At 44.2% G+C, this 144179-nt stretch overlaps 2 protein-coding genes across 3 annotated transcripts; one reads left to right on the top strand and one right to left on the bottom strand.

The window, feature by feature from the left end:
• Window positions 1-19543: 19543 nt before the first annotated feature.
• On the top strand, window positions 19544-56835 carry ALX4 (ALX homeobox 4). Its single transcript, XM_054276195.1, has 4 exons — window positions 19544-19934; window positions 46952-47262; window positions 54291-54419; window positions 56512-56835. The coding sequence occupies exons 1-4, from the start codon at window positions 19544-19546 to the stop codon at window positions 56833-56835; spliced, it is 1155 nt and encodes a 384-aa protein (XP_054132170.1).
• A 10580-nt stretch (window positions 56836-67415) lies between these two features.
• EXT2 (exostosin glycosyltransferase 2) lies at window positions 67416-141816 on the bottom strand. 2 transcript variants are annotated; one of them, XM_054275812.1, is made up of 15 exons: window positions 141757-141786; window positions 141080-141189; window positions 139351-139910; window positions 139090-139179; window positions 134218-134334; window positions 130030-130225; window positions 126579-126718; window positions 125584-125677; window positions 107131-107262; window positions 98157-98346; window positions 85647-85813; window positions 78573-78716; window positions 77949-78077; window positions 76682-76764; window positions 67416-69882 (listed from the first exon to the last, which is right to left on the bottom strand). In XM_054275812.1, exons 3-15 carry the CDS (start codon window positions 139884-139886, stop codon window positions 69744-69746), a joined length of 2157 nt encoding a protein of 718 aa, XP_054131787.1. In that variant the 5' UTR covers window positions 139887-139910; window positions 141080-141189; window positions 141757-141786; the 3' UTR covers window positions 67416-69743. The 2 variants fall into 2 exon arrangements, with proteins under 2 accessions (XP_054131787.1, XP_054131788.1); XM_054275813.1 differs by lacking the exon at window positions 141080-141189 and having other exon boundaries at window positions 141757-141816.
• Between the last annotated feature and the right edge of the window lie 2363 nt (window positions 141817-144179).

Genomic DNA, 144179 nt, shown 5'->3' with positions numbered 1-144179 from the left:
AGACAGAGATTTCATAAAAAGAATGAGGGAATCATTTTGTTTGGAAAAAAAAACTGCAAGCAGCAGAGATGTGCTGCCTACTGCCCTCAAGAAATTACTAGAAGAGACTTGAGAAAAACATCAGCTATTTTTGCCTTGTGATTCTCTTTAATTTATTTTTATTGTCTATTATTATGTAGAGATGCATCTGTCCATAAATAGATTGCATTACTTGCTTTCCTAATATAGCTCAGCTAATTAAATCAACCTCAAAAAAGAAATATTTTCTCATCACATTTTCAGTTTAATTGCCTCAAACTTGGAATAAAAAATTGTTTTAATTTCAGTACACTGAGAAGACTCATACTTAAAAAGAATAAAGTAGCATACTCTAAACTTATAGTGATTTTCCTTTAGCCCATTAAACTTTCTAATAATCTTGACTTGCCTATTTGGAAATGTTAAAGACAATGCCACTATAAACACAGCTCTTTCTGTATTGCCAGGTACATGCACATATATATATATTCCAAAGGCAGGTTATAAAGTGCACCCAGTTGGCAGCTGTCGGGAAGGTTATTTGTGGAGCGAGCGCTTTAGCCTAGGGACGTAGTGGGCTCTTAATAATAAGCAAGGGGGAAAAGAATTTAATGTTTTCTTTAAATTAAGACTCAAACAGAATTGCTTTAATGAATATCGGAGAAACTCACAGGCTTCAGTTTGCTCCTACTCTAACAAAATTTCCTTTGTGGTTTTCACTGTAAGATCAAAAGGAGCCAATTAACTTTTCTATAAGGTAAACAAACGGGGAACTGGAAATAGACCCGCGAATGATCCGACTGGAGGGGTCCTGCCTTTTGTTGTTTTCCCTTTATTTTTGGTGCCTTTTCCCGCTTCGCCAGGGCAGGGGCAGGGGAGCTGCCCCCCGTGCTGGGCTCTGAGGGGACCTGAGCAGGGGCTGGGGAGGCAGCCCAGCCCCGTGGGGCTCACAAGAGCAGCCAGGAACGGAGCACCATGCAGAGGAGCCCAGGGCTGCACCAAAGGTTGTCCTTGGTGCACCAGAGCTTTTGAGATGCGAGATGTTTCTCAGCACAAAAGAAGATAACATAAATTGAGACCACCATTTAGTGGGGGAACGGGAGCATTTCCTCACCATCACAAACTGCAGTCCCTCCCCTACTGCTGGCTTCACTAGGATTCTCCGCAGCTTGGAAAATTCCCTCAACACAGGAACCCATCGGGCTGAAGGACCCAGGCATGGCTTGGCCGTGCTGCACAGCCCAGGGAGAGACAAGAAGGCACACGCTGGGGGTGCTCTGGAGAAATCTGGGGTAGGAGGGAAGCAACAAGTTCACACACAGACACAGAGAGACAAGACTGGCAGTCAGGGTAGGAGAAACAGAACGCACAAGAAAAACCTTCAGCTAAACCCTCTTCAGTTTTCTTCTCACAATGTGAAAAAAAAACCAAAACAACATAAAAATATGCAGGTCCTCACTCCCACCTTGCACATAACCAGGAGAGCTGCTCTTTTTAACTTTTTCTTTGCTGGATATTTGCTTGGCTCCCCAGCACAGCTGCACTTGCCCGGTTAGCCGAGGAACAGCTGCATTGCTCTCTCAGTGGGGAAGCAGAGTCCTCAGGATTGCACCTCTCCATTGGGAGTGCCACACTGATCCACAGCTCCAATGCTCCCCAGCAGCCACTGCTCCCCACCATCACCCAGACAGGAGAGCCCAGATGGCTCCCTGCATCTCAGCAAAGTCACTCCAGTTTTAGGGAGCACCAGCTGTGCTTATAAATGCAGATAAGGGAATAAAATCACCTACCCTTGGGAAAAAAATAAAAAAGGCTTTCTGGAGCTCCAGTTCCATTTACTTGAAGTGGCCATTTTATCTCTGAAAGAGTCACTGAAATTGTGTGTACTACAGGTAGGACAGAAGAAGGCTCATTTTTTACTCATTTTCTGATTTTCGGCAGAAAAGTAGATACTTCAGTAAGGAGTTGGGCCATGCTGATGCTCACGCTTTGCCTCCAAGGTAGCTCTGTCTAAATCAGCTGGAGTACCTGTGACCCACACAGCTCATGGTGTGGGGCCCAGAGGTGCTGCTTTGGAAACAGCAGGGCTGTGTCTCCAAGCCCCAGCCCCTGCAGTATTGCTGTGTGGGAACAGCAGCTGTCACATCAGCCACCAAAATATCGGGGTGCAAAAACCCCCACAGGCTTCAGAGGGCACAATGTCTTGCCTTTAACCATGAGGTCAGAGAGCTTGGGTTTGCAAGGCCAGGCAGGTCTTGGTCATCCACGCAATATGAAGTCAATCAGCATTAATTGCTTTGCAGGGCCACATCTAGAGGTAGGAGCAAACTCAGCACAGTGACACCAAACTCTTCGTAGCTCTTGGGTCAGGTGCTGCAGTCACCAGCACCATGGAAATCCTGCAGATTGACAGGCTCAAAGACACCAGGATGCAGATGTGAGTCACATACTTTATCACTGTATAAATATCTCAAAATACTTCCAAACCTCTGAATAACACAGAAATGCAGCCAGCTGGAGGGATGGAGGGCAGCAGATAGCAGACTGCAGCATTACAGATTAATGGCAGGAAGGAAGGAAGGATTTGGCAGGCCCCCCTCACACCAAAAGGCATCCATGGTGTTTGATGTCCATGCAAAAATATCTCCTCCCTCCCAACAGCAGGGAAGAACTGCAAAACCATCTCTCCTGCATGCCCACCCTCAGCAGCTCCAGCCCCGGGTCTCCCCCCAGGTGCCTGGGGGCACAAAGGCACATTTGCACTCCCACCAGCCATGGGGTTTTGCTGCTCCCATTTCAGTGCCACAGCCTCGCTGGAGAAATACACAGAGGAAAGTGCTGTTCCAAGGGTTCTCCTCATGCTGCCACAGGCTGGATCCTACACATGCCATTGAGGAGCACAGAGAGTTTCTGCCCCTGGAACGTGTGCAGGGTGACCTGAGCAGAGTGCTCATGGGGCAAAGCATCCCACTGTCCTTATGTAACAAATAACTTGAGGAGGTGGGGAAGCAGAGTGATGACTGCAACGGTGGGAATAGAATGTTATTTTAACTCTCAAATGGGTTTAATTACTGGGAATTTTCTTCCTTATTCCAAGGGGCAGCTAGCAGTTTCTTGGGCTTTTCAGAACAGGCTTTCCTCGTCATGTCACCAATACATGAAACTAAGAATTTCTCTAGCCCCACTCCCAACCCCCACATCTTCCTGTCAGATCCCTTTGGTGGGAAGGAGAGTTAGCAATATTCACAGATCCCAGTCATTAGGCCTTTCCTGCATAATTTCTAAAATGCACTAAGAGAAAAGTGGGGGGCAGGGGTGGGGCGGGGGGCAAAGAAAAACTCCTTTATTGTGCAGAGGCTCATAAATTCACTGCAGGACAATTTATAGCAGCAGAGCGTAGCACCTAACTCAAGTCAATGCAAGAGGTTAATATGAAAGGTTAAGGAACTCGGTTCTGGCTGATTTATGGTTGCACTGTCGGCTTTTATCCTGACCACAGCTCTGCAACCATAGTTTGGGACTCTACAAAGCACAAGAGGGGGTGGTGGTGCTAAAAAAATAATGTGTATTTAGATATTATCCCTGCCCATAAAATAAAGACCCCAAAATTCTTAAACGACCAAGAAGCTTTTGTATCACCACATGCCACTGCAAAAGCAAAGCACCTCCACTCTTCTATTGCCAGGCTCCCAGAGCAGAGGGGATTGCTGTGATCATCTTGTTTGCTTCCTGTATTACACAGGCAATAGGTTTCTCCTCCAAACTGGATTAAAGCTTCTCTTTCTGAAAGCTGCCCAAGATTAAAATTCCCACGTGCCAGCACAGAGCCCAGGATAGGCAGATGTGACTTTGTGACAATAAGATCATACCTTGCTCCAAGGATGAACTTGCTTGACTCCAGAATCCAACCACTGCATCATAAAAAGCATTTTCCTTGCAGTATGGAAAAGCCCTATGCAGGTGGATATTTCTCTTTGCAAGTGCACATAGTCAGTGACCTCCCAATATTTTGTCTCCAACAGGACAGCCTCCTTCTATGAAATTTATTAGAGTGCCTCACTGACAATCTTTTCAACTTCCTCCAGCAGTTGTCCAGCCAGAGAAAGGCAGAACTGGTGCAACATTTGAGTAGCAACCTTACCAAGTATCATACAAGCTCTGCTACCAGAAATACGCATTTCTGCTGGTGTCACACTGGCAGTATTTTTATTAAAATACATGAATAAATTTTTTTTCAGTTTATAAAGTTCCATCCTAATTCCACATACTGTAAGTTCTTAATCTGACAGTATTGAGACAGGCATCGTCAAGAAATATGAGTAGCTGAATTTCACGTAAATTGACTTTAGCAAGCAAGCTGTATTGCTGTTTCAAAAGGACAAGCAGCTCCTCTCACAAGACCCATTCCTGTGAAGCGATGTATCGGCAAAACACTTCTGTCCTTGCTGTTTACCAAAACTATTGCACTTTTAATCCGTGACCAACATCAGACTGCTCTGCCTATAGATGCCTGAATCATCCTTCAGTCCCAGACTCAGCACTGTTTATTCACAAAGTCTCGTGGATTGGCCCTAGATGTACCTCTGTGTAACTGAGAGCCCAGCCTGGGCACTCAGAGCAGTTCTGTCTGACCATCCATGCTGGAGAAGGGACATAGCAAGGATACTTTTGCAGTAATATTTTGCAGCAATGATCCCCAAACCCACAAGAAATTCCTGTGCCTGTAGGTCTATTACTATGTTAGAGAAAAATTACATTTGTCCTTTGATTTGTTTTATAGAAGAATGTCTGTCTGTCAAAGCTTTGGGGAGCTGGGCTGTGTTAAGGCTCCAGCCTGGAACTGGACATGAAGTTTCCCTGCGCAGGAGGAGGAAGGGCTGAGAGCCAGAGCCAGCCCTCAGGCACTCGGTTTTCCTTTCTCTGCTTGCAGAGCACGGTGTAACTCAGTTGTCCCCACCAGGACACGGTGTCCTCTCAGAGCCCTTGGCCTTCCTGGTCCTTGCCCATGTGGTGCAGAGACCCCGCTCCCCCCTCTGCCCTTCCCAAGCTGCCTCTCCAGGCGCTGCCTCCCAGCATGGCACACCGAGGATGTTCACGTCCCAGCTGGGCAGCAGCACAGGGGGGACAGTGTCCCTGTCTGTTTGCAAATGCTCCCTGCACCAAGGATACGCTCCTGGCCAAAAATAGCCTTTGGGTTTACATGTGTTGGCTAAACAAACCATGAAGCTTTTAACCCCACTTGAAACCCAAATCTCCCCAGGATTTCTAATTGGAGAGAGAGAATTGTACCCTTATGTGTTCAGGAAACACATTCTTTTTTTTCTTAGCTGTGTAACTAAGCTTTTTGTTTTCACTTAATTTTCTTTTTGTTAGATTATGGTTGAATAAGCTCAAGTTTTAATATCTGCATGTTTGTGCTACTAGACACTGTTCCTGCTGCTTCTGGAGAATAGAGAATATTGGTTTATGGCCCATATGAGGCAGAGAGAGACAGAGACAGTGAGAAACAGAGAGAGAGGAAAGAAGTTAACTTTAGATTCTTCTTTAGCCGATTTTTGAACAACAATTCATGAGCATATTCCTGCTCTTGGCTCTTAAATTATTTGCATAATACTCTAAGTGCATAAGACGTACAAGTATCTTTAAGAGCCATTATGCAAAGGTGAAGTACAGAGTAACTTTGTCAAGTTATTGTAATCCAGGAAGGTGGGCATTTGCATAGAACCATAAGTTTTGTACACAACTGGTAAGATGTTTAAACGTTCAGTGTATGGTATTTCAAGTAAAAAATAAATCCTCTCTCCTCTTTCTTTCCCTATCATCAATTGACATCAATGGTTAAAGGCCTTGGCAGAAAATCTAAATCACAGATAAAGAAGTAATACAAACAGAAATCCTAATCCTGCTGCCAAGAAGTTGAACAGCAAAAATTTTATTGACTTTAGCACAGGCTAGATTGGGCCCAGGCACAGAGAAATTAGGAAAAGTTGCTATCTAGATTGTATGAGCCAACATAATGCAGTCTCTAGAGGTTAGGGAGATTTCCCTTTGGAAACACATCCACCCAAATGCTTGAAATGCTGGCGTTTCGTCTGACTAACAGAAGGAGATCGTTCCCAAAACTCAACTTCCCTCACAGACTTGCATATATTCTTCTTGGACAGCTCCAAATACGTATCTATATTTCTCTCTTTAGGTGATAGAAAAGCAAACTTTATAGTCCCCATACCTGGACTAGTAGAACATATGTGTAGGTGCACTTTTTGTGTAAAGATGGGCTGAAAAATTGGTATTTTTAACACTTCCCCAGAATGTTGCATGTTCTTGCACTCTTCAAGCTCAGACATCTTTTTACAGGTTTAACACTGAGAGCAGCCACAGCTGCAGGGAGTCCACGCTGCTGCATGTATGTGGTCCTTTGTATTCTAACCAGAGGAATCTCTCAGGAGATGGAAGTATCAGTACAAGAGCCTTGAAGTGGCCTCTGCTTCTGTAAAGTGACTATGCAAGAGGTGCATCCTCAGCAGACATGAGCAGCAATACCACTGCAGCAAACTTTACTGCAGGGCTTTTCCTCCAGGGGATTCATTTAATCTCCAGGTAAATTCAGTTCCCCATGGCCCCACTTGCCACTCAGAGAAGGACATAACCTTGCAGACCCAGTCATACTCACAGGATTTTTCTTTTCCTGCTATAGTTATTTAGGGATTTCTGAGGGCAGTCCAGAAGGATCAGCTCAGCAAACCTCATATAGCTTCTGATAGCAAACCAAGACAGTGCTTAGCAGCTTGTCATGTGTAGGTATGAATCAGAGGTCGGGGTCAAGTGTCCAAGAAGACACCACCAAACCATCTGCCACTGCACCCACTGCCTCCTGCACCAGGTTTCCTGGGAAGCTGCCAAAGCCATGGCACTGACTCCACCTGTGAGGCTTGCACCCAGGGTAACACAGGAATTATGCCCCTGGAGAGCAGGAACTGGACACAAGGCAATGGATGGAGTTCCATTTCATCCTCAGCCATGGAAGTAACTGGATTCATGTTTCTGTGGTATCTGTGAGGTCTCTGTTCATCTGTGCAGTTCAGTGATCTCATCCTTGCTGCTTGTCCCAAGGTAAAATAAATTTATGGATTTAAGGTGACTGAAGGTTTTTAAAACAAATCTCTTCTTGTCCCTCAAGGAACCTAAAAAAATCATATTTCAGCTTTCTGTTTTGTTTAAATGGCATCACACAACTCCATTGCCCTCCCGGAAATATCACCAAGAAACTGCCTCAAATATGACCTGGGAGAGTGCTGATGCAGTTGAAGTAAATCATGCCAGTCATCCAGAGTGAACTTTTATTCCCATTCTCCTTATAAAAATAATATTAACCAAGGTAAAAAAAAAAAAAAAAAAAAAAAAAAAAAAAGAATGCTGACTTTCTTGGAACTGGCTATCAGTTGAGTGGGTCAATTTAAGGTTTTTAGTGAATATATTTCCCTCATGCTGCTTGAGGCCTTGAAGAGGAACTACTATATGTCTTCCAATATTTTTCAGTGCTGTGTGTTCTATGAAAAAAGAAATCAGATAGACACAGCACTGAACTCTCTCCTTTTGTCCAGTTTGGCTGGAAGTTTTGCTGATTCTGATTGTTGAAATACAATCAACCCAAATTCAAGCTGCCCTCCTTCTGAACAGCACTATTTTTTTAAACATAAATAGATTTTTTTTTAATGGAGACAAATACTGAAGAGTGAAATGCCTTGTGTGAATTGCCACAATGCCATCAGAGCCACGTCAATTTCTGTGAGGTGAAAAACCATCCTGGGTATTCAGTACACTAAGGCTGCTATAGACAGTTCTGCTGGGAAGGAAGATGGGAAAATATAAGAGGTAAAAAGATGTGCCTTAACCCCTCTAGAAACAGCAGGTTCATATTTCAGACCCATGGGGTCTCAGACTGATGCGTTTCTTAAAAGGAGTCAAAAAGTCACAAATTCTGTTCACTGAGCAGATGTTCTCCAGGTAATAGCAAAGGCCTGTTTGATTAATACTCTTTTTCCAACATACTTAAAATTTGCCCCTCAGAGCTGTTGGCTCTTTAATAAAATTCCTGTTCAAAAGGAGAGTGAAAAGGAAGCAAAGGACCAGCTCCTAGGTGTAAAACTAGTGTTATCCTCATTGAAACCACTCTGAAGCCAAAAGAGCAAACAACTTGAAATAAGGAAAAATCTGACATTTTCTAGGCATGTTCTGGCAGCAAATATATTTTTGACCCTCACTGGCAAGGAGCTGAGAGTTGTTCCCATTGCTGTCAGCACAGTGCTTGCTGGTGGGCAGCTCACCATTGCCATGAGCCTTTTGTTTCCAGTAAAGCAGACGAGTTCACAATCATGTGCATGCCTCATGCACTCATGACCTGTGTGACTAGGGATAATTCAAATAGAAATAATCACATTAGCTCAAAGATGGAGATCAAAAATCTTATTGGCCTTTACAGGCAGCGACACCTTCATTCTGACCAGTGTGCTCAGGACCAAGTCTTGATGGTCATTTCATACCACTGAAGAAAACAGAGGCACACTGCAAGATGCCATGGGCAAGAGTGATTTATTTTGTCTCTATATGATTTGGGTTTTTTGCCTTTGATGACAGGATTCAGTGCAGAGTTTCAACCAGATAGCATGGAAATTTCAGTCACAGAGAGCATGAAGTCTCTTTTAGGAGAATCTGGATACTGTGAACACTTACAAATTGGTCATTTATGTCAAAATATAAGAATTAGTGTGAGAGAACAGATTCTTCCACATATGGAAGTCATGGCCACAATATCTAATTTATTATATACCATTTGCCCAATGAATCTAATATCATAAGCCAAACAAAAGACAGTTATTTTGTCCATAGAAACCTCAAGTGTTGTATGCGAACTCAAAAGACACACGGTCAGACTGCAAAAAGGGGTTGAAGTCACTGTGTGCCACTGTAGCAGAGCTGTTTGGTGGATTTGGTCCCCTTGACCCAGAGCAGAGAATCTTTCTGATTTCACTGTTGAAAAATGGTGAGAAGTGAATGCCATATAAAAGTATTCAGAGATCAGAGGTACCCTGTGGAAAAGGGAGAGCTGGTTGAGCTGGTGGTGCCTTTGTGAACCAATGGAATTTGTTCCAAGGGAGTGTGTACAGGCACTGGTTGTTCAGTGAAACATCCCAGTATGGTCAGTCTCTGAATCTGCTTGGGGTCTAGAGTGGTATGAGGAGAGAAGGAAATCTGAAAAATTCAGGTCTAGCCACAGCTGGATTAATACACACCTCAAGCCAGAGACACAGCTATACCAACATGTCTGAGTTCCTGGACAGAGAATGCAAGGTGAAGGGTGCCTTGGAGAAGGGACAGCCCAAAAGCTTTTATGACATTTAAATCTCATAATTCCTGGAACCCATTGATTCTCCTGCTCTGATGCACAAGCATGTGCTTCACATGCTCTGGATGTGCAGTTCTACATGATTAGCCCACGCATACACACGTCTCACCATGGGCCTGGGACACCTCTCTCAGTAGTGAGCAGCCTGGTTACACAGAGCTGCTGCTCTCAGCACATTTTGGTTAATCACACCTGAATGAGGGTTACTACTTCTGGGTAAGCAATCAAAAGTTTAAACTGCATCTGTGTAAATATTCACCATCACATGAGGGTTTAAGCTGCTCTCGGCAGAGTCAGGATTCATCAAGCAAATGCCCATGGCTTGTCTGGGTGTATCACCATCTGTCTGCACGGTTTTGTCCTTTTTCAGTGGCAAATGTGGGCTTAGTGCTGGTGCACGTGTAGGACTGGTGGCTTCACAGAAAAGCAGGTGCTCTGAAAGCTTTAAATAGCTCTGCCACATACTTCAAACATGACTGGCAGCACTCCTAGTATTCTGCCCTGCATTATTTGGCCAAGAAGCATCAGCCTTTAGCTTCCAGACTTGGCCATTTCAACCTTAAGCCTCCATATGTCTCAGTCCTTCAGAGCATCCCACCACTGAACCTTGTCTAGCACAGGTATGGCTCCCCGGGGTGCTGTTCAAACATGCCAAGGGAGTGGAACATAATGAGAACCCATGGCAGGGCATCTTTAATTTAAGCCAGGATTTGAACCCAGGCCTTGGCAGATGTCTAGGAGAATTTTGCCCAAGTGTGCTTGTTTTCCTCCTTTCTTTTTCCAAGTGTTTGTTTCCCAGTTTGCACTAAATTTTATTGAAAACATCAGGCTAATAGCAATGGGGAGAGATTTTGCCTCTTTTTCCCTTTTCTTTCTGGAATGCAGCCATCAAAATAAACATTAAATGCAAAATGCTGGGGCTTGAGTTATTACTTGTGAGGGTGCTGGGAGGGAAATTTATAGCAACATTACTGTGTTTTGCTAGAAATCTCTTAATGCACCAAAGTGGAGAGGTGTGTGTGTTTTTTATTAAAATGTTGCACTCTATAAATCTGAGCAGCAGGGAGGACACAGGTGGGCCCGGGGCTCAGCTGACTGGACTGTCATTCTAAACTTGGGGAAGGTCTGTCTGACTGTCCTCCCACGCCAGCCCAGCATCAGCACAGCCACAGGCTGTCTCCATCACAGGCTGCAATGGCTGTGGAGGCTCTGCCTTTGCCTCATTACAGCAGCCTTCCAGCACCTAAAGTGGAAAGAGGGAGAGGACTTTTTGCAAGAGCATGTAGTGATAGGACAGGGGGGAATGGCTTTAAACTGAAAGAGAGTAGGTTTAGATTAGATTTTAGGGAGAAATTCTTCACTGTGAGGATGGTGAGGCACTGGAACAGGTTGCCCAGAGAAGGTGTTTATGCCACATCCCTGAAGTGTTCCAGACCAGGGTGGATAGGGCTTTGAGCTACCTGCTCTCATGGAAGATGTCCCTGCCCGTGGCAGGGGGATTGGAATGGGTGATCTTTAAAGTCTTTTCCAACACAAACTATTCTATGATTCTTTGCTGGTATTGTTATTGCTGTTGGGTTTACTCCCTCTTTTAGTCCTTCTGATTTTTAAGCCACCAAAATGACCAGTCAGGCTGTCATTGCTCCTGCTTTGATAGCAAATTTCCTAATGATGTCATTCAAACACTGTTCCTTTTCGGACTTTCTCAGTGACCTTCTCTTATGCCCTGGCAGCAGTGCGTCCTGATGAGAAGTTTTCATGAGTGCATGACCCCTAAAAGCTGAGGATGGCAGCTGGGCAGAGGTCTGTTGCTGTGACTGGGCAAGGTTGTCACCACGTAATTTGGAGACTTGGGTGCACTTCACCAAAGCTGCTAACTTAGTACTTAATACAGGCTCCAGGAAAGCTGACAAAGCTCAGGACCTAGAGAAATACCAGCCACTGTGTCCCTGTGTCTCAGTGGATAAGGTACTTTTGCCTGAAATTCAGAGGCTGGCCATGCTGTCACCTGGGCTGCTGCTGCTCAGCTGCTCACTGAAGGAAGGGACAGAGACCCGCAGGACTCCGGGGCTCTTTCCCAGCATCCAGCGACAGCAGATATTGTGGCTGAGTGTAAGTTCAAGGAATCACTGTTTGAGGCTCATCTTCTCTACCTTAAATCAAGGGTGCTTCCCTCAGGGTAAGACTTTAAAGCAAGGATGGGACATCGCTGTGGAATGTCCATGCAGGCAGGCGTGTCCTCAGCCTGCTCCACGGCTTGCAAAATATCTCTGTAAGACCAATCCTGGACCATCCTGGGGAGGGAACTTGCGAGCCCTGTGGACCGACTCCCCCTTAATTAGACATGGTTCTGACACAATAAGCCTTGATAGGATATTTTACAAATTAAAAAAAAATAGCAGTGTTCCTGAAAGGCTTAAAAAAAAAATAAACAAGCAAACGAGTAACAGGAAAGAAGGGGTCATATATACGGTCCAGGAGACTGGAAGAGCAGCCTGAAGCCGCTGCTGGGAATCACATCTGTCAGAGATCCCGGGGCTGTGAGACCCGGCCGAGGCGGAGAGCGGCGCGCCCGGGCAGCCCTGGGGCCGAGCGCTGCTGTGTGCCCGCGGCTGCCCGGGCTGCGGGTGTCCCAGAGGAGACACCGTGCAGAGAAACCGCAGATTTTATTTGCAAATCCCCTTTGTCCTGCTCCCCTCCCTCTTCGGGACGGTTCTGGAAGGGACTTTTCCAGGGCTTGCCTAAACCCCCAAAAAAGCACGGGTTCCCCTTCCTGTACGCCTCCTCGAATGAACCTGCTGATGAAGGGGGGTTTCTTGCGGCGCCAGAGCCTCGGAAAGCAGCGCTCTGAGCAGCGGGACGGGAGAAAGCCGCTGCCGTGGCCCCGGAGCAAGCGTGGGAGCCCAGCGCGGGCGCTCCTCACCCGGGCCAGGGGCTCAGGAGCTCCACGGCGCGTTTAGCCATCGCCCTGAGTACTGAAACCGTGCTGGGCAGCAAATTTTGGCGCAAATCACAAGGAAAATAAGTTTGTGCGTGATGCGCTGTCCGCCTAAAATTGTGCTGTGATATCTGTGATTGGTCCGCAATTGTTATCAGGAAAAGAAAAATCGTCACCATTATAATTCCTAGCACTGGGTCAGGAGTTGCTTTATCTGGGAAGATCTGTTTTCCTTTGGTTTACAGCTGGTTTAAGGGGGCTGCTTGGACATTGCAACGAGAAAGGTGCGTTTGTTACAAACAACCCCGGAAATATCTACCGGAGAGAAAGGCTGGGAGAGGAGCAAACGAAATCCAAGGTCCAGGCGGGACCGGGGACGGGGCTCAGCCCGCCGCTCCATCGCGGCAGCCCCAGGGCTCGGGGCGCCGAGCAGAGCCCCGTAGAGTGCGGGAACGGGATCGGATCTGCCGCCCCTCTCCCAGACCTGGAGCGCCTTGCCCTTGCCTCATAATTGTAATAACAAGAATCCACACTTCTCTGGGAGGGCTTTTCATCCTCCCTTGGCAGCAGGCACCAGCTGCTGCTCGCCGAGGGATGCTGGAGGTGGCTCTGCGGGCTGGGCCGGCGGCCTGGGCGGCGAGGCCGGATCTCACACCAGGCGTGACGGACCGGGGCGAGCTCCCTCTCGCTCAACCTGCCCTCCTGCCCCGGCCTGTCCCCGTCCCTTCTCCCTCGCCCCGCCGCCGCGGGCTGTCCCAGCTCGGCCCTGCTCATAAAGGTCAGGGAGAGCCGCTCTCGCCGCGCTGACAGGTGCACCAGCTGCCGCTGGATGCCTTCGGCCCGGAGCTCCCTCCTCCCTGGCCTCTTTGTTTCAAGCGCAGGGCAAGGAGGACATTCTGAGGCCGGCGCTCCCCAAGGGGCAATGCCAATCCCGCGGCGCATTGCGGCCCGGGCCCCAAAGGTCACCAGTGTCGGGGCAGTCCTTGTCCTGTTCCTGGGACCAGGGCCCGGACTCTTGAGGCGGTGAGTCCGCCCGGTTCCATAGCACATTCCCGGGACAGAGGGGCGCGGTGCCGCATCCCCGGGGCTCCGCTGCCCCGCCGAGCCTCCCGCAGCTCCCGGGCTGCTGCCGTGCCGCCTCCCACCGCCGTGCCCTCGGCAGGAGCCGCTGTCTCGGCATCACCGCCCGGAGGGGCAGCGCTTCCCCCGACGGCACAGCCGCCCTGCCTTCACTGCGCCCCAACTTGTGAATTACGCAAAAAGTAGCGCTGATTTCAGAGCCAGGGCTGGTAATGTTACCCGCAAAAGGAAAGTATCGCGCAAATTAATAGCAAATGCGTATTTCCCCACGTGAAGGAATTTACTGACGGCCACCAGAGATGACATATTCAATATAGACCCCGTCCCCCTACCATCCCAGGTCTGTCCGGGTTGCTTGGAAGAGGGACGAACTGAGCTGCACGGCTTTAGCTCAGCCCGGCTTTGCCGTCTAAGCCAGTCTGTGGTTCTCAGAGTCGGCTCAGCCCGGGCCGGGACACGGCGCCAGCCGGCGGGACCGGGGTGCGGAAAGGGGTGCGGGGGGCCGGGGCCGCCCCTGCTCCATCCTCCCATTGGTCCTCACGCACTGGCGTCACCCCCGGCCCCGCGAGCGCCATGCCAAAAGAGGCGATTTTCCATGTTTTTCTGGGAACACCGGGAAAAGGACGGGATCGAGGGTTTCTGCTGCTCCGGGGACAGCTCCGCGCAGCCCCGCACAGGGCAGGGCACAGCCCGCAGCGGGTGGGCTCAGCCGCCCTTCTCCGGCCGCGGCCGCCCCGGGGTCTGCGTGCAGGACAGGGCACATGAATGCCCTACGCTGCCCGCAGCTGCGAGATCCACACTGTATGGAAAATAAAACAAAATTTAAAAATTAAAATAAAAGCTAAGGGAACACCATTCTCGTCTGGAAAGCCGTTGCGGCCCGGAGCAGCACCCTATGGCACCTTGGGGACCCCGGCATCGTGCGAGCAGAGCAGGCCACGGTGGCTCTGGCCCCCTCCTGCCGCCGCCCCCTGTGCCCCGCACGGAGAGGGCTGAGACCCCCGCCTCGCCCCCTCCTCCCGAGCGGGCACCGGGCCCCACCGTGCACTGCTCAGCCCGCGGACCGGCAGCGGCGGCAGCCCCGGTCCGGCGGGGCCCTCAGCCAGCAGGTGCCCGCTTTGGTGACAGCACACAGATACTCAGGCACAGGTGGCCTTGGGGATCCTCATGGAGCCCTCCGGCCCCGGAGCAGCAGGAGGGGCCGCGCTGCGGAGAGCACGGCCGAAAAGCGGGGCTGGGGGTGAGAGCCTGCGGGAAGCGGGGGTCTCTTGCTAAGGTGGATGTAAGAGGCAGCGGGGCGGGATCTAAGGAGGCGGATGGAAAAGCTTTGCCCGTACAAGCCAGGAGAGGCAGGGGTTAGCCTGGCCAGCGTCGGAGCCTGGTCTTTCCTTCTTCCCGGAAAGAAGGGGAGCGAGTCAGCTTCAGTTCTCTCTCGGCAAGCGCTTTCTTTGCACGAGAAACGCGTTTTGGCAACATTCGATATTTATCCCCGAGGAAAGGCTCAACAGGCAGGAAAGCAAAGCCCCCTCACCGTGCAGCTCGGGCCCCGGCCAGTGCCCGGCAGGAAGCAGGAGCCGGAGCGCAGGGCGGCAGGTACCGGCCGGACGGTCACCAGGCAAGCTCCACTCCTGAAATAAAGATGCAGCCTTCATCCCTCTGGGAAAAAAAAAAAAAAAATATATATATATATATATATATATATACATATTTATATGTTGGGGGAGATTAGCACGAGTACTTTTTTCCCCTCACTACCCCCTCGCAGTGTGTTATAAATAGGTTGCCTTCAGATCCCGGTCCAGTACAAAAGGAGCCCGCAGGTCTGAAGTGACCACACAAACCAATCTGTTGGGGGAAAAAATTTGAAACAGTTTTCAAGAGCAGGGCTCTGCCGAAGTGCCAGGAGGGAACGGTGTGAAAGATCTCCCCTCTCTCCATCCCCCTCTCCAGTGAAATGACCCCGCTCCCTAAACCGAGGTATTTCCTCGGGATGCTGGATCCGGCACCCCGGGCTGCAGCCGTGGCTCTCTCAGCCATCCCGCCGCCGCTCTGGCTGCAGCCATCGGGAATACCGGGAGGACGGCGGAGGCTTGAGGGGACACCCTTCAAGCCGTGGGTTTCCCCCGGAGGTGGCTGGGAAAGTGGGGAAGAGCATTCCTGCCTCCTCCCCCGGCCTCCTGCGAGAGCCGGGCTCGTCCCAGCCGCCGTCCCGCCTGCCCGCTCCTCGCAGCCCTGCGCCGCCGTGCCCGGTGCGCGGGGACCGGCGGAAACCTCTGCCTTTCCCCGGACTTAACACAAGCCGGAGTGTGTAAATCACACGGGAATAAAGATTTATTTTTCTTCCAGAAATCGAAATGCAGGACATGCCCGGCATCGCCTGCGCCTCGCTCCGGGTCCTCACCCGGGAGTGTCGCCCGCCCGTGCCCCGGCGTAAAGGAGACAGCTCCTCGGAAACAAGCTAGTCAGGGCTGCCCTGGGCTGTCCCTTCTCCCCGGGGTGTCGCCGGCAGGCCACACCTGGGCCGCCCGGAATTGCAGATTCCTGGCCATTCCCGCACCTATCACTCGGTCGGTGTGAGCTGCCGTCCGCAAAGGCGGGACCGGCTGGCTCTCACAGGGGCTCCCGCAGCTCTGGGGGGAAGGGACCCTCGGGAGTGACCTCTTCCAAAACCGACAGGGACCACACCTGAAAACTGCCTCGGTGTAAAGCCCATCTACACATGGGATTGGCAAACGGCTCCTACGGAGCGCAGACCTGTCGGCCGCTCATTTTCCCTTCCCTTTTGGATGCATTCGATGCAGGGACAGGGCAGATTTGGGGTCACTCGGAGGAAAAATGATGAGACCGTGTTTCAAACGGTGCGCATCCCATTGCGCCTTGCTCTGCGGATCGCGGGTCCTGCGGAGGAGAATGCCGAGCCCGAGCGGGCAGAGCGCCGCGGCCGGAGGGACACGGCATGAGGGACACGGCAGGAGGGACACGGCAGGAGGGACACGGCATGAGGGACACGGCAGGAGGGACACGGCAGGAGGGACACGGACGGAGGGACACGGCCCGAAGGACACGGCCGTCCCGGCTGCACAGCCACACGCCGCTCCACCGCCCCGCTGAACGGGAGGGCGGACACGGGCTCCCTGCGTGCTTTTGTACTCGCAAGGCTCCGCTCCCGGCTAACGGGGGCCGAGGGGAATTCCCTGTCACACTAGCTGGGAGAGCTGCACGCCAAACCTAGCCCAGCTAAACGAAAACAGTCAGGAAAAGTGATTTCCCGGTTATTCCCCCCCACGCCCGCTAGATCGCCAGGTATTTGCGCGCGTCCTTTCCCCCGGTAACGATTCCCGAATTAACCTTCCGCTTCTGGGGATGCAAATTGCCTCTTGGGCAGAGGGTTCCATTGCTGTCCTTTCCGAGGGCTGCGGATCAGCTCTGGTTTGAAGTTAATGGATTTTTCGTTACAATTTAATGCAAGGAGGGGCTAGCCGAGACTTGTGACCGAAGGAACCCTGGGCAGCTCTCCTTCGGGTCGGCCACGCTGCGCTGCCTCTGTGAGCCACTGCATTGCAGCGTTTCTGAATAAAAATGTTACACACACACACACACGCACACACGCACACACACACACATATATATATATACACACATATGTGTGTTCATAATCTCCAAATATCTCCCTTTAGTTTCTCGCTCTTGCCGTTGTTTAACTTTGCCAAGGAGAAATCCCGAGGCCGAGTACAATGCTGTAGCATCGACAACTGCCCTCACATCATTTCTTTCAGGCTCATTCCTCGTTCCCCCAAACAAATTGCAGAGGAAGGAACTGGGGAAGGCGTATTTAAAGCGCCCCTCCGCCGTGAGCGACGCTGCGAGCCGGCTGCGGAGGAGCGGGGGATGTGCGAGCTGAGGTGCTCCCGGTGCTCCCGGTGCCCAGGGCAGCTGCCCCTCGGCGGAGCCGCTCCCAGGCTGCCGGTACCGGCAGTACGCGGCTCCCTTGGCCGCCCCGGAGCGGATTTTAGAAAGGCTTTCATGCATTGAGTTGGTTTGGTTTTTATTATGTCGTGGACGAGGGAAAGAATGGGGCCTGCAGTGGGGTGGGTGAGTTTGGGAGGGGAGAAAGAAAGGACGGGAAAACAATTAAGTAGAGGTAATAAAGAGAATAAGGAAGGCAAATCCGCTGAAAGCTTTCTTGGACTAGAAAACTCAACGAGCCCGGCCCTGCTCTGAGGGAAACTCGCAAAATGGTTTAAAATCTCGTAAATGAATCCGTCTCTGGCTGTTTTTAATGACGACGTCGCTAGAAATCCCTTCTGCTTCTGGGGGGCGAGGGGTGGGCGCCTATTCTTGTCAGATCCGAGCTAATGAAAACGGCGGTGCCGCTCTTGCCCGTGGAGCAAAGGCCTGGAGGGTGGCGGTGGCCGCGGGCCCCTCCCGAGCCGCCGTCTCGAGGGTCACATTCCCGTTCTGCCGCATCCCGCTCCCCCCCGATACACACACGCACAGATGCGAGGCTCGAGTCCCCCGCTCTGCACGGCGAGGGGGAAGCTCCGCGGGGAAGGCAGGACTCATGGTTCGGGCCGGCGGGACCCGCTGGGAGCCCAGAGCAGCGGCCCGGGCCCCGCCCGCTGCCGGCTCCGCTGCGGGCCGCGCTCCCGAAGGGGTTAAGGTTCTTCTTGTCTTCCCCTTCTGTTACTCGTTTTTTCCTTTATTTCGTTAAATTCTTTTCTTTTCTCTTTTCTTCTTTTCTTTTCTTTTCTTTTCTTTTCTTTTCTTTTCTTTTCTTTTCTTTTCTTTTCTTCCCAAGAACTGTAGATTTAGTTTGCGTAATATCTTTATTACTGAAAACTTCAAGGTAAGTGCGCAATAGAAACCAGATGTGGGGATGGGAGGAAGGCAGAGTAAGAGTGAGCAAGGGGTAGCAGGAGTTAACTGGAGGAGGAGAGGAATCAGGTTGATTGGGGGCAGGGGCGGGGGGGAAGGACGACGAAAGGTGAGTATTGATTTATTTTTAAGCTCTTTCTGGGTTGTAATTGACCCCTCAAACCAAAAAGGGCTCCTGCCAGCCTTTGTCCCTTTGCAAGTCACCTCTGGCAATCCCAAAAGCTTGGTCCAATTCTGTGTGCTTGGTGACCCTGTTAAAATCCGTCCCTGCTGCCCTCCCGTATGGATGCAGTAGTTTTACACCTGAGGAGAGCACGTTTTTAGAGGTGAATTCATAATTGCCATCATAAACGTGTGGCGGGACCCGGCGGAGAGCTGGCCCGGCTCTGTGCGGGGCGATGGCGGCACCGCCGTGCCACGGCAGGGAAAGGGCTCAGGGCAGCACTGGCAGAGCTGTCGGCCCTGAAGGGGTTAACGGGCAGGGGGAGGCTTAAAGGCAGATAGCTGCGCGGAAAATCCGCATTGCCTTTAATAGAGAGGAGGGGGTCGCAGAGGCGAGGGTCCCCACAGCTGGGGCAGTGAGCAGAGGAGGGACGGAGCGAACAGAGCGTGTCACGACCATTAAATCGTCCCCGGCTCTTCCGCCGACGCGGACGCCGCACTCATCCCTTCGTGGAGTTTATGTCATCTGCTCGATTTTCTGGTTTCTAATCATAAAAATTTTGGGGCCGGTTTGTTTTTCTGGTTTGGTTTATTTTATTTTTTTTAACGCAAAAGATATGACCTCCATCTTCCCTCTGCTTCCACACACCCCCATACACACACACACACTCACACACACCCCTTCCTAGGCCCCCTCCCCTCCACTGTCATCATCTACATATTAATTGGGGGAGAGGTCTCCCTCTCTCTCTCTCTCTTTTTTTTTTTTTTTTTCCTATGTGGTGGGGGGGAAAGCGCAGAGAAGAGCCTCTTTAGAATGTAGTTTAGAGGGAGACACGGAGGGCAAGCGTATATGAGAGAGGGAGGGAGCGAAAGAAAAAGACCCCTTTTACTGTGAGAGAACTTAAGGGGGTTTGGAGATCTGGTCAGCTTTCACAAACATCTGAATCCTCTTAGAGCTCCCCGGCCCAGCTGTGAGTGTGTGTCTATGCGAGAGGGAGAAAGAGTGGCTCCTGGTGCCCCTCCAAGCGCATTAAGGACACTCGGGCCTTTTAATTTTAGGAATGAATGCTGATACTTGTGTTTCTTATTGTGATCCGGCTGCCATGGATTCCTACTACAACGCAGCCTCCCAGGACACAGAAGGCTCCTCGCCTTTTAGGGCATTTCAAGCAAGTGACAAGTTCAGCCCTACTTTCCTGGCCAGCAAAGGACAAGGCTTTGGTGACAGCGGCACTAAGTGCCGGAGCCGCTACAGCCAGCAGGAATGTCAGTCCCTGGATGGCAGCGTGCAGGCTCCCGGCTCCCCGGCCTCCTTTAACAAATACCCTCCGCAGCAGCAGCAGCCGCCGCACCTCTATATGCAGCGAGGCCCCTGCAAAACCCCCCCGGACAGCAACATCAAGCTGCAGGAGAGCAGCGGCCACAACGGAGCCCTGCAGGTCCCCTGTTACGGTGAGTCCTTGGCGTGCGGCGGGGAAGCCCGGCAGGCGAGAGCGGAGAGAGACTCCCGGGCCTGGGAAGCACCTCCCGGGAATGCGGGGCGCGGCTGCCCGGCAGGACGAACCCTCGCGGGGTCAGGGAGACCTTACCCGGCGGCTCCGGGGCTCAGCCCCCTCTCCCCGCAGCGGGGGCCGCCGTGCCCCGCGAGTATCCTCGCTCCCAGCCGGCTCTGGAGCCCGCGATGCCCGCGGGAAGCGCCCTTCCCCCGGGGCCCGCTTAGCCGCGATCTTAATCGCAGTTTGGGCTTGCGGGCGATGCGCTCCCGTTAGCTCTTGTACAACGCGGGGAACTCCGCGGAAACCGGGACCGAGAGAGAAAGAGCGGAGCGCCGGGTGTGCAATGCGCCCTCCGCGGGGACCGTTTTCCGCAGAAAGAATTTCTGGAAAATTTCGCCGAAATCATAATTTTTGCGGTAACAGCCTCTCCTGTCTCTCACTTTCTCCCCTAATTGCCACTCCCCTAATTGATTTCTGCCCGGCTGCAGATAACCCCTCGCATCCCCTCCGCGGGTCATCAGCGGCAATTAAGACACTCCCTCGCGCTGGCGCTCGGCAGTGCAGCCGGGAACGGGGGCGCTTCTCACGCCGTTTCCCACCGTGCCTTTCAAAGGTTTTTTCGGGAGGTTTCCGCTGTATCGGGGCAGTTAGGGAAAAGCAAAACAAACAAACAGCTCCCCCTTAAAACAAACAGAAAAAATTCAACAATGAAACAAATAAACCCGCTAAGTTTTCCTCAAAAGAGAAGGTGGAAATGAAAGCTCTTTCTCTCCCGGTGATCTCTCTGTGGGCAGAGAGGCTGTCACGGCCTAGATTCAGAGCGCGTCTCCGCTGACGGGGTCCTATTCTCGGTGCGTTAGTCCCAAAGGCAAGGACATCTATAGGACTGTGTCTCCAGGGAGACCCTAAGACGGACAGTGACTACGAACTGGGGGCACGGAGGAGGTGGAAGAGGTCCGGGTCAGGCCAGCAATCCCACTTCTAGGCTGCCGCCGTCATTCGAGCACCCTTTGCTCTATTTACCCTTTCCCTCCATCTCTAGACTTAAAAGAGGGTAGAGGAGCCCCACTTACTTCTGCCTGTCTCCCAAACCGCGGCTTGCCAGGTCGCCTTCAGGCGCCACGTCTCGCCCCGGACTTGCAGCTGAGGCGTCCCCGGATCCAGCTCCACAGCCCCAGCTCCCCCACGCACAGGTGACTCCCCTTCACAGACAAGGACATTAGGTCCTCTCCACACAGCCGTGCTGGGGGCCGCAGGCACAGCCCAGCTCAGCTCCTTCCCGCTCCCGGTGGCGCAGCCATCCTCCCGCCGGTGGTGCCTCCTCACCGGGCCGCGCACCGCCTTCAGGGCTCTCTTTGAGGGCTGCTCGCACTCATTTGCTGACCAGAGCTGACCCTCTCTTATGCTCCCTCTCTTCCCCTGCCCTTTCCCCGTGGGCGGACAATCCCCGCCAGCGCCAGGCCCGCTCCGCATCCGCGGAGGCCTTCTGGGGCCAGCCCGGGCTCCGCGGGAAAGGACACTCGGTGGGACCGGGGAGACCTGCGGGGCTGGGGCCTGTGCAGGAGATAACCGCTCCTTGTGGGAATGGGATGGCAGGTCGGTCCCCCGTGCCTTCCCCGCCGCCCCGACATCCTCTCTCTGCTAACCGGCTCTCTTGTCTTGTAGGTTGCAAGGCCCAGGGCGCCCTGTGATGACACATTAGAACCCCCCGGTAGAACGACACGAGTTTATTGCCTTGCTAACCCCGCCGGGGTTCCCCTGATTTATTTTCAAGCGAGGCTCGGGGTTCTCCTTCAGCGGGAGCCCCGCGACGGCGGCGGGTGGCCCGGCCCGGCCCGGCCCGCGCTATTGTGAGCCCCTTGAGATGCGGCTGGGGACGGCGGGCTGTAATGAGAGACACATGGTTCGGCAAGGATAATTAATAGCAATAGCGATAATAATAGTGCTTAATGGCTGAAGGGAGAGACTCGCTAATAACAGACAGATCGGGGTTTCGCAGAGCGACTGCAGCATCCATAGGCGCCTCTTCCCAAACCGCGAGACCACCGCGCCGGGCGCAGGAGCTGTGCCCGAGGAACCCCCTCGGGGGCTGCAGGGACGGGGAAACCTCGGAGTCGGGGCAGATCCCCCGGCGCGGTGAGCCCGGGGAAGCGAAAGCCGCGCTCTCTCTCCGCAGCGGGCACCGGCGCGGTCAGCAGCGCACCCGCGGCGCTCCCGGAGGTGAGGAGAGCTGCGCGGAGAGGTTCGCTCGGGAAGCCGGGGACAGGCGACTGTCCCAGTGCTTCCCGCCGACACCCGCCGCAGCTTCGGCGCTGGCTCTGCCGTGCGCGTTGTGCCGAGGGGAAGGAGCCGCTGGCTCCCCGCGTCCCCTGCTCTGCGGGCCTGAGCAGGATGCTGGGCTGGTGGGCGCCGTGACTGTAAACCCCTCGATTTCAAAAACAACAAAACCCCAAAATAAGAGGAAAGAAACTCCAACCAAGCAAACAGAAACCGAGGCCAGCCAGCAGCAGGCTCTCCTGCCCGGCGATACCCGGGCTGCCGGCTGCCCCCGTGCCCATCCTTGCCGTGGGCCCTTCGCCCGGGCCGGTCCCTCCTGGGGTGCTGCTCCCCTCACGGCGGCCCCGCAGCCCTCGCCCTTCCCCCGGTGGCTGTGGAGGCCCGGGAGAGGCCGGAGCCGAGCGGGCGGAGACCGGCGGGCATGGCGCACACTCCGCTTGCTGCAGGGACAGGGTGTCCCCTCCTTTTTTTAGTTGTTTAATTTCATTTTATTTCTTTAATAAACAAGTCTTTTTGAGTTATAAAAAGCCCGAGCCTGCCATCTATTGCTCTCGGCTTCTATTTCTAGATCTAAGAACTTCCACTGCATTGTACGGATAAATATAGGCCAGGGAGAGCTGCGGCCGTAAATACACGGAGGACACGGACGGCAATGGTCGGAGCGCTTCCAGCCCTGCTTCTGGCAGGGACAGCGGCACCGGCGGCCCTGGCTCTCGGCCGGGCTCCCCGCGGCCCCTCGCAGTGGCGGCTGCCAGCCTGTCCCTATGGGGCTCCCGGCACGGCTCCTTCTCTGCCGATCCCGCTGCCCCTGCCCTGCGACGGGCCGGCAGCCTCGCCCCGCTCACCCCGCGTTCCCTGCCTCCAGCAGGGGTACGAGCTGTTCCACAAACCGGCACGGACAGTGAAAGCCGAATTCCTTAAAAAAAAAAGTCACAGAATGAGAGAATCTTCAAGGTTGGAAGAGACCTTCAATATCATCTAGTCTTGAGAACAGGTTATATATCTTGGCATAGGAGGGCAAAAAGCTTTCGGATGATTTATGTGCTGTAGTAATCTGACTTGCTATTTCTACTGCATGGAGCTGAGTAAGTTATATTTCTTGAAACATATGTATTCACATACCCCTATACACACAGAAATGTATACGTATATTGCTGTCTAGAAATTCCGACTGGAACAAAATCCTTTCGGGAGTGAAGGCCAGCGTGATGGGGATGTTTGCTCAAAGGAAACAGGAGAAAGGAAACGGCTTTCTCTAACGGAGGAAATTCTTTAAGTACCCCGTTATGCAAATAACGACCTTTTTTTTTATTATTTAGCTAGCAAATAAAAAGTGCGGCCGTAAGCGCGTTATTATTAGAAGCACAGAAAGCCACTGCTGTAGGAATCGGAGGCCCGCTGCGTGCTTTTGAAATTGACACTTTTAATGGTTTTCTCCTCCTCCTCGTTCCCCGATGTAACGTAAGCTGCAGGCACGGCAGGAACGAGCTCGCTGGCGGTCCCTGTCCGCCTCCCGCAGGGACCGGCCGCTCGCTGCCGGGGCTCGGGGCTCCCGCAGGGCTCCCCCACCTCGGGGATGCCGCGTCCCCGCTCCGGCATCGGGCCGCTCCGCCAAGGGTCTCCGCAGGAGCGGCTCTGCCAGGAGTGAGGGGGATGGCGGTCCCTGCCCCGAGCCCGCCGAGAGGCCGGGGTGCAGGGGCTTGCGGAGGGGTGTCCCGAACCGCCGCGGCCCTTCGGTCCTGCCTCCCCTTCCCTCTCCCCGCGGCTTTGATCTCGGCTCCCGGCTCCTGCCCGGGCTCCTTCGCCGCGGCCGGGGGGCGGGTGGGGTGCGCGGCCTCCCGGCAGCTCTCTCCGCCGGGCTGGGGATTTGCCGCTGCCCCGCAGCTCTCTCCGCCCGGGTGGGGATTTGCCGCTGCCCCCGCAGCTCTCCCCGCCGGGGTGGGGAGATGCCGCTGCCGGGATCCCCGCGGGGAGCAACACGGGATATAAAGAGGAGAGGTGCGCTGGAGGCAGGCACGAGTGGGGAAGCGGGACAAGGGGAGACGTGATCCAAGCTGACACCAGGGAGCAGGAGCCGGCCGGCGGAGCGGGAGGGCGGGAGGCGAGGCGAGCTCCAGGGAGCAGGGCGGCAGAGCCGGCCCTTCCCTGCCGCTGATGTGGGACCGGCTCCCGGCGAGGCTCGGCCGCCCGCTCCCGGCGTGCTGCTGACGCCGCCCTGGCAATAGCCCTCTCTTTTCCACAATAGGGCCACCAGATCTGCCATTCAAGGGTTCCGGCACCCTCCCAGGGAGGGGAGGGAGCTCTCGCCGGGAGTTTGGCTAAGCCTCTGTTTGAACAGACACTCGGAGGTGCGGGATCTCCTCCGCGGAAACCTGCGGGATTTCCTCAGGCAGACAGACGCGAAGGTAGGGCTCACGTTCCTTGCCCCTAGGGCCGCGCAGGAAGGTTTATTCGCGGCTCTTTCCAAAAGGTGTTTTGCGCTTCTCTTGAATTGGACGGTAGAATTGGTTAGATCTGGCTGGAGCTGTTTACAACACTCATGTGTCAAAGGACCGGGAGACTCCCTCCCCCTGTGTCCCCGCCGCTCCCTCCTCGCAGGAAGATTTCTTTTCGCACTAGAGCTGTTTATTTTCGACTTGTCCGCTGCTGATTGGAATTAACTCCGCTTTAGCCCTACACTTGAGCAGCGCAGGCCTGTAAACCCAGCAGGACTTTACCAGCAACAAGAAGGTGCGGAAAGAGAGAGAAAGAGTCTGAAAACTTTTACTAGTCTTAACTATTTTGATAGAAACACAGAGCGAAGTAGACGAGAAAAATACTGATGTAGAGAGAGATTTGGAGATGCTTATTTGAGTGCGTTTTTTTCCTAAGGGTTTGGTGTAGGAGTCCTATTAACAATATATGCTGATGCCAGATAGCGCAAATGAGCTCTGTGTGTGTTATCTGGAGCTGCAGGCTGTTTATTTTGTGCAGCCTTTTGAGTGTACATTCAGTGTGGTTGCATGACTAACTGGCTGGAGTGATTCACTGGCTGCTTTATGGGTGACTGCTCAAAACAAGTTGTGAATCAAAAGAGATTTCTTTGGCTGTGGTTTCTAGCCTCCCAAGTTAAATGCACCCACGGTTTAAGGGGAGCTAATGTGCAGACTTCAATCCCTCAGACCGGCAGGATTTCTTCATTTTCCAAGCCCTGCGTTCAAAGCCGTGATGAGTTTCCCTTGTAAGAGGGAGGTGATGTCTGAGAGTCTCGGAGCCAAGGTCTGCTGCTAAAGGACATCTCCAGACCTGTCAATTCGGTCACCCTAGTTCCTGGCCCTTTAGCCAGTTTTGCTCCCTGGAGCCCTTAAGATGCTTTATTACTTGTTCAGGGCATTTTTGCAGCTTAGCAATTCTCAAGTTAAAAGTGTGAATATGTCTTGGGGCAGTAAGAAGTTTTTATTCTCATTTTGCAGTTGGAAAAACTGACACTTGGAGTACCCGAGTGGCTTGTGCAAGGTGAAGCTGTGGCCACTCAGTGGCATCAGTGTGACCTTTGCAAGGGCTGTGGCTCAGGCAGAAAGAAGCACTCAGCCGGCTTGAGAAGGAGCCACTGCTAGAGTCAGAAACTCATGGAGTAGAGGTCCCATATGTGATTTTGTAGGGGCTTTAACTTGGGTTTCTTGACAGCCATGTCCTTATTCTGTGCAAAAAGCTGTAAGCGATCGGTGTGTTCTCATATCCTCGGATTTTTCAGTATGTAAAATAGGCTCAACCTGCCAATCCACGTTAATGGTCTAATCTTTAAAAAGTAACTCTTCAGTGCAGGCAACCTATATTGGCCAACACAAGATATGAGTTATGCTTTTCAGAAAATGCTGAGCAATCCCTGCCCCAAAAGTCATATGTTTCTGAGGTACTCCTCCTACACATCTGAAAAAAATCGCATCTCAATTGTTAATCGTGTTGGAAAGCACAGGTCTAACATCTTTATGTAGATACATTTTCAAATGGAAAAAAGAGATAGTTGTGGATTAGGAGAAGCCTGAGTGGTAATGCAGCTGATATAGGACCACTGTGACTTGAGAAACATTTACTAGGAGATGGATGGAAATATTTCATATTAATAAAATGTCAGAGCAATTAATCATAGTTACATGTGTCTCAGCAGCCTCAACTTGTAAAGGGAAGTTCATAAGTAAAGGAGGAAAGCTACTTACATATAATAAATAAATGATCTCCACTTTATTTTCTGTGTAAGTTCAGATGATTCAATGCTATTATACATACTGGTGAATCTGCTTAGCCATATTTTTCATTCATGCTTGTAAATCATCTTCATATTTTGACTGTCACATAAGTAGATACAATGTGAAAGAGCAGTTGTGATCATCATGATAAAGGTCATTTTTTGGTCAAAGAGAGGGACCAATGAGAAATAGGGTAAATTGATGGAGAGAGGAAGGAGAAGAGATGAATGAGGAGAGGCAGGGCAAGAAGAAGAAGAAGAGAAGATATCTTGAATGGGTAATAAGCAGTGACAGACTCAGCATTATTATGGAAGGTGGTCTGCAACAGATTTTATGAGGTATCTAAGTTCATATCTAAGTATGAACCCACTAGTATAAAATTCTTTATAACTCCCTTGAGAATATCTGTGATTCAACATTTTGTAGCTGCTGTCTTCAGGTCCCAGCAGGACTTAGTCATGACAAGTTGGTATATCATGAGCTATGGTCTCTCATCTGCACTGACTGAACACTGTTGCATTATCCAAGTCAGTACTGAATGTCTATTTAAGTCTGTTTGTATCTAATTTTTTTTTAAATGAAGGTGCAGTTCACGTGTTATCCTTTTTACACTTAATCTGCTTATTGGAAACAGATGGTTGAATCAGTATTGTTTCTAAGTATATTATTTATTAGCAAGAACTAATAGGTTCATTAGCTGTAAGGCAGTGGGAGAGCTGGTGGTGCAGCCTGAAAGGTAAGCTGGTTTACTCACCAACAGACTGTGCGCTGCATGCTGAGCCTGGCTGCAAACTCTGTGGGACTTAACATAACAGCCACCTCTATTCAGTGGAAGTCTGAAAAATAACCCTGCAAAACCAGAGGGCAGGGAGTCATCAGCATCAAGGCCCATCAGAGAAGTGCTATCAATGAGGAATGAGAGTACAAATGCTTTGGGCAGACTGGTGTTGAGGGGAAATAAAATAAATTTGTAACACAAAATAACTCCTCAATATAACTCCTATCTGACTGCTGTTCCCCATCTGGGCTCTAGGTGCAAGCACTGCTGCTTAAAAGAAATATCTCGTGTCACATCAGTTCCTCCCTGCAGTGGAAGCAATCCCCCTGGGACTTTGGATAGTGACTGACTGGTTCACTTGGGAGCTGTACATCAGTTTTAGGGTAGGATGCTGCTTCCAAAAAGGGAAATGGGGAACTGTATTCATTCTTTTGATGCAAGAGAGATCAGATAACAAAAGTGCTTGCAGATATCTAATCTATTCAGGAGCAGTGGAAAGTGAAAGAAATTCACACCAAAATTAAATCAAAGCAAACCAAAGTTGCACAGTATGCAAAGGGAAAGAGTGCAATATTAAGAATTTTCCCAGAAAGGGTCAAAACCAATCAGAGAATTACTCTGTTCTGGAACAGTGCTCAGAGAGATCTGAAGCCCCATCTGCAAGACCATGACTCTGCAAGGTGTTGAGAAATGTGTGTGACACAGGCCAGAAGTTGTTTTACAAAACAGGGGAAACAGAAAAATATTGCTCAGCCCAAAACTTAGTATGAGACCTGTGCCACAGCAAGGTTTCTGAAAGAAAGGAAAAGCACTTCAAAAATATATATCACAGGCTCATAGGGGTACCAGTCTGCTGGGCATGGAACTGTTTTCAGGCTGTTGGGTCTGCCAGGTGGGGATGGGTCACCTGAGAGGCTGGTCCTTTCAGTGTGTGTGTGTGCACAAGCCCACAGCATCAGGTTTTTGCTGCCCCAGAGATGCCACTCAAGAATTACTGAGTATTGTCAGTGGGAACATATGGAATATGTCCATTCCCACTGTGAGGCCAGCTGGGAAGGGGAATGGGCAGAGCCTTGCTCTGCAGAGCTTGTTCCCAGAGGGGAGCCCCAGGGCAAACAGTGGGGCAGGGTATGCCCTAGAGCCTGGGCCACAGTGCTGCACTTCATGAGGCAGGGAGACCTTCTGGAGCACCTCGAGGTTCTTTCCCAGCCTCCCCTGGGATGGTGCATGCCCAGACCTCTTCCTGGAGCAAAGTCAGTAGCACAGCTGTGGCAAGGACCCATAGCTGAGAGCTGAGAAGCCCTGCACTATAGACATAACCTGGCTTATCAAGATTTGGTCTGAACCTTCATAAGCAGATTGGAGCCAGATATCACTCTGAGCTAGACAGGACATAGCCAAATGCTAGAAGGCAAGAGGAAGAAGAACCTACCTAGATTGGCAGAGGAGCTGCAGACATTTTGTGTTTCTCACATCTCCAGTGAGGACTTCCAAGATAAATAGCCGATGGACCAGGCAGTTAGACAGAATGTACAGAAGGCCAGAAACACTCCACGAAGCTGTGGGATTTATGGCAGAGCTTACATATTGCATTTCAGCTCTTGAACAGAAGTTGGAAAGCTGCTACTGGAAGAGAGGCAAGCTGGTTGCTTTATATAGGTATGAGCTCTTGTGCTAGAGAAAGGAGTATTTCCATCCAGATCATACCACTTCAAGCTATTAGGAAAAGGGACTTATGAAGGATAGAAAGAAAAGGGGTATTGGCTGCAACATCAAACATGAGCACAGCAGCTCAGTTAACTGTGGGTCTGTTAGCAAGGGGAAATATCCACAGAGAGAGTTGTTATAAATACATGGCTGGTCAGGACAGAGCCTCATAAAAATCATTAAAATCATGAAAGGCCCAAAGTCAGCTCAGGAAAAGTAGGAACCTGTAGCTGTACATGCAAAGTTGCGTGATGCTGGTTTTAAGTTATAGTTGAAGCTATAATAAAGCTTATTTGTGCCTGGGCTTGGATATTAAGCTGGTATCCAGAGAACCCTGCTGTTCCCTTGTGCCCTTAAATTAGTTTGGGTTTGTGGCTGGTTGTCCTGAAAATCCCCTTTTCCTTGGCCTAGGTGGTAAAAATTGGAGTTCTTGGTTGAACAACCTTTTTCTCCATTTGTCAGCAGTCCACCTCAGAGGGTGGGCAATGGGAATAGCCAAGTAGCAGGACAGGGGTTTATCACCTGTGTAATTTACAGGCACCACAGGTGCTCATTCAGGTGTTGAATTTAAAGATGCTGTATAGAAATGTTGTATAGGAGATGGGAAAATAAAACAATGTACAACAAGCACTCTTGAGAGCTCATGATCACCAAAACACTCAGAAAAAGAGGTTCTGATGTTTTGCTGTGATGTCTTGAAGTTGTAAAGTCTTTAGTCATGACATGAGAGAACTGTTTATGAGGAAAATGCAGACAGATAATGGCAAATTACTACAAGGAGGTGTGATGCTTTTCTTGCATGTGTTGTATTTCTAAAGTGGGTCCCCAAAGATGGGGAGAAACCCTACTGCAGTTGGTGATGGATACCAGAGAGGGAGATGATGGGACAGTCCAGCATGGGTCTGAGGGAAGGCAAGGGCTGAGGAAAATGTCCTTGCTGGAAAAAAACGCATGCAGCAGACCAGGCTGCTGGGATCCAGGAAATTGCTGAGCATAGCCAAGGTGGGAGATGAACCAACACTGAGCATACACATCACTGGGGCTGGGACCTGGTCAGTGCTGAATGCACCAGGGCTTTCAGCCTGCGGTGTTTTCCTTCAAAAACATGGCTCATGTGAAAGAAAGAGGTTTGGGCAGTCTGTTGGTGGTGCCTGTCTCTGTGGGCAGGCCCTGAGCTGTCTCTTTGAGTTTCTACACAGTTTTTTGGACCTCATCAGCTGTCCTGGTTAGAGAAGAAAGCCAGCAGGAGCTTTGCTGTGTGATATATTAACCAGAGGGTGCTTGTGTCTTACCATTACTAGATAATATCTGGGATGTGCCTTACTAGGCTCATTTTGGTTTCCACAGTGAATATCTGGAGGTGAAAATGACTTTCATGTTAGCACAAGTCCATCAAACACTGTAGCATGGGTCTGCCATCCCCTGTGTAGAGCAGCCGTCCCTCAGGAGGCCGAGACAGCAGGCCCTGCACCGGCAGCCACGTGTGGTACAGCTGGCATGTCCTGGTGAGGGGTGAGCCCTTCGACAGGAACCAATGATGATTTATAAACAGGCTGTCATGAGCTCCAGGCTGCCAAGCTAAACTGAGCCCAGAGCAAGGTGAACTGCTGAAGAGAGGCATAACATGCACCCTGGGCAAACTCAATGCAGTGCTTCCCCCATGCCAGGGAAGGGAGCACAGATCTGTCAGCCTATGTGGCCTTGCAGGGCACTGATCCTGCTCCTGGAGGCTCAGCTGAAGGTTTGCCAGGATTATAAAAGCTCCACATGCCCCTTGTGAGAAGAGAAAGCTACCCTGGCAGTGAAAGGAGAGCAACCAGGCATTTTCAGGCTGAAGCAGCTTCCATTGAACACAGCTGGGGGTGCCTGTGGGGTCGGAACAGCGCTGACACAAGAGCACACTCACCAAAGACTAGTTCTGCCAGTGCCTTGTTCAAAGGCTTTTTTTTTTGTGCAGATACCTCCCTCAGCAGGGCAGCAACAAAAAACTGAGACTACATCCTTTTTTACCTCCTTCTTCCACAGGGTGCAGGAATGAAAACTCTCCTGTTTCATCCACAGATTAAGTTTGCAAGAGCAGAGTTCATGGAACTAAGAGGGAGTGTTCCTCAAAAAGGCTCCTGGTGTCAAACCAGGTGTGATTTAAAAAAACAAACCCTCGTTTGGCAGCCTTCTCTGCTTTTTGACTCTTTTCAGATGAGCAAAGCAAAAGCCCTCTGGTTGTGGTGGGAAAGCTTGGAATTTAAAGATGAAATGGTTTATAGGAGATGGGAAAATAAAACAATATACGACAAGCGCTCGTGGGAGCTCATTATCACCAAAACACTCAAAAAAGAGGTTCTGATGTTTTGCTGTGATGTCTTAAAGTTGTAAAGTCTTAAGTCAAGCCATGAGAGAGTCAGTTTTGAAGAAAATGCATATAGATGATGTCCAATTACTACAAGGAGGTGTGATGCTATTCTTGCATGTGTTGTATTTCTGAAGTGGTCCCCAAAGATGGGGAGAAGCCATGCAGAGCAGTGTCTCCTGGGGATCTTACTGCAATTCATTGTCATTGATGTTGTTGGGCCTTTTCCTGAGACAGAATCTGCCAGACAATATTTGTTGGTAGCTATGGATTTCTTTAGAAAATGACCTGAAGTTTACCCAAAAAGGAACCAAGAGGCTATGATAGCAACCAAGCTTCTAAGGGCTGAATTTTTCACCATATTTGGGGACCAAGACACAAAGAGCATGGAACAAGGCAGAGGCTTTGATGCCAAAGTATTTAGACAGGTTTGTCAGATGCTAGTAAAGGCAATAGGAGGTATCCAGCATCCTAAAGATAGTAGGGAGGAGAAGCTTGGCTGGTGCTGAGAGGAGGCATTGAGCCAATTGTGTGCCACCTGGCCTGAGATGCCTCCATTTACACTGCCTGCTCTCCCTGTGCCGCTCCTCAAGGCTTGGGTACCTGCCCCGTGTCAGCATCTGAGAGACTTTAGTGTGTTTTGCACAGCACCAAAACCCCATGAGTGTGCAACTGAATCACACTCTAGCCACTCCACTAGAGAGTGACAAAAGGACCAGGATGATCCAGACCTTTGTCTATTCTGTTGGGTTTTAATGACTTTCAGAGTAAAGGGAAAGCACTGTCTGACCCCAGTTGTCCCTTTCAGACATTAGCCAGGAAACATAGCATAGACTTTATGAGAAATTCCTAAATCTAGACTTTGTAAGTTTTGTCTATCTGGACTCTGCAAAAATCAAGTGGAACAACCTAGGTTTTTCTAGAGAAAATCTGATGCAAATATTGTGAATGTTCTCTGATGTATGTTTTTGTGTGTTAATCTGGCTGATTGCACCTCCCACAGAGATGGAAATACTAGGAGCCTGCAGCAGATAAACCATGGTCTGTAGCACTGACCACATACATGCATTAACACGTAAGAGGCCACTGGGTCCTGGCCAAGGAGAAGTTATGAGGGTAACTGAGCGGGTCCTGAAAGCCAAGAACACAGCCAAGGGTGTTGAGTCTGGTAGAAATTAGTTCCCCACTGGGGAAAAACAGGGAATGGCCTCATTTAGCCCACAGATTTTATTAAAACCAAGAACTTTGCTGAGAACTCCTCCTCAGGATTTCAAAGGAAAAGGGAGCAGCAGCTGAAAGCCTGTGGTGGCATCTCAGTGGGAGCAAAGTCAATCCAAGCTCTGTGAAAATGTCCCAATAGGAAAATGTGATATGGGTGTGTAAATAGCTACCCTGGTTGCTCTGGCATTTCCTCCCTGTATGCCTGGCATGAAGCAGGTCCATGGCTCTGTGTTCTTCTGGAAGGAGGCTGAGCAGGGCATGTTTGTGCAGGTATGCCTGACAGAGGTGAGAAAAGCAGTTCCCTTTTGTTCAGTCCTGTGCCAGAAGTATTAACACAGTGGTGTGAGCATGGGCCCTGAGGACTGCCCAAAGCACATCCCAGAGCGTGCCTGGCCCCGTGGCAGGGGAAGGCAGGGGAGCTGGCAGCATGACAGTGATAGCAGTGCAGCACCATGGTAGAGGTGACCTGCTCCTCACCCTATGGTGCCCTGCCCAAAGGATGTCAGACCACCCCTTCTCCAGGCAGGCAGTCCTGCTCCACAGCCTCAGCTCTCCAGTCCCAGATTTCTCCTGGGGCAAAAACCATTAAACAAAAAGAGGGTACACAGGCTTCCAGACTCTCCCTGCCTGGTAATAATCTATGAAGGTTCCTACTGTAGCATCCAAACACCACAGTCCATCAGTTGACAGGAGACGAAGTAATGTTTAATTTTCTGTCTGTTAGATCATGTTCTTGACAAAGTTAAAAACTTATGTAGTCCACAATGCACTGCAGTTTGAAGCAAATTTGACTGTATAGCAGTTTATAAGCCTCAGCTTCATAAACTGCAGGAGATGTCAGTGGGAAGAACAATGTGGCTTAAGCCAAGTCAGGAAGCTGCATCTTTGCTTTGGAAAACAGGGGACAGAAGCAGCAAATACTCAGAGGGTCCCTGATGCCAGGCAAATCTCTCATTACCAGCAGGCACTGCCCAGGGCAGTGCTCCCTTCTTTGGGACGGAGAGTTTCCTCTAGCATTAAAACCTTGGCTCTAAAACCCTGGCTTCTTGGAAGCTACATACCCATAACTGCGTTTGCTGAGGGGGTTTTGGAGTTTGGAGTCCTATTATTTACATCCAACTGTATATTTTCTCCTGAGAGCCCTATAAACCAAATGAATTGCAGAAGAAATCGCACATTCCCACACAGGCGTGTTTTCTCCTCATGAATCCAAAAAACCATGACCCAAATGTACTGTGAGATAGTAAATCTGAGAAGGCAGTGTGTGGGAAGCCTAGCCTGAGATGAGAAGGAAGGAGAAAGCAGCCCACTGCAGCCCCCAGCATCTTTCCATGCAAGCACACTGAGCCTATGAGCTGGAGATGCTTCGGGGAAACAGAGGCCAGCTGGTGCCTAGTGGCCCCACTATTTACAGGAGACCTCAGACACTGGAAACTGAAGTTTTTATCTGTTCTTCCTAAATTTCAACCTTTCCAGACCCTTGCGGACAGGCTTGCTTCTGAAGAGAAAAGAAAGCTGGTGAAAAGGGATCTTGCTCTTATCTAGGAAACTGAAAGAGCACATACCTTTCCAACCAGTGCTTTCCAGGTGTATTGATTCCAGCCCATGTTTTCTGATTGGGTATTTTATTCTCCTCTCTAGGCCATCCTGTCTGCAGACACTCTTTCCATCTGCTTTTAATGCCTCCTGCTGCTTCCCACCCTGCTAGAAAAGGCAGCTTCTAAGCACTGAAGCTCTGCTTGTGGCACTGGCATCATGATGTCTCTAGGCAGAGACTTTCTGAGTTGTGGTCCATGTCAGCACACAGCCACCTTTATGGAGATGAGGTATCTCCCAAAATAAGGAAGCATTTTGGGAGACAGGGAGCAGGAGAGATGAACACCCCATGTGTTTTATTTGCAAATTGTGAGCACTATATGAGTTTTTGAGGTCTGTCTGGGACACAGGATTGTTGTTGGGATGATGATTGTGAGTAATCTTTGGTCAGCAGATTGTGTGTGTGTGGTTGAGCTGGTGCAAGGAGCAGGCAGCTGAAATTGCTTCTGTGGTGGTGAGTGGAAGGTGGACACAAAGGATGAGCCCTTGTTCCCTGGTTGGATGAGCACCTCTGGCAGAAGCAGGTTTCTGGGACAAACATTCCTTTTCACAAGTTCCTAAAGACAATTTCTGTAAATGTTTGCTAATGTTTACTTCACATTTGTAGTCAGTCATGTCAATACGATCCCGTTCTGGAATGCTAACTGGAAGCAAACACAAAAGTGGGCATGAACTCAGCTGTCTAATTTAGGCTGATTTTCATGGTAATTATCCTTCATGTAATCATCCAGTTTGGTTGAGAACTAGTGGTGCTCCAGGAGTTCCTCTCCTTCCAAGAGTCATGATTTTTTTGTTTTCTGTTAGGAAAATGTGTTACCAGAGTCACTGTTGTTTGTGTCTACTGCCTGACACTTCATACCACAATCCTGCATCCAGTTTCTTCTAACTTAATCAAAATTTAACAATCTTGCCTAAAAGCTCCCACAGCAGTTGTTTGCCTCTGGCTGTTTTTATAATACTTTTTTTTTTAAGTTCTTCGAACCAGTTAAGACATTTCCAAGAATGTAAATAAAACTAAGCACATTTTTGTTTTCTCCATGTCAGGAAAAATCCAATGATGACTTTTTTCATAAGTTCTGCCGCACTGTGCTGTGGAGCAAGATCATCAGATTTACAGGGGAGCTGGGCTTTGGGTAGGAAAAGTGCTTTGTGCCTTTCCTCTGAAAGATTATCCAACAACTAGCCACAAGGAGTTGTGGTTTGAACTGTCTCAGTAGTGACACCTTTGATTTTCACACCTAAAGACACTGCAGATTTCTCATGTTTTAGGAAGTGTTTTCAGCCAGGTCTGAACTTACTCTTATTGCAGTGGCCATTTACCCTGGTAGCTGGTCCAGCCTTGCTTGGACCCAGACAATGAAGGGGAGCAAAGGCTGGGATGAGGATAAGGAATTTTGATGTGGCAGAAAATTGTTCTGAAGGAGTGTGCTGGATTGAATGGGGGTTTAGATCTACTTGGCCAGGATGCAAAGGTATTGCATGATTCAGGGCATCTGAGAGGCACAGGACCTTCACCTCCAGGCTGCAAAAATATTAGACAGTGCTAAGTACCTTTTAAAACTCAGGCTTAGATAAAATGTGTGTTGTGTTCTCTGTCTCACTTTGCCATCCACACAACACAAGAAATAGCAGTGCCTCAGCTCTCGGGGCTTGCTGTGACTCGGGCACCACTGTGGGACTCTCTGGCACAGTTCTGTGGATGCTGTGGGGAGCCAAGGTGACACTGCTGAACAGGGTGTGGGTGCCAGGCAGTAAATAATGATCACCTTCCAACACTGGATGATGATGAGAAAACAGAGAAGTGTTCACCATAGAGAGGGGTGCAGTGTCTGTGATCCAAAGACCCAGAAAGCAAGAAGTGTTTAGCTGGAGAGTATGTGCAGGATGGGCAGTCACTGTGAGGATGCAGCTCACCAGGCACAGTCTGGGAAAATAACTGACTCTCAGAGATGGAGTAGAAAGTAAAGGTCAAATGCTCTCGGCTCAAGCAAACCTACTTCTGGGTTTTTTTGGTTGTTTTGGGTTTTTTTTAATTTCATTTTTCCCCCCTGGTGACAATTATATGTGTTGCAAGGTGAAGTAGTTCTCAAGTGAAATGAAATCCCTTTCTCTGACCTCAGAGTGCATAGCTCTCTGAATGACTTGACAAGCACAGTTTACCCTTTGAGCAATTCATGACTCCCCTTTCACAAGTAAGACCACACTTTTGTGGATGTTTTCCTTGCTCAGTACTACTTAATGGGGTTTTTTTCCTTAATAACTGTCATTTGACCTGCATCTTGGGTTCAATCCCCATATGGGCCATTCACGTCAGACTTGGACTCAATGATCCTTGTGGGTCCCTTCTAACTCAGAATAATCTGTGAGTCTGTGAATGTTGCTATTTTCAGCTCAAAATTAAAAATGTAAGTTGCTGATTGTGAATACTATTTGTTGTTCATTTACTACAGGAATCTTGGGCACATCCATTTCATTTCCTCTTGGTGCCTCATTATCAATAAACCTTTGCCTCACTGATTCTGTAAATCATTTTCATCCTTTTCCTTTGGGAACCATGTGTTTGGGCTCTTGCACAAGTGTCTCATGAGAGTAATTGTTCAAGTCATGGAGTATCAATTTTGCTCCTTGATGAATTTTCAAAACTTCATTAAAGGAGGATTATTGAACAACACATAAGTATTTTTTTGGATGAGGAAAGCATTGCACTTAAACCATGATGCAAGCAGGGTTTCCCAGAGTTTTACCAAGTACAGTGGCTTGTGTCAACTATTGGAATAATTCAAAATAATTCACTTAGATTATCCTGACTCCATAGTAAACATATACCTTCTCTCTTCTAGGTTATGAAGGATGTGGAGCTAGAGCCCCAGAGAAGTCCTAAGTTGGTATATATGTTTCAGAGCTTATGGCAAATGAGGGAGAGTTTCAGATACTTTTTCCCCACTCCTCACAGCCCCAGCAGAAAAAACGGTGATGTGCAAGAGCATAGCACTCACAGCTAATGGTGGTCTCCCATCAGATGCTGCAGTGGTGTTGGCAGGTGATGGCAAACACCAGTGGTGGACACAGACCCAGAGCCTGACTGAGGCACGGGAGAATTGTTTGCTGCAGAGGCTGGAGGGAACCTACAGAGGCCAAGGGTTTATTAAACTTCAGTTTGACTGGAGCTGAAATATGTGCCTCTAGAGCAGGGCACCAGAGGTTCACGGAGTCCTTGCTGCAGACATTTTATGACAGTCTTTGGGGATACATATAAGAAGACCAGGCCATTCTGAGTAATTTAAAAAAATATTTGTTTAGACTGTGTCAGGGTAAAGTGGATTTTCCAAGCAAGCCAGTCTTAGATGGATTTTTCTGTCTTTGCCCTTTCTCCTCAGCTGCGGTGTGAACACACTGGGGTTCATGGCCAGGCCACGCAGTGCAGCCATGTCTCCTCAATACCTCAAAACAACTCTCAAGCTCAGAGAGACCTTGATGTCATTGTGTACCCCCTGCACTGCATGTGTGCTCATGGAGACCAGGGATGAGAGTCCCTGGTACCAGTCATTGCTGCTGCCACCTTCAGACCATGTCAGGAGTCTGGGCTTTCCCACCCCAATTGGCATCAGCATCTCCTCTGCAGGAAATGGGGCTGCAGCACTGTCCCCAACTCATGATGAGGGTGTAAAGGTCAGGGGAAACAACTTGCTGCTCTCAGGTACTTTTTTGGACCGGTTATTGTGTCTTGCTGTTGGTTATTGTGTCTTGCTTCTTAGCTGGCAAGTTCCCAGTTTGACTGTGCTGCTTCTTGCTTCACTTTGGGATTTTGCTGCCCTACTACTCTGCCAGTAAAAGCTGATGCCAGTCTGTTGCCCAGGCCCAGTGATGGTGAATTAGTGGGTTTGGTAGCCAGAAACCTCATTTCTTTCTGGAATGCTTCTAAAAGCCTAGTGCTCATAGGAATTTTCCCAGACCTGGCTAGCCTTGAGTTTTGCAATGTGCAGTTGGAATGGAATTAAATTATAGATGTTCTTCCAAGAACAGGCAGGTTTAGGGAGGGCTGAAAGTTTGTTTTTTTTTTTTTTCTTGTCTGGGCCTTTCTTTACTAATCAGCTGCATAAAACTAAAGAACAACAGAACTGCTTTGCTAAGAAATCTTGCCCAAACTTTGTCTCAATGTTTAAACTCAACCCCTTCTGTGGTTCTGTGAGGTTCAGCCAACTTTCGTTGTTTTCTGCTTTTACTCCAGCTTTCTATCACTTCTGCTTTCCAGTTTCCAAGTGTAATTAGTAGCACTCAAATCCCCCTGAGTTGTGCTGTACTTGAGTTTCAATGGGGTTGCCACAGCACCTCATCCAGACTCAGCAGTCCCCAGGTCTTCTCCATGGGGGCACCTGAGGGCCCAAACTGAGAAGCACAAGGAGCACCATGGGAGCAGTGTTGGGGAGATTTGTTTGGGCTTGCCTGACTGCCCATCTGAAGTACATAACACTGCACTTTAGGCCAGGGACACACATGAGCTGCAGTGCCTTGCTGGACTAGGGCCACAGGCTGGCTGCTTCAGCCTGGCACAGCCTGCTGGACCCTGCCCTGGCCAGGGCCCACAAGCCACTGAAGTTCATCTGCCATTAATCTGAACCAGGACTTCATAATGCAGATGCAGCTGAGCTCCTGCCCAGCCCATTACAAAATGGCCCTGACCTCCCTCCCACTGCCCCTCTTCCCAGTCGGCAATTTTCAGGTTGCAGGTCTGGCCCTGCTACCAGCAGCACAAAACAGACCACTAGAAGTCACCTCTGGGAGGCAGCTAAACTTCAGCAATGCTTGGCTGTCTCTGCTGCAGAGAGGTTGCTTTTGCAAAGCAGACAGACAGAAGAATGCAGAGAGAGGCAGACAGACCAACCAACCCAATGACGTGAACAGCGTCCAGGCAGGCACCGACCTGGGGTGAATCACTCTGCAAGCTGGCAGCAGGGAATTAAACTGTGCCATAGCCAGACATCAGAGCAAGGATCATCTCCCTTCAGGCAGCTTTGTCTCCCCAGGCTTCCTCACCAGCAGGAAGTGGAATCCCCCACTCCCTCCTTGACCAGATGGCTGATTTATAACTTCAGTCACAGGTGATGGCTGGTGGGGACTCAGTGTCTTAGCATGGAAGGTTAGCATGGAAGGCAACACACACATGGAAGTGTGGAAGGCTGCATGACTGCCTCATACCTCCCTCTCACACTGTCAGAGCAGAGGTCCTGCTCAACCAGCACACAGCCTGCGGTGGAAGTTGTAGGGGAAATGTGCAGAGCATGTTGTGGGGAAGAGAGAGGCACCGAGTGGTTGCAGGGCAAACCTCTGGAGAAGATGACAGCTTGGGGAAAAGAGCCCCCTTTTCTCTTGCAGTGCTCAGGGGAGGGATCTTTTCAGATCCTTGCAGTGGCCAAATGACATGGGTAAGGTTAAGATGAATACATAAATCTGCATCTGATGGGAACTCTTATGCTCTTCCTTTCAGAGTGAGAGCTTAGCCCTAAGCCCTGCATTGACCTCAGCTGTCACTCACATGTGAACAGCACCCAGTGACTGCTGTCAGCCCCAGGGCTCCACAGCTTTACCTCTCCCTGCTGCAGGTGCAGGGCCTGACTTCCCAGGCCCTCAGCACAGGGAGGGAGCTGAATCCCAGCTGCCTTAGATGCTACTGTCACTAACTCAGCTGGAGATATCAGCCAAGCAGAGGAGCAGCAACCTTGCTGGATCTAGATTTTTCTAAAAGCAACACAACAGAGGGATTACTGAATGATCCCAAAGACCTGGTGGATTGGGCAGACATTGCTCCAGATGCTGACAGCCAGTAAGGATGTCCCAGGAGGAGAACTCAGCTCAGACAGGAGCAGAACAGAGTTCCCACACTGGGACAGAGCATCAAGGTGTGCAAAACCCTACAGTGCCTGTCTGTGGACAACATAAGTCTTCAGCAAACAGGACCTGTCTGTTCTGTGTCTAGGTATGAGTCTATGACTGAGATGACACCATTCAATACTTTGCCCAATATTAGTGATGCTGATTTTTTTTTCTTAATGAAATCACATATTTCATCCATTCAGCACTGAGCTAAGTCTTCAGAGCAGTTAGGTGCTTACATCTGGCTCTGAGGAGCTTAGGAAAAACCGAAACCCTCAGGCGATCACTGTCATGGCAAGGCATGCAGGACTGCTTGGGAAGGAGGAGACTACTTATCCAAGAGGTATCAAAACCAGAGCCAAGATGAAACTGAAAGCCCTTTGAAGCCCTCTTCTCATAGTTGTCTGCCTTGTCCATCTTCCCTGGCTGGTACTCACTGGGGATATATCAGTTCAGAGGTTCTAGATGGCTTTTGGTTAACATGCACTGCTTTAGGCAGAGACCCAAGTAGGATGGAGCAGAAATCCACCATTTTTCCTAGCTATTTGTGACATGCCAGTGGGACATGTGGGAAATGAGACATTTTAAAATGCATTAGCTGACCCATCTTGTCTGTCATACTTTCAAACTTTGCACATGGCCTGGCATGCTGCAAACCTGCAGCTGACCACCCCCATGCAATGGAGCAGTTTCATTTTCTCCCCATGGAGGCAATGGCAGTACATTTTTTTGCTCTTTCCTTATATCATGTTCTGGGAGCCAGAAAGTCAACTGCAATTGCAGCAGGTTGCTAGAAGCATTTTTGTGCCTTCAAAATTTGCTAGTCAGCACTTTCCTGCTTTTCAGATGGATGTGCCACATGAAAAAGGACTTGGGGAATGAGTTGTGCCTTTTTCTCTAGCCACAGCTTCTATGCAGAGTTTTCAGAATTGATTTGTTTATGTAAAAGCCAGTTTTGTTAGTGTCCTTTAAAAAACATGAAAGAGGAGCAAGCAGCACATGTTGCATTTGTACAGACAATGCTGAGCTCTCCCCAAGTAGCCACAGGGTGTGTGAATCCAGCTAATCAGGCAAGAAAGCAACACATGCCCTCAAAAACAGATGTTTGTATTGGGGGAAAAAAAAACTAGCTCAGAATAAAAGTGAGAGGAACAGCAATTTTCCCAAGTAAATAGTGCATATTCCCAAGGCTTGCTGTGATGTAAACTTCTCAGCAGCACTAGAGCTAATGTTTATCAAGCTGTCTGTCCCCAAACTCATACAGTGATTTAATCCAGGAGAACTAGCCAGCCAGGAATAAAAGGGCTTAAGTGCAGCCAGGGTTGAGGTGAACTTGAGTCCCACAGAAACATCTCCCAGGCACACAGTGGAGGTAGAGCCAGAGACTCAAGTAATACACTGGCTTCAGGGCCACCAAAAATCCACCCATGGACTTACTGAGTGGGATCTTTGACACTGCCTCCAGGGTGCTTTTCAGCAGCAGAAGGAGGTTTTTAGACCTTTCTGCTCCATGCCTTAGTATTGCTCCTGCTGTATGCTCTGATCAGTAAAATAAGTCTGTTCTCAAAGAGGAGAGTCCTAGGTGTGGTGAGGAGGAGCACAGTAGAGAGAAACACTCCTTCCCCCTTTCATCCTTTTACAAGTAGACTTTTCTGTGGGACTTCGCTCTGCCTCTAATTAGCTTCCCAAGGTGATCAGGCACTTCACAGCTGGTTTTAGTCTGTGAGTTCCACCGTGAGTAACCACTGAGTGTGTCCCCCCTTTGCTGCAGAGCCTCAGGAGGCTGCAGCAGCAGAGCAGCAGTGCCAGCAGCTTTGACAAGCTCAGCAGAGATGGACAGTGTCCATGCAGATGAGAACATTCATGCAGTGGTCTCCTGAGTGCAATGGGAAGTCAGTGAATGCTGTACCTTGAGCAGAGGAACACCACAGACCTTTTTCAGCCTTCCTTCAGGTTCTGCAGAATCAGCCAAAGGAGGCCCAGCCTGGGAGGGATGGACAGGCTGCATACTCATCCTTATCCAGAGCTGAAATGGAGATGCTCCAGCCAGCTTCTGCTTAGCAGCAAATGGTAGCTGCAGCTCCCAGAATGAAGCCAATGGTTTGTGTCCCATCTAGGATGATACCACCTGCATTTAAGAGATGGATGCTGCCCAGTTTTACACTTCAGTTGGGCACAAGAGTGAAAGTATGATTAAGTATCTGATCATTGCAAATAAAATCAGTGATGCCACATACAACTAAAAAAGTGTTAAAATCTTTTCTACATGTGCAGACTGCAAGAGTACTGACTCCCTGAACAGAAATAAACCTAAATATTTGGGTCTTTATATGCCTAAAATTCAGTAATTTGTTTTTTCCTATATAACCCAAAATGTGGATGTTTTTTAAATAATAGTCTTGTGCTGACTTCTAGACTTTAATGACAGATAGGAGGCAGAAGACTGCAACAGACAGTTTAGAAACAAGTATAATCATTTCAGCATGTGCTAGGGCAAGATCACAGGAGTTGGATAAAGTTCCTGTAGTTGGCCAAGTCCATGAGGTGTGCTGGCTGGATGTGGTGCAAATCTGCCTTGGTAAGAAGTGTAAATGCACTGCTTGAACCCTCTCTAGGCAAAATTTTAGCACTGGTATGTAAGCAAGAGTTGAGAGAATTACATTAAGAGCTTTTTTATTTTAAAGGGCCATTGCTATGAAGAGTCAGACCATGCCTGTGCAGGCAAGGAGAGGCACCCTGCAGTGGCCAGCACTGGAGGCCACGGAATTTGGGGGTGGGCAGGGGGGAACACCCCTGTGCCCACACTTGGACAGGAAGGCAGAAGGCTCCAATGTCATTTAGTGATGGAGCAGGGGGCAGGCTGGTGCAGCCCATGCCACCTGAGCCATGCTCTTTGGCCATGGGTTATCCACAGGCAGACAATGTCTGTGAGCTGCCACAAGCCAGTAGGAGTTCCAGGGTGTTCTTGAAGCCTCCCAGGACTGGGATAGCATCGGCTCTTCACTGAGACTGTAATAACTCAGACAAGATGCTGCCAGAGCAGTACATTAGCAGCGCCAAGACCCAGCAGGCTCTTTTACCTGCAGCCCAGGGGAAATTGCCCTGTGCTGGCTGTGTCCCTGGGCCATGCTGGCCTTGTCCCTGCCCTGTGCTGGCCATGTTGCTCTCCTGCAGCCTTGTGGGCTGTGGGGCTGCCATCACAGGATCTGTGTGAAGGAGCCTATCAGGCAGGAGCTCTGGCTTGTCATGCATTTGCTGTGCAAAGCAGATCTACCATTTCAAGTTGGACCCAAAGGTGTGTGTTGGAAATGTCCCAGTCTCCATCCCTGTGGATGCACCAAACTGAATTTGCTCTAAATTAAATTCCATGGATAAGATTGTACATAGCGAAGATTTTACTTCAGCACCCTCTCAAAATAGCACACCTGAGGAACAAAACAGATACAAGGTGTGAATCCAAACATTCTGACAGCATGATAAAGATGACTGTTCCCTCCAGGAGTGTGTCCGCAGAGCAGTGCAATGCCTTGCTGTGTCAGGGCCTTACCTCATGGCCACAGGTGAACATGGTCTTGTGTCTCCTGCACCCTCTTTCTCCTCCATAGGGCTCCCAGGACAGATGTGGTGAGATTTGAAAGGCATTATTCTGCATATCCCCTGCAGAAGTGGGAATGCAGGCATGCCTCCTGCCCAAAAGGAGCTGCAAGCTGCTCGGGGCCCACATGCCCAGTTATCCTGGACTGTCCCATGACAGATGACACAGGGTGACTCAGGGAAGATCTTGGGAGTGCTGATGGTCTAGCAGGCAGCCAAGGCACTGGGAGGGCAGGGTATAATTGTGGGAGGTCAGAAAATATCCTCCTTCTACTGCTTACGAGGGCAAGGATGGATTGGCAAGCAGTGAAGGAGGCACCAAGCTCTGCTGTCAGGCTTGTAAAGGTGCAGTGGTCTCACATCAACTCCTTGTCGTAGAGATCTCCACAATATGTAACTCAAGGTCTCTCTAGGTTTGATTAGAAACAGAGACCCCAAACTTTGCACTGAAACTTTGAGGCCATCTCCAGTTACAGGAAGTCTGGGCATATCCATATGCAGATGTATGCAATTTGTTTCACTTCAGCAGTTAGCGTGACTGTTTAAGGTCAGGGAGCCTGCTTCTAGGGAATTAGAGTTGCTTCTTTGGATGCACACCATACTCTCCCAGCACTGCCATCAGGCCCTCCATCCCAGAGTTTCTGCCCCTCCCATGGAAACTATTCGTCCCTTCCAGGGCCCTCAGGGGCTGGAGGTGAAGAAGCCCATGTGTGCTGCAGTGCAGGAGCACTAGAGCAGCATGGCTGAGCTGCAAGGAGGCTCTGGACTGGCAGAGCAGGCATGGGAACACCCCCTGTGTGTGCAGCAGGGACAGCCCTTGCTCCTTGGGGCTGATGGTTTGTGATGGAGATAACTTATCACTGCTGAAAATCCTGGGCCCAGCTCTCAGCTGCAGTTTGAGCTATGCTGTCAACAAAATTAGAACAGACACAGAGCTTTTCTCTGTGTGTGTTTGTGTTTGTGTGCGTTTGTGCAGACCCCTCCCCAGCTAACTGGGCTCCTGAGGCAGAAAAAACCAGCAGAGGATTTCCCAAGGAAAGGCTTCAGGTCTTGTGTTTGATGCTGCTGGAGCTGCAGGAGGCTTAGGGGTTAGGGATGCAGCCAGAGCAAAGCTGTGGGGGAAATGTACTGAGCTTCCTGACATCATAAATAATAAAAGAAAGAGAGAAAGGAGGAAAAAAACCCAAGCCAACCTCTTGGAATACTTTATTTATTACTCTGTCTCTACTGAGTCTCATAGGTGGTAGTCCGTTGCTGCAGACTTTCTGGAACCGCTTTATTTTCAGTTGTAAAAATTATAAATATCATGTCTGTAGCTTATGATTTACCAAGGCTGTGGGACAGGGCACTGTCCCAGTCCGTTTTGGACAGGTCTGTCCACCTGCATCCCCCAGAAGCAGTGGGAGAGGTCAGCCAGTTGGAGGAGGCAGAGTGTCAGTCACTGGCCTAGACACTCGTCCTGGAACTCAGGGAGCATCAATGTTTGCAAAATGTTCCCAAGGATCAAAGCAAAGAGCACTGAGATAGACATCAAGCTTTGGTAAGCTTTGTAGGGAACTCCTCAAAAGTCTGAAGGAACAATATTAGAGAAAGCAATACATCTGAAATCACAGTAGGGTGAAAGTGGCAGGTAGCTCCATTGCCTTCATCCAAGGTCTGCCTGCAAGCCCTCTGTACCACCTGGGCAATTTTCTTCCCAAATCCCTTTCACAGCTCATTCCCCCAGGCTGAACCTTTGCCACCCTTGCTCTCATGCCTGAGGGTGACAGCCACATTTCACCCTCCAGGTTTCATCCCAATCATCTCAGTGCAGCCTTTCAGCTGTGAGAGTGAGAGATGGACAAGGACTTGTACGCTGTGCACCTTCTCACAACAATTTCATGGGCTTTTGGCTGTGACAGAGCTGTTCACAGAAGGGCTAAACAGCAAATATACAGTGAATTAGCAAAAGGATTTTGTAACAAGAGATGAATATTGCCAAAGACACAGGCGAAGATGCCTAAGCTGGCATTAATAACACTATCACATTGCCTGGGAAAAGCTCCCAGTGGGGACATCGCTAAATAGTGGAACTGTTTCCCAGAAAGACTGATCCTGGCCTGGTAAGTTTTAAAAATAGACTAAAGGGAAATTTCAAAAAAATATGAGACACTTGATGTGCCCTTGGCTTGGTAAGGAGAGCATAGAGGATAGAAAATACCACAGTATCACTTCCCACACATTTAGGAACTGAGCGTAGTGGCTCAAGGTTAAAACCTGCAGTAGGGCTACCATGCTTTTGCCCTAAGATCCCAGCCAGAAGTGTGGCCAGGTGTGACACTCAGCTGTGCACTATATGGCAGGTAGCCAGTTGCTCACACAGATCCCTCTTTTTCTGTCCTGGGTTCAGCCCACCATGCAGAGCAGTGGCATCAGATAAGGGAGAGCCAGGGATCCCCTCCAGGGTCCTGCTGGCTTAGCATCACACTTGCTAATGAAGGGGACACCCCTGTCACTGGTGGCAGGAGGTGTGCAGGAGAGGACACACACAGTGCCTGTGCCTGAAGGTGCATATACCTAATTTACAAAGCTCAAAGGTGGTTTTTAGAAAGAAACCTGTTCACTGGTTCAGGGCTTGAAACCTCTTCCTCCTGCCTGCCATACTGCTCTCATATGTCATGTCTCATTAATTAATTGTTGAGGGCAACCAGGTGGGAACAGTGCCCCAGACTGCTGTCACACTCCTCTCATTTCCCTCTGCCCTGCACACATGGGGTGCTGCTTCTGCAGGTGTCTCAAACTGTGCTTTTCCCCTTTCACAACCTCTTTGCCAAAAGCAGTGCAAGTCCTGGCAGAAGGCTGTGGGGGTGACTGGGAGTGTCAGTCAGGAGCACCTCTGCTGACACACCAGCACTGCCAGAGGATGCAGGAGCAGGAAACAGACTCCACTGAGCACCTCATGCGGCTGCTCTGTACTCCTGGTTTTCTCTGCTGTGTTATTCAGCAGGGGAGCAGAGATGGGCTGGTGGCAGGGGACCTGCATGGTGTAAGGAGCAGATGGGTGCCTCTCAGAGACCTTTCCTGTGGCCACAACCAAGGAATGTAGTGCTCCGTGGCATTCAACCCTGATGTGGGTGTTGAGAGGTTGTAGGAAGATCTTGCTGGAGTGTGTGCACCTGAGTACAGGGCTCATCCTCGCACCCGGGTCTCTGAGAGGGAGCAGAAGCTGAGAGAGCTTGCCCAACCTCCTCTTGTCCATCCGTGGTGGGCAAAATAGGTCAAAACATTTACATGTGTTTCCTTTTCTCTCTCTCCCTGTCCCCTCCCCTTGGTCAAACCTGCCCTCCTCTTCCCTCCCCTGCCTCCCACTGAAATAGGTAAGGAAAGCGCTTTGGGAGAGCCTGACTTGCAGCCGAGCTCCGACCCTTCAGCAATGGACAGCAGCTACCTCAGCGTGAAGGAGGCCGGGGTGAAAGTGCCCCAGGACAGAGCCAGCACAGACCTCCCCAGCCCCATGGACAAGGCTGACTCGGAGAGCAACAAGGGCAAGAAGCGGAGGAACCGCACCACCTTCACCAGCTACCAGCTGGAGGAGCTGGAGAAGGTCTTCCAGAAGACCCACTATCCCGATGTCTATGCCAGGGAGCAGCTAGCCATGAGGACAGACCTCACCGAGGCTCGTGTACAGGTATGGGGGAAATCCTGCCGCTGGGTAAGGGGTGGATGAGCTCCAAAAACCCTCTGGGGTTCCCTTGCAGCCCCTCCATAAGCTGCAGGCAGCTGAGCCCTAATCAGAACCTGTGGCACAGGGAATGCACGAGGAGGTTCATCCACGTCTGACACTGGTGTCACCTCCTTTATTTGGTCTGGTGTCCCACAATCCAGTGTTCACAGAAACACCTCTTGTGCTTGAGCTAATGGGACAGCAGGTGGGTAAGCCTCACCACCACCCTGAACAAAGTTTGCACAAAACCTGCTCTCTTCAGGAGGCTTGCAGGGGACACGGGTTCATTAGTCTGAGTTGGAGCAAGCTTTTCCACAGCATCAGCTCTTTCTAGCACATGGGGCTGCAGGGTGACTGGGAGTTCAGTGCCCGAGAACGTGGTGATGCAAGAGAGGCAGCTCTTGTTGCTGCTTGGCAGGTGCTGAAACTGCACGAAAGCTGGAGATCTGGAGGCAAAAGATGCACCCACCACCTTAGGAGAAGCAGGAGAGACAAACAGCCACGCTCTGTTGACAGCCTCAATCACCCCCATCCACACAGGTGCCAGCTCTCATGAATTAGCTCCCTTGAAATAACCTGGGGGGCCAGCAGACCCAAAATGCACATCACAGGAGGGAATGATTCTCTGACTACTGCTCTTTCCTGTGAGTCAAGGTTAAACAGGTTGTGTCAGGGCTCAGAAGCATCTGCAAAAAGGAGCACCACTGCATGGGGCGGACATTCGCAGCTCACACCTTGGTGGTCAGCTCCTTCTCCAGCACAGCTAATCCTCTCACTTCCATCTGCAGGCATTTGTCAGCTCACCACCCCCAGAACCTGCTCTAGCATCAAGAATAATTGGCCCATGGAGACACCTGATTCTATCTTTTATACCAGGAATATTTCCAGCTCCCAGCCATCTTCTTTAAACTTTACAAGTAGTTGTTGCAAATAAGGCCCACATCCATGCTTAAGTCTATTTTACTTTGTACATTCACTTCTGAATTCAACCAGAAGCAGAATTTTTCCTGTATGCTTGCCTAAACTGGTTTGCAGGACTGGTGTGCTCTTCTTCCCCACAGCTGTTTCTCTTCAGGCTGGGCATGGCTGTGTTTCAGTAGGCAGCAGTGTGATTCCCATCGGTCCCGAGTGCAGCATGCTGAGCATCACAGGATGGGCAGAATAAGGCAGTGCTACAAACACCAGCTCTTCACTTGTGCCACTGCATGCAGCTCTTCATTTCCCAAGAACACACCACAAGTGCTAATGGGGTCTCCTGGGAGGCCAGCATAGCATCAGGTTACTGGCTGCACAGTGCATGACATTCCTTCAGCTCAGGAATGAGAATGAGGTGCTGGAGGGTGGCAAGCTCCTCCTGCTCACTTCTGAGCCAGGGTTTGCAGCTACTGTGTGTCCCAGGCAGTGTGAAGGGCTGTCCATCAGAGCTAGGGCAGGTGAGGCAGATGCAATCTACACATTCTTACATATAACCCTTCATTTTGGGGTTTTTCCCCACTTTACTACTGGATCACACTCCAGCTGAGGGCAGAAGAACTCCCTAGGTATCCAGGAGTATATCTGGCAAAGAGGAATTTCAACTTGCTCTGAGATAAGCGTGCCACTAGCCTGTTGCCACAGGCAGCCAAGAACAGCCTCCCTGCCAGTGCCACCTCTCACTTGGGATGGCGATGACAGGGCTCGTGTGACAGAGCTGCTGAAGGGCTTGTCTGAGTGGCCTGGCTGCTCGTGCACTTACCCCATGGTGAAAGGGGTAAGCACTTGCATTTCAGTCATTCCCTGGCTCTGCCGGGAAGGACCTGGTGACCTGGGCTATGGGCTGGCACCAGGCCACCACCTCGTGATGCAGGCCTGCTGTGCTGTCAGCAGCAGAGCACACTGCTATCACTGGAGAGCAAGGAGCAGCAGCCTTGTGCCCAGAGCAGCAGGTGCTAGGTACTCAGACACCCTCCATGGCACAGGGAAAGGCTCTGGCTGCTGGGGGTGCTGGGGGTGTTGTTCGGGCACAGATCTGCTGCAGTCTCATGGGCTTTGAGGGAAGGTCAGTAGCCCCTCTGCCAAGGCTGCCCTGGAATGATTTTTTGGAGGTCAGCTTCAGCTGCCTGCGAAGCTGAACTAAGCAAACCAAGATGGCAGAAAGGTGAGGCACAGGTTTAAGGTGTGATGCTCCCTCTCACAGCTTTTGGCTGGAGGTCATCCCCTCTGGCAGGCTTGGCTTCCTGGGGAGCATAACCAGCTGCACTGCAGGCAGGACCAGATGCAGAGCCCAGGAAGGCTCTGATTTTTCCATCCCTTTGCCAGGCTCATGCTTATTAGTGAAGTAGCTGCCAGAGATTTTGGTGTCTGGAGAAGAGCCCATGCCAGCAGCATACATGAGGTGGACCATACTGTCTGTGAAGCAGTGGCATTCCATGGCCAGGCCCCTCTCCTGTTCCATCTCCTTGCCTGCCTCAGTTTCCAGCCATCTGTACTGGTGTCTGACAATGTCAAAGCTAATTCCCCCTGTGATGCAATGCAAATTTTCCTGCCTACTCCCCACAACCTTGCCCCTTGTTTCCATGTACTATTAAGATACTGCACATCCCTGTTTTCCAGAGTGGGAGCCATGCATAAGCTCTGTGCAGAGGCACAGCCAGGAAGAGGTTGCTATGGCTCAGCCACAAACCTGCAAGGGTGCACAGGGGATCTGTGCTCATGTTAGTTCTACACACCATGTATATCCCATTCCTTTCTTCTCCTCTTCCATGTCTGGGGCTGCAGAGCCCCAGAGAGAGCTTCTGCTTGGTACCAGCAACTGCTTGAGGCTCTTTAAGCTCATCCAGGTCTGCAGCAGATGTCTGAGGCAGTGGCACTAGAAAAACAAGGTAGACACGTGTATTCACACATTATTCCTTTCCTTTGCACAGAAACACACACAGGCATGTCCCAAGCCCATGCCAGCCTGGCCCTGGCTGCTTATCTCTCTTGGGTTATCAGTATCTGCCTCCTGGACTGCTCTCTGGGAGAAGAGAAGGGGATGGGACTGTAAGGAGGCTTCGCAGCCAGGGAATATAACCACTCAGCCAGCCCCCCTCAGAGGCAGCTTTATGATTGCTGGGACCATTAATGAAATGTTTTTGGCGGTGACCCTGTGATGCGGCGGGGGCTTGAAAGTGAGAGGGAAATGTCAAACTCCGCTGCAGCAAAATCACCGCCTTGGAAAAAAAAGAAAAGAAAGAAAGCAAAGCAAAGCAAGAAGTAATATATCTTGATCCCTTTTCCCCCATAAAACCCTGGGAGGCTGGTGGAAGGAGCGGAAAGACTGAGCTAAGCCTGCAGGAAATTAAACATGAAATGAAAACAAGCTCGAGTTATTCAATTCTCTCATCCCAGGCTCCAATTTCCCATTCCAGGCCACTGATAAAATGGTGTCCAGTTTCAGCACTCAAGGATGAATTCTGGCTCTGTTCTTGCAGTCTGAAAAGCAAAGGCTGGTGTCCATCTCCAGCAAGAGGAGAGACAGCCTGGCCTTTCACAGAGGGACGGGGTCCTGAACACAGACGGATGGAGGCTGAGCAGAGAGGAGGGTAGCAGGGTGAGAGGACAGGAATGGGGAGAATGGATGCTGTGGGGCTGCCAGAAGAGAGTAAAAGCACAAGAGACTTGAACGTGGTGAGCAGCTCTTACCTGCATCAGAGCAGTGATGAAGTGAGGGGTGCTGAGCACAGGGCATGAGCACAACCCCACAGCTGCCACCAGCCCATCACCACATGTGCAGAGGGCAGCCTCACCCACTGCTGCCATGGTGGGGGTAGGAGAGAGGGGAAAACACCTTTAACTTGGAGGAAGGACAAATCAGTGATGCAGCCCCCAGATATCCAGACACGGTCAGTGGCCTGGGTTAAGTCCCAGCTGAGCCCATCCCCCTGTGCCCAGTGCAGGGCACACGGGGCTTGGTGGCAGGGGCAGACTGGCAGTGCCCACTGGGTGTGAGGGTAGAGGCAGCAAGAGAGTGAGAAGGAGCCTCCTTGCTTTGTCTCAGGCCACTTCTGGCCTCTCCACCCCCAGCAGCATGTCAGCTGTGTATGCATATGGATTTAGGTACCACATATAGCTGAATGTTTATGGAGATATGAAACATTCTCTGTTCTGTAGATTTTTACAGGGCTGATTTGGTACATCAGGGCTTATCAAAGCATTGTCTGCAGGAGTCAGATACATGACATTACCATACACTCCTGCTGTAATTGCTAGCACTGAGATTCAGTCCACAGTGACTGCTGGCCCCTGCACAGCAGAAGTAGCCCATCCTGACTCCAGAGAACATGCTGCACTAGCCACTGCAACCTCTGCTGCCACATTCCCATCCCACAACAGCCGCTCTTGACAAGGAGTGACAGGCAATGAAAGGAAAATGAACTTCTGTTTGGGTTTAGATTTGCTTTTTAAAAGCAGGTGTCTTCTAAGGCTGTGGAAATACTGAGGATTAGTTGAGGTTTTTTGCTGACATTTTCACATTATACGTTGCCATGCCTGTCTTGTTTTCCCCGGAGCACTGTGGAGGTCTAGAGAAACCCAACTGCAAGATACCAAGAAGCCTATAAGGATTTGGGCCAGAGGAGAAAGGAGAAAGGAAAGCTTAAAAAGGCGGTCCAAACCTTGCCGCAAGTGCTTCAGAGCTCACTGTCAGCTCTCAGAGTGTCTCTGGTGCCTGTGACACCAACACTTGGACTGAAGGACACTCTTCTTCAGCCTAATGCGATGACTTGTCACATCGTCCCAGCCCACCAGCCACGTGGCAATTTGGGAGCTGCCTGTTTAAATCACTTTGCTCTGTTCAATCCAATGCATAAATGTTTTAGAGCAGGGGCCGAGACCTCACTCTGCTCTGTCAAGGCAGCTGTTGTGCTGTCCTGGGAAGAAGAGGGCACAGACCCTGCACTGCTGGCTTTGAAGGTCCCACTGCAGAGCCACACACTGCCGTGGGGGCCGGAGCTGGGCCGCCCTGCTCCCAGGTGGGATGCTCAGATGGGCAAGGCAGCCGGGGCCTTCCCCACACAGGGAGGGGCCGCGTATGCCTGGCACATGTTCATCCCAGTCCTGCACAGGCAGCCCTCTGCTCCCTACCTGTTCTGCACCCCTCTGTGCACAGCGGGGCCTCCTCCGCCTGAGGAGGAACCAGGTCACCACCGCTAACTTTGAATCTGCAGATCAAAGCGGCGTGATCCAGGCCAGCCCTGGGACTGGCCTGCAGCTGGGCTGCAGCGGCTGTGCCAAGAAGAGGTAGAAGAAAAACAGACAGATGCCTGAGGCATCAAACCCGCTCCAGTAGGATGCTCTGCATGTGCAGCGTGTGTGCAGCTGGGATAACGTTAGGATGCTTCTCCCAGTGCTTTTTGCACCTACTGAAAACACTCACAGGGTTTTTGGTTCGGGATAGGGGGTTGATAGCAGGTTGCTGCTTTGGCCAGCCTGTGGATGGCCCATGCCAGTGGCATTGCCATGGCCATGGGGCCAAGCACTAAACCCTGTGCTATCCACAGCCCACATGAGGAGCATGTGCCTGGCAGCTGCACTGCTCCCTGCCCAAAGCAGACCACAGTGCACGGCCAGACCCTCAGCTGCCTACTCATACCACAGGCCTGACTGACACAGACCAGCACAACGCTGTCTATGTGGTGGGAGGCAGAAACTGAAGCAGGAGAGCCTGAAACAAGTCTTCCAGCACAAGCAGGAAGGTCAGCTCAGACCACAAACCCAAACCCCTTATCCCTCCCAGCAGCAGCTTCTGGCTGCACTGACTCAGGCTGAAGGTGCCACAGCACTCCTGCCCCTGCAAAAATTGTCCTGCCATCCTACCTTGTGCCAAGCACCTGGCTTGTCCTGCTGTCCTGTGAAGACATGAGCTTCCTATCTGGTGTCTGCTTTGCCCAGGTGCCTGGCAAGCAGCGAAGCTGCCCCATGGCCAGGCACAGGAAGGGCCAAGCTGCTTGTCAGCAATACCCCCTCTGGCCCCCTGCAGCAAGTCACCGTGTAAAACTCGAAGCAGAGCTGAGAGGCTCTAGGAGTGCTCCTTTCATGCACTGGCGTGACCTGCACAACCCAGCCCCTGGTGATCGCCCTCATCTCTCAGTGCCTTCAAAGCAGCTCTTGATTGATGTGTTTCCCTGACTCACGAGCTTCAAGAGGCTTTGAAGACACTGGGCCAGGCTCTGATCTCTCTGAGGCTGATGCAAATCAGGAGCAATGGTGCTGACAACAGTGCAATAATCCACACTGATGTCAAGCCAGTAAAAATAAGAGCAGAAACAGAGTTTTGGTCTTTGCCTTGAAGGGATCTGAGCAGCACTGTGAAGTAAAGAGTAGCAAACCCTGCAAAGAAAACTCAATGTAAACCAAAGGATGTTATAGAAAGACACCTGTCCTTTCCTGCAGCTAAGGAGGGAAGGGGTGTTCAGCTTTGTATTTTTTGTTGCGGTTAAGATAAATGAGGGAGTTGGTGAGAAATGCAAGCTGCAGTCAATGGCATCATCATAGCCAGGATTAGTCTTGGGGAAAGCCCCGTCACTGCTGTTTTCAGCCTGGCAGCAGCAGCACACATGGATGTATTCACACGTCTCTGAGACTGGCTGACAGCAGGAGAGCTGCAGGCAGAGCCTGGGTAACACAGATTTAGGGGTAAGAGGAAGAAGGGCTATTCCGGGGCAAATCAGGCTGTGGGAGGCAAGAGCTGGATATGTCCCTAGAGGAGCTGTGCACCAGAAGATGGACATCCCCTTTTGCATGGAGTGTTCCCTTTCTAGGAGCACAGGCTGGCTGGCCCCAGACCTTCAGGAGAGCAGGGAAGGACGGTCTCTGCCCTGCAGAGCATGTGTGTGGAGCAGTGCCCTTCTCTGTGCCATACAAAACCACCCGCCTGGTGAGGCCCTGCCCTCTGGTGGGCTCTTCAGGGCTGCCGGGCTGCCAGCCCCTGCCGGGCTGCCCTTGCTCACAGCCCTGCTGTCGCCTCTCCCCAGGTGTGGTTTCAGAACCGGCGAGCCAAATGGCGCAAGCGGGAGCGGTTCGGTCAGATGCAGCAGGTCCGGACCCACTTCTCCACCGCCTACGAGCTGCCTCTGCTCACCCGTGCTGAGAACTACGCCCAGGTGAGTGCATTCCCCTGCCTGGGCACTGTGCTTGCTGGACACGCTGCCTCTGCTCCCAGTGCTCCCCAAGCCAGGCTTCACTTCTCAGGCACATCCGCCTGCCCTTAGGCAAGGCTGCAGGGACCGGGGCTATACTGCCAGGCTGTACTGAAGGGCTGGCAATTTTTTAGTCAGGTGCTCTGCCTGGCTCCCTCATGCCCTGGCCCAGGGCAGCCATCTTTAAAGCAGGTACCAGGCCCAGCACTGTGTGATACAGAGCAGAACCCTTGGGCACAGGTCACACTGCTCAGCACATCCTATCACATGTGCTGCTGCCCACTAACTTTCCACTGCTTTGAAAGAGATCCAAAAGACTAATTCATGCCTAAAGAATAGCAGATCCCAGGGAGGCTTCCTGCTACCATGTCTGATTTTGATGCCCCTTGGACATGGTGGTTGGATAAAAGGATTTTTCCCCTGGCAAATTCCCACAGCAGTGTCCCGGTGATGGGCTGTGGTACGCACAGCACACTTGGTGACATCTGAGGATGCTTCCCAAGGGAGTTGTAGATTTATGCTCCAAAGGAAGAAGGGAGGGGGCAGCCATGCTGGGGTACCTGAGGCTGCTTCTGAGTCCTATTGAAACCATTCCTGCCCTGACCCTGGAAGCAAGTCACAGTGTTGCCTCCCCTCCGTAGCTTCCTGTCTTGGAAAACCTGTCAGCACAATAGCCTCTGAAACACTGGGCCAGCCCAGTTTCACAACACTCCAGATGATGCCAGGCAGACTGGGGTTTGCTAGCTCCAGGGTGTGCCTGGAGCCCTAGGGTGTGCCTAGGGTACCCCAGAAAGCACTCCCGCCTTCCTCCACTCCTCTTCCCACCACCCAGAATTTGCTCAAGGGCGCAATTCTGCAGGCATGATGCTCTGAACCTGACTGCCCCCACAGATCTGCTGGAAGCCCTCTCTCCCTGACACCCTGTCAGCTGCCTCCCCAGCCAGTGCTGTACCAATGCTACCCCGCAGCCAAGCTGGGAGTGTTTGACCTCTCTCCCGCTTGGCGTCTTCCATAAACTGAACAAGAAACCCTTTTGAAACAGCTGAGATGCCAAAGCAGCTTTTCAAGCAGAGAACACTCTCAGCAGCCTTTTTAGCATGTCCTTCTCTTGCCTTTGTAACTTACACTGCTCTCTCCCTCCATACACTGCCCTACTCTCCCAGCACAAGAGATCAAAAATTTGAAAAGCAATTTGCAGGAGGTAAGAGATCAGAGAGGGCCCAAGGGCAAGCAGTGGAAAGGGGCAGTGGGATGAAGGGCCCTTTGCTCTCTTGCTCCTGCCAGCTGCTCACCTCCTCCCTGCTTTCATCCTGCATGCCCATGTGCCCCCTGCTGCAGCACACCTATTTCCACTGCCAAATACTGAGCCCTCCTGTCTTCTGCAATATCATTTTATGAGTGACCCTGCAGGATCCTAGATGGTCTCTTGAGGTGGCCCTGCAGGGCTCTGCTCTGCAGCAGGGTGGGTGATGCTGCCTGGATGGGCCCTGTTGGGGGAGAGGGGCAATGAAGCTGCCTGTGCTGGGGGTTCAGCTCCGACAGGCATGTCTGTGTGGTACAAAATAGCCCTTGCCTAGGCAAAGCTGCCCTGAGCTGGAGAAGGACGGTGGATGAGCAGCCTCACAGCACTGCTTTCAGCCTGATCCCTCTGTAATGAGTAGGACCACAGAAACACCATGGATGACACAAATTTTCCTGTGCTGAGAAAAGTGCTCATGGGACAAAAAAAGTAAGAGCAGTGTCTGGGAGAGGAATAAATAAACAGATGCTGTGGCAGAGAAGGAGCACAATCCTGCTCCCTGTGAGTAACCCTGCTGCACTCCCTGCCCCTCTCCAGGCTGGCATACAGGTTTTGGAGTGGATTTGCTGGCTGCAGGAGCGCTGAGGGTGCTGCAGCTGGCAGGGCCCAGCAGACAGGACTGCATGTCCGTCTCACTGGCTGCCCCTCCACTAGGCTGCCCTACCAGGCCGGGGCTGGACACAGTCCATTCCCTCAGGCCAGCTGCCCAAAATCTCCTGCATGGGGCAGCCCTGACGCTTCTTTTCCCATCCCCAGATCCAGAACCCCTCTTGGATTGGCAACAACGGAGCAGCGTCCCCTGTGCCTGCCTGCGTGGTCCCCTGCGAGACGGTGCCCTCGTGCATGTCCCCCCATGCTCACCCCCACGCGGCCGGCGGCGTCTCCGAGTTCCTTGGGGTCTCCGGGCCCGGCAGCCACGTGGGACAGACTCACATGGGCGGCCTCTTCGGCACAGCCGGGATGAGCCCCAGCCTCAATGGCTACGAGCTGAACAGCGAGCCGGACCGCAAGACCTCCAGCATCGCTGCCCTGAGGATGAAAGCAAAGGAGCACAGCGCCGCGATCTCCTGGGCGACATGACAGGGCTGCGGCCCATGCGCGCCAGACACGGAGAGAGCACGTGGGGACAGCCCGGTCAATCCATCCGCTTGGACTCCAGACAGCAGTTGCCTCCTCGGGGATCTGAATGCAGCACTTTTATACCCTAGGCATATAAAGTACATATGTTAATGTAAGTGGAGTGTTTCCAGCATGAACGTGGCAGCTCCCGGCTTCCTGGGATCAGGCAGGGAGAGGGAGGCTGTGGAGCAGCACCTCTTCCATCAAGATCTGGGATAGGATGCATCCCTTCTCGCTGCCACCTCCCCAACAACCTGGGCATTTTTTCTTCCCATTGTTTTCTTCTGACACCAGACATGCCTTTCCAAAGAGCAAGAGCCCACTGGCCTTTCAGCAGCTTCTCCCATCCCACCACTCACCAACACACACTCACACACACACACTCACATATTCTGCCCTGGGCAACGGACTGCATGGGGATTCTGGCACCAGCAAAGAGACTCTCTCACATTGCCAACATCATTTTAGTGGGAGCTACGACTTCCCACAGCCAAGGGGGGAACAGGGCTGGGAAGATAACCAAAGCCAGAAAAAGCCATCTCCTTCTTCCCTGCTCCCACTCCATCTTGTACTCTGAGATGAAGCAGAATTGTAGAGGCTGTGAAGGGGATGCCTCTCTACCCACCATAGCATGGTGTTATCACGCTGAGAGTCTTTGCCAGCCCTCTGGCGACCCAGATGGAGATACACCCCAACAAACAAAAGCTTTCCAGCATGGCTCGATGCTGCTGGGCTTTGCTTTCCCTAGTTGTGCTCTCTGTTGAGCCTCACAAGTATGGTGGTACAGGAAAAGATTCCCTCTGTCTTTCACTGGGTTGGGAATTATTAACTTCACTTTAGAGACAGCAGCTCTGGCAGGGAAGCACAACTGCTATGTAAATCTGCAAGTCCTCAGAAAGACTGCTCTAAGAAAGAGCTCAAGCACTAGCACACCACCACAGTGGCACAAGGCCACCAAATTCCTCATACACCTCATGCTGGGGTCAGACATGTGCAATGACAGGCCTTCCCTCAGCCCTCCACCCCAGTGCCCTGGGACACACAATGGCTGCGGGCATCTCTGCACCAGGGACAGCAAAGGAACAGGCTGGGAAGGGGCTCAAGGGAGAACAAGATGATCCTGCCCCCTCTCCAGCCACCTCAGATCCTCTTCATTTGCAGAGGAAGTAGAAGAGACCAGAGCTTCTCTGGTTTGTGTGAACCAGCATGCCTCTCTGCTTTTCCATCCCAGTGCTCTTACCTGCACAGAGCTGTTCAGTAAGATCTCCTTTGCAAGGCTAAATGTTTTACAACTTTTTCAGTGATCATAGTGCATAATAATTTTGGAACATCCTTTTACCCCACTGAAATACCGCCAAGGAGAAGCTGAAAGTCAGCTGAGCACTACCAGCCATACAGCGTGGCTTTGCAAGCTGGGCTTGAGCTGGGGTAGCCATCTCCAAGATTTACAAGGGAATTATAGGAAACTACTCCCAAAAAAACTGGTTTGTCACCCTTCCCTCTTTCCTCTGCTCAGTGTTAGGGGATCTTGTGGTTTAAGGTCCAGGAATATCTAGTGGTCTTGGAAAAAGTTCCAAATAAGCTACAACCAAATGTCCAGCTTCAGGTTAATGAGCCATACAAGTATTTCCATAGTGCCTAGACTGTCAATACACTACCTGAATGATACCCTATTTCTGGGTCAAAAGTAGTATATTTACTGGAATTAGAAAACACCAGTAGTACTGTTTCTTTTCTCTCCTCAGAAATGCTAAGAGATGCATTCCCTCCTATGCACAGGGAGCCAGCATGCATTTCACCACATCATCTGCATAACCAGGGCCTCTCCCATCACAAACAGCCAGGATTTACATGTCAGCCTAAACATTCATCTGAAACCTCAGGCATGGTGGTTTAGATGCTGAAAGTGATGCTAATCACCGAACCAGGCAGGATCATGCTGACCAGTTGGAGGTGCGTACATCCCCACTGGGTACCCCAGAAGCCACTGAGCTTCACAGTTACCCAGGGACTGGTGACAGGAGCAATTTGTCCAGATTTGTGCAGGCAGCTGAGCACAGTGTTGAGCTTTTTCCCAGGTACACTGGGGATCTTGATGCTTCCCAATGTCAGCAGGCAATCAGGGGCGGGCTGCTGCCTGAACAGTCCAGTACCACTGCTGACAAAGCAAATAAGCAACAAGCAGAGTTAAGGAGAGGGCAGTGGGGCAGGCAGGCATATGGGGACAGTCTCACTTAGCCTGCAAGCTCTGAAGGCAGCTCCAGTGGAGGGCTGTATCTATTCAAGAGCTTAGCTACATTCCCTACTGAAGTTAAAAGGTAGCTTTTCCTCACGGACTTCCACGGGGCCAGTATTTCATCTGAGCTGTTTAACAGCCCAGAGGATTAAGTGCTGTATCCCTGTCTTGTTAGAGAGAGAGAGAGGACAGTCTCCTGGCAGCAGACTTGGCATTTAGAGAAGCTTGGCCCCCACTTTCTCTCGCCTTAAAATTCATGTGGAAAGCACATGTTGGACTCAGTCTAATTTAAACACCACTGTGCATGCCCAGCCCTCAGCCTGCCTGAAAACACCACGAGGCAAGGGGAATGTTGTTCCCTGGACCCCCTTGTGCAGGGCTCCCTTCCCACCTCCAGCTGCAGGCAGCCCCACTGCCTGCCTCAGGCTCTGCCTCACCTCCCTGGGTGCTGCTGCCATTCAAGCACAGTCCCTTGCACCCCCACTTCTGGATAATGCTGGAAGGGGTATCCCTCCCAAACCTTCAAAAGCAGTTGTTCTGGTAGTTTTTAAGCTACATGCATCTGTACTTAAAACACATTTTTAAAATTAATTTAAAAGGGTTTTAAAACTAGCTGTTAAATTAACATGAAAAACTGTATAAATATATATATACTTATATATATGTATATATATATGTGTGTGTGTATCCTAACCTAGCCAGCCTACAGCTACTGCATTTCTTAAAGGTCACAGGGTCAGTGCTGTTCTTGCAATCCCACGTTACCATGATGATACCTTTTTTAATTATTATTATTGTTGTTATTTTAATACTTTTCAATTCTATTTATGACTTTCTTCTCTATTTATTCTTATTTAGTATTTTACTCCTGTCTATACATTGAATCACAATTCCCTGGCTTGGACTTGCCTTCAAAGCTGCAAGCTTTATCCCCATCCACCACCAAAATGTCTCACAAGCCTCAGCTGTCCCAACACCTGCCATGCCCATGGTGGCATCCTCTGTGGGTGCAGCCCACAGAGCTCACCCAGATGCTCCCTCCAGCCTCATGGAGGGAGGAGAAAAACATTTCTCCCAAGCAGTCCTGGCCCTGGCTATGCAGCAGGTATCCTACAAGGTGTCTGCCTCATGTTGCCCATGGCTGGGAACCCCAGAAATGTCCCAGAGATTTGAGACCAGGAAGATGCAAAGAGCAAGAGCAGCATGGGTTCCTGGCACTGGCTTAAAAGCGGTTGGGTACCACTCGCTGCCAAGCACTCAGAGGCACTTCTTGCCTACAAGCAGTAGTTAGTGCTTTGGTAGCAATTGAAACCAGTGGGGAACTGGGCTTGGGCTTGCTGGGCCCTGCGGGGTCCAGACTCTCAGGGCTGCTGTGCCTCAACAAGCTCCTGGAGAAGGGCCAGGTCACCTACTGCCAGCAGTGCCACCCACCTGCACTCCCAGCAGACTCTCCAGCCAGGCTCCAGTTGCCCCCTCCAGAATATGCCACCCAGCTCAGGTCCCACTGCCCCAGCCCCTACCTGGGTAGAGCCTACAGGGAGGAAGACCAAGCAAAATAAAAAGAGAACCACCCTCCCTCTCCTCTAAAGGCCGTGGCAGGGTGTGACCGAGCGTCTGTCCCTGCCAGAATGCACATCCCTGCCAGGTGACATGTCCTTGCTGGACCACACCTGGCCTGAGCCATGGCATGGGTAGGGTGTTAGGGAAAGGCCACACGCAGTGACAAGGCGTCACATGGGAGGTCTCAGAGCTGCAGCACACATGGCTTCACCTGCCCCATCAGCCCCATCAGCCAAGGGGATGCATCACCAGCCTGGCCCAGGAGTACCCCGTGTGCTGCCCAGCAGGGCTGCCTGCTGCTTTCCTCCTGCACTGGAGGTGTTTTGGGGTGGGAAGCGCGTTCCCCTGATTCCCAGAGTACATTCAGACCGGGCAGCACATTGTAAAACACTCTCCAAACAAACTAAGGCAAAAAGGTAGTTTCTTGGGAAAGGATTGAAAAATAATCAAGTAGAGGCAGAGCCTCGTGTTTATTTTGCTGCTCTGACTGACACAGCAAAAAGCAAACAGACCGAGGGAGAAATTAAACCCAAATGGGAAGGGGGTGGAATCGGATGGAAAGTCATTCAGCCCTTTGCAGCTTCCCGAAGGGAGCTGGGAGGAGGCGAGGGAGCAGCCTTACACCCCCTTAACTCTTTGCTGGTAACATGGTTCTCCACTCTCCCCACATAGCTAGGTAGGTAGGTAGAGCTAGGACTTTTATACTACTGATTTTGAAGGACAGTTTTCAATGTATAATAATATATCAGTTTAGGTGTGCAGTGCTTGAAAGAGAGACTGGGAGAAAGAAAGAAAACAAACCTCAATCAATATTATTGGTTTTTTGTTGTAAAATATTGTAACCTTGTATAAATGCTACCTTTTTTTTTTCTTCTCTTTAGCTTAACAGCCTGGGGTAGAATATATAAAAAAATAAAAAAGTTTTAAAAATGTTCAGAAAAAAAAGAATAAAAAAATAATTTTAAATGTTGCCACATGAGGTTTGTGCCATGCAATGTTATTGCCTATGCAACCATGTATTACCAGTTCATTACAGTGGAATATTAAAAAAGAACAAACAGTCTTGCAGCTTGATTCTTTTTAACTTTTTTTGAAGTAAATTATTGCAGTTGCAGCTTTTTTTTTTTGCTTTTTTTTTTTTTTTTTTTTTTTTTGGAGGTGAAGGGCTGGAATTTCCAGTCACCAGTTTTTATTTTTTCCAGGTTTTGAAAGGAGTGAGAAGGTCCCTGCTTCCCAGCCACCCTGGCCAAGGGGGCACAAACACTGAAACACTGTTGTTGTTTTGGTTTGCAATAAACTCCTTCTCTTCTCTCCTCTCAACTGCAATCTGGCTGGTTTGTTCCTGACTCATGACAGATGAAATGTGATCAGAGGGGCCTCCAAAATCTCACGTTAATTGAAGCTGGCAAAAAATACTAACAGTGCCCTTTTGAACTGCTGACGCAGTCCAGAATGGATTAGCCGGGGGTAGATTAACAACAGGTGGCAGCTCACGGGCTGCCGCCTCTGCCGTACAAAGCGCTGGGCAGGAGCCAGCGGGCCCGGAGTGCCCTGCGGCCGCTCCCGCCTCACCGGGCCCCGCCGCCGCCGGGAGTGCCTCGGCACCGCTCGGCACCCTCGCTCGGCCGCGGGCTGGAGAGCAGGATGGTCCCCTTGGCTTACTGCTCCGCACTTGCTGCTTCAGCAGAGCTTAAGCCTCACAGAGCTCCTGCAGGTCTCCCAGCCCTTCTCAAGCAGTCCTTAACGAGGCAGCCGGTAACCACAGCGGACACACGGAGAAGCTGACTTGGCAGCAAGAGGCCACAGAACTGGGGACCCTCAGGTCCCCATGTTGTGGCACCACCCCTTTTACACAGCACAGTCATGCTCGGGGTACCAAGCACAAGGTCTCTTGAAGCCCTAGGAGAAGACACCTGCGGCTGGCGGTGTTTCCCATATTCCCACAGGCCATCACACTCCCTCCCAGCTCCACCTTAGCAGAGGCATCCAAGCCTCACCCACCCTCTTTTCGAACTCTGTGTGTCTGCAGGGTTTCCCAGAGGTGCCTGCCTGCAGCCAGAAGCTGCTCAGTGGGCTGAGGGGCAGACTGAGCCCTCTGGGTTTCACTTGTCCCCACACAAAGGGAAGGGTTTGTCTGGGCCCCAAAAGTTCACAGGGCACAGATCTTGTCCCACTGCAGGAAAGTCTGCATTCTGTGAGGGCCCTTTCTGTGGCTTGCACTCCATCAATGAACTCAGCTGCAAAACTGTTTCCTTCAGACTGCACAGACCCACCAGCACTGGGCCCAGTAGGACCCAAGTCCCTGTACCCAGATGCTGGGTGGACTGGAAAGGGCCTGTCTTGCCCAGGCAAAGCTGAGAAGGTGCCCAGCAGCTGCCAACAACCCACCAAGACCCACAGAGCACCTCTGGCCTTTCCATCACTTGTCAGGGAGCATCAGCTTGCTTCAGATGGTGCATGGCTGTTTTTCATCTCACAAAGAAATTGATAATGCAGGTGCTTTTGCAAGCTTATCCATTCCTCTCACTTGTAGGCGAAAAATTCCTTCCCTTCCCAGGCACTCAAAGCCAGATTCTCCAGATGTTGGCAGAGTTCAGAGTGTTGAGAGCCTAAAGCCAGTTTCAGTAACATCCTGCTTGTATGGGTTTACATCAGAAATTGCTCCTGGCCTAAATGATGCCAAAGAACTAAAAAGTCTCTCTCTAAACTAGATAGTGGCAGAACCCAGATTAGAAATGTGCATTTTCCTCTTGAAGCTGCACCTTCTTAGTGGAGCTACAGGAGTTATTTAAAACACATGGAAAAATTTCTCACTGGGAGATGTGGCTACAGCTCCTAGGTTAACGCGTTCCTTCTCTGCTGGAGAATATGACTTTGAGGCAGGGCAAAGTTCGGCCAGTTTAAATGAAAAACAATTTTTTATTCCTGTAAACTAAACAGATTTGCCTTTTTTTCTTCCTCTTTTTAAAAGCAGGTTATTAACCTTTAAACAGATGGATGTTCAATAATATTACTGGCAAGGAAGGTAACAGCCATGCAAGGTGCATCTACTTATGGCCAGCTGGAGCCCACATGTAAAGGTGTTGCATTTAATCTGAGACAAACAAGTGTTTATTATTTGTGAAAGGATCTTCCACTTTCTCTTGCTTTGCAGTTCGTAACTTACTCACAGGGCAAAGACAGATGCTCTGAGTTAGCAATCTGCTCCTTTTGCTGTAGCCTTACTGAATTCCTGGATCTCATTTTACGGTCCTTTCTCCTTAAAACCTTTCCCCCTCCCTGTTTGTATGAAGTGTGGCAAAGAAGTTATTGTTCCCATCAGTCTGCAACTGAAGGCACCCAGCACTAACTGTGGCCAGCACCCAGCTGAGACCTGCCTCTCACCTTCACAGAGAAGTTTCACAAAAGGAGGACCTGTAAGTTTACAAACAGCCAGGCAAGCAGGTGAGAAACAATGGTTTTCTTGAGTGTGTGGCACATATACACATGGGCACATGGGAGGGAACACAGCTGGTGGCTTGAAAAACCTCAGGTATCTTTCCAGAGCATTATGGGCTTATCTCCTGGATGAGCATGAGGTATTCATACTGGGCAGCTGGATATCTGTAAGTGGCACTTTGTTCAGTCAGTCCCAAGCTTTTTTGTTTCACAGGTTCCCATCACTGAACAGAATGACAGTAGGGGCTAAAAGAGATAAGCTACATCCTTAAAAGCAAAGGATGCAACAGAAACCACACCTTCTAATGACACATGGAAAACCTCATGTGGGTCTGCATATCTCAAGTTCTTCATGCCTTCATTGGTCAAATGATCCAGCTTTGACCTTTGTCCAGACCCCCTCAACTGAAATTTAGGTTAAAAAATCTACTAGATGTGACTTAATAATTATGCTGGTATTTTCTTAGTCACAACATCCCCCCTGCACAGAGTCTGGTACTGAGCACTGACACAAGTTTATAGACCTAATAAAATCATAACCAAGTTGCACTGATCTCTGTCCATGGTCAGAGTTGGTATGCTTGTCTGGAGCAGGAGCACTTCCTGTTTATGCAAGTAAACAGGCATTTAGCATGACTAAAAGAAATTTGAAGGACAATTATGGGATCCTTTTCCAGACAAATGAAGACAGCAAACAGGCAACCTTGCAGGAAGAACCTTTGAGCTGCACTGCTTTCAGTCGGAAAACTCCCTTCGTGCTGCTAGCTCCAAGCCAGTCCACGTAATTGCCTCAATTGTCCCTGTTATCCTTTAATGGGAAACATAACTCACTTTCAAAGCAACCACAAGAAGCTGCAGACAGGGGAATCCTGAAGATCAGCAGAGGTGGGACCGCATTACAGCCATTTCCATCAGGCTGAAATTACACAGAGTGCACCAGGAATGTCTCTAAATGGCTTCAAGCCAGGGCCTGCTGAAGCCTGCTGATTCTTAAAGTCAAGGCTAACAGTCCTCTGCCTTGGTAGTGAGGAACCCAAAACTCCAAACAAACAACAATTCAGACAAAAGTGTAGCTGTTCTGCTAAATCCCAGGCTTGGGATACTGGTGTTCAATCTTGTTTTTACCCACGCATCTCCAAAGAGAATCTGCCTCTCTCGGTTTCCTTATCTGCAGCTAAGTAAGAGGCTGATCTTACCCATGCAGGAGGACCATAAAGATCAATTTCTTGCACTTAGATACAGCAGTGGCAGGCATCATAAAAAGAACTTACACTGTCCTACAGGCACTCCCAACAGCATGAGACACAACTTAAGGACCTGTGACTCAATAGCAAAGCAAAAGTGTTGTACCTGAATTTTCTGCTAAGCAAGAGCTACCTTTGTCACATGCCAAAGTTAGCAAGAGGTTTGAAGTGACCACCTGCTCATGGGATAACCTGCAGATCCCATGGAGTATTGTGTTTGGTATTTTCTGGCAGGTTTTGACAGAAATTATTATTTTCAGCCTAAAAATTGAAATGAAAAGGCAGTATAGGCAAAATACTGCCAGGATTTGCTCTGCTCTTCTCTGCTCTTTAGGATCAGACTGAAGTAAGCAACTGGACCAATTGGAATTGGGAAATTGCTCATTTTCTAGCACAGATTTAATCAAACATAAGTTTACCGATTTTTTTTTGTGATTCAAGTACGTGGATGAGACTACCCCTGACAACAAGAACTACCCAGTTTACATTTTAGTTTACAAAAGAACATGTTTTGCAGCAGTCATAGTAAAATTTAATTAGGCAAATCTTCAAAGAGAAAAATGAAAAAATTCATACTCACTCTGTCTGATTCCATTACTTCATCAGCACCATCGATTTAGATTTTCTTCCATGTATCATGCTTTGGTTGTGAGAGCAGCTTCCATGTAAGAGGGCTGGACAGATTTATGCAGTACCCATTAACCATTCTGAGAACTTTCCTGATCAAAAGATGCTCTACCTGTGAGAAGTACCCAATGTAGCAGACATTTGTTACGGAGGGCATTCATATCAAATCTTGGAGACATATTTAACATTAAAATTGCCCTTCTAAATCCATTTTCACGTGTCTCATTATAGCATCTTTGTAGAACGCTTCAATACTCACCAATACAGCCTAAAATCAAAATGAGTCAGAAGTACTGAGCATCACTTAAATCCCACCTCACAATTATTTTGAAATGTGTCTCCAAAGTCGTTGAGTTTAAAAGACCCTTGAATGGATAATTAAGAGGGATAAACTTGTTGCTACAGCATATTTGAACCACATCAGCAGAAGCATGATGGATGGTAGAAGGCTCCAGAGCAGGAGTTAGAGATGGAAGGACAGTCATTCAAAACATTAGGGCCTGAATCTTCACATCCTGTAATAAGACAGTGGAGCTGTGAGGAAGAAAAAACTCTTGCATTATAGGAAGAGTTAGTGATGTTAAAAAGGCATCCTTAGGACTCCCCATGACTGGCAGAGCAGCCCCTGCAGCACATTCCCCTTGCTATGCACAAGCATCAAGATGTGCCATGCACACACTGCCCTTTTGCAGCATGATCCACAGGGCTTCTGGAAACAAAAAGCTGCCACCACATTGGATTCCATAATCTCAGTGACTCAGCCAAAAATCTCTTCTCAAAGGCACAGTTATTTAACATCTGCTGTATCTTTGCAAGAAAAAAAAAAAACAAAAAAACCCCAACCTGTTCTATATTTCTCCAAGATAAATGCTATTGTCAAATCTTGGCAGAAAATTAGAGTAACAACTACTCTCCCCAAAAGGTGACTGGGATGCAGACCAAACTTCTATTTTCAAGACAGCCATCAAACTGCAGTTATGGGAAAGACAAAATATTGACAGACCTTTCTGAAATGCATTGTGAATATTCAAGTTTAACACAGATTTATGTAGTAAAAGAGCTTGTGACTTTAATTCTCCCTTCTGAATTAATTAATGTTTCCTTGTGCCATTCCAGAAGTGAAATACAATAAACACTCATGTGATTTAATTTTTAATATACAATTATCAAGCTTTTTTGGATATCATATATACAATGAAAAGTTTAAAATTATCTTAATTTAAAGATTGACAAAACCCCCGCTGTAAATCAGACATACAATTAAATCTTACCTTTACAGAATTTGCATCAAGAACATCACAATAATAAATGCAGAGAGCAAGTAAAAAGGCAATTTTACAATTTTTCTTTATGGTCAATTGCCCAATTTTCTCCATGGCATTAAACAGAGACAAATAGGAATGTAAATGAGCTAGCCCTATAAAAGCAACTGTAAAAGGCCAAAGGATAAAACATTATTGTTAGAGGTCACTGGACATTTTGTGCAAGGGGAAACTACTCAGATGCTCCTGGATGCAGACACAAGGATATGTTACCTTTTTATTGACTGGAGATTATACCTCAGCTTATCAGGACTGGTTTGGCTGTCTACATCTAAAAATATTCAACCAAGTGTTTCAAATCCTCAGTGTCTTAAAAGACTCTGTGCAAAACGAACCTTTTACTGGCTTACTGAGAAAGAATCAAAAAATCACAGAAGCTTCACAACTCTGTAAGGAAGGTGTTATAACTCAGTTAAGCTGCTAAGGCCTGCCAAGCTGAGATCAGCTCCAAAAGGACAGCTAAAACTGACTACTGCACTGTTACAGGTACTCTTTTAAAGCAAACTTCTCAAGGGAAATATGCTGGTATCTCCTGATGCTCAAGCACCAGCACATAAATCAATGGGAAGATTCAAAAAGAAGGTTCATGTTAATAAACCTGAAAGGCTGCAAAGGAGATATAATGAGTAACAAACCTTCCTCTCTCTTGCGATAGCCACTGTGCAGACAGCAGTTGTCACTGCAACAGCTATCCTCCCATAGCAACTCAGGAATGAAACAAAGAGTGCGGCAAAAAACATTTACTAGTAATTAAACACTCCCAGAGAGTCAGATGATACAGTTTACAGGCACATCCCAGGGAGGTTATGAAGTGAAGCATCCCCTCAAAGCTATTGTTCCAATATGATTTTTATTCACAGCACATCCACTGCATTGGGCAATAAGATAAGTCTTAGTGGGGGTGAGACAAATAGGAGCAGATGTTTCCTGTTTCTAGCCTGACTTTCATTTGGTTTCTGTCATTGCTGCGTATCCAGTTTAGGAGAGGGGGTGAACCATGATGTCTAACACTTGTCCTATTGTTTGGGGTTTGGCAAATCTGAGGAATAAGGTTGCTTGCACTGTCACAGAAAAACAGCCCATCAAGTAGGATGTGTCTGTAACCAGCAGCAACAGAGGTTTCAAAAGACAGTGAAATCACACTTATCTAGTAGCAAACATTTTATCAGGGGAGCTAGAAAAGAGATTGCTTTCTCAGCCCAACTTAGGACCCTCATTAATACTGAAGGGCAAGAGTAACAGTCCAAGCAACTTTATTTCTAATTTTGTTGCATTTTGTTTTCTCATTCAGGTTCATTTCAGTATGGAAAACAATACAAATGCTCCTAAGAAATGTAAATCTTCTCCAAAAGACTTCTTAAGCTATATGTTGCAGCCTGTGGCAATGGTTTCCTTAAATTACAACCAAAGACACAATAGTTTTTCCAACAATGGTAACTTACAGGAGTTTTTAAGTGTGCGTTAAGAGTGTCTTACGCATACACACGTGCATGTACCTTGAAGCTGGAACTGGGAATTTCTGCAAATACAGAAGGTGCTTTACAAATTAGTACACTGCTTGCTGAAGAGGATTCAGACATAAAAAACTTATTTCCCTATGGATGGCTACAAAGTAAAAGTGTAACCTGATTGCTGGTTTATAATTGAGATAAAAATATAAGAAGACTAAAGACAAATAATTTTCTGTATAATACAACTAGTTCTGATAGAGAGTCAGAGTCTTTTGCACGAGTGCAGCAGAAAACCTGAGATTTACACAGGAAGTGCAGTAATTGCAGTTCTGTCCTGCAGGTCTCTGCTTTGAAGGAGACTATCGTCCTGGCTGCTGTCTCCATCTCCATCAAAATAATTTAAGTAACACAAATTGCTTTGTTCTTTAAACTAGGTGAAAGCAGACAGATTTTTGTTTGTGATGGTGTAAAAAAATAAACATTTGTCTCATATTACAGAAGAAAATATTTGTTACAGTTACTTAAGACAACAGTTAAAGCTCAAAGGACAGAGGCCCACCAGCCACACAGGAAATAAACTCCTCCCAAAAGAGAACAGCTCTACATGGCAGACAGTTGCTTTGAATGGATGGATGCTCACTAACCAGAGAGCCTGCAGCACATTTGATAGAAGAGGTCAGTCATGCCAGTCAGACCACAGAGAGCAAGACTCTGTTTTATTCTTCCAGAGGCATAGCCTCCTCTGGACAAAAGTGTGTGTTTGACATTTTTTGGAGAACCCACAAATAGATTCAACTCTCTGTGAGCAACAGAGAAGCAGCTGTCCAGATTTCAAATACAACTTTGTGCAATGTAAAAGGAAGACAACAATATTAATCCTCATCTCTCTCAGATGCAAACCCACTCTCTAGCAAGTTTTGTCTTCAGGGCCTCATATTCCTCATAGCACCTTTTCAGCTGTTGTTTTCCTCGTGGAGGTTTGTCTCACTCTTTACAAGCTGCCGATATTGGGGAAGCTCTTCAGTTTCTCAGGAAAGTCATCTTTGTACAGGACGGGGTCAGCACGATGCTCCACCACTTTGAGAGGCATGGTCCCAAAGACAGAGGCAAACTTATTGATGCATTCAGATCTGGGGAAAAGGAAAGCAGTATAATTAACAACTGGGCAGGCTACCAACTCCCACACCAAAATAACTGGTAGAAACCTTCCCTCTTGCACTTGGAAGTATTTCAGCCATGCTGGCTACTAATAAATAAAAAGAGAGCCTCACTGCAGAGAGAACAGAAAAGAAGCTGGTGTTCTTTGATTTATCCATTTAATCACAGAGACGAGCAAGGGGATGCTGGCAGCAGCACATGTGCACATGGAGGTCAAAGCTTCCCTTCTCCCTCCCCCTAGAATTCCAGTCATTCTTAAAGCAATGTACATGCTGTAAACCAGAACAGATTAACTGCCAACATGTCTCTTAAAGGGCCACTGTTGGGTCAATTTCGTTTATAACGAAGGTTTTGCAAAAACCAAGGCTTTGTGAAAACAGAGTTCTAAAAACAAAAAGTCTGTCTTTTTTCAGGCTTCTTCAGAAGCTCTATCTTTTCCCACAAAAAAAATAAACATGCCTCAGAGAATAGGCAGAGCTGATTGTACTGTAATTTAAAGGTGAAGCCGAATTAAAACTATAAAATGAAACAAACTAACTAGTTTATTTTCCTTGTCTAAATAAAGATATATTGAGCAATAAGACATTACATTAGCACAAAAAAACTGGACCACTGATGACTCTTTCAGTTTTAATAATCTCAGTGTCAGTAATGTGGAAAGGAACAGCCACGTTCTTCAAAAAACAAGCAAGCAGATGTTTAACCGCGACATTGCTCCTTTAACTTTTTCACTGACGGGTGCTATACCTGTGGAAGCAAGGCAGAGAAAACCTGGCTCATCTCACCTCAGCCAATGCTCAGCTAACTTTAGCTGCCTGCTACATAAAACAGCTTTTAAGGAATTCAGATACCAAGAATCATGACAACAGTTCCCTGTACATTAACAGAGAACTACAAGAAAACAGGTGACATTTTTTTTGCCACTCAAAGGGGAAAACAAACCACGAAGTGAGCACTTTGACTCAGCTCCAGAGACTGAAGTGCTGCAGGCGGTGGCAGAGCAGGTCTCTCACTCTCCAACCGCTGCACCCTCTCCCGACCCCTTTGGAGGGTTAGGGGGTCACTACGGCTCCAGGATAATTTTCCTCATCAGGACCTGGTCAATCACACCAACTGAGTGTGACAGTTCTGTGATGGGGACTGCTCAACGCTGCCCCAAACACTCTTTTGAAGTAGACGGGACAGCAAGAGAAGTTTTCAAAATTATTTCCTCAACCACATAGCTGTTTCAAACTATAATGGTCATCATTCAGACCATTTTCTGTCCTGAGAGAAGTGTCAGAAAACTACTTCATATGAAGTGATACTTGAATAAAATATTACTACAGGTAAATGCAGACACTTCACTTTCTGCTACCTTCCCATCCTCTCATACTTCATCCTACCTCATACCTTTCTATCTTCAGATCCAAATCATTGGGACCACAAACAAATGAAAAGAAATTCAGAGTGTAAGAGAAAACCATGTACAGTGGGACACAACCTCTACTCCTGTGACAAGCACTGTCTGCTCCAGTGTAGCACAGATCTGAAATAGCAAAGGAGCCACCAATGAGGACTTAAGTGAAGATGCAGGTAGATGTTCAATAATCTAAAGTAACAAGGTGAACTATCAAGAGAATGAGATTTGGACCACAAGCACTGAAAGGTTCACTGCAGTAGTTCCTGCAGACAGCAGGAACTGAGTGTTTTCTCCAAGAACATCAAGCAGTTTCTGTCGCTTCCACAGGATGCCCACCATAAGATATCTTAAAACACATCTGATTTTTAGATAAATTCAGACTTTCAAATAATCTGTTACTTGTAAGAAATGTGGTTAACTAATCCATGATGTGGATGTATTGGGGAAGCCTTATGGCAGGAAACCCACAAACTTCACAGGCAAGGAGGTAGATGCACTGGGAGATGTGCATGTGAGAGGTTTGCACAGCTGCTGGCCTTCACTGGTTTCTGGAATACAAGAATACTTTTAGTCTACTGGTTCAAATCCTGCCTTTGCCAGTAATGACTGAAAGACATTGTAATGTAACAGCTGCTTGGTGGCTGGTGTGAAATGAATTAGTTATCTCAGCCTACTGCCTGGCAGGCAGGTGTCCACATCAGAGCAGCCATTGTCACAACCAGAACTAAGTGGCACCCTCAGAGCAAAAGACAAAACTAAATGGATAGGGCAGACAAAATTGACCTCTTCCCTCCAGAGATTATGCTCCCAAATCAAAAGTGAGGTATTATGACAAAATATCAAGATAGGATCCTTCTACAGCTGAACTTATTTTGGTGTAAAGTCCATTTAAGCCTGCCAGTACAATATCTTTAACCACCAGGAAACCATTTCATTGTTAAAGAAATGGCAAAAATTAAAAACAGAAAAATTAGTATGTTCTAAACACTCTGGTTGAAGCAGAAGTTAGCCCTCCACAAATAAATATCAAATTCAAAGATGAGAAACAGACTTTTTAAAAGGAAATACATGTCATGCACAAGCCAGAAAATGTCTTCGAAAGAAAGACACTTTCTAAAAATTTAATCTCTAGCACTGAACTAAATCACTTGAATTCTGAAGTCCTTGCCACTTTTGGACAATATAAACCAGAAGGGATATCTAGAACATAAAACACTGAATGCTAGGTAACCAAGAGAATGTATTGTCATCTCAATATGGAGGTCAGGTGTGTCCCTTAGTTGTGTCAATAGTTTTTCAAACTCAAAGTAACAGAGGCATATTTGCTTCCAAGTTTTATTTTTTTTTTCTTCCATGGCTCGTAATATGCAGTTGTCCTCAGCTCAATAAGACATTAAGATTCTGTAAATTTTGAAACTGAGAGCCCCATTACCCCTGGATGAACTTGGTATTTGTTAAGGTCTCTCTTAAACAGGTTCCTCACTGCTAAAATCCAACTACCTATAGGCTGATTTATCTGACTATGGTTAGGGTCAGGGTTATGCCTAGGGTTAGGGTTTTTTAAACCAGGAAGCCCAGAGCTCCAGGCACACTGCAGCTGCAAAAGGCATCCCAGGGGGAATGCAAAACTGCCACAACATGGCTGTCTCCACAGATTTTCCTTGGGACCATCCCAAACCCTAGGCTGATTTACCTGACTAGGGTAAGGGTTTGGGTTACGCCTAGGGTTAGGGAATTTTAAACCAGGAAGCCCAGAGCTCCAGGCACACTGCGGCTGCAAAAGGCATCCCGAGGAGAGCGCAAAACTGCCACATCATGGCTGCCACCACAGATTTTACCCTGGAGCTAGCCATAGCCCAAATCTTTCTTTATTATATGCGGTTTTGGTTAGGGTTGTGACTAGGGTTACTGTTTTGAAAACCAGGAAGCCCAGAGCTCCAGGCACACTGCAGTTGTGAAAGGCATCTCAAGGAGAGTGCTAAACTGCCACAATATGGCTGTCACCACAGATTTTACCTTGGAGCTATCCATAGCGCAAGTCTTTATAATTTAGGATTTAGGTTAGGGTTGCGACTAGGGTTACTGTTTTGAAAACTGGGAAGCCTCGAAGTCCAGGCACACTGCAGCTCCAAAAGGCATTCCAAGGGGAGCACAAAAGTACCACAACATGGCTGTCTCCACAGCTTTTTCTTGGGACCATCCTAAACCCTAGGCTGATTTACCTGACTAGGGTTAGGGTTACGCCCAGGGTTAGGGTTTTCTAAACCAGGATGCCTAGTGATCCAGGCACACTGCGGCTGCGAAAGACATCCCAAGAGGAGCAAAAAACTGCCACAACATGGCTGCCACCACAGATTTTTCCTTGGGACCATCCCTAACCCTAGGCTGATTTACCTGACTAGGGTTAGGGTTAGGGTTACACCTAGGGTTAGGGTGTTTAAAACCAAGAATCCCCAAGCTCCAGGCACACTGCAGCTGCAAAAGGCATCCCAAGGGGAGCGCAAAACTGCCACAACATGGCTGCCACCACAGCTTTTCCTTGGGACCATCCCAAACCTAACAGGGTAACCCTGCACCCTTTGGCCAGCTGTGACCTGGGCAGTTTGCCTCTTATGGAAATGGCTTCCTATTTTGACTCTGACAAATACTTGCATTTCCTAGATAAAACACTGCTGTTATTGCGGCTGCAGAAGCAGCTCAGCCCTTTCCTATATTTACTGTACTGGCAGTTGCCCTCCAGATTGCATTTTAAAGCATTGCCCATTTTTGAGAGCCAGATGTAAAGATGTTAAAGGCAGTAAACTTGTTGCTACTTAAACACCTATAAATACAGGGATTATAAGACCTTCCTGCAGTTTCTTCTGTGACCTGATGTAAAGGCTAACCTAGGACAAGAAGGGAATTCTTGGTTCAAAGTTTTCTTCAGTTAAGGTATTTTAATGATGGATTTTGATAACCCTGGGGACTAAAGTCTTCTATTTATCTAAAATAAATTAGACACCAGGAAGAATAGCAAAGTTGGCTTTCCCTTGATTCAGTGTATTGCTAAAATAATAAAATTTCTTAATAAGAGACAGAGTTCAACTACACCATCTTCCTTTGTCTCCTCTGAATGAGTCAAAAGGCCCAAGAAAACCAATTAGTTACATATCTTTCCTGGACAGATCTCCACAACTGAACTCTCAAACCTTTTCCATTTACAAAAACCAACAGGCAGTTGCTGGGCATCCCTCTGCTATTTCTGAACCAGAAACCTAACACTAAATGTTGTGCATGTACTTGGCAACCCTGATAAACTGTTTGTTTCACAAACAGTAGGTTGATCCCTGGATATCCGGGCAAGTAATTAGCTCAGACTACCTGTTTGTTATCTCTGAATGCTAGAAAGCAAGGAGTCAGGCACTTGGGGAAGCTGCAAGTAAAGCTGAAAATGGCTCTTTGCCTGACACCTCAGGTATTGTTCCTGATACCCAACACTGTAAAGTTATCAGTACAAAGTTATTCTTTTATAATGACAAGTATTCCCTGATGCATGCACTTTTTTTCATTCAGCTTCTCTCCTGACCCTGAAAATAGTGGATGAATGGATGGATGGATGGATGGATGGATGGATCTTACTCACTACTAAGTTAGGAAAATTTGCTCTTGGAGTTGTTACCATTTATTATCCACTTTAAATGTATATCCAGCATAAAACATTCAAAAAAATAAACCCTTTCAGGTTCTCAAATAGCTCCCTTATATTTAGGTAGATGATAACACAGGGCAAGAAGGCAATAGGTCTAGCAAGCAGTTTCAGTATGACATTAAGGATTTTCAAAATCAAGCCTGAATATACCTAAACTGTGCATCTCTCCAGATTCTCCTGCACTCAGACTCTACCTCAGCATGTACTTTGGCTGGACAAATAAAAGTATGTGGATTTGCAGTCCACCTAACACTTCCCACAACCCAGTATTCCCCACTTTTCAAAATTACAGACAAGCAAAACAACAGTTTAAACATGTTCTCAATAAACTGTCAATGACACTTTACTCTGAGCATACAAGAACTGCTATAGACATGGAAACATGACCTTTACCCAGCATCACAATGCACTTCAAGGCAAAGAGCAATTTTTTCATCTTCTGTTTTTATAGCATTTACCTTAATGAGAACCTAGTTCATAACTAAAATTCCCATGTGTTGTTGTAGCACTACTGCTGTGACCACAGGAAAGCTTAACTGGCTTGGTAGCCCATCCTGTAAGCCAAGTCAGAATTGTTAGGTATGGGGGAACCTTTTGTGCTTCCATTTGAGCTAACATTTAAGATCTACAAAATTTCCCACCCCTTTCTCAAGTATTTTCCTGCAGAGTAATTTTTACCATCTTAATGGGGTATGTTTTACTTCTGAGTTGCATACTCCTTTTTTAAATTCAGTCTTATTAAAGCCCATATAACACTTAAAATTTTCTGATTTCTGCAGAGGACAGAAAAAAGTTGACTGTTAAAATGATAAGTGTCTTACTAATGACTAGTAAGATAACCATGTTATACCTCTCCATGCAAATCTGAAATGGCCTGTTTTAAATGCAGGTCAGATTTTTTTTGTCACCTCTTCGAATCAAAAATGTTGGAAGAGACCTTTAATATCATCAAGTCCAACTGTCTGTATCTCCTGGTGACTTCTTCCCCCTGCTTACCTACCTCATCCTATTCTATTGTTGGAAATAACTTTTCCCAAAGTTTGCAGGAGAAATGCAACAGACCAAGAAGCCTAAAGTGAGATGCCTTCATTGGTCCTAAATCTCAGGTTAATTCCATCTAATAATTGGTGGAATTAATGCTGACATTATTAAAAAACACAACATGGAATTGTGCAGCAAATGCCCTTCACTAGTGGAAGCAATGTGCTTCACAATCCTTAGAAAGAAGACAATGTACAAACATCACTTCATATTATTTTATTAATAATTTGTATCCTTTCTGCTCTTTGGTAAGCTACCAGCTGTCTAGTTTAAAAAAAGGATTCTTATACAGTATATTCTAATACTTATTACAGCTGATATTCTACGGCAAATAGAAATGAGGTATTACTGACAGTACTGCCAACTAAGAACCTGAACTTCATATATCTGTCCTAAAGATTTACAGCAAAGCTGCTAAAAATTGTACACTTCTAAAGTCCTTTTTTGTAGTAGTCTACCTTTCAGTGACACATCACCCATATCATAGGAATAACTTATGTTGATCAAATCCATGTAACATTCTTTCAAAATTAGTAATTTATAAAAACACTGTAATTTTTGGTCCTAATTTAATGAGACACAGGATAAGATTTTAGGGATCAGAACAAGGCAATCAGAGAAATAGAGAGTGGTCACTCACCTTTCCACCATGTGTGTCTGGTCCAGTGATAACCCATCGATTGCTGTGCATTCTGGACATTTGAACTTCTTTCGTGGGGTCACCTGCAGAAAGGCATGCCAGATATTATCAAATATCAACAGAAGGGACATTAATCTCCTTGCACAGAGAGCAGTGCAATACCTCTGAACATGCCTGCAGTGTAAGCTGAGCTGTCTCAAAAAGAGGGGGTGTACAAAAAAAAAGCCACTCTATTCCTTCATTCAGCTCCATCTGGCCCGGCTGACTGCAAAATTCACAGGGGCCTAATAAAAACGGCTTGGAGGGTTTTTTCCTTCTGTAACTGAAAAGAAGTGGCGATGACAAGCTCCTTAATTCCTGTTTAATGACTGTTTTCTCACTGCCAAGGTCCCTGTATAAACACCATTTGTTCTTGCAGCCATAACAGCGATGAAATATAGCTTCCCATACTTCACCGTAACGTTAATCCAACAGGCGCTCTTTCGCTCTCTCCAGTTAAGAGCTGACTGGCAAACCCTGCAGGACTCTCCGAATCGCACAGAGGTGCCAAATTACTCTGCTCTGCCCTCATACAGCTCAGAAACTTTTTCAGCAAAAGCACACACTTTATCTTCTAAAGACTTTTCTAGGAAATGCAGCCACCAGTCCCAGTAAATGATGATGGACAGAAGGGAGAATGGACCCTGCTAATTGAAGTAATGCCTGGTGGCCTCTAAATCTCATTCCAAGCTGACACACTTTGAAATGAATGTACGGAGTGAATGTCTAGACCTGAAAACGTGTCGAAACATGTCAGGAAATTAATTCAGGGATAAAAAGTTCGTTTAAAGCTGATCTTGCAATTAATGTTCTTGCAATTAACATTCCTATAAATCAGCTGTTGTCAGGCCACAATAGAGCGAGCTGTGGACAGTTGGCAATTTCTTTCCTCTAGCGATCTCAAATAGTTAAAATATATGTCTGTGGGCCTGTACATATATACACACATAAGTACAGCTGTCATTTAAATTATCTTCTTTTATAGCTCATCTAGATGGTTAAAATAACCACCAGAAACAACTGGCAAAAAATAATTCTCTGTTCTCAGTTAACACAAAAACTTTACCAGAAGGGCTTTTCTATCATGAGAAAGAGACCAAGATACCATACTGGGAGACAATTAGAGAAAAATGGAGGATTAAGTAACATATTAAAGCCTACTGAATAAACTTAGGTATGTATCTCATATTTTTTAATTTCATAAAGATAAACAGCAGAAAAGCCCCACCTTAATGACTGATTTTCCAGTGACATTTGCTACTAGAAAATTCATGGCAATATCTTCACAATTCATATGAGCATCCACCCAATTCTTGATGTCTCCAGGCATCTTATAGGTGTAAAGATAGTTGAAATACTGCAGAGAAGAGAGCGAAAGAAAGAAGATAATTTTAAATACAGATACAGTAACTATAAGACTAAATATTTCAGTCATGGAACAGCAGGCAGCTAAGTGATAGTGCCTTCAGACAGTAACTACTTCAGCAGATATAACATAATTTTTGGGTGCTAAACTGCTTATTATTCCTTTCCTGACCACCACAGAAATTTTATTAAAATTGGTTCTCTTTTCTGAACCTACCGGCTACAAAGATATATTCCCTGCAAAATTTGCTATGTACTTTCAGGTCATGCAAACTGGCAGGAGTTTTCTAAGTTCATAAAGGTAAGAACTGGTTTTATTTCACTGTCAGAGACAAATCAGTGGTTTTTACAGCAACTGAAAGAGGTCTAGGGAAAGTTTAAAATCAGTTCTACAACTGTTTTAAAGAACATAATTTTTAACAGAAGCACATATAGATCTTTTTTAATGCACACATTGTACATTAGTGCAGAGAAAGTTGTATATCACCTTGTGATAAAAGGCTGCCCCAGTGAGCACCATTGAGACTTCATTGGTCCATTCTGATTCATATTTCCATTTGTTCATCTCGTGGTCCCAAAGATGCAGGCGACCTGGGTATCCAACCAACCTGTCAGGGAACTCACGCCAGACCTGAAGAGAAAAAAACATGACATGCTGTTAACCAGGCCTGCACAGAAAGCAAATGCAACACATCTGCTTTCTGGAAGGGTAGCAAATGCAACACATCTGGAAGGGTAGAGTTTCAGTGGGGCAAAGATCACTTAAATTCTTCTAAGTCCAAATTCTTGGAACAAAAAGTTGCCAAGAAGGAGTACAAAAAAGAATAAGCCTGCTGTAGAAGGACCCTACAACTCAGAGAAACCATGTCCCAGAGCAAAAGGCCACTAATGGACTACTAAAATAATTGTTACAGAAACACACAAATGACTATTCAAAAAGATTTTAACTCTAACTACATCCAAGCATAATTAAAATGAAACTTTTGATGTTAACTTCAGTAGATATGACTACAACCTAACTACTTTTACAGCTGGCTTTGGATCTAACCAACCTGCTTCCTTTGTCAGGAACTGGCTTAAATTTTAATATTTCTGGTATTCTTTAGTGGGTGCTTGGCTACATGGAAGGCTGCTTTGCCCTTGACTTGTTCCAGACAGCTGGATACAATCAAGATACCATCCTTGACACTCCATACATTATTTTACAGCTGACTACAGGATCAAATACAGTAGACAAGAACAAGGAGAAGGGCATCATTAACGCAACCCCAGTTCTCCACACTGCTGGCCACATTAAATAATGGACAAGTTTTTCATTTGAGAAAAAGGGAGGAAGAATTATAATTGTTTAGAGGGGCCTGAATGCTATTTGTTTGCTAGATACAATTTGTCTGCATTATTTGCAGACAAATTATTCCAAATCTGTCGCCTAATCCAAACAACTGCTAGGCTTGTTTGGAAGAATGAGTCTTGACTTTCTAACACACAGTTAGGTTACAAGAGTTTCTGGTTTAGGTTGGTAATGTATAAACAACAGATGCATATATAATGAAATTTTTGTATGCAAGATCAACAACAAGAACAAAGTACCTCAAAAATCCCCAAGGATCCCTTCACAAATTCTTTCATCTGTACAAAAGACAAGGGAACCCTACAGTTGAATGCACAGTAAAGGAAGTGTTATCCAGAATTCCACCATCCTGCAAATGTCACCCCATCAGCAGTTCACTTTGGCCACTTCCTATGTGTCAGTGCATTTCAGATGGGAGGCCTGCACTATAAGGACTCTATGCAAGTATTTTGTCATAGTAAATTTGATAAAACAATCAGTTTTAAGTTACTGCTTCTGCATCTACATTTCTGTGATTTTTCATTACTATACATCTATACATCTCAACACATTTTATTGCTGTCAGTTAATACAGCTTCAGAATCCCACGATGAGAGCAGTTATTATTTCAAACGTCCAGATGAGGGAACCTGCCAAAATCATACAGGAAACAAGAATGGGAACCAGATCTTCTGACTCCTCGACTTCTATTTTATCCAGAAATCAATCTTTCTAGACAGCTCTAGGGCACAAGTACTGGGATAGTATTTAGATATGACAACGCTCCAACACAGAGGGTTCTTGAAAGCAGAGATAACTTGGAACTGAAGGAAGAGAATTCATAGGACACTTACAAGTTGGTGCTATAAGCTAATTAAAACAATACAGATTTCTGGCAGGCAAGCCAGTGAGGCCTTAAGATATCTATTTTGACATGATGTAGAAAACCTTAATAAAGAACACAAAACTAAATGTATGACACTCAAAAATTTATTCCTCACTCTCCAGGACTCAAAAATTTAATGATTTAATTTTAAACCTGAATATTAAAATGTCTATCTCCCAGCTGTTGGAAGGCACCACCACATAAGCTATTGAGGCTCAACAAAGGATTTAATGGAACACCACAGATCTGCACCGTACTGGGCTAAGAATTCTTGTAGAGGAAATGGCATGCATATTAACAGCAGCTGAAAGAAAGATTAAAGTCAGCTACTGCTTCCCACGGGAGTGCAGTGCCTTCTCAACACAGAACCCTGGATTCATAGCCCTTATAGTTTTTGCCCTTTGGTGTCATCTTCAAGAGTCTAAATGACATAAAATAGAAGCCAACTATAATGCACATTACTCATACAGATGTTCTTCTGTCACTCTAAATATCAACTCTACCCTGTAAAAAAATGTCCTGGCCTCTGAAAATTGTCAGTTCGATGCATCTAAAAAATAACTATGGTGTTTTAAACAAAGATTCCCTTTAAAAGTAATGCTTTTGAAGTCAGTGGAAAAGCTTGGCTTTTTCACAACGTTCACCACTAGCTCATTCAATGGTAATTCTGGAAAGACTCCCAGTGGCTCCATCCAGCTCATTACCCAAATCCATACATATGCTTTGTGCCAAAATTAATATATACAGCTACTGCATATAAGGAAGCTTTCAGAATAAAAATAGTGGTAATGATTCTAATAGTACTCTCTATTTGGTATTACTGTCCATTTTCTTGTTTGATGGTTGCCTATAATTTATTAGTCTGTTAGGAGTACATTTCATTTTAGCCAGTGATCTTATTAGCTTTCTCAGACTAAGAAGGATGGTCTGCTTTAATACTGGTAAGGGACACATCCAAGGAAAATCCTATTGCCAAGTGAAGAGGAGGTATGCTTGTTTGCTGACAAGTCATTCCAAAGACTCTGGTAGTCAACCCTAAAGATAAATATTTTTGGATGAAGCATCTCCCAGATGAAATGTCAAAAAGAAGTTCTGACTTAGTAGTTTTACTAAAAGTCTTGTAAAGGAAAACCAAAAGGAAATTATAGTAATTTTGTTTCCAAATCAAGTTCTCAAGTGACATAAACAGTATAGCTAAAACACCCTCCAGCCTCATCTCTCCAGGGCTCTTTCTGCCTCACAGCCTCAGCTATTCTGTGCAATTTGCTGTGCCATCAGAATAGCAAACTCTCCATGTAGCCGGAAGGACAGGGAAGCATATCCTTCTACAAAATATTCTCAAACATTTATGCATTAAATTCAGTAGACTATATTAAGTCACATGCAATTCCAACAACTTAATGAACAGAAAAATAGTCAGCATTTCCAAAGCTACCATGACATTTTAAGAATGAAACACTGATTATTCTCTACAAATGAAAACGAACTCAACCCATCATACTCCTTCTGTCTTCCAGAGCCCCATCCACTCTTAATTCTTTCCCAGTCCTCAAAGGAATGGCTTGCACTATTACTAAAAAAATTAAGCAAAATGTAAACACAGAGTCCATTAAAGGACGCAAGATGCTTTGCACACATACATTTTGTAAAATATCATTAGTTTGAAGAAGAGCTTTAAATGTGGCCAGCAGTGAAGAATTCTTTTGTTAAGCAGAGTTAGAGTACTTGTTCTACAAAGGAATGCTGAAAACTAAACTTTTAACGTCAAAATGAGCAGGGAAGAATTCCTCTGAAGAAGTCATTCCAACTTCATGAAAATTTCAGCCTAGCAAAATATGCAATGCAATAGAGAATAGATTTTTTTAAAGAGTGACAGGGACATGAAGCACTGAAAAACAATTCTGAGACAGAATAAGATCATCTAACAACAGAAGGCCAAAAGTTTTCAACAGAATAAATGCAGATTTAGCAATGCACCAAACTGTACATTTTGAGTGAAAAATATAGGCCCAGAACAATAATACCCATTTAGACTATTTCTATTATTGTTCTAATAGAAATATTTTGTCTCTGTAAGGACAAAGTGCTACATAAGCATGGGATAAGAAATTACTTAATACTATGACATCTGCCTCGAGGTGAGCTGAGACACAGAGGTGGGAATGCTACAATGCTTGATTTCAGTCATGTATTTAAATACCAAACTCTTCAGAGTTGGTTCTGCTTTAACTTTTTAAGATTATGATAATCTAAATACTTGTTCCACTTCTTGGGTCTCTTTGATGCTCTCTCTGTGAACAACAAAGTTCAGTAAGTGGGAAAAAAATTATCTAGACATAAGTTTTTTTTGCAGCATCCAAAGTCATGTAACTTAACAGAACTACTTTTTTCAAAGTCAGAATGTCATGAGTATTCTTCTGCTACCTTAATACAGCAGCACACAGGGACTATTTTTCTGCTTGCTCCAATAGATTTATGCAAGGTCATAAATCACTGTACCGTAATAGTTCACTTTTAACAAGTAAAAAATGTCTGACACTTTGAGTGTTACTATATCTTTTTATTGCTGAAAGTGTACAGAGATCAAAGTTTTCTGGGTTTCTTTTTTTTTAGGCTTGCTCTATGCATTCAGAGAAGTGTGTGACAGAGAGGGTTTTGCCACATGTTTAAATGCAAAGTCTCAAGGATGTCCGGAGAGAAAAGAAAATTACTGAATGTCACGTTTCCAGCCCTTCATATGACCAAAGCAGAAGCAGACTACTTTTAAAAGAAAACTTTCTAGTAACCTTATATGCTGCTACTGTTCCCTCTGGATTCCCCTGCGAATGAGTCAAGAGTTTGAGAGATACTTTTCTGGTCACACACATAAACAGATAAATAAATTATCACAGGCTGAGGACAATTTAAACATCTGGGAGCCAGCTCAAGCCTGTCAAGCAAGTCACAGACACTCAAGGACAGGAAAGATCAATCTTCAGCCCCTGACTTCTGTGCCAGAGAGTAGGAGCTACATCACCCACTCCCCATACGAGGAAAACTGTGTATTTCTAGAATAATTTGCTCTGTTTCTGTATTCAAAGACATTTCTATTCATTTAATTTACTGAGAGAGTGGGGGTGGTGAAGCCAAACTCAAAATACAAGGATTCAAATTACTCATAGGTTTATCTCAGCTATCTTCTCAATACAGCACTTCAATTTTCCATCAATGTTACTGTGCAGTAAGCTGACTTCCCAGAATTAAAAAGAAAAGGATTTATAATAAAATGCAAAAAACTGCAAAAGAAATAGTTTCCAGTCTGCCAAACTAAACAATCTCATGTCCAAACAGTTACATTCACACACAGAATATAAGGACTGTTACTCAAATAGTCCCTGCAACCAAGGCACATGGCCATAAAGCCAATAAATGAGCCAGCACAATCAATCTGCTAGACCTGTTGGACTTAATCCTAGGAGACAAACAGTTGCAGGTCTTGATTATCTCCTAGTTGCACTGACCACAGGGGAATTCACATCAAGTTTTCTTTGCCTTATTTTTGTTTTTCATGAGGAAAATTCCTTTCTGGTGTGACCAGACTCAATACATGTGATGTTACAAATATTATCCACTGAGGGTGTTAAAATCAACAGTTCAGACACACAAAAAAGCAGGGTTCTGCTTCACATGACTTCTGGCTGACACAGCTGGAACTCAGCTGCAGTTTGAATCTTTGCTTCAAAGCCCTTCAGACCTGCTCTGCCAATAGCAGAGCTACTTACACAGTCATTTAGGTGACTTTGATAAGTCACTCCTTACTCTTAGGCACTTTTAGACAGCTTTATGAAAAGGGAAGTTAAATTGCAAATGGAGCAAGGGTTTATGCAACATGCACATTATGGATCTGCTATCTTTCATCCCATCAGATCACTCTCAAAACTAGTAGTTATAAGCACCAACATAGGCAAAAGTAAGCTCTGCTGTTGCAGTACAGTGCTTAAAACATTCAGCGCAGACAACAAAGTATAGAGAAGGTCTGTGTAGCCAAAATCCCCTTCCTTCAGATGTCTTCTCTTCCTTCCATCTTTCACACTTCATGTATTAACTCACTACTCTTAACCTGGCAAGGAAAGTATTTCCTTTCTGGAAACACACATGATAGATGAAACCTCTGTCTCCACTACTTAACATCTTTGTTATTACTTCAGCATACCTACATCATCACAAGATATTTCTGGAGTCCAAAAGCTTTTTACTTGCTAACAGTCTCTTTTAATCAAGAGGGAGAAAGAGCAATATTTCACCCCACATGTACATACGCTAAAGAAATACATTCAACGTATTTTTTTAAAATATCATCTTGTATTAACTGCACTTAAGATTGCTAAAAATTGGACAACTATCACATTTCACTAGCTTTCTCCACCTCAGAGAAGCAGTTTTCATAATTTCATTCAACCTAGGTAACAGTATCATGTTCTAGCTCTCACTTAGGAAGCCCAGTGTTGTTTTGCTGTTGATAATGCATGTACAGGTGTGACTAAATAATTCAAAGCTTTCTTAAAGTATGGTATTACATTTTCTAATGTTTCTGATTTGTTTACAAATAGAGCGTCTTTATCTTAAATATGCACATATAACAGTAATGATTATGGACTGTGGACTCAGATTATGGACAGTTATACACTCAAATACAAATGGAAGACAAAAAATTACCTAATTCAAAACATAGTTTTAGAAGGAAGACAACAGTGTTGCTTCAAGTGTACTTTTAACAAACAATTCAAGTAGCTAGGTAGACTGTCACTTCTTTGTACTGCCATGGGTAAGTGATTTGGACAAGCTCTCTTTTTGTCCATACCCTCATCACAAGAGCAGCTGCTGAAGCTTTGCCATTTCAAGCACATGATCCATGTGTCACCTCCTTGAAATTCTTCAGTTCTTCCTTTCACTGCACTTCACCTTACTTCGGCATGTCCCCAGGACATGGTCCCCCTCCTCTGTTCCCAACACTTAATCTCTGAAACTTGTCTTGCCCATCAAGACATGTTCCCTTGGCTAGCATTTCTGATTTATCTGAAGTTAAGAAGAATGCAGCTCAGTCTTCAGACTGCTTCCCCTACACTTATTCCATTACATTTTCTGGAGTCTTTTGGCACTCCTGTGCCAGTTACTGAAAACCTCTTAGCTGGCAGGTTTTTCAATAAAGAAATGAATATCTGGAAAACTGCTTCAGTCAGCATTGAACTCTTGTAGTAAAGAGAGATGCAACAATCTGAATCAACAGACTGCACAGTGCTTCCTCCACTTTATATGCAATGTTGAAGTGGATGGCCTAGGAGACAGGGAAAAACCAATTCTCTTACCTCATAGCCAAACTGGAGTTCATCTGAGGTTAGCATAATGATATCATCATCAATAGCCAGCACTGCTTCCGTTTCAATCTCATCATAAGGGAAGAAGCGGTTGCTAAGTTTGTTTTCTGCAGTCCTAACAACTTTCAGGGGAACACGAATCTTTGGCCAGAGGGAATCTAGAGAGAAAAATTGAAAGAAATAGAATTCAATGTTATACTTTACTTCTGAATATGCATATCCATCTTAGCTGCTTTTTACTCTTTTCTTCTTTGCTCCTAAACAAATGCTTCTTAATGGTGAATTTACAGCAGTTTCGGTTTGGCAAACATGAGAGCAACGAAGGCAAGAGACAGAAGTTCAGCTGCATTTCCCTCTGTATCTCTCAACAAAGAGCTTCATGGGCAGCTACACAGAGGATAGCCTGCCCCAAACAGCAACTTGCAACACGCACAGAGCAAGTGCAGGGATGATACGTATTGGTTCAGGGCACACAGTGTGAAAAGATACTTTACTCAACAGCAACTAAAATAATTTGAAGCTGCAGTATACAATCACTGACTGCAAGTCTAGGATCATAAATAATTTGATTAAGAATGTTAGTTCTACCAAGGGCTAAGCAAAAAAAGAAATTATTATATCAATTAAATGTTTAGCACTATTGACTATTGCTAAGGAGTAGATTCTGTGTCTCAGCAATTTCTTTCATCTTCAAAGTCCTAAGTTACAGTGATAATTTAAAACTAGATATATACAAATGGATTCTAACTTGTGCCCTACAGCATTCGTCCAAGTAGAACAGAGCACTGGAGTACACAACCATTAAATTCACAAGTCAGATGAGGATTTAAATAGCAACAGAGTCCCCCGCAGATACAAAACTGGATCAAATTCACCCTACCAATTAATACTATGGTATAATTTCTATTTTTTCCTATGTGTTTAACATGTAGCACCTTAAGTGTCATGTTAACAGCTTCTGCATATATTCAAAAATTTTCAAAACCCTCTTCCATTCCTATAAAAGAATAACTATAGGTGTAAATATAGAGCACCAAGCTAAAGGAAACGGAAGGTCTGAATATTAAACATTTATTCTAAATGCATATAACCATGCACAATTTCTAGCACAAAGGTTAACAGTAGTCATTACTACAGTATGATGCATCCAAAAAGCAACTGTTGGTGAAAATGTATTTTAATTAAAAGCAAGAGAGACATGGGCAAACTGGAGAGAGTTCAGGAAAGGACCACAAAGGTAATGATGGCACTGGAGCATCTTCCCTACAAAAAAAAAACCTGAGACTGCTGTGGCTATTTAGTCTAGAGAAGGCTCAAGGAAGGTCTCACCACTATAAACAAATACCTGAAGGGAAGATGCAAAGAAGAGAGAACCAGACTCCCTTCACTGGTGGCCAGTAAAAGGACCAGAGGCAATGGCACAAACTGAAACACTGGAGGCTCCCTCCAAACATCAGGGGAGACCCTTCCAGAGTGAGTGTGACTGAGCACTAACATAGGTTGCCCAATGATGTAATGAAATCTCTGCCCTTGAAGAGGGCACGTTCCTGCTTGAGAGGGGGATTGGATAGCTGATCTCCAGAAGTCCTTTCCAAGCTTAGCCATTCTCTGATTCTGTGGTAAGTGGAGTCTAGAGGAACTGATACTGGGCCTGAAGGCACTGGCATTTTCATGTCTGAAATATACATAAATTTTCAGTGCAGTTTGCAAGTGACACAAAGCCTGGAGACATGAAAAACAGTGAGCACAATAAAGTCACACAGAGCTTACTGAACTCTATATGACAGGACTGCTTAGTAAACTAGGTGCATTTGAACAAAAAACACACCGACACTTTTGAGACACAATTAAACACTAGGACCAAGGCAACTTTTTCCCTAAAACCAGCTTCTGAAAAGGATTAACGGGATAGAGCAGACACTAGTTCTCACCATGCTGCTGCAGCAGAATGGATTTATATAATTTTTGTATGTATAGATGGGTATGTAGTAAGAAGCCAGGGCAAAGGGCAGGACAATTTTACCTATATGCAGACACAGACAGACAGATGCTAAAATACTGTTTCATTCTGGCACTTTTATATTTCAAACCATGTTAAAACACTGAAAATGGTACAGAAAGAATCACATGAGTTATGTGAGGTCAGGAGAAAATGCCTTTTAGTAGAACGTGGAAATCAATCTGTTTACTAAAAGAATGAACAAAAAGTAGATTTTCTTAACATGTTTAACAAGCACCTATACAAGAAGAAAAATGACATGTATCTCCAACAAATTGGAGAAAGACATAACAAAAACAATGACTGGAATCTAAAGCTAGACAAATTCAAAGTATAAATAAGGCAAATAAGGCAGACATTTTTAATAGCAACAGTGGTTAACCTCTGGCAAAAGTTTAAAAGGATAGCAATCGGTTCTGTACATCTTGTCTTTCAACAAGGCTGGGTATTATTATAGAAGATACAGTCAAGTTTGAAGTCACTGGACTGAAAAGAAAGGCAGTGTGGCGACTTATGACACACAGGTCAACCCAGATGGTCTTACTGCACCCTCTGCCTCAAACTCCATGAACAGTAAGATTGTTGACTGTCACCAGGAAAAAAATAGGAAGTTTGAATCAAACTACTAGGACATGGGGAGCAAATACAGAAATTCAGAAAAGAGCATAAGGAAATAAGATCCTTGTTTTTGTGTTCTGAGAATAAAAAGTGGAAGTTAAAACAGGTGTCAATGAAAAAAGCCACTGCAAGGACAAAAATAAAAGAGAAGTCCTAACCTAAGGAAATGGTTTAAGTTTTTAAACAACAACATATGGTCATATTCTGGAATTGTTCTCAGCAGAAGGATCTGAAGAATGCTGGCTGACAAACACCAAAAATAATAGGATACAATTATGCGCACACACTTTCACTTCCATTATAACCTTGAATCAGGTTTGCCTCCAAGACAGTTCTGCACTCTTTCAACTGTCAGTCTGTTGCAGTAGGAAGAATACCAGAGAAGAGGAGAAGCTGCTTCATTCCCACATGTACAAGTAAAATTTGCTCTCAGGAAGAAGTGCCCATCCCCATCACCACTGGGCCTCTCAGACTTAACAGCTCACACAATACTCAAAAAACTCACAAATCTGCACACTGCTAAAAGACACCAGAGTCTGAACACTACTTCACTCAGGAAAATAAAGCAGTATTTCCAAACCACAGAAAGTCTTCAAAAGTCAGTTTTTCTTGGAGCTGTATTTTAGAAAGGATTGGCAGGCATGGGTGGCCAAAAAAAAAAAAAAGAAAAAAAAAAAAAGAAACACTGAGTGATATTTACTGGCCAAATCTGTATTCAGTATTCAGTTTCCTACCCCAAGGTTTTTCCTGTAAGTTTGAAACCATGTCTGTAAAATCTACTTTTATCTGTGTGGTCTTGTAGACCATGGCCTTTATTTGACACGTATGCACATTCTTGTCCTGTTTCACTCAACCCTTGTCCTTCTACTAGAAGGCACAAGGCATTAGCCCTAGCACATTTGAGTGGTTTGTGATATTGACCAGCAGTCAGCTGGAAGGATTCAATCCCATCACTGATGGACTCCAGGGGAGCCACAGTCAGCCACCAGCTGGGGACATACAGCAAGCTCCTTGGGGCCACTACAGAAATGGAGCATTGATTCCAGTTACAGCATTACAAACTCATTTTATTCTCAGCACCCACCATAAGGTCTTTAAAAGCCCTGCAGGAATCGCAATCTGAAATGATGATTCCAGTAGGAGACCACTGACATTCTGAAATTTTCAGCTTCCTAGTCATTGTAACCTTAGGAGGCAGTAACATTGAATGACTGGAAGTGTTTATTGCAAATTAGTACTCTTGATTTCACTCACTGCTTTCTTAGTGGTTTAGCATACACTGTGCAAGTGCCATTTTATAAATGGTAACAGACACTTACAGGTACCTCACAAAGACAGATGTCATTGCCTCATAAGAACTACAAATTATGTAATGTTTGCAAGCTTCTTAAAGACCTTTGGATAATTGCCTATAATTATCCAAATGTAACCCCAGAATTAGTATAAAATAACTTTATGCAGCCTGAACGATCCCAAAAATACTGTTACAAGTGTTTCAGCTGCAATCAGAATTGTCATATGTAGGCATGAACTTGTAAATTTGTATTTATGTGTAGCATCAAAGTTTACATTTCATACATGTTAAGCATTCTTTTATTCACCCTTTTCTTCTTTTTGCGTCTGCTACATTTTGAAAAAATATGACATCCAAATTGCAACAAAGTGCAGGAATAGATTGAACCAGAAATTGAAACTGAAAAATCACTAGGATCAAAAAATAATAATTTGGAAAAACAAGCATGTATGTAAGTATTAAACTTCCAGCTCTTCTGAAAAATCAACTATTTGATAGCTTACTAACAGACATGTCACTTGCATAAAAAATGGTTAGAGAAGGAAAATAAAAAAGAAAAGTGTATGAAAAATGAAGATTTAATCTAATTATAATCAGCACGCATCTCAGATGTCAGCAAATCCTCTTAAATCCACATGATTTACTAAGGTCTTGGAAAGTCTCTCAAAATGACCAGTTCTCAACAACGGGTATGTTACTGTCAAATATTTGTGCTTTGAGAAACATAATATAAAGTTTCTGAATTTAGCCTTAGATTAATGTAAAGAAAATACAAGCATTTTGGAGAAACTCTGAATAAGACATCAGGGTAACAGTTACTCTGCAGCATGCGAAATGCACAAGGCTACTTGCTGCCTAGAGGCTGACTTGATACTGGAGCCTGTTGCCCCTACAGAGGTGGAAGCACATGGGAGATGTTAGGACACAATGGCACCTAGGTAACAACTGGCAACCCTGGCAAAATTTGCTATCATAAAGGACACCAGGCTCCAGTGAGAGATCCAAGTACTACAAATTAGCTCTGCCACAGGAACTCCAAAAGAAATACGTTTATAAAAAAGACAACAGTCACTTCAGAAGTCAAAGTTTTAGAATCCATCAGGAAGGTTAAAATTGCCAATATTTATTTTAAAGGACCACAAAAGAAAAGTATTTGTATTTAAAGAGCAATTAGAAAAAGGTTTGCCACTTCTGTAATATCAGACTTTGAATTTACAGAAACTGCTTGGAAAGTTCTGAGAAACTTCAGCACTAGCAAAACATATACGGAGGAAATTCTCAGTTTATAAGATTTTGTTATAACCGTAAAAGCACAGGCTTTATTCTTACAGTAAGACAGACCTTTAATAGAGTATGACAAACACAAAAAAAGCTTAAGAATCTTACATCATGGCACAAGATCCTTTGTCCAAAAATAAAAATGCATGTTTGGACTGGGGACTACTCTTACTTTTTAAAAATCAGTGAGGACTCTGTGATGCAGCTGAAAATAGAAGCAAATTATGGAATTAGAGCTCTCTGGAGTAAATACAAGTCTATGTATGTAAGGATTCTGAAGAGAATGACAGGCATCTCCTATTGTGTGTCATACTGAAACAATCAGGAGTAAAGAGTGAATAACACTTACACTTGCTCTCTGGTAATGACTCAGGTCACGATTGGAATTATCTGCTATTTAGGACTACTGATGCACTGATTGCTAGAGAAGCCCATAGAAACAGTGTGTGGTCCTCTCAACACAAAATCACCAGTTTCCCAACTTTGTCCAATGCAGCTCCCTCTTCTAATGGGCTTACAGACCCTAACAACCCATACATGGTGGTGATTCTGGCCAGCCCACAATTCCACCATTAAGTCCTGCAAGTCCAAATCTCAGCAAAATTTTCAAGCATGATTTCAAGATGATTTCAACTGTAGGATAAAAAGGTGCCATAGTTACATTCACAGTTAAAACACTCCCATATAAAAGAGCAGCAAAAAATCCCATCTTCTGTGTTTCTCAGCTACAGCTGCCAGTGAATCACATGAGACATGCAGATAAGAGAAGGGAGGACACTCATGAGAAAGAGGCAATTTCATTATAACCTAAAGGAATACCCTCTCACACAAAAAACCTCTCACTTTCCACACCTCCCTAGGCTTGTGATCAGATGTTTGTAATGAAAATGTAACTAAGCTTGCACACTGTTCATATATAAAAAATTATTTCTTAGTCTGAAATCCAGCCCTGTTTCCAGTACTGAATGAACTGTTACATCATACATAAAAGGAGGATCATTAAAAATAATAGAGCGCAATATTTCCATGGAATGTATTATTTCTTTTCAAAGAGAAATGGCACTGTGCCATGGATTGGGAATGGTGCTCCCCAGTTCAGTGCCCCACCAAGACTCTCCAAACCACACACTTCTCTCACTCTTTCCCTTCCCCCTACCTGCTGCAGGAGGATGGAGAGGAGGAGAATTGGAGGCACAAAAGGCAAAGATCACAAGTTGAGGTAAAAACAACTTACTGCAAACAGCAATAAGATAAAATGAACAGTAGTGGCAACGTACTAACAACAGGGTACAGGAAAAGAAACTATTCTCATGGAAGAAAACCCAACAACAGACAATACCAGACAGCTCCTCCCAGCAAGTTTTTTCCACCAGAAGGAAGCCCTTCTCCTTGGAAGAGACTCCCTTTCCCTTGAACTGAGTGAGGTAGTACAGAATAGTGAGGTGGTACAGGCTGCAAAAATTAACCCTCTCCCAGCCAGAGCACACCATCATGTTGTTAAATAGCACCATTCTCTGTATCCCTGCTTCTGAGAAACTGGGAAGCTAATAACATCTCAGCAAGTCCTTTTGCAGTCCAAACATTATTGCTGATCTTGTCAGCAGACAGAAGTGTATTTACAAAGGGAATTACTTGCTCTGCATACTTCTCATCCATTCACAGTTTCAACACTCAGCATAGGAAAAATGAGAATCAGTACAGCAGCTGTACAGAGCTAACCACTATTCTTGGGACACCACTTCTAAGTAGTATCAAGTTCAAAAAATAGCAAGTAATACTTGAATGCAGATGGTTTGTTGCATTTGCAATTGGAAGCAGCAGGTACGGATAATGAGGAACTGGAAACACAGCATACACTCCTGATGGCAAGAACTGAATGTCTGTCAGTATGAAAACCAATATAACAAATTTTTAAAAATCCACTTACTGGCTAAAATCATGGCATTTTGATGATTCATACAAAGACATTTGTACAAACATTTTTTTTTCTGCTTTACTGCCTCAATAACAGCTAAGAATATCTCATGACTAGTGATAATCTGGGTCCAGAACATTAATTCATATAATGCTCTCACTTCTCAAAACTTCTACAGAGTCCATTTGGAAAAACCCTTCCAGAAGTTTTGGTAAAGGTAAACAAAGACTGATAAAAAACTGGCAGAAAACATCTCTAAACATGCTGTGTTTCTACCTGCAGTTGCACAGAATCCCATACAGCATAACCAATCCTCATACCTGAACTTTTGTACAAGCTCTCATCTGATGCTTATTCTAGCTGGTCCATAGTAGTTTGCATGAATGTAGCTAATTGAACGTTGCTGATGAAACCTAATTAACACTTTTTCAGTCTCTGATACAGAATGGCAGAATTTTGCCGGAGCATGAAGTTTAAAAAAATTGTCAGAAGCAACATCAGGCATGGCAGATCTACTTATTATCAGAATTCCTTCCATTATGGCTGAGTGAAAAAGTCTGTTTAGAGCTCAAAACAGGTGCATTCTACTCACATTAAAGTGTTTATATTGTTCTACAGAAATCCATAGAATTACTCTCGTGTATAACAAAACAGAACATTTGGTTCTAGGACACAAGAGCCCAGTGTGTTAAGCTGGGTTTGATAGGCTAACTTTCCAGATTTCCCTAGGAAGCAGTATTGTAAAATGCTTGTAATATGCCTTATGGAAGACTAAAATCACCATGAATTAATTCTCTAGCTAATCAAGGAAAATGGCATTAAGTCCATCATCAAGAAGCCAAATTAATTACAAACTTAGAAGTTAAAAAATCCATTCCTGGGTTAAAAAACCAGTGCTGAGTTCCAAAGGCACAGTATTCAAAAACATCCCAAACCTGTCACTGCAGTTGTTTTTATTAATTTGTTTTTAGATAATACTTCCTTAAGGTACAGCAATCCAAAGGATATTCACTTTCTTTAGCCCCAACAGTTTATATCAATGTTGTCCATTAACAGCATCAAATAGAAATACAAAGATTATTATTTCAGTAATACCATAAGAAGTTTATAGCAACTTAGCTCCAGGATCCACAACTAAACACAAAATACACACTCTTTAAAATACATTTTTCATTTTTATAATACAACCAAAGGAATCAGTGTATCACACATGATTTCTAGCTTGTTGCATCTTTACTAAAGGTAACAGATTTTTACATTATAACATTATTTATGTGGTAGACAAAGTGGTTTCTTCACTTGTCTGAAACAAATATTGGTGGGAATTTCCATTACAGACTATTTTCTTGAATTTCAGAACTAGCAATTTAGAAAAAACACAAATGAAAGGAAAAAAATATTTGGCTGATGGAGAAAATCATAATTTCTACAAAATATTCCCAGCGGCAGGCACTTAGACCACAATGTTTATTTTAATTGATCCATTATGAGGGGAAAAAATAGATTTTTTCCTCTAGTATTTCAAGGCTTTTACTATTTTTATTAGTATTATACACACAGTTATGGGCCTACTGACATTACTGCTGCATTGATGGGCTTCTTGCATACAATTCACAGCACAGAAAATAAGCAAAACTCAGCCAAAGACACTGAGCAGAGATCACGCCCCTAAATTCATTGAGTACTTAAGATAACAAGCTGATTCTATAATGTTTTAAGGTTCCAGAGTAGAATCATCACTGTATGTGATATTTTCTTTCTGCTATTTCACATATAAGATTCAATATTTTTACCATCAAAAACGTAGTGTAAACTTCAAACTTTGTTGTTTGCACAAGACATCTGTGTTTCTCATAGTTCATCTTGTTTCTTTTCACTGATTCTAAAGAAAACACAGAACCATCAGTTCTGACTTCCACAGACAGCTCTCAGACATTAGGTTAAAAAAAATCATCCTTGCAAACTCTTAAGGGTAAGGAAAAAACAATCTTAAAATTACTACTGATATCTAACCCACCCACATACATGTAGTTCTCCAATTTTATATTTTTACACATTACTTCGTTGAAAACTTTCCAGTCAAGTGCTTAATTAATCCATTGCCCTCTTACCTGCTTACCTTTTTTACCAGACAACATATCAAAAAAATTCTGTTGCATCAGAGCTGCATCTGCCCTGAGAGGTTTAGGTTTGAAAAGAGTTTGTTTCCAGACACCTTGTACACTCCCCACACTTGTTACCACTGCACAGCAGCTGAAATCAGCTACAACCTCTTAGTTGGGATGCTCAGCACTACTGATGGCAGTGACCACCTGTGACTACATGATCTTAAATTTTGTACAATTTTTAGAGTATATCATTTTCACCCGGTTTTCCTCCTAAGTCGTATCATTACATAAAGGCACTATTGTAAATGCATATCATATTGTTTTCATAATAATGGTATTTTCAGTTATAATAATTTTCTGGTGTTGACAGAGGAAAGAAAGGAAAGGCCACATGTCACTTGTGTGGCACTTTGCCAGCTGCATCCCAGGAAACCTAAGCCAAATTTGCAATTTAGCACACATACTCACTAAGGAAGGCAATTTGGATGTTCTTCACCCAGCCCTCCCACTTACACATGCAAAACAAAACAAAGACATGAAAAGCTGCAATGACAAATGCCAAGATCTGCTTCTGTACTGAAACATGTCCCTTACGTGGAAAGGACCAAGAAATAAAGCACTTGATGCTCTAGAAGGTTAAGCACCTCTGCTTTACTACAACCAATTAAAAATGAATAGCCATAAAAGTGCAGATACTACTGTAGGGTAATAAACTAGACTTTATCAGTGACAGTGGTGCACATTACAAACTTCAAACTCATTCCTTGTTCTAATCCATCAGAAACTTCCTGGCTTTAACAGGCTATAAACAGCAGAAGCTTTGAAGTCCGAGGATTAGGATCACTAATAGATAGACTGAACGAGAGACTGGCTGAAGAGCCAAGTGGAATGCCCTGCATGGATCTGGAATAAAACAAGTTCATTTAATCAAACTGACCTCTCTCTAGCCATGGGCCAAGAGATTACAATGATTGTAACAGCAATAAAGAGAAAAGGGACACTAAAAACAAATAGTTATTCGCTTCAATGCAATGCTTAGGCTAACGCAAGGACAAAACTGCTTATGCTTTCAACTGTGCTCTCAAGTCCACAATTTTAAGTTCTACAGGTTGGGTTTTTTTTAACTAGTTTATGACTTAGGGGTAATAGAGGCAGAAAAAAATTAAACACACTTTGATTTTCAGGATGAAAACAATGATTGAAAAGAAAAGGTCATTTTAATGATCTATTTGCTTCAGCTCTCCTGTATCTCAGACTCACTTGAAGGAAATGTGAAAACAATTCATTTGGGTTGAATCCACCCACACTCAGTGATCACATAAATGTATATATCACTAAGCTTTTTTGCTTTTAGAAAATAACTGCTTACTGCAAAAATTCCTGTTGCTATCAATTTATACACAACAATTTTTACTCTAAAGGGTTGCAAAACATTTAAAATATGACTAAACTTGAGGTATTTAGCCCAGAAGTAATAAAGAACACTTTTTAAAGTAAGCAATAAAGTTATTCTGCTTCCAACTGTAGCAAGTTGCCAAAATGGCAAATGAGCCAAGTGAATGGTAGCAATAGCTTGGCTCTAAGCAGCTCTTAGGAGACGGTAAATTGAGACAAGTGGTCAGGGATTAATTTCTATGTTGCATCTTGCTGCTATGCAGAATAACTAACCTTGAAGAGCAGAACAAAGCAGCAGTTGAAGCCTCTGGAAAGAGAATTATAAAGTGAAGAGTCCTAACAACACACTTCATTTACTTCAGAAGAATCCACAATACAACATTTCTTTTGAACACGTATTCATAGAAGGCAACATTTCTTGTCCCACAAAATCACCACATTTTCAGATGAGAATGACAGATCCATATGCACAGCACATGGGAACCAGGTTCATTTCAGCTACTATAGCTACAGTATTTAATCCAGAATGAGGAGGCTTTAATTGCCCAGCACAATGCTCAGGATTTTAGTACTGGTGTTCAGGCCTTGGAGAAAGCCACCCTAGGGAAGGTAAGTACAGTAAGCACAGAAATAAAATGAGCAGCGTTGGAGAGTCTGTCTAGCACTGGAGAGGATTACCAAAGGCCAAGCCTAGCTAGTTTCCCTTACATGGGGCAAGACCTCCCATTTATTCCATGGTGATTTCATAATGGAATTCACTAATGTCAGGACATGTGTTTCCAGCGGAGGACCTGGGAACAGATTAGGAGCAGCACGGTGTCAGGAGGCAGGCAGCCTAAGATGGGAAAGAAGGGAGTTGGTTGGACACAGAGCAGCCCATGGAGTGTACACTGACATTGCATAGAAGGAGACAAAAAAACATGGGATAGGGATCTTTGGTTTGAAAATGTAGGCAGCAAGCTATGAGGACTGGGCAGACTGAGATTGAGACCTGGTACAAGGGGATAGAGTACAGCAGTATGCCAGGCTGGCAAAGTAGACCTCAGCTATTGAAAACAAAATAATTGAGAGATTTACAGCATTGAATTCACACTGGAGTAACTAATGTACCTTTGAAACCAAACCTCATTCCAAAAATCTACACATATAAATAACTTGAGAAAATCCCTGTGAATGAGTCCTCATTTTAAAATAACCACATATTAAAAACAATTTTAAAACCATGCAGATGACACCAGACTCACTCACATACTTCAGAGAGCAGCACAGTATACTGAATGTATTAGAAACAGAAATAGTTTAAAATAGGCACTTATGTATTGTCTTACTGGGCAAGCATTAGCATTTTCACATGATATTCTAGTGGTATGGAGACTCCATTCTGGACACCTGAAATGACCCAAATTTTCATTTCATTTCGTCAATCAATCAATATATTCACTTATTTTACAGCTCCAAGCATTCAAACTACTTTGCTTTGAACCATATTTGCACTAGAAACAGTCCAGTAGCAGCAGGATATACACTGTGACAAAAGTCTGTCTACAAAGAAATAAAAGCAAGTATTGACAGATCAAAAATAAGTTTCTCCTTACTACTCCCTCTAAAAATGTTAAGGACAGAAATGTTTCTGCAATAATATATTTATAACTTTTGATTCAGAAGTTAGCAGCACAACCACTGGTATGCTTTTGCTCTTGTTATCTACTTTGGCTTCTCTTACTTTACTTTCAAACACTTTGTCACAAAAAATCCCAACCAATTATTTTGAAAGAACCATGAAATACTTCTTGAATATAAATGATGTAGAAGAGAGGTCATTCTGTAACAGGTGTCAATAGATATGCTATGCCCAGTTTCACCTTCCTCCACCACCCCTCCCACGGGTTTTTACCTTCTGGTGGATTCTTATTCTGGTTGTTCCAGACTACCAACAGTTTGGATAGACTGGGCACTTTGGAGACCTCGGTGATAACTCGGAAAAGGCTCTCCACTCGGTCATAGGTCAGAACCACGGCTGTGAAACCTTGGGACTGAGGTGGGATCAGTGGAAGGAAGAGTGGGTTGCTCACACTGCTCCATTTCTGTGAAGGAAGACAAGAAAACAGTAAAGCAATTTGTTTAAGGTAAATTATCACAACAGGGACTAATTCACATAGCCCGACCCTAACCATCAGATTTGTAATTTGCTCAGATCAGGCAATTCTCCAATTCTGACTTTGGCAATTTCTCAAAACCTTTATTCCAATCTCTTTCTTTCATGAAAATTTCAATTTTCATTTATGTCTGACTGTAATTTTGCAACCAGATAGAGATTAAGGCAAAAACTAAAGTGGAAGAGGTAGATAGATTTGTGGAGAAGGAAAACCAAGGCGAATTGAGCCCAGTTAGCATGGTTCAATTCTCATTTACTAATCACTATTTCAAGACATTTATATTTATAGTCAGGACTCAATAAAAAAAAAGAGGAACTTAATCAGCACTACAATTTCAGAGTGAAAAAGTGTTAACAACAACAAAAGCAAAGGAACAAACCCTTAAGCTTGGCATAAAAAGGGAAAAAGCAGGTACAAAGAGGAGCAACGTACGAGTTTCCACAAAGTTTGGTCAATGGTGAAGAAATCCCACCTATTACATTAAAAAAAAATTAAAAGGTATGAGATTCAAAGATGAATTTCAGAGTTATCTGCTCCTTGTGAATTTTAACTAGAGCATCCCTTTTGAGACTTTAAAGATCTTACTTCAATACACAGCATAGGGAAGTCAGCCCAGATGGCAAGAGACAAGACAGACAACTACATTCCCACTGAATGTGCCAACCCCCTTTGGAGCTGACAACATGGGAGAGGAAGCAGTGAAGGGACCATTTGACAAGAATGAAAACACCAGCATTTTAGTCTCAAATTTTCCATTCCAACTGACGTTCCAAGCAGGGGTCGGACAGAGAAGCAAAGGGAAAAACCAAACCCTTTGGGACAAGGTGAAAAGGGGAGTTGGGAAAGCAGAAACTGAATGATGCTGTTTTGCAAGGAAGTTTTGAATCCTAGCCTGTAAAAACTATGAAGACTAGTAAGAGGTTAGCAAGTGCCAGCAGTTTACAGAAACACTGTGAAATTCCCCAGCTAAACTCATACCTAGGCCTGCTTGTATCAGGAGTAAAGCAAGTTGTACAGACTCAGAGTTACAAGGTCACATTTGTAGGAAGTAAACTTTGAAATTTTCTGTTTTCCTATTTAGTCTTTGGTTAACTTTATACATTCAACAATCACATTCCTCGTGTTTAATGGTTAGACATCTCTGACTACACTGACTTCAAGGATGAGGAGGATAAAGAGCCTATTTACTGAAAGACATTGCATTTTGGTAAAGGAGAAAAAAAAATTATGTGAACATGATTTCCTTCTATGAACAAATCAAAACTGAAGAGAGGATAAATATGTGAGGCAGAAAAGTTAAGCACAGCATTGGCACACTCTTTTTTCCAGGATAGTCTAAGAGTATGCTCCAGGCAAGGACCAGTCAGTAGGAGTAATATGTTTTAGTAGACTTCCTGAAGTAGTTGAAAAGACAGACTGGTCTTCAGCTACACACAATTTATCAGGTCTGGTAAAAGCAGCATTCATCTTAAACTCTTCGTGAGGATCCTAATGGAAAACACAAAGTTTGAGTTTTTACCCAAGAAGAGTAATAGGATAATGTAAAAACAGCAACAGTACAATATGGAACTTTGGTTCTTGAAAGGGACATGGCTACCTGTGAAATCACACTCAGTAATTTGGAAAATATACATCCATTACTTCAGCAACTGATATGTGCAGAGAAAAATCTGCTTTCAGATTATTACATTTTCTAAAATTAAAGCTTTTGTACATACTTTGCTAGTTGTACAAGATGACTAGTGGCAGATGGGGACAGCCCTCTGATATTGCTGTAGCTCCAATAATTCCTACAGCAATTCACAATCTAAATGTTACCAGAGCAAAATCCACCTCATTAAAGCTTGACTACAGACTTATTTCCACACAACCCCCACCCCAAGACTGTTATTATCTGAATGACCTTGGTAATGTCAAGCAGCTTCTTAACACAACTCTCAGAAACCTCTTTTCATTAATACTTGAAACAGAGGTTTAACATCATAATCAGAGTGCCAAGAAAATATTATGTTTCTGTCCTACAAGAAGAAATAACTGGTAGAGCCATCTGCAGACAATGTTCTATTTATTACTTACGGGTGAGAATTGCTACCTAGATTGATGGCTCCCATTTGAAGTTTTTCTAGAAATGTTTTCTCTTTGTCCACAGCACTTCCTAACAAATTGCTTGCTATCATATATTTTGAAAAGCATTATTCCTTTTCCATAATCTAAGACTATTTTAGGTACTTATAGAAAGAAATATATCATGCATTTGTGTGCAAGCACATGCACATGTATCTAAAATGGTCATGAATTCCTCTTTTAAAGTTAAATTTTAGGTACATTCCTTAAATCCCAACTTCTACTACTTTCAGAAAGGCATGAAAATTCTCCCCTGCTGGTCATAACTTAGGAAAATAAAGCAACTTTAAAGGAGGCTTTGCTTCTGCACTTACTAAAGGATGGTGGAGGGAGGGAAAAGCCTGTAGACACACACTAATGGATGGGAGAACCATGCCTCTCATTTGAGAAAAACATTTCAAAAAGGCAATTAAGCATCTCTCAAGTGCCATTAAGAGCCAACCCCCTGCTGCCTGCCTGAAGAGTGTGTCTACAGTCTGAGACCTATTGACCCCACTTTCTGCAGGAAATCAGGCAAATTCAAGCCTCCATAATTTGCTAAAGTCTTCCAGATTTCTGCTTGGGAAAAGAAAACCATACAGGCAATTAATACAACAGCAACCTAATTAAATCTCCATCATGGCAGCAAAGCATGAAATGGCTAATGACACAGGGATGGGTTCTCCCAGTCACTGCTCAAGCAACCAAGTGATGAAGGCACATTTGCTCTATTCCCATCTTTATTAACATTCTTGATGGAAATTCACAGGAACTTTCACTCTCAGAGAGGAGAGCAAACAGCAACAGTAGATTGATCATCCATCACCTTTCTTTGACAAAGTGCTGACACTCAGCTATAGATAAGACAACCCTTCACTATCACCCTCCCAGCTAATATCATTAGAAGAGCCAGGATAATTAATCCAAGATTAATAGGTTACTTGCTGTGAATCATTTTTATGGGCAAAAAGGATCAAATTGAAATGTTAGTTTCCTAAGAGTAATTTCATGTCACTTAAGTCTCACAGTCTCAGTTGTCTGACAGCTCTTTGCAGTTCATATGAAAATCCAGAGTACTGGAATGTGAGTGACAGTGAGAGCTTGGGAATAGCCTGAAGATGAAAGAAGGGAGAAGTCAGGAAGGGTTCTGTACATACAAAAGGATTCAGACTAATGCAGCTGTCCTGTGCATGCTTTCTACAAGTGTGCATGTGTGATAATGCCTTAGAAACAAGGCACCTTCCTTTACTATAGCTCGATCAAATACTGTCCTCCCTTTTGGTCATCAAAAACAACCTGATATTACTTTAGGAAAAATAAATACATGAAGCATGATGCACTAAGGGAGCTGAATTCTCATGACATGGGAGGCTTCAGGCTGGATTTGAGGTAGAGTCTTCAGGTTAAACTTAGCAGGGAAGGTTATAACAGACCTTTCTTAGCAGGGTACAGAAGGGAGAGAGGTGGGAGCTCCACAGCATCAATGAACACATACAGCTGGACTGAGAAATGGACAATCTTAATATTTAAATTCTATGGAGCCTCAGAGATACTGGTAAAACATCAGAGGTAACAAAGACTCAGTCCTGTCCCAAAACTTCTTAACTGGTTGTTCACCATTGAAAGAGACTTGAGGAAGGGTACAGTAGACACATTAGGAATTACATCACAGAATGGTCTTTGGGAAAACAAGGCTGTGTAAGATGTTCCATATAAAAGAAGAATCAAGAACCTCCCAGCTATCATTTAGTGGGAGAACTCAGCAACAGCACTTAAGAAAAATAAAATTTCACTGCTCCCATGAACAAGACAGTGAGCTTTCCCACCTATTTTATTTTCAACATCTAGCCTGCTTGTTGTAAACTACCTATTACTGAAACCATATAGTCTGAACAACAATTCACCGTCTTTTAAAAACACAGAGGTAAGGACAGCAGTGTGCTGAACTTAGTAGCTGAGCAGTCCAACACATATAAGCAAAACAGAGATATATCCCCTGCCACTGTGGTTAAGGCTTTTTCAGCTGGGTTGTTCTTAAAATCAATCTAACCTCAACATGGTTTCAATTATGAATTACCAGACCAAAAAAAGCCTTGATTTATTCTATTTTCCTCCAATTATTTATGGTAAGTTTCTGTTCAATACTTTGAGAAAGTATTTCATCATGCTTCCCATCCTCAAGTGGTCACAGGGCAAACCCAAAGGAATTAACCCTCCCTATTTGTCCAGAGCCAACCAAAGTTCTTACACCCAACAGCATTACAAAGTTGAGTGGCCATCATTTCATGTTTCAATGAAGATCTTAAACCCTCCTCACATAAAAAATTAGCCACAAGATATACAGGAACTTCTACCTAGTGTAGAATAATCCACTGTGTAAGAAAAGTACCCTAACTCTGGGCAGGTAAATTAAAGAACCAACTGTTAAATCATGTTTCACACTCACATAAAAATACCAACGTTTACATCTGAATATGTGTGGGATGTTCAACCAGTCCATAATACCAACACCAAAAAAAGCCATCAATAAACTGAATTTTACTTAATATTTTAAAAAATACATATCTTCTAATATAATAAATAAAGCAGGGTTTGATCCAGCTGATTGAAACCATCACACAAGTAGCTGGAAAATACAGCAGAAACAGAAATCTAATAGTGTTCAATGGAAAAAATACCAAATATGCACTGCCCAGAAATGTGCTAGCTTGCTCTCATTTACAGGTAGATAAAAAAGTGTATGCTAATATTTGCTTAATGCTTTGGAGATGACAAACAGTACTCAGAAGGAAACATAGTTCTAACAGTAGCACTATCTGCAGACTGAGGACTATAAAATATTAGTCAAAGAAGTTAGGAATAGTTAATTTTTTTAACAAGTGTCGAAGTCCTAGTAATTGGCAGGACCCACAAAGTATTCTGTAAATTAACATTCTTCTTAGGCTTTGCTAAATGAATGGCATTCTGGGCACTAAGACAACTCTGCTATTTTAGCTTACACCAAATGATGGTGCTGTTTTCAGCCTCACTGGAAGAAATGAAATCTGGTATGTTTATTGTTCACATACTGATATTCTCAAGTGATTATTAAGCTCTGGTCTGTATCATCCAAGGTCAGAGCTCAAAAGCAGCCCCTGACAAAAAACCATCTAATGTTTCATAGGTCTGCATTATAAACAGGCTTGAAAGAATTTCAGCAAAAGCAGCTGAAGAATTCTGAAAAAACCTGTCTTACTCATTTTTCAGAAACCCATACGTATTAGTGAGGTATAAGGCAAAGAGGAGAATTTCAGCAATCTACAACGGAGCATAAGTGAGGAAGTAATTTACCTCTATTAGAGCATAACAAAGTACTTAATTGAACGTAACAGATCACATCTCAAGCCCAAGTCATTATTTCTAATCCAGCCCAAACTGGTAACCATCAAAATGCACACTGTAGAATCGCTCATTTTCTGGCTTACTTGGACGTAACTGATTGCCTCTGCCTAATGGATAATGGTTGGGCCAAAAAATATAAAAGACATTAAACTTCCATGCCTGCATCAAAAGACTGTCTGGGATGTAAAGGGCTCCAGTAGTACCCTGGAAGTAATGAATTTCAGGCCCCAAAAGTATCATTTGCTCCTCTTCATTAAAAGGAAGAAATGTGTCATAATGCATTTTTAGTCGAAGTATTATTCCATAACATACTAGCATGTTATATGCTACTAGTCTTCCATTTCCTCAATAGGACAGTGAATAAGTAGAAAAATAATCCACTTTATTACTTTTTTTTTTGCTTGAGAAAGGCCAACAGTCTCCAGTCAGCCCATAAAAACACATAAAACTGCTTGGATCACTTCCCCTGTGCAATGTACTAAGTATGGAATTAACTGTATATGCATTTATCTTCTGCATACTGCAAACTCCCTCCTGGAAAAACACCCTCCTGTACCACTGCTGCATGCACACTCTGGTGAAGATACTCAGGCAACAGTCTTACTAATATTTTGAGCCAATATAAGTCAAAGTAATGCCAAGTTAAGCAGCCTTCAAGCCACCCAGTCCCTCCCTTGCACACACCACCACTCTTTCTTTTTTTTCTTGCCTGCTAAGTTTTATATAAGGAATATTATTTTGGTTAGTTCACCAAGTGAAATAGAAATATCAAAAAAAAAGGTTGCACATGAAAGAGGAAACTGTGACCCAACTGCAGAAGAGTGCAGGACTACTTTGGGTGTTCTGGAAGCAAACACATGAAGCTACCATACTTCAACAAAATGCAAAGTATAATGTGCACCTTGGAGAGTTATGAGCCATTCTAATTGTCTAAGTAGAAATAATGGTTACACTGCTTTGTCTAACACACGAAGCAGTTGTAACAATAGAACAGCACAACAAGTAGGAACCAGGACATCTTAGCAAACTTCTTCTGTTACTTCTCAGGATTCTGTGAACTACTAAGCAAAATTACACACAAAAAATTCCCACCTCAAACCAAGAAAGAGGGCAGGTAAGAAATCATGGCCAAAAGTTCTTTCTAAGTATCCTTCTCTGCATAATGAACTTGCACAGCAAGCTCTTCTTTCTGTTATACAGCTGAATTTGTCCTAGCAATTAAATGCACAAATTCCTTAAAGCAGGCATTCTCCTGTATAGATATTCCATAGACAAATCTGTGCTCTCATTTTCAAAATCTCACTATTCAGAGCACAGGAATCTGAGCTCTATGAACAGCCTTGTACTGATTAAAGTAATTTCTGGCTAATTTCAGCAAGCCCTTAAAACAGTGATTGCACCTCTGCACCTCTTCTATACACCCTGCACCTTTGTGTTCCTATGGAAACCAGGTAACAGGAACAAAAGCGTACAGAAGAGTATTGTACCTAATCCCTACTGACCACAACACCACATGGAACAACAGGCAGAGCTAAAGGAACTGGCTGCACTCAGGTGACCTTGAAGGCAGAATACAATGGCAAGTTCTGGAAGTCAGTTCTGGCCAGTAACACAAGAATTTATGAAAGTTACTCACAATTTTCACTGTGGTATTAATGTTAACTCACATTATTTTGCTTATGCAAAATCCTGTGAGTTATTTTAACAATTGCTTATTTTAACAATTAGCTATATCCTAGCCCCGAGACTGAAATAATTTTCTTTAAAAACTTCAGTCATGAGTTTATTGAGAAAAGAATACCGCAATTTTCTTGTAAACAAAAAGGACATTAGTTACTTTGCCTTCTTATCAAAGTAAGGGGATACAGCTGCCATTTTCTGCTACCTCAAATGTACATATTTAAGTCCTTCCAACTATAATGTTTCATCCAGGCTGACTAGAAATTGTAACAGTGCTAAGAGTGGATATTAGGCAGGAGCTAGATAAGACACAGGCTCAAGCAGATTATTACTGCCCAACAAGAAGACAATTTTGAGACTGTGACTAGGGCATTTAAAAAAAAAGTATAGGAGAGAATCCAGGATATGTTTTTAGGTTCCCTCAGTAATTCTTAAAGCATTTTCTTCATTTCACTAAGCATGTTTAAAGGTGCTTGGCTCTACTACCATAATTGTAAAGGTGTTAAGATATTCTGATTCCCTTCTTGTCGAGTACACACTTGTGCAGATTAATTTTCCTTAAATACTGATCAGGGCCACATTTCCTCCCTGAGAAAGGACAAGAGGAGATTATTAATGCCTTTGGCTCAGCAACGGAAACAGAACTTCTGAAACACAGGAACGAGCTTCTAACTCTTCATCAGCAACTGCTCACACTCCTCAGGTCTGAAGAGTTTCAAGTAAAACCCACTTTACTCCTACCCACTACTCCTACCCAACTTTCTTTTTCTAAACTATCATAAGGCAAGACAGTTAACAAGTTTGGTTTTATTAGTAAAACAAAACTATTTTTTATATTTTGACACAGAGAAAATTAACTGATTATGAGTGAAAATTATCTACAGGCTTTTATATAGTAAAAAATCAGAACCAGCTGCTTGGTGCAGGAGGTTAATTAATACTGCACTGTTTTTTCTTAACAGAAGTGAGTTCAACCAGTGAAACTTTAAATTAAACCAAGAACAGGGAAAAAAAAAATCCAGTAAAACTTTGATCATCAGTTTCTGTATTAGAGAAATTGTTAAGAAGTAACATAGAGAAAATTTTAGGCATAAGAAAAATTAGCTATTTCAACAGAATTATATGAAAGACTCCCCCAGATTTTTTGAGATCTTCAGCATTTCCACTATTTTCTCTGCATCATACAGACTATGTCCAAATATATACAGTGCTCCAAACTCTCTCTGAATTAAACAGAAATAAAGCATGTGTGTGTGTGTGTGTGTGTGCATCAAGGAAAAAAAAATCTAAACAAGGAAGCAATTTAACGTGTGCAATAGCAAAAGTTAAAAGTTCTCATCTTTGTGCCAGGACATAAAACTGCTAGTTATTTTGCCAGCTGTCATAAAATATATTAGCTTCATCTGTGCAAGTTACCAGCACAACACATACACACACAAACTCAGACACAGAATTATAACCAAGTTTCATAGCACATACCTTTTATACGAGGAAGAAAACCCCAAAACCACAATTTGTTTTATGAGTAAATGAAATGAATTTGCTTACCACAGCTGGGGGATCATTCCACTCTTCATAAGAAATGGCAGCATATGGGTAAATTCTATCATTGATAATCTGAAGAGTAGCGAGAGCAATTGCTTTCATCGATCGAAAATATGCTTCCCAGAACCACCTTGCCTGTAAAGAAAATAAAATTCACTTTCACACTGCCAGATCCAGTGCTTAATAATCAATTTTGGCTTGCCATGCACAATCTGTTCCATGCAGTCTACATGTCAGGTGGAAATTAAATTAGGAGGCATGTTTATTGTAGATAGAGTATTTCCATAATGCCTGAAGGCTTTAAACTCAACTCCACCCCTTAAAAGGACTCACAGCCAATAAAAAGAAGCAGCAGCATTATTTTGCAAGAGATTAAACAGAATGAAAATATTTGAAGGAATCAAGTACTTTCACACTTAGATCATACATTTTCATTCTGAAAAATGTCAAAAGCATTTTGACCATAGAAGAAAATAAATTACCTATACTCCATTTTTTCTAAGGTAAAGGAATCCACAGTACAGTTAAACAGTCAAATAAAAGCACTCTGCCTGAAAGGCAAAACTTAAAAGTCTCTTTTTAACATCAATATTAGATGTTAAAACACTTGATCAGATAGAGAATTTCCATATTCACAAAACCTACCAGACTAATAGCTTCCAAGAGACCTAATATTATTTATACAAGTAAATGATCATTATTTTTACATAGAAATATATATGTACATGCCAATTTATTACAATTGTTAATCCAGGCTAATTTCTAGCACAGTGTAAAGCTGCTGAAATGAAGCCTGAGATTGTTATACACAGGTGCTCCAAATTTCACAGGTGAGTTGCTCCAAAACTAAGGCCCCATACAAGTTTTCATCTTGTCCCAGTTTCTGTGTATGACAGAAATTACAGAAGAAAAGCAGAGGTTTGGAAATGAAAATGCTGACTTATCTGACTCTCTGTAAAGAGATATAAACTTACTTTTTCAATCCCTAGAACTATCAAATGATCCTGTAGGTCCCTATCCAACCCAGAAGGAAACATGCTTAACCAAACCACATAGGTCAAGAGTTCTGGCCCAAAAGATATTATTTTTTTCAACCTTACTTTTCTTCAGGAAACTGCAGCACACTGAAGTCTCAAGAAATTAATTTCATTTGCAATCTCCCTATGGTGAATTACCAGCTATAAGAGTATGTGTTTGCTTCTAGAAGGTACAGCAATTAAAATAAATGCACTTTTTCTTTAATTGGAACTTTTAGAAGTTTTCAGAGTCAGGACACAGCTGAAGACAATACACAAATTTGGGCAAATGCTATTTTACTCTTGGTACAGATTTCTTAAATAGCAAAAAAGGGTCTAGAGTTTAGCAGTTTAAATAGCATGCTATCAAAATATTAAATAATATTATTTACCTTATTTAGTTACCATATTATTTACCTTATTCAATTACTGAAAGAATACCAAGTTTCTGGAGGTACAGATCTTAGGATTAACCAAAAATAACTCTTGTTCATCTGTTTTTAACAAATGCCAACAGATCTCACTCTGAAGGTCAGTACTTTTTAACAGAAGACACACAGTGATTCCTGCATTTACACTTCCTTTTGGATATTCCTAGACTAAATAACAGTATAGAGGAAAGATTATAAGCACAAACTTGCACATATTCATGTTTATGCTACCCTGTACTTTACTCAGAGTGTAAGCTATGGGGTTTAGGACTAAGTCTTGCTGCTGAACCACCAGCCCTAGAACTCTACTCTGTGAGTAAAAAAAATTAAATTCGTAAAACAGATTCAGTAGAATATTTCTGCAAATATTTAAGATGAAAAAAATCCATGTTACGATTTAAAAATAAACCAGGAAAGAGGTTTTTGCTCTCTGAAGTACTGCATTTACTGTGCAAACAGCCGTAACTGTGACTATTTCAGGCTATTTCAAAATTTAACTGCATAGACTTAAATTTTAACTCACCCATGACACCCATGCATAGAGTTTGGACACCCATGCATAGAGTGATGGGTATGTCCAAAATGACACTACTCTGGAGCTTGTCATCCAGAGAGAGTGCAAAGCAAGCTCAATTTAGAATAGAATCACTTCCCTCTCCTTATTTCTCTTCCTGATAGGACTTAACAGCTGGATAACAGGCTGATTACCAGGAACACGGAACAAAATTACTTCCACATTCAAGTGTAAAAGCAGAAGAATTACATAAAAGGGTAAGAATAAGTAAAAAGACAATAAAGCAAACACCACATGCTAAGCAAAAGCATTAGTATTTCTTTCCCCATATCCTATCCCTTAAGAAAAATATATTATCAAAACAGCAAACTATCTAAAAAGAAAACCAGAAGCAGATCAAGAATTAAAATGGACCACAACAGCTAATTTCCTTGTTCAAGTATGCTAAACAAAAAGGATTCTAAATTTTATTTTCATGATAGACAATAGTTTAGAACAATTGCTGCAAGCAGCACTAAGTAGGAAGGAGAAACTATGTAGCCTTTTAGCATACAACTTTATAAGCAATTAAGTAACTATTATTAGTGTGAAATACAGGATTATGTATTCCATTGTCATTAAATGACAGGATTCCTATAATGTTCTAAGACTGTTTATTAATACCATAATATCTATTGCTATCTAACTTCATAAAAATCAAATATGGTTATCTTTCTTCAGCAAAAGTAGGATGGCTCTGATCTAGTTTCTCTTTACTTAAAGAATGCTTGTAATGTCAGGGAAGATTACACCTTTATACCAGAAGCAAATCTGGAGAAGGGGGCAGAGGGAATTTGTGTTTTATAGACTAATATTTATGTAATTAATTTTTTGTAAAGAGCCATAAAATGTTCCCACAGTTAGTTGTAATATTTTTGGAGTTGTGTTTCTTTAAGGCAGAACTCAAAACCTTCTAAGGGGATTTGAAGTCCCCAAACAGATGTTTCAGGGTCTCATTACTTCCTCCCCACCTTGTTTGCTTTTATAAAGCAGAACTGATTAACATGGCTTGCTAGTGTCTGCTGCTCCACATGCTGAGTTACTAAATATTTTGGGAAAGTTTTCTATTGGAAAGATATATGTTGATGCCATTTGAAATCTATTTTCTACTCTGCTTGGTGAGGCTGAAAAGCTTATGTTGGAATGTAAGAAATAGAGGAGATAGAAATCCCATGAACACATTTGTGATATGGGAGAGTAACAACAACAAAAGAAAAAGGTTTCTGTTCCAGACTCTTATGCCAACTTTCTTATTGTTCTTACACAGCTTTAATGAGCTCTCTGTTCCTCTTTTTTGTAGCTACGAATCCAGGAAATTCAAGAGTAACTTTAATACACTAAGCAATGTTTTTAAGGTATGGTAATTGTAATGCACTAATTAGAGCTACCTGAACTCCTTTCAGGATCTTGAAATAAACAATCCGTAAGTCCAGACCTTGGCTTTCACATAGAATTGATTATACAAGACTACAACTATGATGAAGTCAGACTCCTCCTTTCAACTTGAACTGAAATTAGCTTCTAGTACTCTTTGATGAGGTTTCCAGATTTTTCTTAGGAAACCCACAGACTTGTACAGAAAACTAACTTTGTATACACCTAAATATTGCTCAGGCCATGGGCAACCTACGTGGTTAACAGAAATCAAACATCTGCTTTGTACTTTGTTTGCCAAGACAACAAAGATCAATGTACATTAACCATTATGGCTTACAAGGAATTGAAAACTGAAAGAAGAAATCCAATTTCTTTTCTCCTTCTAAATTTCTGGATAAATAGAAGATCTAGGATAGATGCAAAATGAAAGACAGAAAAGCACTACTTTTGAAAACAGTTTTACCAATGCTTTGAAGAGTCAAATGGAGCATACCGTATGACTTGACTGACAATGAGAAATACATTATATTATCGGGTTGCCCAGTGGGTTGGAAGCGACTGGAAGTTCTCATTACACAATAGACTGCCCATGAAATTAGTTCATTTGAATTCCCTTTCTGCAGTAAATTTAACAAAGCCATGACAACTTCATTATGGAAGCCAAAGACTGAAGGAATTGGAGACCAAATTCTCCTCTCTCGCCAAGCAGTGAGCACTGCAGACTAAATTCACAAACATGGGCATTCCAGTAAGTAGTTCTAAGTTGTTGCCCTTCCTTTCTTCTTTCCTCCTGCCCCACTTCCAACTCCTACATCCTCATCAAATCAGCCATGAAAACCCACCACTTTCTGTGAAGGCCAAAATTTCTTAACGTAATATAGTGTTACCAATTTATCTCTACAAATACACATGCACACCTTGAGAAAGATTAGTCATATCTGCAAGACAGATGTTCCTTGAACCAAGCAAGCAAGCATCCAACCCAAAAGTTCAATTCCACTTGTTTTCAGTTCCAGGATTTAGTTCAGACTATGAAGAAACTAAACTGCCAATATTCAGTACATACCAGCACAGGCAAGAGCTTGGAAAGGGAGCATTTGAACTTATTTTCATACCAAACAACAGGCAGCAGCATGCAGCAACAGGGCAGCCTACTCATAGAAAGTAACATTTATTTAGGTAAGGTGTTATTTTCCTTAGAAATAAACTCACTTGGGGGACTAGCATCTCTTTATAAGCTCTTTACAAGCCAACATAGCATCAGGTTACAGAGTTCATTCACATAATGTTTACAAGTTCTAATTTTAATGCCATTAATGGTGCTCTGGTGTGGAGTGCAAGACAGATCAATGTAAATCTTTCGATTGGTTTTTGACAAAAAAAACCCACTGGGCATAAGGTAAGGAAAGAACTACCTTCTTTAACATTTAGATCAAGGACAAAACAGTCCATGAAAGGAACTTTCTAGCCTTCTGGCTTTTCACAGCCCATGATTTGGTGGGAGTTCATAAAAGTAGCAAGAGGGGGAAAAAAATTCGCAAAAGAGTAGTAAAATTTAACTGCCCATAAACCACCACTTTTCTCAACTTTTAGGTCAGGCGCCATGATGCTGTGAGATTCTGCCCCACTGCAACAGTTCAGTGCTTCCAAAATGCCTTGAAAGGGTTTACAAGGCCTTGAAATACAACCATTTTCACACCACCTATGGTGACTCTACTTAAATGCTTTCCCTTCTTAATGGCTCTTGGGGTTCATGGCTTTTACTCCCAGCTGGATTGGAGAAGTCTATGCAAGCAAAAGAGTGTGGCCTACCTGCTGCAACAGCACTGGCCTGGAAACTTGGTGATCTTACTTTTAATCCTGGTTCTGTCACTTATTTACAGATAAAAGTTTGGCATTTATTAGATTTCTTGCTTCTACTTCAGCATCTCAGCAGTATGTGTAATATTGACCTCAAAGAGATGTTACGAGACTTAACCATTCTAAACCTTTCAAATTTTGGGATGGATAGAAGAATAGAAAACACTCCATTAACTTTATCTTCTCTTATTATTTGTAAATAGAAACTTTAAATTAATAAAATATTTAGCTAAGTAACTGAAGTAACTGACTGCAGTAACCCTTTGCTAAAACGTGTACCTTCAACAGGGATACAAAAGATATTACAGCAAATATCTTCAGCTGTGCATCTGACAGCTCTGGACATGGAAGTGCATCCACAAGGCCTGCTAAAGTTTTATGTCATATTGTAATATAAACAAACATATTTTAAGTTATTGAGACACCGCACATTATTATATCAAGTAAACTACTCAGACTGGTCCCAGGCAACCTCCCCTGCCCCCAAACTATTGCCATTGGGCAGTAGAATTAAATGGGCTACTGAGGTTCAAGATAAATTGAATTTTTGTGTGTTTGCCCTATACTCAGGATGCATATGAATATAGCTGATGTTATATAATAGTTCAATAGTAAATCTGAGCTTCAAGAGCCCTACTGACCTCCTGTGCAAAAGGGGACTGAAGGTAAGTTACTCTTTTGGAGCAATATGCATTTTAGAAAAAGTTTCTCAAGATAAATTTTGGGGTTAGACTGGGGAACTTATAGCCCCAAGTTCCCACCTTTTTCTGCTTATGAATTGTAATTTGCACCCTCTTTCTGTACTGTTTTATTGTTCCTATGTCTGGTCCCTGTTCCAACAGTTTCCTTGCTGATCACACATACTACTTTTAGTACGCAGTTCTCCAGCAGAGATGATACCAGCTGGTATCAGCTAAAACCAGTGATAAGTTTAGGTTTTTTATACAGGCTTACAAGAAAGCCTCATAAGACTTTATACTATTAAGAATTAAACAGTATTTGTTGTTTCTAAAAAATGGTAAGATTTTGGGATTTACAAAAAATGCTTGATGGTTTAGGACCCTTGGTGATATCACTCGATCACATTCAACCTAAGGCAGGTTGGCTTATTCTTGGTAATCAGTGCAGGAAAAAATAGGGTTATTCAGACAGAAATTTAGACCTCTGGTACCTTAAAATAACTTCCAATAAATCCATTCCTCTCTTAGTAATGGATCAGGAGAGGACAAAATAAGTGACTAGCTGTAGGCTATGGTCCTTCTTCCCCTTAAAGCTCTGTTTTCAATAGTGACCTGAAGTAGTCTCATTTTTCCTAGAGATGGATGAGGACTTGAAATGCAAATCTAAGCTACACAAATCTAGGTTACATTTTTCAAAAACAACTCTCAGCCCATGAAAAACAGTAAGAGAGCTGTGCTCTGAAAAGTGATCTTACTTTTAGGGTGCCAGCACAATTACATGAAACTGCAGGTAAACTCTTTCGAAATTGCAAGTAAAAATTGGTTTCTTGTCCCCATACATGGATTATGTAAGAATTTTAAAAGCTAATCCATTAAATCAATTAAATACTGGTAAAATCATGCTAACTTGCCTGAAACTGAAAAGTTTTCTGATTTTCACATTTTTATAGAATATCAGATTAAAAGCATCTTTCAAATTCAACCTAAACTGGCTGTGTTGCATCTGTTTCTCACTGCAGACCTATCCAAGAAAAGCAGTAGTGCAGACAGTATATAAAGAGTGTTCAGAGTAACAACATGTCACCTCTAAAGCTAAAAATGGAGATAAGCAAGGAATTGAAGTTTTGGAGGCCCATGATCACTTCAGATAAAGACTAATCCATAATTCAGCATTGGGGTTATCTGAGCCTTAAACCAGAGGCTCCTCTGCAAGGGAAAAAAGGAATGAACAGTAGAACAATGCAGGGCACACGCTGTTGTTTCCAGTTAACTAAGGTTTGCTCCTAATGTAATCTGACATCATTATTTCAATATTATTTCTGAACTTTCATTCCACGTTACTGACTTACGCACAATTCTCAAGTAAAGCCCTGAGAGCACTCAATTCTTCTATTTAACTTATACAAATTATATGAGTAGCCTATAGAGGAATATTCCTTAATTACAAGACACTTCAGCAGTATGAGCAAACAAATCAATAATTTGTATCATTACAGTTAAATATTTTAAGAAAGAGATTCTAGACAGACTTTTCATGGTGCTGTTTTTTATTGTAATTCAGCTTCAAAAACAGTGTCTTCAAAAGTGAAGCAGTAAGTTGATTTAATTCTTTGGCTCAATATTCTCTGCTGCAGTAATTTTAGCCATGAAACAAGTACATTTGCCTCCTTCAGATACAACAGAGTGAAAACTGAATATTTCCATTATCCAAATTTCTTTTTTTCCTTTTTCTTTTTGAAGCTGCCAATTCATAAGGGGACAGAGGTCAGAGTTCGAAATGCTAATCTTACCCTTCAGATAGCAGCCACTTGGGAATAACTCACTTCTACTCACTCTCAGTTTTATTGCTGGAGACTACTTGCTGACTCTTCTAAGAGTTAAAAGAAAAAGTTAAAAGAAAATCTGAGTGCAAGCTCAGATATTAAAACTAGGCTTCTTGCACTGCAGCCTTCCTCAGATTCTCCTCTTTGGTGCTTTGAAAAGAATCACATCAATTGTCGTAATTCATACATGCAACACATACAGTGCATATACAAGAACAGTTCTTAGTAGCTTATCTGTTAAAGTTAACATTTTCACTCTTGCTTCCACACTTTCACATAACTTTGGGAGTTTGACAAGTTTTTTGAATTGTTTTAGGGGTGGTGGGTTTTGGAAGCTTTCTTGCTTTGGTGTTTCTAAGGTTTTAATCTTCTCATGAAGAGCCTTCTTCTGCTTAAATACATGACACAAGAGAAGGTACTTTCAATAAAAGAGTTCTCATTCTCTCTCACTAAATGGCAACTTATATATAGTTTTGAAATCCTGCATTATCTTTACCCTTAAAATACAGATTTCCGCTATTCCTTGTCCTAGTGATAGCAACTTAATTCTAAAAGTAGCGAGAACACAAGACTTGAATAGATAAAAATATCACCTGGCACTGGCGCTCTCTCCTCCCTCCATATATTTCTGCACCTCAATCTGCTTCTTTGATTAATGAGTATGTCAACTTAGCAACTCTTGTGCAGAAGGCAACATTGCACCAGCCAGGAAACCTGACTTACTGTCCTGGCACCCTACAAATCCATGGTCAAAATACTTTTCAGTTATGGAGCCAACAAACAGCTACCAGCACTATGAGCAGCAAGGAACCCACCCCATTGTCAGCTGTGGCTGGGAATACTGTTACAAAGTGTGGAGACAGAGCCAGCAAAGAAAGTAGCAGGATGAGAGGAAAAAACAACAAAATTCAAAAAAACCCCGCAACCAAAATCCCAAAATTTTATGCAGCATTTACAGCTTTTAAAACGTGATATTAAAATATTACTACCATTTTCTGAATTCCCTTTGCTCCTAAAGAGCTTTCAGTTTGTCTTGCTATTTACAAGCAAATGGCATGTGTTGACACCATAGAAATAACACAGCTGAAAAAGAGAAATAGATACTACTCTAGCCTCCAGATAAGCCATTATATCTACATAGTCATCAATAATGATGTAAAAACACAAAAAATAGCCCACTCTCATCCCTCCAGTTTCCAGGAGTTTGCATGGCTCTGTAATTACTCCAATTTCACCAGGCCATTACTGTAAAGGAAGCGGCAGGCACACCTAACATGGGGAGTAGTCAAAAATACTTGAATCGGTATCATCCTTATTAAGATGTTTGTTCCCAACACACTCAACATAAAACCAGACCTACAGTGAGCTAGAATTGTGTTATCACTGACTCAACAGCAGTCAGGAAAACAACAGAAAACAAATATATATGTGTGTTATTGCAGGGAACATTCATACTGCATGCCCAGAAGTTGGGGGGTGGGAAGATGTTTTATCCACATTTCTTGACAAGTGACAGACAGCTCCTGAAACTGAAAGCAATAGGTTTCTAGTCCTAGGGGTATTGCCTTCAAATATGTCTATGTTCTCAGGGTAGATCAGTTTTCCCTGCTGCAGGCATCCTGCTGAGAGGTGAGGTCCCAAGCAAAACACAGGAATCTGACTGCAAGTCTTTGAGGTGGCAGGAGCCAAGGGAGGTTCAAAGACAAGGCTGCCTGGTGGGCAGCACCTCTGAGTACTGCTGAGGTTAGAGGTTAGTAAAGCAGGAGCCACTGGCCAATAAAACAGTGTTTGGAGAGCCCACCCTATAGATAAATTGGGGATCTGTTTACACCTTTCCCAGCTTTCTGAGTTACACACACTGATGCTTCCCACTGTGATCTTGTCCTGTGTCCACCAGCATCTCCCTTCCTCGGCAGCTGCCCTGCTCTCTGCTGGTTGGCTTTATAGCATAGCTAAAGGATGCTTGGAAACTTTTAATCAGCATGCAGCATCAAAAATAAATAAATAAAAGCACAACTGCTTTTATTTGTGTCAACTGCTGCAATAAGATCTGGCTTGTTTGAGATTTCCCATGACTGCTGTACTAATGCTGGGAGAATAGAAGCTTAAATTCCCTTGATTAGAGAAGCTAAACACAAAGCAAGCCCAGTGCCAATCACACACATGAAAGGACAGCTTTTTGAAGGATGAAAAAAAAAAAATCTAGGTAAGGTTACCACTATATTATAGCTGTCAAAAATCAGCACATACCTCAATTTCAGAGCTTAAGCTCCATACCAGGAAGAACTTGCCCTTTTGATGAAGGCATGTTTTGCTCAGTTTCCTGTAAGCTATACAGCTCTGTTTTATATAAGCACAAACACAACACACATACCCCCATACACACAGTTCTCAACACTGGACAACTTTAACCACAGACATTACTGCCAGCGTTGCTTGAATGCAAATACATCTTACTGACTTCTCAGAGGATAAATCTGAAGGACTGGCAGTCATGAAGGTTTTTCCATATCTACTGGAAAAATTCCATTTAGGACATGGCACTGCTTTCTTCCTCCACATCTTAAAAATAACTGATCTTAGCTTGAGCTATATAAAAATACCTCATCCTTCATGGCTCAAAGTGCACATGGCTGTATGGCTATCTGATGAAATGGGAAAGGTGAATATGTTAACTGCAGGTTGTGATAATAGTATGTGGTAGTCACACCACAATGAAACAGGACTGAAAATAAATTAACATGAAAAAAATCATTGAAAAACATCAAAAAGAGTTATTTATTTATTCTCGTTTCTTCTTGGTAAACATCTATTTGGATGGAATAGCATTCTATTCTCTACTGTATGAAACCAAATTTCTATCCATGATTCCCTACCAACATTAGCATCCTGGAATATGCACACCCTCTACAATCCTTCTGCTCATAGCATCTCTACAGAGCTAAGTCACCAGAATTCAATGACAACTAATGCCAGCTGCCACTTTAATTTCTAAAGAGCATTCAAAATTGTTCCCAATGAAAAAAAAAAAAAAAAACAGGAAAATGAAGAAGCCAAACCCCAGATACAAATTACAGCATTTGAAAGCCAAGGGACACTACAGTATATTCCTAACACAGCCCACTACTCAGTTTGTAAAAAAGAAAAAAGACGCATAATTTTCCTACCTCCAGGCATCTAAGAAACTATTCAATATATCTGCATAATTTACAGACAAAGATTAAAGGAAAAGCTGGCTGAAGATTATCTGTCAGCAAATTGTTTCTATAGAAAATGTAAGACCTTTCTAGTTTAAAAGCCAGATGTTCCTACTGTACTGTAACATACATTTGATACAGTCATTAAAACAGGATCTAGATTTCTAAATTCCATTATTAATATTATGATTTGACCTTGTATAAGTTATTTACATTCAGTAAAATGGATACAAGACCAAGGTGTATTTACTATTCTATTTAATATACTCACATGCAAACTACTACAGCAATGCAGTGTATTTATGCTATATAGATAAATGCTAAAGTTGTAATACTTTCAACAATTAAAGGGGGCAAACAAAGCAAGCAGCTTTGATAAGGAATGTGATGTGGTACAGACTATACAGCAGCAGAGGGAAAGCACACAGTAACAAAGAAAGAGTCCAACACCAGGAGATCATGCTTAATCATCCATTTGTCTGCAGCTAACTGCTTCATGTGCATGACAGAATATTTTCAAATATTCATTCTAAAAGTACATGCCTTTCCAATTTCTGAATCATCTGGTTTATCTGTAGTCTATTCAAGTTGTGTATAGCAATCTGCAAAGGGTATCCAAAAATCCACTGTGCAACGTGATACAGACTCTTAAAGCACATTTTCTTAAAATCTAATCTGAAAACGAAAATAAAATTGTCTCAGAATAGCATAGCTTTCCTCCTAAAGTTTAACCTTTTACTGTTTAGAAGTTGCCAATATAGATACAAAAGCAACCCAAATGTATCCTTTAAAAATGATACATAGAGGTGCTGATTGGTCTCAAATTTCAGAGCTCTTTCTCAGAGATGCCACGAAGACAGTTTTCTTCATTCTGAAAAACAACAAGGCAGGACAGACAAGACAAAAAAAAATCTAGGATAAGGATACTCTCTGCAACAACTAAAGGGAGAGGGGAGCAATGAAGGTCTCATATATAAATGCCAAGGATTCTACAACTCCCATGGTGATCCTGGCAGTAAGCCAGGAAAAAGTTTTTTTCTTTCCTTTGCTGTTTGCAGCAACAAATCTTTCCTCTGGGGGAGGGGTGAGAGGGCTGGAACTAACTTCACTGCATCTGATAAGATGGCAAATTGTCCAGGCCTGACATTTATGGGGGACCCAGAGCTTCACTGAAGCACTCTGGGAGGATTAAGGCAGGGTTAGGCTCTGCAGTCGCACTCCTTAAAATGCTACAAATGGCAGACAGATGAAAGTTTTCTTAAATTTGATAATGATGATTCTACAGAACCCAGAGACAGAAGCTGTCCCCTGTCAGGGAAAGAACTGCAGCTGTACATTTAATATTCTCATTAAAAGGACTTGTAAAAGCCTAAGTATGTTCAAAGAGCATCTAGTGTCCAGATATTGAAATGAATTTCTGTTTAATTGGTTAACAAGAACTAAATCCCATCTCTTTCATGTAAGCTGCACCACCCACAGGAAAACTCCACCACCCATATGCTTTAACTCTATCCAAGACCATTTCACTGCAAGAATGGGATGTTTCACACGCTGGCAGTGATTGCCTGGAGCCAGCAGAAAGGCTCATATAGCTGTCAGCAAGCTGATAAGAGTTGAAATTACTCTACAGAGCCCTCTTTAAAGAAGAGCCAAAGAAGCACATTAAATGAAAGGGAGGAGGGTCAGAAAAGCCAGCCACTCATGTTGTTTTAACGTGGCACTAAAACAAGTCATTGATTTATGCTTGTGTCTTCAGCTCTGTTTGACCTGGAGTCTGAACTTCTCCTCAGTTCAGGGCCGAGGCACATGGGATCTGCCCAAGAAAAACCACAACAGCTTGTCCAGGTATTCTAACTGTGGGAACAAACACTGCAAACTACATGTTTTCTATCCACAAATTTCACCCTGAATTTAACAGGGGTAAAACATCCTTCAATTGTTTTAGCCTGCAATTGTCTACTCAGGCTAAAAAACACAAGAGGTTGTGATTATCTAAAACTTTCATTAGTGAAAAGCAAGAATGGTAGGTGGCCAACTATTTGAGAGGGTACTTTGTGGGGCTTCAGGAAAGTGAATTACACATTCACCCAAAGAAGGAAACTATACATCACTTTCAACAGTGTCCCACTGAAGTGCTTGGCAGCTAGTGAAGATGCATTTTAAAACCCACTGATTATCTGACAATGTTATTACACAAGGCAATATAATACTAAAGTTTTTTGTAAACATGAGTCCTGAAGCTGCCAGGTCTGACCAAATGGCCTTGTGTTCCCATATTCTCCCTCTGACCAAGCTCCACAGCAGGTACCTCAGGAATCCCCCTCCCACAGATACAGCAGGCATAAGCCACCACTTCCTCAAAGTACTCTCCAGCTTCCAGAAGTCTGCAATGCAGGAACTTTTAAGCCAGAGGGTATATCTTTGCATTCATCTCTGACAGATTTTCCTTCCCGGGATTTCTTCATTCTGCCTTTTATGTCAATAAAACCCCTTCACTCACACAAAATTATGAAGCAGAGATTCTCATAGACTACTTTTTAGTTCTGTGAGATCATCTCCTTTTTTTTAGACGAGATTCCAAATAATAAAAGTACTGTGAGACATCAAATGAAATTGTATCCAACAACGTACAGTCACATCCAGTCACTTTTTCATTACCTTCTTATTTTTTAGTTCTGTATTATATTCCTGTTTCATCATCACCAATCATTTATTTTAAAGATGAAGAGTTACACTATTTCATCAGTCTCCTCTTGAAACTTTTGATCACATTTGTTCTATTACATAACTTTCAAGATGGGAGTACCATAACTACAGACTGTATTCATGGTGCAGACATACAACAGATTTACATGGTGGCACAGTATTTTCCATCTTGTTCTCTCTTTGCTAAAAATTCTTTGTATTTTTTTAACATAACTGACTATGGAATTTATACTTTCACATAACTATTTATTACAGCTCTTAAGAATTCTTTTCCAAGTGATTGCAGCTAGTTAAGAGGCCAAAACTGCCTATGAGAAGGCTGTTTTAAATTGCATATACCCCTTTGTATACTGAATTTAATTTACCACTCTATCATTTGGCCATTTTGTACCTGAATTTCTGTGGCCTAAGGTATGCCAGTTCCAAATAAAACCTTTCCCAAAGCAGACAATTCATAATGGATAAATGCAAATGGTTTTCTATAACTGTTAGCTCAAGCCGCAAAGTTTCTCTTAAAAGGCCATGCTATTCTGGGGTACTTAACTCCTACACAGGTGCCCAGATAAGAAATTCAGGGAATTTCTTATCTCCAACCTCTCCACTTCTCTGTAACTTTAGTTGAAATTTGGCACTAACAGAAATCAGAAGAAAAATCAGCAAGCACATTGTATGTGATCATACACATTTCCCTAGAAAACCAGGATGGAAAGAATTCCCACACTTGAGAACACCAGCTCATCATCCTTGTGCCATCAGAGCACACACAGTCATCCAATCTTCCAGAACAGATATGAATTCAGAAGTTTTATTTCTGGGAGGTGGGGAGTGTTACAACGTCAAAAAGGAACAGGCACACAAAGCCACCTTTTGAAAACAAACTCCTTACCTAAAATCTCTTCAGGGAGCAAGAATACCTAAATAAACAGAAGAATGAGTCTTCTATTCCCACTACATAGTACTTCTGATTCTGTGCCTTAATGAGTCTATCCATGCCAAAAGAGTTCGAAGTATGTTGGTATTAAGTGAAGATAAATACTTACAAATGCCTGTCTATTTGTATAGACAGATTCACCTCACAAAAAGAGGGTGAAAAAAGCACAGTGGCTGAGATATAAGCTGAGGAAAACTTTCACACTACTAAAGACATTTATGCATCAACTACAGTGCTGAAACATGTTTCCAGAGACTAAAAGGTTTCCAGAGCAAAACTTTAAAAAAAAAAAAAACAAAAAAAAAAAAAAAAAAAAAAAAAAAAACCAAAACCTGTTGCAAGGGAAACAGTACAAGGCGTGAGACAAGGTAATACCAGCAGAGTTTTGTTTAGCTTTTTTTCTTTTATCTATTTCACTCTGCAGGGGCAAGAGAAAAATTCAAATTTTACTCTCTATCATACAGGCCCATTATATCTACTTCTTCCCCTCCACTTCTAGAACTTTGCTATTATCTGGATGCTGGTTAGAGGTGCAGATAAAATGAAAGCATAGGATGCAGCATCAAGCCTGTGCAGCTAAGCTGCTTATCAACTTGCCCCTGGGCACTTCTGCCAGTGTTTCAGACTCCATATGGAACTATTTGTGAGAGGGGGATGGATCAAGGAAGCTTCAAAGAAAATGAGAATGACAACGTTACTGTAGAAAACAGATAAGACAGCAATCCCAGAGATACATAAGTTTTATCCAGACTGCTATTAATTTTAGCAGCTCAATCAGCAGAGGCTGGTTTTGATGGTCAAAATAATAAAAGAACTATTATTATTATATTTATTATATATTTTTATATGTGAGAATCTGGTTTTCAGGGACAGAGGCTGTACCTGCAGTATTGAAAATATGTATCAATTTTTTACAACTGCGTAGATCAGGCTACAAGCATAGAAACTATTCCCTTTTGTGAGGACAGACAGGAAACTGGACTGGTAATTGTCGAGTGCAAACCATTCTGCAAGTTTGAACAATAAAAGCATAAGTTAATATAGCTGATCTCCAGAGACCTCAGTGCAATCAGGGATGATGTAAGACAGTAGAATTAATTTTGATTTCCCACACTCAAGCTCTGCTCAAACCAATTAATCTCTTTCCCAGTTTATACCACGTACTGTCTGATAAAAAGTTGAGCAAAACAGAATTGTGTTGTAGGAAATCACAGCTGAGGTCATACCAGCCCCTGATCCTAGCAGATGTCTCCAAAATTGAAACTCCTGTATTTTATCCTCTTCATGACAGTATTATGTGATGTCCATGACAAGTGTGCAAACTGGAAGAACACACTTTCAAATATGAGTTCTTATATAACTTAAATGTAATGACTTCTCTCTACAAAACTTCCCTTCTATACCCAGCTGATGTATAGCTAGAAGTACTTCCAGAAACAAAGAAAAAAAATATGCATAGAGAAAATTTTACTCATTAAAGGCAGACAAGCTGAAAAAAATTATATACAGGTATATGTAAGTGTGTGCTTATATGTTTACAAGCACACACCTTGAAAAAATTATATACAGGTATATATTCAACTTGAAAAAATTATATACAGGTGTGCTTATATGTTTATGTCTACATTTTAAGCTTGATCTATGATCTCCAGAGAATCTCCTGTGATAAAACACTGGAAAAAGTACAAAGTAATCAACAAAGAAAACTGGCAAGCTAACATTTACAGTAATATTTGTTTTAATTTTGATGTTTTCCAAATAAGGATAAGAATTATATCATAAGATAACAACTGAAACCAATGCAGTTGGACAGCAAGGCTCCAATCCCACAAAGGTTATCAGATCCAGAAAGTCTGATAGATATGATAAATGCATGTTTCAGCAAGGAGAAACTCAGAGCAAGGATTTGTTCTATTTACCTAGAAAAAATTATCTCAACCATACATGTCAGGTTACTGGTAGTCCACACAGTTTCAGTCATTTAGTACTTTTCACCATTCTATGTGGCTAGAACACAGAACATCTATCAGCAAGGGAATTTCAGAGACACACAGGGATTTTGCCTTGTAAATAAAGCTGACAGGACATGAAATGTACGGATAACATGTTTAAGTATCCTCAATACACACAGATAAAATTACAAAGATTAATTCCTTGTGATTTCATCCTGTTACTTTCACTACCAAAACACACAATAAAAGCAACAAGATGTGAGAAGAAGCTTTAGAAAAACGCATCACACCTTCAGTCAATAGAATCACACTTTCCAATGATGTTCAGTGATGTTTTAACCCAGTGACAATGACTATTGCAAACCATGTATAGTCCAACAAAAATTCCCTCTGAACAGAGACTACATCTGTACTGTGAGCACTAAAATATAATCTATTTTAGGTTAATTTTATAGAATTACAGGTAACATAGATAATGTATATATAACCCAAATTAAGGGGGTTATTGTTGGCTTGTTTCGTTGTGAATGCTTAGGGGGTTTGCTCTTTTGTCTTTATTTTGTTGGTTTTTTTTTTTTACAAATGAGTTGCCTGATTTCATACTTTAGTGTTTAAGGCATCCATAATGTCATGTGCATTGTCCATAGCTGGAGAACACTATCCTGAAATTATTATTTTGCATTATCAGTGAAATAGTCAACAAAAAAATTATTGCACACTTTGACAGACTACTAATATCAGTTTTAAAACTTTATTAGGCAAAACTCCTTAGTGTTGACATCTCTAAATCAAAAATCACATCTCTAGGAGTTGTAACACCAAGGTTACTTTCTCACCTCCTGGTTTTGGTGGCACATTGGCGCTGCCAGCAGGCCCCATCAAAATGGTTCATTTGTGTGAAGGCACTAAGAGAAAGGAGACCCCTGATGGCTGCTGCAGTATTTGCAGACTCAGAACAGAATGAAGTGAAGCTGGCAACAAAATTCAGGTATGAAAGATATCTACATCTAAATTTGAGAATCTATTTTCTCCCCATGAATTATTATTACTATACACTGTACAGTTTTCAGCACTGCCTAAGTAAAAATAACTAGAGTGTTGTAGGCTACGTTCTGAAAAAATGTCTTGGGTCACTTTTTACAAGGACCATGCAAAGGACCACTTGGTCACTAAAGTTGTGTAAGGGAATTTCAGACACATGACTTCACAATTCTTGCAGAAATTTGACTACAGAAATTCCATGCATCTTGAAAAGTCACTTGAAATCAGATGGTCTACTTTTTCCTTAAATGCCTAGCTCTTACTTCCTCTATGATTTTCCTGATGAGGAACTGAGGCAATGGTAAGAGTACCATCTTATCTTAAAACAAGATATGCTCAGGTACAGTAAGATGTCAAGAATGAAATATCCTAGATACAAGTGCACATTACATGTTAATATCCTCTTTGCTGGCCTGATAGTTCATGCTCTGAGCTCTTGCAGTCACCAAGTAAGAAAAATCTCTCTCTCAGAGGAATTGTCAATGTAGATAAAATATTTAAAATATTTTGGACTTAATGCTCCTCTCACATTTTCAGTGACTAAAATTTTTCTACAAACCAAAGCTTCCTTTGAAACAGACTCTTGAACTTCTTTACTACAATTTAAATACCATGTAGAAAAACAAATATACACCGTGATTTCATCAGAAATATGTTAATAGAGGTCAGTAGGCAGTACACTCAGGGAGAGCTTCCATCCCACTGAACAGTGATGGCAAATGCAGATGCTTAACACAAAGAAAGAACAGGGTCAAATAATAAAAACATTAACATGAGAGTACAGTGGATATTTCTGCATTCCAAAAGCTTTCAGAGCATGACAGGTGTATGAACCTACACCCCAAGAGTAAAGCAAGGACAATAATTTGACCACGGTACATTGCTTTACCTGTCTTTGCATCTCTTCAATCTGTCGCTGGGGGATGCTTTGCAGAATACTGTACATTTCAGGCATCTTCTCTTCAGGGATGACAACAGAGGCCCTACAAGCAAAGGAAAGAAAACATATGGCAAGGTGAGAAGAAAGAAATTCTACACTGAAAGAAGTTTTCCAATAGAAGTTTTCATTAAAAGACTACTTTTCTAACCCAGAAGCTTGTCCTATTTTAACAAGACATATTCAAAAAACACAAGCAAAAAGAAGCAGGCTTCTTTCAGTGTAACAAAATACTCCATAGCAGTTCCTTCCCAACACCAGCCAGTCTGCCCATAGATAATGCCACCAAAGTCTGTAGACTGATCTGTCCAGAAAATCAAATAACTACAGAAGGGACAGAGATTCAGAAATCCTGAATTCTCATCTATGGATTGCCATTGACTTGCTACCAGCAGAGATTTTTGGAATAATCAAACAGTAATAGCATATACAGTGTTACACATAAAACAAATAACTTTTGTACATATTATCCCTATCCCAAGACCATGTAACTGGGCACAGTGCATGGAAAAATAATCTAAACTCCTAACAGGGTACTCAGTCACAAAGTAATGATATTTTTCCATTTCAGATAAACTTGGGAATCATGGTGCAATACAGAGACTTTGCATTTCTGTGATGCAATATTTAGTATATATTTTCCTTAAAAGATCCTGAATGAAAACCAGTCCTCATTGAATTCAAGCACAAGATTATACAGCAAATCTCTTTTAGAAGAAAAAATGACAGGCTACAGGCTAATCAAATGCTCTGTCATATCAGTCCCATTTATTTTCCTTTCCTGTTTTTGATACATAATAGATCAAGAGCAAAGTGTGCATCTTCCTCTGTATTTCATTTCCTGTGACCCACAGTACACTCAACTTATCACACAGATTTCATTCAAATCACTGAGGCAGTGAAGTATCCCAGGCAGTGGTTCAATGTACAACAGTGAGGGCACAGACCTCTTCCAGTCCAGAACCTCAGAGAAAGGTAAAATGTAGGAGTCAGCAATGATGACTGGGACACAGCCAGCTTGAAGAACATCACTCAGCACTGCCTGTCCCAGGCGGGCTCCACGTAGAACAACACAGAACGTAGACTCCTGTCAACAAATGACACACAGATGAGGAAAAAAAGGAAATGTTATATTTGCATTATGTGCGTGTATGTATATATGCATTATGCTTTCCTGCCCTTCTCTTCATTAAAAAAAAAAAAAAAAAAAAAACAAGTCAAAAGGAAAACCGAGTTGCTCTGTGCAATCAATAGATTCTGAATTATTAGCTAATTCAAAATAATTTTACAACTTTATCTTCCAGAGGCTAGGAAAAATATCACAAGTGGAGGAATGAGAAATGGACTGGTAGGACAATTCTGTGCTTTATTTTAATGGCCAAACTTTAAAATTCAGTTGAGAAAACTCAAGGAGAAAATCAAGTTTCAAACATTTCAAAGGTCTGGCACAACAAGATGAGCAACAATTAAGATAAACTTATTTGAGTATAAACAGTATGGAGCCAACTTAATTTTCTTCTGTTATAAGGCAGTGCAGCTCTATGGATAGTAAGGAAGTATCAGATTTCATATCTCAAGTCACTTGACATGTTTGGCAGCATTTTCACATGCAAATTAAGAAATCAGGGCTAGATAAAGCCCTTACAGGCTCCTTACAAAAACTCCAGTTACAGAACTCCAAGTATAAAGTAGGTAGCAGTGGCTCACAAATAAAACAGTGATGGACCAAGTAATCTTTTTTAAGTACAACAGGATTCAATGTGTCCCTCAGTTAACTGAGCAGCAGAATTAAGGCCATACTTATTAGAGCTCACAATACCTATGATTTTGTGGGATTAGCAGGTATAATGGATACCAGAATTAGACTTTGACATCATATGCATAAATCAACTAAGAAATACTGTTACATATAGAATTCAACACCTAGAGAAAAATAGCAAACTGCACAAATCCAAAACATGAAGTAACTGGCTAAGATTTGCACTTTGCAGAAGAGGACATTTCCTACAAAAGAACAGGAAAATAAAAGGTATTCATGGGATAGAAATGTGGTACTGTTGAAAAAACAAACCACTCCATCCACAGGTAATATTACAGTCCAAAAAGATGTACAATTGAAGAAATCTGAAGGATTCACTTACTCTTCACAGTAACAAAAGACCTCAGACAGAGCAGGGTTCAGTCTTGGGCAGCGCACTTCCAGTGGTAAATAAAGAATGATTACTTACCTTGAAAGGAAATCTACAAGGAAAGATTGACTCTATCAATGCTACTTATTCTGAAGGAATGAGGGCAGAAGGAAGGGAGCTTCAAAGATAAAAAAGTTGTCACAGAGAAGAGTATAATCCATTTACTCATGTCCACAACACACAAGACAAAGTGCACTGAGTTTAACCTCCAGCAGAGAAGACTTCTTGACTATGTTGCCCTCACCCTGTATTTAGGGACTTTGGTTCTCACTGCCACTGAGGAATCTTGCTTCAGATTCAAGATCTCAAAATAAATGCTAGTAGAGTTCAGCTACACAACAGGGAAAATCCCAAGTCAGTATTATCCCTAAGTTTAAGAAAGAAAAATTATAAAGTTGATACAGAGATTCCCACAGATAAGAAAACATCTTTCCAGCTTGTGTTCCATGGCCTGAAGAAAAGGAGCCAGAATGCTCAGCAGGGCAGCAAAATATCAAGATGGAACTAGGAAATACAAGGGGTTTTGCTGGCTCTTCACTTGTCTCCTGATGCAATCATAAGACCTGTGTTCATACCCATAGAGCACTAAGAGCCTTGAAAATCCCATCCAAGAGAAGACTGCAAACAGGAAGCATTAACAACCCAGAAGTCCAAGAGTCTGTCTAGTAAGACATCTGTAAAGGCAGTGCTGGAAAGGATGAACTGTGATCCAAGTCCCCCTTCCCCCACTCTTAGACAGGAAGAGAAGGAAAAGAAGGGTGTGGGGAATGGAAGGAGCTGAGAAAATGAACACACATTTTAACCATTGACTCACTAGATCACACAGCAGCAGGTGGAAGAGACTAGTAAGGTCTGGGAGAGACAAAAAAGGAAAAAAAAAAGTCCAGATGTGGACACACATGCTCATCTGCCCAGATAACCATTTTTCCTGTCTAGACAAAGGTTACTATAAATACATCTCCTCACATCACTACTGTTATCAGCCAGACATTCCAAAGGGAAATGCAGGGGAAAGTATTTTAACAATCTCAGTATGTGCCAGCTCTCTTCTGAGTTATAAAATCATATATAGCAAGATAGAGATTCCCTGAGTTGCCATCCTTTAGCAATTCAGTCTGTATTTAAAGAAATAAAGCAAACAAGTTTTCTTTTTTACTCAAAGTTTGGGACTCACAGTGACCCTTTCCTCCCTCTCCTCCTCCTCCACATGGAATTTTAAACATATTTCCTACAAAACATAACAGGAGGGGTGGAAACTTTGGCTTTCCTCAGCTTGTTTGTTATTTTACCATCATTTGCTGAAGTTCAAAGACAGATTATATGCTGGTGGCCACAGACAGAGCACAGTGGCCTATGGCATAACTCACTTCACCACACTGCATGCCAAAGCACCTCTGCTAGTGAACTGCCAAGAGACACAGGGGTCTGAGAACACTATCTAGTTTTGTCTTCACTGACACATCAAAAGGCCTCTGGAAGTTGGGCCAAGGCCATGAAACACATTTCACCTAGATGTGTTCATAGCTGCATGCTGACAAGCCTTCTAGCTCAGTCTGTCATATCTACACAGATAGTTTTGTACAATTTAACTACTAAGCTGCATACAAAAAATGTAATCTGACTAACTCTACTTACATGTAACACTCTTGCTGTTTAAAGTTCATTTTAACCTTCTATCCAATTGACAAAGCCATCTTCAGCTCCAAGCTTCATCTAGCAAGGCGTGGATTGTCATAGCTGAGAAATTAACTCCAAATTCATGCCTGCTGAAAGCCCTTTTGTCAGCTATTTTGGAAGATGTAGATTCCAATGTTCCTCTCCAGTTCTGAAGTGAGCAACTTTATCTGCCTCTAAAAGTTTTTCCTTCCCTTCCTCCATTTTAGCATCCCATTGCTGTTGGATTTGACAGCATCCTCTGTGTAAATTTTAAGTTTACATAACACTGTCTTGTGTTACTAAACCACCATGACCAGTCTCATATAATCATAGTCTACATATAAGTTTGAGCACATCGTTTCTGGCCCTCTTAAAAATAAGGATGAAGTTAGGACATAATACTCGAGGTAACATAACAAATTATGCAGTTTTAAAAGATATCCAGCATATTAATTAAATACAAGGAAGTACCCTACCACTGCTGAAGAGAAACAGAATCACAGCTAAGACAGACACTGCTGGGAAGGGGAGTCTGCAGGACAGACAGCCTTACCTGAAGCACCTGAGGATAATCAAAGACTTGATTCTTGTAGCAGCGCTTGCGAACGGCAGGGACCCCATCTGACAGGTTTGAGCATTTGTCTAGGACCAGCACTGACTCCCCATTCTCAGCCTGAAGAGCCTCCAGCTCCAGGCGGTACTCTGGGTGCAGAGCCATCTGAGATGAGAGAATGAAATACCTGCGAGGGCTGAGAACACACAGCCAGGTCACCTGACTGCACTGCAAATTTACTTCCAAGATCTCAAGAACACATTTCCCTCCATTCTGGAGAAGCACAGTGTCATGGGATGACCGCTTTTATCCCAATATCGTGTATTATGTCTGGCAGCTGTGTTTTTTTTTTCTCTCTCTCTCTCTCTCTTTTCACCCCCCCCCCCCCCGGCCGTCTTGCCGCGGCGGGGCGGGGAGGGAGGAGGGAGGGGGACTGGGTGTACTTTGGCTTTTCGCTTTTGGCTTTTGGCTGCTTGGCTGGCTGGCCTGCTTGCTTCTGCTTGCTACTTCGCTTGCTTGCTGCTGCCTTAGCCCTAGCTGATAGCTGCCTTTTTTCCCTTTGCTGCTTTCTGTGCTGTTTTTTTTTCCCTTTTCTTTCGTCCTCTCTTTCTTACCCTCCCCTGAAGATACTGGACCGGCTCCGGACCTGACCTGGGACGTCCGGCGGGACCTCCGGAGCCTGCGAGAGACGCTCGGCACCCTCCACAACACTGACTGGTTTTCTTTTCTTTTCTTGTGTTGGGGAGTGTTCTTTTGTTATTTGCCAATAAATAGGTTTTGTTTTCCACTTTGCTCCTCCAAGGAATTCCTTCCCGAACCCGGTATTGGGGGGGGAGGGGTGGTTGGAGATTTCCCCTAATTTGTCCTAAACCAGGACACACAGCAAGATTAACTAAATGTGGACATGGTGCCAAGACCAGACTTTCAGACAACACTGGAAAGGGTAATGATGAAATATAATTAAGTCTGGGATAGCAAGTGGCTCAACATCATTTACAATTCTGAATTTATTTGTACTTGGTAAGAGTGCTTATTGCATTAGAATAGGCACCTGCATTATAACTTCTACACAAACTTAGAGAAACATTATTTAGCTGCATTTTAAATCAGCCTGCTACTGATGCCAGGATTGATTGTACTTTTGTTTGGTGTTTGTGTACTAAAACAAAGTAGATAGGACACTGAGTGCTGAGTGCTTCTAGTTTCTCCTCCCATATATGTTCTCATGAATTTTAATTGAGAAAAGATGCTGAACTAACAACTCAGTATTTAGTATTTAGCTTATTTAGTCTTGATATGGTGACAGCAGCAATAGCACAAGCTCATCTTTTTAACTGTGATTCAGTTCTATCCCTTGGGGCAATATAAAGGCAACATTTCCAATGAAAAGTTGAAGGTCCATATGGTGTATGTTATCTCATACACTCTCAACTCATACCATGCTCTAAAACCATGAATATTTAAAATGTGCTGAACATTTTAAATACTGACATGTTTAAAAACACTGGAGGTAAACCATACAGGAATACAAGCGCAAATTAGGTGCTTGCTGCTTAAAAAAGTTATACTAATACTGGAAAATAGCATGTCATATAATTGTTATACTCATCTATACTTGGGTTTTCTTTTAAAACAGGTCAGCTGAAGTTAGACTGCTCCAACCACTCCCCAGTGAAAGGAACACACATAGTGAGTGAGTGCCCTCATGCTGCCAAAAGAACACAGGAAGCACGAGGCCTGTACTTAGGGTTCCAGTTTTACTCCACGTGATGCTATCTTTAATTTACAGCTCTGAAAACACACAAACATACACACTTTATAAAGTCAGACCTCTCCTGCTGCTCTTCTCACCTCTTCTACTCATTTTCATGCTGGTCACTTTAGTTGCTCCAATTAACAGATGCATAGTATTTTTTTTAAACATTTTTTCTCACAAGTCTCCAGCTGCTACCAACTTGCTACCAGCAGAAGTGGATTTTAAGCAATCCAATTAAAAAGGCAAGTAAATCAAACCCCCTCAGTTCAGCTCTGTAAGAGGCCTTAAAAAAAGGAAATAATTATACAGATGAGTGATAATAAATGCATATAACCAGCTAAAAAAAAAAGGTCTGTTTGTGTACACGTTTAAAAACAAATTTTGCCTTGAAACTGTCATCAATCTGTGATACTCAAAATCTAGCTTATCAAACATTGCTACAAAAGAAAGAACAGGCCATCTCCCAAGAAACAACACACTAACACAGTGTGATGAAAAGGTTTATCCCAAGCAAGCCTGGATTCTGGGCAGTGCGTCCCCATCCCATCCCTCCTGCAAAAAGCAGTCGAGGCTGGGAACCCGTCTCACTAGTAACGCTGAGTGGCCACTGGATGGCACTCCGGACACCAGGCTGCCCAACACTATTTAAAAAAAAAAACAGTTTTGAGAAACGGAATCTCCAATACCTTTACTGAACACAAGACCTACTTCTCTTATTCGACCCAAAACGAGACACAGAGTTTATCTGACTACATGGACATGAACAACATGACTGCTTCTCTCTTTACAACTGGCTCTATACATTCTGGAACCTATCACCACATTCCTGCTCCCCAGACAGAAACACAAAGCTTGCTTTCACTCTGTGTCACAATGCAGTAACACCTGAGACCTACGAACAATCAGCTGGGATGCAACCAGATGCCACTCGCTGGCCTGGTCCAAGGCATCACAAAGCAGGGACACAAAGGGTGTGAGCAAAGTAAACCACTGCTGCACAAGTTTGTCCTAACTGACTGCATTACTGTACTTGGAGCAGCCAAGAGCAACAGCAAGAGCACTGCCCTTACCAGAAAAGACAACTAAACCCAAAGACTGATAACTTTTGTGTCCAACACAGGGTGCACCATTTCAATCAGTTTTCCATTTTGAAAATTTATATTGTCTTCAGAACACTGTAAGAAGAAAAGGACCTAAAGCTTCTACATTTGTAAACTTGATGTTGACAATGAGCAGACAGATCACTGATCCCCATTGCCTCTGTCTGCTCATCTTTTAAACCATAATAGAGTAAGACCTTGTTACAGTGGAACTTTTCCAGATGTGTAATTAGAAGATTTATGAAATATAAAAAGAACCTTCCATAACCAGTTAAAGCATGTCTTCCAAACTTCTACCTCCTCTTGTTCTGAAGACGTGAACAGATTAGAGAAGCCACCATTGCCAGGATAGTTAATTTCAATGGCTAATTACATGTTCTTAGAAAATCAGTGCTTTATTTCCCAACTGTCTTGCTTTATTTCCAACTACAAGGTTCAGGTAGGGGAGCGTTGTGTTTTTTGTGTTTATCTCTTACTCCATTACTTTAAAAAAAGAAACAAATCAAATCAGTATTAAGCTCCAGATGTATGCATTCCCATAATCACACATACAAGTTTTCATCCTCCTTTTTTAAGAGCTTAATGACAGGTCAGGTGCCAATAGTGGGTGTTACATCAGGCAGCCAACCAGTCACAGTGGGGCTCCTCAGGGCTCCAGCCTAGGGCCTGAGCTCTTCCACATCTTCATAAACAACTCGGACACAGGACTGGAAGGGATACTAAGTTTGTCAACAACAAAAAACTGGGAGGAGCTCTTGGCTCTCTTGAAGGCAGAGAAGCCCTGCAGAGAGATTGTAACAAATCAAAGGGCTGGGCAATCACCAACAGTATGAAGTTTAACAAAGACAAATGCCAGGCTGTACCTGGGATAGGGCAAACCTGGATGCATGGACAGACTGGGAAACGAGAGGCTGGAGAGCAGCCCTGTGGAAGGAGACCTGGGGGTCCTGGTCAATGGCAAGCTGAATATGAGTCAGCAGTGCCCTGGCAGCCAGGGGGGCCAGCCATGTCCTGGGGTGCATCAGGCAGCTGGTCAAAGGAGGAGACTGCTCCACTCTGAGTCCTCTGCACAGTTTTGGGCACCACAATATAAGAAAAGCATAAAGCTATTAGAGGGAGCAGTTGCCAATTGAACCATCACCACTGGAACCATCAGCATTGAAAGCATCATCTATTTTAATAGCAAGAGCTGTTAAAAACAACACAAAATTGCCCAAGCTCACCATAAAGTTATTAGCTATATTTATATTTCACAATCATCAATAAGAAATATGATATTGAATTGACTATAATATTGAATATACTTTGCACAATTCATGGGAATCATTTTACCCTGGTCCTCTTTCTGGCAGATCCACTTCTGCTGACAATGGGCTGTAAACAGGAATGCTGACGTCGTAGCCTTGCCGGTAGGTCCAAGTGGAGAAGCCTCCACCAGCCAACAGAGCTCTGGAAAATACAAGAAAGTTTAAACTGACAATGTATAACATTCAAACTCCAGTGATTCACTGCTTGTCATTGCCAGAACAAGAAGGCACGTGCTCTGAGATAAGCTTTTCCCTCAGCATTTGTCAGTGGCATGTTTTCATGTTGGTTTTAGGCTGACTTCAGTTTTTGTCATCTTGGTTTACTGCTAAATTGGATCATGTAATTGTAAGCATTCTAACAGAGTGCTTACAATTGTGTAGGATCACTGAGGAATGGACCATTTTTGCATTAATATAGGGAAATTAATATATTGCTGTTATTGTTGCAATTTCCAAGTTTACATATCCTAAGACAATTTTAATCTGAAGAAACACATTCTGAATTATTTATACTAGTTAAGATATTCCTTGATGCCTTGATACTAAAATTGGTTATAGCACAACTTTTAAATTGTTTGAGACAAGCTGTATTTCAGATACAAATCACAACAGAATATTTTAGTATCTTATAGTGATTTTGGGTGTCTCAGGATGGAAATTATTTGCAACTGTATTTTCAAAGTTATCATACTAGTGAAATTTATTTCATTTTTATATTACACAAAAATTCTATAAACAGAAAACATGAAAACAAGAAATCTGTATGTTATGACACTAAGTTCCAACAGGAGAGGTTGCTTGTGACACTATATTCTAGAGAGCAAGGGAAAAATCAAGGACTGATAAATTAAAATGCAATTCAACCTTCCAAAAGGATGACTTGCATAGCGCCTTTTCCTAGATGGGACAACCTTTTGCCACACAGAAGTGCTTTAAGAAACAGAAGAGAACAATATGTATAGAAGAAAGCAATATATCATGCAGAATTCCAGAAAAAAAAAAAGGTTTGCTACTATCTCCTACGACAAACCAAGCCTCTTTAAAATATGCTAGTACAGGACAACAATTTTTCCATTGTCATTTCATGTCCAGTGACCAGGTAGCATCAGGAACACATCATCCTAGCTCCAAAAGAAGCCCAGATTCAGCTTCTTTTGTGAGATTTCTCAAAGAGCTGATCAAATTTTCAGTCCTTTACCACTCAACAGGAGGGTGTGCTATACTTTTAGCTGCTTCTGGGATACTGGTTCTGCTTGAGGTACCATATTTCTCAATTCCAGTTTGTCTCCTTCTCTGTGGAAAGGAGCAGGACACAAATACATTACTAGACAAGGCACTAAAGAAAGGATCTCGAGGAGCTGTACCCATTGTTGCAGCTATGACTGCAGTGAGAAGCCTTACTGTCACAGCTCAGGTCAGAGCAGGCACAGGTCTCAGTAATCAGGACACACAGAGGAACAAAATGTCAACATGAGACTGGAAGAGGCACCAACAATCCATTAGCTACTATTATTGTTTTCAGATATCACTGAATGAAATCCTTGGTAAGGTGTTTGGAAAAGCATTTTCCACAAACGTTAGACAAGAGATAACCATTATACCGAATTATCACCCAAGATTTTTCCCATCAGAACAAGACATTCAGGATGAACACCAGTATGTTGTGCCTGTTCTTCTAATCCCCATCAGATGGCCCACAGATACTTCACCTCCTGTTCTGACCTGCAGCACAATTGTTCAGTGCTCAAACACCACAATCACACTTTGCCATAAATGTGACTCTTCATTCAGAACACAAACTATGATAGGAACAAAAAACAACTAGAGAACCAGATGATAAATTAAGTACATGCTGAGTTTAGGTTCCAAATAATTTTTAATTCCTTTCCAATGTCCCTCATCCCCCTGCTTTTGCTGACATGTACAACACTGCTATGACTAGGTCTCACAGTGGAAGCTGCATGTTCTATATCTTATCTATATTAATTCAGTTACAAGAAGAGAGAAAAAAAAATGGCTTGAGTGTTACTGTTCTTGCAGTTTATATCTCCCTTCTCTTTTTTACACCCCCTCCCCCCAAACTGGGAAACCAGAACCAGATTGTTTTAATAGGATCCAGTGAAAACACGACAGCACCTCATCAGCCTTGAGAAAGCAGGTGTGTGTCATGCAGACTTTTACCTAAATAAATCCACAGGGAACCAACACCAGTTAAGTAACTCCACTTGGATTTTCATTGTACAGTGCATTAAGAGAGTAGGGATATTAACTCCTAATGTACTCAAGACAAATAATCTTTAAATTGCACTGATCAGCAAGGAATGACTGTCCCTGAGCAACTTTTCACCACTTTTCAAATATTGATCCTTTTTTCTCTCCATGAAGTGCTCCAGCTGGCCTGTACTCTAAATGTTTCTGTCCAACTGCCATCTGCAGTCGCTTTCTGCCAAACTTCACAAGGCACTGAACCCAATTCACGGACTGAAATAGAAATAAATAAAAAGTATCTTAGTTCATAAATTCAATTCTACAGCACCAGAATTTCTCTGCAAAAGAAATCCTGTCAACCTCATCATTGTACTGAATCCAACAGCACTAATTAACAGACAATATAGAGCTTATCTTTTAGGTTTTATGGCAGGAGATTACAAATGTTACGGCAGCTAATACTAGCAACATAATCTCCACGCCCACAAGGCAAACTTTCACCTTTGAAATTATGGAATAAAGCACTTTTACACTGCCTTTGGAAATTGGATTTAAAGATTTAATAAACAAACAACCTTAGTGAAGTATCTTAGCCAAGAACTTTTCCAGATGTAAAATTATTATATAACTGAACTGCCCCCCTGTGTATAAGATCTTACTTTATCTGGATCAACATTCTGCAGCAAGTGATTGGAACACAAGTCTATTAAACTTCATGATCCACTACAGTTCAACTGTGTATGATGTCTCAGACATGTTGATTAGAAGGCAGGCCACACTCCTGTGCAAACTACACAAATATTACCTGTGGATTTCACAAGTGATCCACAAACTCCCACAAATGCAGTCTTTCTAGAGTTGTCATGGTAGAGTTCAGAGAAGTCATTCAAAACCAACTGAACCGTGCCAGCATGCCTTTATTTTGGCCAGCAGCTTCTCACCCTGTGATGCTACAAACAACTGTCTTTCATAGTTGTACCCATTCCTAACACCTTTAAATATTCTCAAATTAAGGAAACATACCCACGTTGCTTGTTCTGTTAGACATGAACTAAGAACTCCAAAGGTCTCCAAAATCGTACTGAAAGCTCACACTGCACCCTCAGGCCTCCCCAGGACTAGGTCCACACTCCCAACTTCTTTCACAGGCCCCTTGTCTTCACACCTGTGACCTGTAGAATAGGTTCTGTACATCAAACAGCCCAACTGCTGACTGCCTACAAAAAGGAATATCCTTTTTTTCTTCCATCCCAAGCACTGTTATTGCCTCTCTAATGTATTACAGCTCATGATCATACAGCTGTGGACTGAGTCAGATTGGCAAAATACATCAGCTGAATGCCAAAAAAGACTTCAGTTTTTTACTTCAATTACTCAGTTTTCCATGTTAGCATGACAAATACTTAGGAGAAACACCTACCAAAATAATAGGCTTCCTGCCTGCTAAGCCAAGGCATGCAAGGCCAAATGTAAACAGAGATTTGAGATCAAAAAGTAAAAATAAAAAGTTCTGTAGCATATCTACTACTTTCAGTTAATATATTCAATTTTTTGATAGACACATGTATCCATAAGCATGCAGTCCATGCCACCGTCAAATGAAAATTCCCCTTAAGTATAAATCTAAGATAACAAATTCAAGTATTTACTAACAGATTAACAGACTTGTCTGCAGGAGACTGATGCTCGACTGCCCTCTCCAGGCTAATCCATACATACAACATATTTCATACAGAGGAGGACAAAACTTACACATATTTCACAGTGATGTAATTACAATGAGGAAATTTACTTTAAACATGTGCAGGAAAAAAATATGTTCTGGTACTGGAGGATGTTTTAAATTGTCTTTGCTGAAAAGAAATCAAGATACACTTCACAGACCACCATCTTAGCAAAGATCCCATATCTCAGGCAAAATTTTATTAACATTTAGCAGAAGAAAGTTAACTTTGACCTTCAGCAAAAGCACTGGTTACAATGGACCTAACTCAGCAGAACTAAGCACACACAGGCTGACATATTAGAAACATCTTCAGCAACAGTATCGCCTTGCTCTAATTCCAAGTTTCTTTGCCTTGCAACCTCCTTTGCTCTTCCAAAACTAAACTACCCTGCAAGTGAAAATTGAGCTCAGAATGTATGCCTTTTAAGCTCCTGGCAAATATTTTTAAAGCACACTTGCCAGAGAATAACTAAGAGCACTTGTCCAATTACTAATATAGTCTAATTATTAAGACAACAAAAACTATTGAAATTCAGCATAGTTTTGTCAAGCAGAGCAGCTGCTTTAAAATATCCCTGAAGCACCTGACTTCTACTAGAAAGCTGCTGCTACAGTCATCTTTGAATTTCTAATTTGCATCAAATGGAACATTCTGTAAAGCATTCATAATCAGTTACACACCAGATCATGGTTCTCCAACTTTACAGCAAGTCCAAGAGTTAAAAGCAAACTATCAGCCACATCCCTTATAAATTTAAGGATGGGGCTAAACTATCAAATTTCAAAAGTAAATACCTCTTCTATACAAGGCTTTACTTTCCTTTTTTGAGAAGCAAGCAAGTCATAGTCTATCTTTGCAAAGTTTAAGGAGCACATCCTTTGCTACCAATTGCCCTTCTGAGCTTGTTGCTTCTTCAGTGGCACTTAAACCCAGATCTGTCCATCACACAGCACAACACATACCTATCTCTAGGAACATCTAGGGCAGTGTTATAATCCGGTGGCCCTCCAGGCAGCATATTGAAGAGCAAATGATTTGTGCCTCGATCCCACCTACAGCAAAAGAAGAAATAAACTGCAGTTAGAAAGGTGTTCTCTACATAGAGACAAGTTCTGTCAAAGCCTACTGCTGGCATTAACTCACTGCATTCTCCCCTCCTGCGTTACACTCACTTTTTTCACTTTGTGTTCTTCACATTCACACACTGAAGTTTCAGCACATACCTGGACAGCTGTGCCAAAGCCTGAGCTGTCTCTTTGATCCGGAGGGCGTTCTGATTGAGGACATCTATGGATGGCACAAAAAGGCAGGCCCGGTTGACATCGTCCGTGTAGAATTCGCTGTCAGAGATGGCCGTCAGCAGCTCATTGTACTCCCTGGAAATGGTGTTGCTCACCAACGTTCCATACTCATCCACATACTTTTTCAGTGAATAGATGTACACTTTGATTTTGTTCTTGGGATTGAAGCCACACCTGTAGACATCGAAGCAGGTGTGCATCCTGCAGCTGAGGTCTCCCCGCTCAGGAATGGGGCTATCGGCAGGAAGCTTGACCACAGGCACATCATGGACACTGCGCTTTTCAACGGTCCAGTCACTGGATGATTCAATGGAGTGAGGCCAGAACTGGAACATTCCTGTGGCAATGAGGCCAAGCAGAACTATGGAAAAGAGAGTGATGTAATAGATGCGGTGCTTGGTTTTCATCCTTGGGATGAGGGCTGGACCCCGGGTGTTGTATTTGGCCGAGGCACACATAATGGCATCGATTATCTCTTGTCACTACAAAACAGAGAGAGAGGTTTTAGGAGGAACTCTACAATAGAGACACAGTTACCACAATGCAGAGAAAGATGCAGTTACTCCTTTCAGGAAAGGGTCTTTGCCTCAGCAGATTGAAGTAGGCGTTCTTCAGATGCTCATGAGTCCCACTGGAACACAGGATGCCAAGCAGGCCTGCCACTTGGCAGGCACCAGCTGAGGCTGATCTGCTGGGCCTGACTGGAACCAAATGATGTGGGCCAGTCAACAACCACTGGCCAGAAAAAGGCACAGCTTGGGCAGAGAGAGGGAGAGGAAATCTCAGACACTGCAGAAGTGGTGAGGCCTCATAAGTCCCGCTACACCTACAACAAAGCATAGTCAGAGGCAATGCTAATAAAAAACCAAAATGCTTATCTACAGGAGAAACAGCCTGGATACCTACAAAGGGCTTATAACGGGGCATCACACACAACTTAGGACCATGATACTGTTTCTAAGGTAAAGGTGCTTCTAAACAGAATTTCAAAGGAGTCCCACCATATCTGATTAAAATGATGGCAAAATATTTCTGGCAAGAAAAACAAATTGATTTGTCATCTTTGTAAACGTGCCTTGTGGGGCACAAAATTGTTCTACGAGCTGCCATTGCAGCCACACTGAGAAAAGCATTTAATCAGTTCACTACAGCTGAAATGAAAAACATGATGTAATATAAAGTATCATGAACTACTATCATCTTTGATATTTCTTACAAGCTCCTACACAAAGAATTGTAGTTCCTGCAAAAGACAATTTACATTTACTACAGACTGAAAAATCAGCAAGCAACAACTTGGTTAGGTTTTCAGCTAAAACTTTCAATAAGTAAATTCAACCTGAATTCTCCATAATGAGAACTTTGTAAGAGTAGTAAGCACGTTTTCCAGAAAAAGAATGTGAACGGTATAATTATGTGTTTTTCTTTTGGAAAAATGGGATGTTTTCTTGCTCTGTGAGCTAAAAAGAAAGTCTGACATGTCAACTATCCAGTAGACATCAAATATGAATAAAATAAATATAAATGAACAAAAGAAGCATTAATTTCATTATTAATCAAAAGATGCAACAAACGGAATTATGTTTATTTTGTGTTCTTAATAAAAGACTGTTAGGATGGGGTGGCTAATGCATGACTTGACTGTACTTACACACAGTAGCACTAAAATAATCTCAGATGCTAATAAACATTCCACTTTTAACGGCTCTTCTCATCACTTTATGTCCACAATCTGATTCTGGAGGAAGCCTCTAAAATCTCCTGTACAAGGCAATACACGTGTCATGCTGTTATCAGGACAGAAGCCAGAATGCTACATTACAGTCAGCTTTACAACCAAAAACTTCCCATATGCTTCCGACTGTTAACCGCGTCCTTTATTCCTCATTCTGACCCAGCACCAGAACCAGCTATGTGATGACACTGCAGCGAGCATTTCAAACCTGTCCGGCTGGAAGAGCCCTCAATGGAAGGTACCCCTCCATCCACGGAAACCTTCCCTCTCACACAGCAACAATCCACCTGGGCAGCTGCAGGCACGGCACAAGCCGTACGGGCTTGGGGTGCGGGAAGTAACGGGAGCAACACGTAGCACACACAGAGGCGGCAACAGCGTGACGGGCCGCAAGGGCCGAGGGACTGAACGGGACGGGACGGGATGGGACGGAACGAGCCGGGCCGCCTTCCGAGCGACGCGGCGGGCGGGCCCAAGCCAGCACGGAACCCGGCCGGCAGCAGCCGGGCCGCCACTCCGCTGCGGCTCCCGCAGCCCCTGCTCTCTGCCCACCCGCCGGAACCGCACAGGCCGCCCCCGCCGCCCGCACTCACCGCCGCCCGCAGTCGCCGGGGCCGCCCGGCCGCGCCCCGCCCGCCCCGGCCGCTCCGCGCGGGGCCCGCCCGCACCGCCGCCCCCGGACCGGCCCCGCCGGTGCGCACGCGCGGCCCCGCCCACCCAGCGCCCCCTCGCGGTCGGAGGGCGGGCGTGCAGCGGGACCCGGCCCGCGGGGGTCTCCCCACAGAGATGGCACGGGATGGGATGGCACGGGATGGCATGGGATGGGATGGGATGGGAGCTTCTCCCGGCGGAGAGGGCATGGGGAGCACCTGAGCCATCATCTACCTGTGCAACATTTGTTCCCATGAGCTGCCGCCAGCCTGCTTTCCAACACATCCGCGTTCTCCAGTCCTGTGTGCCTTTTCAAAACTGTACTGGGCTTTCTCGTTGACAGGACGTTTGAGTCATGTGCCACTTTCTGCTGGATCACACTGCTTCAGTAAGGAAATATCCCAAATCTACACCTTCCCCAAACCCTTCATAAAAGTAACTGGAAGTATCTTCTTCAAATAGAAGATAGAGAAGGAAAATTTGTTGCACAAAACTCCAGCTGTGTTGGAATCAGAGGCATTGATTTCATTCCCAAAAATGGGAGCTGACTTGGTCTGTAAGCCAAATAAAACCCAAAACAAAGCCAAACAAATGAAAAAAAAACCAAAAAATTTTTTAAAAAGCCAACCAACCACCAACAAAAAAAAAAAAACCTCCTCCCCCCAAAAACACAGGCACAAAAGAAAACAACAAGAACAAACAAACAAAAAAAAAAAAAAAACACTCAAGTAGGTAAGATCATAGAATGGTTTTAGTTGAAAGAGGCCATCTTAAAGATCATCTATTTCCAACTTCTGTTCCATAGGCTGGGACACTTCCACCAGACCAGTTTGCTCAAAGCCCCTCCAACCTGGCCTTGAACACTTCCAGGGATGGTGCATTCCCAGCTTCTCTGGGCCACCTGTGCCTCACAACCCTCACAGTGTAGAATTTCTTCCTCGTACCTGATCTAAAGCCTCTCTCAGTTTGAAGCCATTCTCCCTTACCCCATCACTACATGCCTTTGCAACAAGCCCTCTCGAGCTTTCTTGTAGGCTCCCTTCAGGCTGCTCTGAGGTCCCCCCAGAGCGTTCTCTTCCCCAGCTGAGCAATCCCCAAGTGCTGCAGCTGAACCGTGCACAGGGCAGCGGTGCAATGGAGACATTCCAGCAGCAGCAGCCTGGTGTCTCTGCCTGTGACACCATGTTCCTCATCCCTCTCTGCTCTCTGGGCTCGAACAGCAGACCCACGGCTGACTCTGTATCTCTCACCTGTAAACAACTTTCAGCTGTTAGGACTGTAACTGTTTCAACTGTTACAGTTTAACCATTAAGTTTTCAACAATTATGTTCTGCCGCAAAAATTTCTCCTGCTGCAGCCCCTTCAGCCCCCTGATCCCTGAGCCAGAAGCATTTTCAGTCTCTCTGCCCCCTGGGATAAAATGCAGAACAGCTCTGCTTCTATCTTGTAATCCTTGGTCTTTGAAAGACTCTTACCATGTGTGTCTCATGTCAGTGTCAGCTTTTGTATTTTTCCCCTTTTCAACTGTTGTTGTAGCCATTTTTATAGATTTGTATCTTATGTACAATGGTGATGTGATGGTGTGCTGTCCTATAATGCATGTTTGTGAAAGGATGGGGGTTTGCACCTATCCCTGCTCTAAGCCTCTAAACTGAATCTCTCTGTCACACACACGGTACAGTGTCCTTAAACAGCCTTGACTGGCAGCAACAGATTAGTTCTCTTTCACTTCACCTGCCCTTGGGAAAACTGCTTTCTGCAAAGCCATCCGGATGCACGCACAGAGAGCTCGGTGCTCCCACAAAAAAGGCAGAACACTGTCACTGCAGTGCTTTCTCCTCCTCCTTTCAACTTCTCACACACGCGGCATTGCAGGTGATATAGCATTCTCCTCAGACCCACTGCTACCTTCTTCTTTTTATGAATGTAACATTCAAACCAACAACAGACAGCACTCACAGATCTCAAAGCACCTTTCTGAGCCCTGGTACTGGCTTTTTCCTCTGGCACAGGCTTATTTCTTCCCCTCAAGTACAAGTTACCGGGGTTTGTTACGGCACTTAATGTTTCTGGGCGTAACCCATCAGTTTCCAATTGCCGCAAGCTGCCCCATTCATAAATCAGAAGCAGGAGCCCTCCTTCGGGAGGATGGTTCTGTATCTGGTTTTTGTGAATTGGAGGGTGCCCCATTCACGCGTTGGGGCCGCTCGGATGAGCGCTGGATCCCTGCAGTTATGGGACTCAGCAGCATGAGCGGCGCCTGGGTGTGCCGGAGCCAAGGAGAGGGGATCCCAGCGCTGTGACAGGGACACTGGCTGGGCCACGTGCAGCGGCGGGAGGAGGGAGGGGGTCACCGAGCCAGCCT

The sequence above is a fragment of the Melozone crissalis genome, unplaced genomic scaffold, assembly GCF_028551555.1.
Source record: "Melozone crissalis strain CALT ecotype California unplaced genomic scaffold, PUWL_Pcris_2 ptg000018l_1, whole genome shotgun sequence".
In the NCBI taxonomy this organism is placed as follows: Eukaryota; Metazoa; Chordata; class Aves; order Passeriformes; family Passerellidae; genus Melozone; species Melozone crissalis.
The sequence above is the reverse complement of the archived record's forward strand: the minus strand, read 5'-3'. Positions and strand labels throughout refer to the sequence as shown.

Excerpts from the sequence above, each read along its gene's own strand:
- ALX4 (XM_054276195.1), top strand. The coding sequence starts at position 19,544 with ATGAATGCTGATACTTGTGTTTCTTATTGTGATCCGGCTGCCATGGAT. Across the intron at positions 47,263-54,290 it reads TCACCGAGGCTCGTGTACAG|GTGTGGTTTCAGAACCGGCG; the intron begins GTATGGGGGAAA and ends GCCTCTCCCCAG. Across the intron at positions 54,420-56,511 it reads GTGCTGAGAACTACGCCCAG|ATCCAGAACCCCTCTTGGAT; the intron begins GTGAGTGCATTC and ends TCCCATCCCCAG.
- EXT2 (XM_054275813.1), bottom strand. The coding sequence starts at position 139,886 with ATGTGTGCCTCGGCCAAATACAACACCCGGGGTCCAGCCCTCATCCCA. Across the intron at positions 98,347-107,130 it reads GGAATGATCCCCCAGCTGTG|AAATGGAGCAGTGTGAGCAA; the intron begins GTAAGCAAATTC and ends CTTCCTTCACAG. Across the intron at positions 78,717-85,646 it reads AACTCCAGTTTGGCTATGAG|GTCTGGCGTGAGTTCCCTGA; the intron begins GTAAGAGAATTG and ends TTTTCTCTTCAG.